Below are 120,475 nucleotides of genomic sequence, written 5' to 3'. Positions count from 1 at the left end.
ATCAGTTGCAATGAATTCATCAATAATATTGGGAAGGATAGACATCTTTTAGACATTGAGATTTCCCATCCATGAACCTAGTGTATTTCTTCACTTATTTTTCTTTTATCTTTCAATATAATTTAACAATTTTCTCCATAAAGATGTTCTAAGTCTTTAAAATTGTATGCTGTTATATTATAAATTTGTTGCTACTTTGAGTGGATTCATTGTTTAAAGTTTCTACTTGACATGTAACAATTGCTCTATTTCTCACTTTGTAAGTCCCTCAAGAACTTATTACCTCTAATACAATTTGTTAGGATTTGGATATTTAATGTCCCCCCAAAAGCTCATGTGTTAGGCGATGCAAGAATATTCAGAGGCAAAATGGTTACATTATGAGAGTCATAACCTTGTAGGTGAAATAATTCATTTAATGGATTAATAGTTTGAATGGATTGTTGGTGGGGACTGTAGGCAGGTAAGAAGTGGCTGGAGATAGCAGGTCACTGGGGCTGTGCCCTTGGGGTTATGTATTGTCCCTGGCTCTCCCCTTCCCTTCTCCTCCTTCTTTCTCCTCCCTCCCCCTCCTCCTCCTTCTATTAGTTCCTCCTCCTCCTCCTCCTCCTTCTTCTATTAATTCCTCTTCTTCCTCCTCCTCCTTCTCCTCTTCCTCTTTTTCTTCTTCTAGTTCCTCTTCTTCTTCCTCTCTTCCTCCTCCTCCTCCTCTTCTTCTTCCTCTTCTTTTCTTCTTTCTCCCTCTCCCTCCCCCTCCTCCCTGGCTACTGCTGCAGTCTGGCTGGGCACAAATCACGAGCCACTGAAGCAGGAACAAACTTTATTTCTGAACTCTACCAGCACACTCCACACACGCTCCCCGGGAACCCTCCTGAACGCTCCTCCAGGAACCACCAACCGGAAATCCCTCCTCCTGCACTTCCCCAACCAATGGGAACTCTCCAGAAATCCCCGTGAGAACTCCAAAGTAGCAGGCCGAGGGGGACAGCAGGGGTCTAATATACACAGCTTAACATAACCATTATCATCTCAATGGCTTGCTGGCGTCACCTCTCAACCACTCCATTCTGGCAAAAATGCCATGCGTCATTCAGACTCGGCTATGGCTCTCAGCAGGCTACCATAAACTAAACAGCTTCCCTCCACCATGCCCTTCCACCACAATGTTCTGAGTCATCACAGGCCTAGAAAAATTATGTCAGCCAACGGTGGACTGAACCTCTTGAGCCCAAATAGATTTCTTCCTACTCTAGGTTGTTCTTGTCAGGTATTTTGGTCACAGCAATTAAAAACTGATGAATGCAATAGTAATGTGAATTTCTTAAATGGCAACATAATATCCAACATTTCCTAGGCTTATTGGACTTGAAAACCCATTTTCATAGATATTCTCTGTGATCATTAATCTGAATTGTCAACTCAATTGAATTAAGAGGTGCTCAAGACTAACAGACTTCTGGGTGTATCCATGAGGGTGTTTCTAGAAATGATTGGCATGTGAGACAGCAAATGTGAGCAGAGACCTACCCTAAGTGTGGGCAGCACAGTCCAATAGGTTGGAGGTTTGGGTGGAATCAAAAAGTTGGAAGAACAACAAGGAGGTAGCAGCAGATGCAAGCCTGATTCTTCTTGAACAGGTTCTTGACTGCTGCTGCAATCGCTTGAGGACATCAACCCCAATTCCTTCCCTCTTCCAAAAAGGACTCTGACCAGTGACTCTCCAGAAAATTTTCAGGCCTTTGGTCCAGGGCTGGAGCCACATTATTGATCCCTCTTGTTCTGAGGTTGCAGCTTCTTGAACTGAGCAGCTACTTGTTCCTCTAGCTCTTCAGCCTGTAGACAGCCATTGTGGGACTATCCACAACCTCTGGTTGTGTAAGCCAATCTAGAAAAACATATGTGTGTGTATCCTGTTGGTTCTTTTCCTTGAGAGAACCCTGATTAACACTCTCTACACACCTAAATCATTTTTAAAAGGTGATTAAAGATAATGTACCTAAAATGTGTAGACAGAGTAAAGAAGAAAGCTAGGGCATGGCATTCTCCCTGAGAGGCTAGCCCTGACCTGTGAGAACCCAGGAGAACTGGGTCTCATGGGCTTGGGCAGTGACGACTAACCAAAGGAATTGTTGTCTCTGACAGACAGATGGGGAAAGGCAATTTGTTAGTAAAGATTTCATTCAGTCAGTTCTGACCCCATTGTTGAAACAGAGGGGAATCTATCTAAAATTGAAATACAAATCAAGTCGTGCACCCTAAGGGAGTAACCATCAGGAAGCAAGCGTCCACCACAGAAACTGGCCAAAACAACAACAAGGAAGTGACTGTGCCACGTGCCAGGTCCTGCTGGCATATTTAAAGGCCCCTGGCAGAGGAAAGCACCAGACCTCCCTCTCCTCTCCTGAGTCCTCTCCTCTCTGCACCTGAGTCCTCTCTACTGACAACATGGGTTGCTGTGGCTGTGGAGGCTGTGGTGGCTGCGGTGGATGTGGTGGCTGCGGTAGCTGCGGCAGCTGTGGCTGTGGTAGCTGTGGCTGTGGCAGCTGTGGCTGCGGTAGCTGTGGCTGTGGTGGCTGCGGTGGCTGCGGTGGCTGCTGTGGCTGCTGTGGCTGCTGTGGCTGCTGCACCCCCAGGACGTGCTGCTGCCGCCGCACCTGCTGCCGCTCCTGTAGCTGTGGCTGTGGGAAGGGCTGCTGCCAGCAGAAGTGCTGCTGCAAGAAGCAGTGTTGGTGCTAGGCGGCCGCCAGGCTTTGATGGCAGTTGCTGGGATGTCCTTACACTTTGGTGAGTCTTTCTCCATTCCTCCTACTTCCCTTCGCGTGACCTGAAGTTTCTCATGTGCATTCAAGGATTGTAAATTTGATACCCGCCTCTCTGTCACATCACAGATCCATACTTTCAAAATACTGATGTCTAGTGGTGGTAAGATAAGACCTGTGAAATCCAGAGCAGCCCAGCTATGGGAAAATAATCCACATGTTTAACTAATAGATGATGGAATTATAGCTACTAACTTTCTATGTTTTTCTGTCATTCTTTCATATAACTTCAGTACCTGTTCATCCTTCACTGTGCCATACACTATAGGCCATTTCCACTGTACTCTTATACCCAGGACTTCAATAATCGAATGCATAGAATAATGTACCATTGATTGATGGGGTGAAGATCTCTTATACCTTTATTTGTTGTCTTGCTATAAAAGGATCATTGTATTCTATAAATCTATCCAAGTTAAATAAAGAAATCCTTGTTGAAAAGAATTTCCTCTACTGTTGCATTTATTTCTTTTATGATCAAAGTCATGCTGAGATGCATTGTGGGCCCAATACACAGAGCAGAAACACTGTTCACATGTAGGAACAGGTTTTAGAGCAACCTTATACGCCCAAGTTCAAGTTCCCTATCTTACTGCTTGTGAAACTCATTTTTTTGAAGTCAATAACAAATTGTTCATTCACTTCAAAAATGCCTGCAGCTCCTCTCCACTCATTGGGTAGGGTCAAAGGAGCACGAACCCAATTTGGGTTGTTCCTGTACCAGAAAAATAGCAAGCATTTTATCCCAAATCAGCCTAACCTATCCCTGACAAATATATTTTCAATTCTTTCCTCTTTCCTTTTTCTTATCCCAGTTGAAGTGTATGGACTTCAATAAAAAATACTTGTCACAAAGATGCATTTTCCAAAGAGATTGTGAACAGATCAGGCAATCAGGTATTTCCATGTTGGAGTGAGTTGAAGTATATCGGGAGCAAATGCTATCAAACTCACTGACATAAGTTTAGTCCCACACCCAAAGAGCTAGGTCCCCAATCTCCTTGTTTTTATTCTATAATCAGCCTCATAAAACTTTAATTGTATATCTGCCAGCTTCTGAGAGTGATTCTACATGAGAATAATCTCATGAGAACAAGCAAAACCAAAATACAAAATGGATGTGAGATGTTGATCAAAGACCACCATACTATTGATGAACTTTCAATGTGTGAGAGGGTAAAGATATTTAAGTTCTGTGGGAAGTTTAGAATAAAGACTGAAATGACTCTAAGCCAAGCCAAGCTAAGAATATAAGTGCCTGATTGTTCAAGACCCAAGAATATACCCCTCATGCATAATTATGAAAATACAAGTCACAGAGAGAAAACATCTACATAATTGAAGATTTCAATAACTGTAATAGTAGGTTTAGAAAATGGAAAGAACTAATCTCTACTCGTCTGTGACGTAGCCTACACTTTTAGAAACTTGGTCATTTTTTTACCTGTAGGAAGGGGAACTTATAAATAATTTAGGACCAACAATGGCCAACTGTTTTCTTTAGAAGGACTTTAGGTATAGGAGATCTGTGTCTCCATTCCAATGCACTAACACCTATGCAGTTGGTATTCCATATGCACAACTGAAACCTTTCCTTACATGTTGCATCTTGTCCACTAGAGACCCAAAAGTAGCAGATGTCTGTTCAGAAAACCCTATAGATCTAAGGACAGTCTTTAGGCTTTTTCCTGATATCCAATAGTCCTAGTATTTTTTTTTTTAGCCTTCAGCGGAATTATCAATAGATGAGATTTTGAATTTCAAAGTGGGATACCTGAGACCAGCAACATTAGCAGCACCTGGACCTTGTCAGAAATGCAGATTCTCAGAGATTTAGGGAGTGAGATGTTCTGTTAAGTTCACCAGGTGACCCTGAGGCATGCTCAAGTTTGAGAACCATGGGACTGTCTCAGTACAGGTAAGAGGCTACCTTTCATTTTAAGTTGGGAGTACCACACCATTTATAACAGGCAACTAGCTAACTACTTCCATCTCATTCTCCCAGTGGATATTTTACAAACCAGAGAAAATATCATTTTACTCTTCCTTTGCATTAGTCATAGACATTTCCTATGCTTGCTTTGCTTCAGTATTTTCTTTCCATATCTTTTCTTAGACCTATGCACTGAGGAAGTTCATTATTTTGAAAACAGCAACTTTTCTAAGACCATCTCATTTTCTAAATTTGCACAACTATAACTCAAAATGCAGACCTATACTTCTAGGCTTATATGTGAACACATATATCTCAACATACACGCAATTTTCATATGAACAAATAATAACTCAGAACATATTTAATCAACTATAATGCTCTGTTTGGAGATAGGAAGTGTGATCACCCTAGCAATGTCAGGGGTTGAACATTCCTTCCATCTTGTTAGTCAATTATACAAAAAGTACAACAACCGTTGTTGGGTTCACAGATACTGGTGAATTGTAACATTAGCTCTATCCTCAACAGGAGAGTTGCTACCCCCAAATTACTTACCTTACCGCTGGATCTTAAACTGAAATGAAGAAAACAAAGAATGTCTTACAGAAAACACATTTAGTATTTCCCAACTAAATACAATAATCAAAGAGTAAAAAAGTCAAGAAAAATATTTAGCTTGTATGAACATTCTTTTAGGCCAATTGCCTAATTCTAGACATATTAGAAGTGTCCAACAGAGCTAATGCAGAGAGTAGGGTGGCCATTCAACACCACCAAAATCTCTTCTAGAAACCATACTCCCTCTCCCTCAACACACAAACTCACATAACCCAAGCAAACATTAGAGGCTCCTATGGAAGCAGAGGCATTCTGACCCCTACCCAGATGAAGGTTTCCAAAAATTCAGGTTTTGAATTATGTTTGGGAAATTATTATTCTTGACAGGTGATTCTATTGATAATGTACATTCAGAAGTTATAACCTTTCACCTGAGAATAAATGGGGGTAGAAAGGAAGAAAAAATAAACTGCATAATAACAACAAACTGTAGAAAGAAATTTAAACAATGCCACTTAAAATTGCTTTCCCAAAATGAAATACTTAATGATAAATCTCATAAAATACACAGGAGCTGGATCCTGAAATTGCAAAATACAGATGAAGAAATCAAAGACCTGTGGTTGGTGATACAGGTCCCAGTCATGCAGGAAAAAAAAAAGGTAAAGAAAGATTATAAAAGAAACTAAAGACCTAAATAAGTACAGATAGGTATTATATTTTGAAAATTGGAAAACTGAACATAAATAAGTTGATCTATAGGTTTAGTGTAATTCTAGAATCCCAGACTCTTTTTTTGGTAGCCATAGAAAATTTTTTTCTAAAATTTGAATGGACCTGAAACTTTACTAACTAAAACAATTTTGAAAAGGAATTAAATAATGAAGACTGTGTGGTATGTGGAAAGAGAGATAGAGTTAGAGATAAATGAAATAAAATAAAAGATCTGTAAACAAACCTATATACATAATGCCCACATGATTTTTTATATTTTTTACTAAAGAACAAGAACAATTTTCTGGAAGAAGTATAGACTTTTCAGTACAGAAGCTAAAGCAATTGAAGACCCATAGGCAAAAAAAAAAAAAAAAAAAAAAAATTCTAACATCACATATAAAAATTAACTCCAAATTGGTCATGATTTATTTAAATGTAAAACATAAAACCATAAAAATTTTAGAAAAGTCAAAGAAGAAATATTTAAGACTAGGAGTTTTTTTTAAAGAGAGAGAGAGACAGAATTTTAATATTTATTTTTTAGTTTTTCGGCGGACACAACATCTTTGTTTGTATGTGGTGCTGAGGATCGAACCCAGGCCGCACGCACGCCAGCACACTACCGCTTGAGCCACATCCCCAGCCCGAGAAGAGTTCTTAAACTTGACACCATAATCTAGAATCATACCAGGAAGAACTGAAAAATTAAATCCCAGCAAAATGAAGCATGTTTATTCTATGAAACCCTGTTGAAAGGATAAGAAGACAAGCTACAGAATGGAAGAAAATATTTGCAAACCATGTAGCCAGCAAAACACCTACATCAAAAATACATCAAAAACTCTTGAAACTCAGTGGTAGACATTGACAATTAGAAAATGGGCAATAGACATAAAATGTGCCCTCACAAACTGGATATATAGCAATCAAGCACACACAAAAAAGATGTTCAATATCATTAGATATTAAGTAAAATCAAATTAAAATCACAATGAAATGCCGTTAGAGATCTATCAGAATGGTTAAAAGAAAAAATAGTGTGAGAGATTCAAGATTGTAGAATAGACAAAGGCTGCATTTCTAGTTGCTCCACGGCTCAAGATTCAAGCAGCAGGAGTACTGCTTCTCAGATAGGTGGGTGAAAGAGGAAATTCACTTACATTCAATATCGGACAGTCAGGTCTCCCAGATTCAAAAATTTGGGTGCACTGAACAAAGAACAAGAACGAGTACATTGGAGCCAAGTTGGTTGTAGCATAACAAGTTGTATGAGATAACACACACAGAGAAACACAACAGACAAATTTGGCATGGTAAGTCAGAAAAGCAGCCTGAACTTAGCTGATCCAGACTGCACACTGTACTTTTCAACTGCCAAGCAGAGAGTGAGGAGGCCAGGCTGCCGCTGGCTGCAGCAGGAACCCAGGAAATCAGGTCAAGCATTTCATACTGCCCAGCAAGTGCAGAACATGTGGCCTAGGTGCTCCTAGCAGACCATGAGTGAAACGCAGAGGAGATGTAGCAAGTGATGTTTATTAAGAAGCATGTTTTAATGATAGTTATTTTTCCTGGTCTTGTCTTTTGAGGGTTAGGATTTGGGGTTTGCTTACCTTTTTCTTGTTTAATTTTTTTTCTTCTTGTTTCTCTTTCTCCTCTCTCTCAGTAACAACTAAATTCTCTATTCGTTCTTTCTCTCTTCTTTTGTTTTTCCTATTTTTTCTCCTCCTTCTTAATAAACATCACTTGCTACATCTCCTCTGTGTTCCCTCTGTTCATGTTGTGAACATTCTCAACTTTCTTCTACCTTCCTATCACATTTTGTTTTCTGTATTTTTAACATTTTTTAGAGCTATAAAACTCCTGCCCCCACAATTCTTGTTGTTTAAATTATTATTACCATGGATGACATAGTTGACACCTGCTGTTTACTGCCAGATCTAGTTCACAGTTGTTTGTGGGTTTTGCTGTTGGCAAATTGCCGACCCCATCACTCCTGTTGCTGCAGTAATTAGTGTTATAGATGTCATAGCAGGTACCAGGCATTTTAATGCTGTATACTGTTTGCTTTGGTTGTTCCTATTGTTTGCTTCCCCCTTTTCTGTAAGGTGGGAATCTACAGAGACACTACAAATTCACAGGGTAGGTAATAGGCTGTTGAACTAAACCGAGTCGAAAGACAGTGCACCTTACTCCATACCCAAATCAACAACACTCAAAATACAGCTATACTTTAATACAAAGAATAGAAAAGAGAAAACCTCAAATCAACAGCCAGGCCCCAATTAGGAACAGCTGGTGTGGAGGGACTTCATGCCCTACTCACAGGCATTCACTCTTACAGCAAAAAACAGAGAGAACTAATATAAAAGCAGTGGATACCACACCTACAAGGGGTCTCAATCTTTATTACTTTGACAAAAGAAGGCATATCCTAAAGAGGCCTACACATAAAAGTGGAAGAGAACTCCATCTCAACAAACACATAAAACTGAACACAGTATATAAAAATTATGAAAAAAGGTAACACAATGCTTCCTAAAGTTCATTATTCAACAACAGACTGAAGATTTTGAAGTGGATGGAACAACAGATAAAAATTTCAAAAGAATGATTATAAAAATGATCAGTGAATTCCAAGAGAACACAGGCAAATAACTAATTGAATTAAAGAAGATAGTACAAGATAAAAATGAGAAATTCAATAAAAAGATAGAGATATTGAAAAAGAACTAAACAGAAATCCGGGAAATGAAAGACATAATAAATCAAATAAAATGTTCAGTTGAATGTCTTTCTGTTAGTAGACTATACTGAAGACAGAATCTCAGAGCTGGAAGACAAAGTAGCTGAACTTGAACATTCAGATAGGAGTAAAGAAAAGGTAATAAGTAAAAATGACCAGACTATACAAGAACTCTGGGACAACATTAAGAAACCAAATGTGAGATGCATTGGAATTGAAGAGGGTTGGGAGATGCAAGCTCATGACTGCATAATCTCTTCAGGGAAATAATGACAGAAAATTTTTTCAACCCTTGAGAATAAGATGGACATATAGATTAGGATGTATCCAGAACTCCAAATAGACAAAATCAAAGAGAACCTCTCCAGAACATGTTAAATTTAAATGCTTAGCATACAGAACAAGGATAGAATTCTCAAAGCCTCAAGAGAAAAACATTAGGTCATATTTAGAGGCAAGGTAATCAGAATTACTTTGGATTTCTCAGTACAAATTGTAAAAGCCAGGAGGACTTGGAAGGATGTGTTTCAAGTACTGAAAGAAAATAACTGCCAACCAAGATTGCTATATCCAACAAATTGGTCCTTCAAAATGGCAGGAGACATAAAAACCTTCCAAGAGAAGCAGAAACTAAAAGAATTCACAACTACTAACTGAACTATGAAAAATACTTAAAGAAATACTTCACACAGAAGAAATCAGAAACAAACCCCAGAACTCACAAAAGAACACATGTCATTTGAAGAGTAACAAAGCAAATGAGAAACAGGACCAAATTAAATATAAGAAATAAATCAAAATGGCAGTAATGAATAATAAACCTCTTTATAATAATACTGAATGCAAGTGGTCTCAACTATCCCACTAAAAGACATAGGTTAGCAGAATGGATTAAACAACAAGACCCAACTATATATTGTTTTTAAAAGACTCACCTTATAGGCAAAGACAGCCACAGGAAAAAAATGAAAGGATAGAAATTGACACATAATGCAAATGTAAAATACTCTCATATCTGACAAAGCAGATTTCCAGCCCAAATTAATCAGAAGAGACAAACATAAAATAGTAAGCATTTGTACCCCAAACGTTGGTGTACCTAATTGCATACAACAGACACTACTTGAATAAAAGTCTCAGATAGATTCCAGTACAATACTACTATGTGATTTCAACATACCTCTCTCACCAATAGATAGGTTAAACTCAGTAAAGACTCTTTGGATCTGAAAACTATTATAGATCAAATGGACTTAACAGACATCTATAGAATATTTCAACTAACAACAGCCAAATATACTCTTCTCAGTGGCTCAGGGAACCTTCTCCATTATAGACCATTTCAGGCCACAAAGCAACTCTTAGCAAATACCAAAAAAAAAAAAAAAACCCAAAACATCTAATTCCTTGCATCTTATCATAACATAATGGAATTAAATTAGAAATTAAAACCTCAAAATACCTCAGAACCTATATAAACACACATAGAGATTGAATGATATACTTCTGAATGAGGAATAATAAATAAATAAATAAATAAAGGAATAAATAAATAAATAAGATACATTGGAATAAATCTAACCAATGAGGTGAAAACGCCTCTAAATAAAAATTTATAGAACATTGAAGAAAGACATAAGAAGATGAAAAGACCTCCCAGGCTCATGGATACGCAGGATAAATATTATCAAAACTGCAATATTATCAAAAGCAACATACCAATTCAATGCAATCCCCATCAAAATGCCAATGGCATTCTTCACAGAGCTAGGGGGAAAAAAAAGTCCTAAAATTCATTTAGCAGAATAAAAGACCCAGAATAGCCAAAACAATTCTAAGCCGAAAAAGCAATACAGGAAGCATCAGTATACCAGACTTCAAATTATATTATAGAACTATAGTAACAAAAACTTCATAGCACTAGAAATTCTAGCCAGAGCAATTAGGCAAGAAAAAGAAATAAAAGGGATAAAAATAGGAAAAGAATAAGTCAAATTATCACAGTTTGCAGATGATATCATCTGATGCTTAGAAGGTACTGTCATAAAAACAGACACATAGACCAATGGCACAGAATAGAAGACACAGAGACAGACCCACATAGATACAGTCATCTGATTCTTGACAAAGGTGCCAAAAATATACATTAGCGAAAATATAGCCTTTTTAACAAATGGTGGTGGGAAAACTGGTTATCCGTATGTAGAACGAAACTAGATCCTTATCTCTAACCCTGCACAAGAGTGAACTCAAAATGGATCCAAGACCTCAGATTTAGACCGGAAACTATGCAACTCCTAGAAGAAAATATAGGGTCAACATTCCAGCATATGGGCACAGGCAACAATTTTCTCAAGAGAACACCTAAAGCTCAGGAAATAATGCCAAGAGTTAATAAATGAGATGTCAGCAAAATAAAAAGCTTCTGCACAGCAAAATAAGTAATTAAAAATGTAAATAGAGAATCTAAAGAATAGGAGAGAAATTTTGCTAATTACTCTTCTGACACAGTATTAATATCTAGAATATATAAAGAACTAAAAAAAACAACAACAAAAATCAAATTAATAAAGAGACAAATGAAATAAACAGACACTTCTGAAAAAAAAAAAGGCCAAAAAATATTTTTTAAAAAAAGTTCAACATCATTAGCAATTACGGAAACGCAAATCAAAACTACAGAGATTTCAGGGCTGGGGTTGTGGCTCAGAGGCAGAGCACTTGCCTAGCATGCGTGAGGCACTGGGTTCGATCCTCAGCACCACATTAAAAAAGCAAGAAAATTTAAAAAAAAGATACTGTGTACACCTATAACTAAAAAATTATATTAAAAAACTACAGAGATTTCATCTCACTCCAGTCAGAATGGCAGTCATGAAGAATATAAATAATGACAAATGCTGAAGAGCATGTGAAGTCAAAGGAACACTTTTACACTGTGGATGGGACTGCAAACTAATACAACCACTATGGAAATCGGTACGGAGATTCCTCAAAAGACTAGGCATGGAACTACCAGAAAACCCAGCTATACCACTTGTTGGTATTTATACTGAAGAATTAAAGTCAGTCATTCTGGAAGGGTATGTAGTAGTTTCTCACAAAATCAAATATGTAGTAAGCACTATACAATTCAGCAATTGGACTCTCAGATATTTATTCCAGAGAAATGAGAAATTATGCTCACATAAAAACCTTATACATGAATATTTTTAGCAGCTTATTTCATAATTCCCTAAAATTAGAAGCATCCTTGATGTCCTTCAACAGATGACTGACTGAACAAACTCTGCTATATTTGCCCCATGGAGTACCAATCAGGCATGAAAAAGAACAAAATATTGATACACAGAAGATTTGCATGATCTCAAGGGAATTATGTTCAATGAAAAAAACCTATCTTAAAAGGATCCATATTAGTGATTTCATTTATATAACATTGTTGAAATGACAAAGACAGAGATGGAGAACAGATTAGCGATTACTAGGGGCTAGAGGTGGGGGAGAGGAAGCATAAGGGGTTTTGTGATGGACTGATCTGTACCCTGATGTGTCAATGGCCTTACAGATCTGCATTGTGACAAAACTGCATAGAAGTGAATGCACACAGATGCACACAGGTGAAGCGCGGATACAGTTGAGGCAATGTCCACCTCTCAGTTGTGACACTGTACTAGTTCCCCAAGAGGTTAACGCTGAGGGAAACTGGGTAAAGGATTCCTCTGGGTTATTGGCTAAAACTGCACATGAATCTATAATACCTCAAAATAAAAAGTCAAAAAGTAAATTTAGAAAAATTTCAAGGAAGCTGTGTCCACACATTAATATGGCATTTAAACAAAGGGAGATGCCCAAAGGTCATCTCTCCTGCTTTCTGGCACCTCCATGTTCTTGTTCTCAGCTCTAACCATAAGTAACTGATGAAAATCCTCTCTGGCTCACTGCTCTGTCTGGATTGTCCTACCTTCGTTGTGGGAACTCGCAAATTCATTTCCTCTTGCACAAATGTCACTCCTTCCTCTGGCACGGCCACTGTCTCTTTCCTAACAGCTGGTCACCTTCCCATGGCCCTCCCTGCCTTACTGCTATTCCTGCTACATCCCACTTTCCACACAGCAGCTCAGGTTTGGACCATATCACATCCACCAATGGTTCCTCTCATGCCTTGGATCCACTGGATCCCCTGTCCATCCCACCAGACCCTACCAGATCCACTTCTGTGCACCTGGCCAACCTCACCTACCATTCCCACTGGCCTTCTTTCCACTTCTCAAACACAGAGAGCTTGTGCCTTCTTTAATGTCTTTGCTGTCGCTGTTCTGTCTGCCTGGAATAACTGTTCCAGATGTTTGCACCATTGACTCCTGCTTCCTTTTCAGGTTTAAAATTAAATATCACCTTCTGAGAGTCATCTCTCCTGATCACTCCATCAGAAATTACTTTCAGGTTCGGTTGTGTGCACACACCTGATACCTCCTCATCGGCTGGCCCTTATTTACTGTTCTCTGTCTTTCTGTGACATTGGCTCCTACCTGCTTATCCATGTGTTCAGTGCTGTGTTCCCAGGGCCTTCACCAGTGCCAGGACATACTCGATAGATGACTAGAGTCAAGGAAATCTCAGTGGCTCTCTCTCTCACCAGCTCCCCTCCTCCTAATCATTTAGTACTCCTCTGGCTGTGCAGCACCTGCCTCTGACAGGCTCTTGCTCCTGCCTTGATGCTGTGACACCTGTGCCAGTTTATAAGCCCTTGAAATTCCTGAGGACAGAAACCACTCGGTTTGGGTCTTGGATTCCCAGGTCCTTTCACAGTAGATGGCATCAATTAAAATTTGATGAGTGAATGACTTCACCCTCTTTCCAAGGGATGACGCCAGGTGGTCATGTCACCAAGAATCCATTTAATGCCATTTTCAAGGCCAGCGCTGATGGATATTGAACAGTGTCTTATGTGAGGTGAATGGGTCAGACCCAGAAAACCTCATTAGGTATGCAGATTAGCTGTGCCATCCCTCAGGCACCCCGCTGAAGACATCCCGCACAGGAAAGTTCACAGCTGCAAATCTACAAACCCAATCTTCTAGAAATATTTTGAATTGAAAGTTAAAACACACACACACACACACACACACACCCCACATCTAAAATGGCAGGGTAAAGTAAATATCAGAAAACAACCCAATGAAATCTCATTCAAAACAGAATAAATAGCTTCCATAATGATGGCCAAGTGATCTCTGGGGTCCACCAAGCTTCCAGGAGATCAACAGCAGCTAATAGAAACGCAAATAATAAAGTCATCTCAAAAGCAGACATCCTTCTATAAATCTCTGCTGGTGCACTTCAAAAAGATAGCCCAATTCATCTACGGTTTTTGTTATTGTAACTTTTGTTGCTAGTTATCCAAAATGTATAATTAGATACAAACAGAACTGAGCTACAAAAAAAAAAAAAAAATAGATGACTGAAAACCAGGCCAACTAGTTGGACAAGGAAAAGAAAACCTTTGCAAAGAAGAACCTAAAATATCTAACCAGTATTGATGCCTTATGACACCCTCCATCTGACTTTCCAACAGGTTTTCAATAGGCCGAAAACTTAGCTTCCAGAGTGACCTGCTTGCCAGTTTGCATCAGCATGGTGCCCAGGTTGGAATTGCTGGGCAGCTACACTAGCCCCAAGGGGCAGCTCTTTTGTTCAGTTCAACCACCAGCCTCTTGATCCTGGGGTAAAAAGTTTTGGCAGCAGGACCAAAGCAAGAACAAAGAGATACATCTGTTTCCTGGGATTTCTTCAAAATCAGCTTTTGACTATTTTTCAAGGAAGATGTTAATGGATATTCTTTTCTCTTTGAGTTATTCTGACACTGAACAGAATAAAGAATTAGAAACTAAGAGGCATTGAAGGGAACATAAAACAGGTACCTGAGCAACATTGCTAACACAGCAGGTAGGACCAAAATCTTGATCAAACAGTTCTCCGCAAGAGCCAGAGGATATGGGGCTGAATACTTTTACCCAGAATAACCAGCTTGTAATTGTTCATCCAACTGTGGGAACACTGCGTGGGAGGCTATAATTACCACTGGCAGCTCTAAGAAGCCTTTTGCACTTGAGGTTGGAAAAGAGCCTGGGTGTTGCAAGGTTGATGGATAGGTCCGAAGGACAACTGAGATGGATGGTGTGCATCAGGGAGTGCAAACAGGTAACTGTAAAGATGACATAAGTGACCCATCTCATTATTTGTCTTAACACAGGAGTGGAATGAGCATCAAATGTGGGAGGAGACAGTGAAATCTGGTTTGATTCATATCACTGTGCAAGTGTCTGTAGATAATCCCCAGACTTCTGTAATCCTCCACATCTTCCCTTGTATATGTCAGGGGGCACACTCTCCCCAGGGCCCCTTTTAGCTTTTAAATTCTTAAGTGAGTTCAATGGTAATACAGAATGATCCATTTTAACTAAAAGCATGTTCTTAGATAGATGCTTATTAAGGGAATTATTGATTTGTCTAAAGAGGGTAGAAGAAGTTATTTTTACCAGATCTGGATTGAAGATATCGTTTTTCTTAACTTGATGCATAAAACTAATGTGTGAAGTGATTTCAGTGAAATTTATTTTCCATTATGATAAGTTTAACAACTAATGTTAGCTTTAATTAAGTTTATAAGGCCCAAATATTACTCTTAAAAAATCAGTTCACACTTAAAGGAAATTTAGACTCTAAAAAAGGAAAAACTTGAAAATAGAACTCATGTTAATAATTAGAAATAGTCAGCCAGACATGGTGGTGCACACCTGTAATCCCTGCATCACAGGTAGGAGAATCCCAAGTTCAAGGTCAGTCACAGCAACTTAGCGAGGTCTTAACTCACTTAGCAAGACTGTGTATCAAAACAAAACAAAACAAAAAGGATAGGCATGTTGCTCAGTGGTAGAGCATCCTTGGGTTCAATCCCAATCTCCCTCCCCACCAAAAATTAGGAATAGTTAATGGTTAATATTTAGGGAAGGCATACATGCATTCATTTAACTTAAGTATGGTGCACACATCAAAGATCAATATCTTGATTCACATTTTACAAATAGGAAAAAAATAAAAAAGAAAACCTAACACTTGGAGAAATTAAATAAGCAAGTCTTCTGAGGTATCAAGCTGGGATTTGAATCCTGATTTGAGAGATGCTACAGACTGTCCTCTTTAGTTACTGCACTGCAAATACCAGCAGAGCCACAGAAACAGGGCACTGGGCAAAGTGAGTGGGGAGTGGGGTGGTTTGGATACCTTTGTGTATTTTAGCAACATCTACTGGCATTGTTCATTCTTTCTAAGGAGAATCACCTTTTCAGGAAACATGCGAGACGAGTTTACTTGACTTCCATATATTTCTTGGTGATTCGAGCCATATCAGCATACTATTATTTAAAAAGTAGCAAAGAAACACAGATCAGGTCCTTTCTAAACTGGAGCACCACAATTTTCCAGTTGTCTCTTTTCCCGCTGCCATTTGTGTCTTTGCTTTCTCCTCCCTCTCACATCTGAGATGGAAGAATGACTATCTGGTTCTGTGATCCACGTTATTTATCTTGGTGTGCTCTGTGAAATCCTAGAACGATCAACAAAGTGCCAGAACATGGTCAGCTAGGGCCAGGCTGCTCATTACAGCACTTGAGCAAGTGGATCCTGTTGGCTAATGGTTGATGGTGAAACCCACTCCAGGAAGGGAAACAAAGAACATTTGCAGGGAGGTAGCACCTTACCCCTGGGAAATGAGTCATAGAAACTCAATTTCACTATCCTGGGGAAATGAGTCAAGGGAATTTTATTTAAGTATCTGCATTTAGCTCACTCAGCTCTTATTGAATTGGTGGGGTGGAAAGTGCCTGCCTACCAATTGCCAGGCACTGATTGTTTGCCACGGGGTCAGATGAAGTCACCACAGCCCAATAAAGGAGAATAAGTATTTGAATGTTTTATTGACATGTAGTTATTTTATTTTTGCATTAAAATTTTTATAGTATGTGATTATATCTTAAGTTTTAATATAGTTGCAAAATTTACTACTTAACTTCAGAACAATTTTTTTCCACCCCTTAAAAAACTTCCTATTTTTCCTTTCTCAAGGACCTAGACAACCCCTTTCACCTTACAGTCACTTTGGACTTGCCCATTCCAAACGCTTCATAAATGGAACCATCAATAAGTGGCCATTTGTGTCTGACTTCTTCAAGCTAGTGTGACATTTTCAAGTTGCATCTGCCTTTCAGCATGAATTGATACTTCATTCCTTTTTATTGCTGAATAACTCCATTGGGTGGACATACCACATTTTATATGTCTATTTATTGGTAAACAGACATTTGGGTTGTTTCCACTATTTGGCTCTTACAAATGATGTTGCTATGAACATTTGTGCACAACTTTTTTATAGACAAGTTTTTATTTCTCTTGTGCATATACCTACTAGTTGAATGACTGGGTTGTGTGGTACTCTTGTTTAACTTTTTGAGGAACTACCCAACTGTTCTCCAAAGCAGCTCATCATTCACATCCCCATCAGCAATGTGTTAGAATTCTTTTCTTCACATCCTCGATAACACTTGCTATTTCCATATTTCTGATGACACTCATCCTGATAGGTGCAAAGTGGTCTCTATTGTGGTTCTGATTGTATCTCCCTAATGACTAATGATGTTCAACACTTTGCCACAGGCTTATTGACCAATGAATACCATTTTTGGAGAAATGTCTTTTCAGGTTTTTTGCTCATTTTTTTTTAGTTCTTAGTCTTTTTATTGTTTTAAGAATTGTTCCATTTAGTTAAATGTATAAAAGGAATATATTACACATGATGTTATCCCAATTTTGAAATACATGCCTAATCTATAAATACTCTTACAATATACAATATTCTTGTCTTGTAATTTGGATAATGTAGAAATTTATAATTAGGAAAATAGTCTCTGTTGACAGTTACCATACAAAAGGAAAACATAAGAAGTGCTCATAAGCTTTACCAACTCTTAAACAGAGTAAACAAAAAATCACATTAATTTAGATTTTATTACAGGAAAATAAATAATTTCTCAACAGCCATGATATCCAGTCATCTGTTAAGCTCTTTATTTATAAACTGGCCACATGATTTTTTCTAGTAATAAACAATTAGGTATCTAATAGCCATCAATAATTATTAATAAGTTCATATACTTAGAGCCACAAATGTGTTTAAAAAGAAATGAAAACTTTTTCTAAAGTGCTAAGACAAATGTGGTGCATATTTATTACTTAATATACTATAATGTCTCCTCGGGAATGTGACAATTTCATCTCTAAGGAGATTGAACATCTCTCTTTCATATGTGAGATATTGTCCAATCTTGGAGGCTTAGCAGAAACAGTTTCAAGGTTTTAAAATGGTACTTTTATTTTAATCAACTCAAATATATTTTTTTATAATTAAGTCTATAAATAACTTTTAATTACCCCCAAACAGTTGAGTGTTTCTGCATCAAATGTACTCTCTAGGTCCTGTCTCCTAAGGAGGCCAGACAGGTGAGGTAGGGGTTGCCTGTGGGGCAATCAGGGAGATACATTTTAGAGTCTTATTGGGACACGAGAAGTGTCACCCCAAAAGATCTTTGTTGGGATACTGAGGATTGAACTGGGGGCATTTTACCATTGAGCTATATCCCCAGCCCTTATTACTTTTTTTTTTTTTAATATTTGAGATTGGGTCTCACTAAATTGCTTAGAATTTTCTTAAGTTGCTGAGGCTGTTCTGAAACTTAAACTTGCAATCCTCCTGCTTCAGCCTCCCAAGTCACTGGAATTACAGAATTAACTAATCCCAAGTCACTGAATTACCATACCAACTCCCACCACAAAGCAAACAGCAGTCACTAGGGCTGGGCTTTGGATCTGAATGAGGTACATACTCTTGGTAGTGGGCCTGAAGCTGGACAGCTCTCAGAGATCCCAACTGCCTGGGCCCTGGGAGATACAAGCTGGGAGGGGGAACATCTCATGAATTTCTTGCCCATTGTGGAGAGCCAGGACTAGAAGAGGAAGGTCAGAATAGGGTCCCCCAGAGTTTCTCCTGCCCATATCTGGGAGTATCCTGCATGTGGACCAGGATCCTTTGGAAACACAGTCAACCTGGGCCTTCTCCTGCCTACACCCCTGCAGCCCCTATGGCCATGCTGAGCTGCATTCTTTGGGAATTATGGTCACTTATGACCATCATGCTTTGTATCACTGGCCAGGATGAAGCTTCTCATGATATCCCCCATCCTTATCTCATCTCCTATTTATTATAAGCATACTCTCTTAGACCTAACCTCACCTACTTCCTTTTTTGTGAAATTTCTATTACTGACCTCTAGAACCTGCTTTTCAGTCTCAAGTCCCTTCAGAAGGGAACCTGACTCAGGACTTCAGGGATGGCTTGGCCTACATATCCATACCCCACCCCTTGTGCATGCCCATCCACTCTGCACCGTGCTGCTGAAATCCGATTCTCTGGAAGATAACCAACTTTTCTACTTCTTTCCCCAGTGGAAATTGATGACCCCCTCACACTGCATTTTCCCAGGATTGGGCTCTTTCTGGTCTCTACTGCCTCTGCCAGATTTTACTCCTTTTGTCCTTCTCATTTGCTAATCTCTGGTGGTAACTCTCCCAATTCACTGACAATTGTCTCTGGCCCTCTTCAGACAGGTGAGCGGAGGATTCCCCATCTTCATGGGAAATTAGAAATCTGTCTTTTCTACACAATGTAATATTCTATATTTGTATTGCATTTCCACTGTAAAACTGCTTCTGATATTTTTAGACTAGAAATTTTGGTCATGTTAATGTGTGCCTGTAATACCAGTACTCAAGCCAGTCTGGACAACTTAGCAAGATCCTGTCTCAAAATAAAAAATAAAAAAAAAGAATTAGGGATTTAGTTCAGTAGAACAGCATCCCAGGTTCAATCCCCAGTGAGAAAGAAAGAGAGAGAGAGAGAGAGAGAGAGAAAGGAAGGAAGGAAAGAAGGAAGGAAGAAGGAAGGAGGGAGGGGGAGAGAGGAAAGGAAAGAAAGGAAGGAAGGAAGAATGATGAGGAAAGAGGAGAAGGAGGAGGAGAAGAAAGTAAAGAAACTTAGTTTAGGCTGCTATAACAACCAAAATCTATCTTTCAAAGTTTTGGAGGGTGGAAGTCTGAGCTCAAGGTGCCAGCTAGTCCAGGGCCTTAAACAGAGTTTGAGGTTGCAGACTTCTCATTGTATCCTCATGTGACGGAAAGAAAGTGAGAGAACTCTCTGGGGCTCTTTATAAGGGCACTAATCCCACTCACCAGGGCTCCATCCTCATGACTTAATTACCAACCCATGGCCCCACCTCCTAAAAACCACCACATTGCAGGGGTCAGGATTTCATATGTGAAGGCAGGTGGGAGCAGATTCAGTTACTGCAGAATCCTTCTGTGTTTTCCCTGAATCACCCCTAGTTTTCTTCACGTCTTTGATGTTATTGCCATCTCCATGTTCTCTCTGGGCTATACAAACAATCATTTCAGAGGGAAACAGAAATCATAATTCAGGACTTAGACATTTAAAATTTTTCCTTCTCTTTTACCATCTTCCTGTAAATGTATTAATAATATGCTTATGTCATACCTGTCTTTACAAAGGCCAATAATACACCCCCATTCTTAAGACTTTTCTTCTGCAGCAATTACACCAGCTCCTCTTTTTTAGGCTAAACTTCCTGAACTGGTCTACACTGTGCCTAGGGCCTCACCTGCTACTCTCGCCTGTCTCTACCCACTACAGTGGCTTCTGCTCTCATAGTGCCACTGAATGTGCTATTGCTAATGTTACTAAGAGCCTCTTCATTATTTGACCCAGTGCCTTTAAAAAATATTATTTGTAATTTTACTTTATTTACCTTGAAGGATTTGATAAAGTTGACTATGCTGTCTCTCAAAGTTCTCTTCCCTTCCAATCAGATTTTTTCCTAGCAACTCTCTGAACTTCGCAGAAAAGGTGGGATCCCTACCTGATTGCTTATTGCTTAAATATCAATGTTTTTCAAGGTTTTACCCTAGGTCTAACCATTTCACTTTATATACCTAATCCCTTGGGACTGAATGATATTGTCACATGATGCAGAATGTTCACCAGTCTTTTCTCAAGCATTTAAAAGATGTTGGTCCAGTATCCTCTGGGTTCCATTGCTTCTGATAACAAATCTGAATTTTTTTTTGTATTGTGCATCATTTTCTCATTCGCTTTCAACATAGTTTTTCATTAACTTTGGTTTTCAGTAATTTGACTATGATAATACCTAGAAATTTTTTAAATAGACTTTATATTTTGGAATTTTAGGTACACACACACACACACACACACACACACACCAGGCAGAGGTAGAGATTTCCCACAGACACTGGACTCCTACATACATGAACCATCTTTTACTCAACATCCTCCACTTACATTGGTACATTTGTTACAATCAGACTGTACAACCTGCAGTGACACAGAATTATCAACCAAAGTCATGGTGAATATTAAATGTATAATTACATGTATCCACCATTGTAGTTTCATACAGAGTGGTTTCACTTCTCTAAAAATCCTGCGTTCTTCCTTCTCCTCCCTTCCTGTCTTCTAACTCCTGAGAGCTACTGATCCTTTGGCTGTCTTCATAGTTTTGCCAAATGCTCTGTTTGAGATTTCTTGGGCTTTGGGACCCATATATCTATGGCTTTTTGGAAATTTTTAGTCATTATTTCTTGAAACATTTTTTTCTGCTCTATTCTTTCTTCCTTCTACTGAAACTTAATTATTCATTACTTTGATTTTCTGATATTGTCTTATGGATCACTCAGACTGTCTCTTTTCTTTTACATCATTTCTTATTTTTGGGTAATTTCTATTTGACTATCTTCAAAGTCACAGGCTCTTTGTCACCTCCAATCTATTATTAAATCCATCAATGCTTTTTTAAATTTCAGAGTTTACATTTTTGAACTAAGTCATTTCTATTTAGCTCTTTGATAGTCTGATTTTTTAAAAAAATTAAGGTTAATATTTTTCTTTACACACTTAAGCATAGCTATTTTAAAATCCTTGTATGTGTTATTCTGGGTTGGCCTTTTAAGTATGGGTCAAATTTTCCTATTTCTTCTTGTCTGTAAGAGGTTGGCAAATTATGACTTCTAATAAATGGTACATTTTTTTTAAAAGTTCAATTAGAATACATCCATATCCATTCATTTATGTTATATATGATAAACTTTATGCTACAGTGGCAGAGGTGAATAGTTGTAACAGAGGCCATATGAACTTATACACCTAAAATATTTGCTACCTGGTCATTGAACAAAAAGTGTTCCTTAGAACATCTAGCAGTTTTTTATTAAATCTTGGATATTGTATTGATTTGCTGTATTCTATTATAGTCCTCTGGAAAGCATTAACCAATTGTTTTATCAAGCAATTAGCTTTGCTGGTCTCAAATCCAAATTCTACCATCCCTGAAATAAGCAGCGACACAAATCTGTTTAGTTCTTTCAGTGTTGGCTGGCTTGCTTAGTCTGCCTTGTTTGGATCAAGTTTGAACTTACATGGGGCCTGTGCTCAGTCATGAGTGATTGTTCTTTCACTTACCTATAAAATCTCATGCTGGCTCAGGTCACCATTATTTTTCACGTAAGTTACTGTAATGACCTCATAACTTGTTCCCTGCCTTGTCTTATAATCCTTTATTAAGTCCATTCCTCACTTGGTCATACTTCAAGACTGTAAAAAATTATATTCAACTTCTTTAAAAAATCCTTCAATATTTAAACATTCTTATTCATGCTGCCCTTAAACAAGTCGGGGCTCCCAAAATGGCATAGGAGGCCCTTCATGATCTGGTCTATTCAGCTTGATGACTCATCATTTTGCCTTGGTCTTCATTTTCCCCAAACTCTGAAATTCCTCTAAGACCTTCAGTTTCTGAAAGTCCTAGATTTTTGCACTAGGTACCTTAGTGCCTGCATTTCTCTTTACTCTGAACTAGATAATTCTTCCTCATCTTTCAAGTCTCAGCTGATTTTCGTTTTTATAGAAAACCTTTCTCAGTGCTCTAGTTCAGGTTAGGTGTTTTTCCTATCTGTATTCAAAGCACCTGAGTCTCTATCAATCACAGTTCTATTTCATTAAGCACTGTGTCTACATCCCTCACCACACTGTTAACTTATTACCACACTATAATTCCAAGTTTCCCACTAGCTTTCTACACAGAGACTATATTTTATTTATCCTTTAACCCTAGTACTTAGTGTGATTCTTGGCTCATGATACACACTTAGTATTTGTGCAGATGAAGATAAAACTTTCAAAAGGTATGGAGTAATAACTTTTTATTTAAAGTGCCAACTCTTATTTTCCTATTATTTGAGCCACAAAAACACTAATTCATGCAAGTAGCATTTATTGAGTATTTAGCATATGTAGCCCAGTGGTAGTCATAGAAGTCCAGAGGTAACTAACACAGAGCTGCTGCTACAGAAGAGTTCACTATCTAGTGGGTAACCAAATGAACAAATGAATTATAAATATTATGCTAAATCAGAAGCATGCATAAAGTAATTAGAAATATAGTTGACAGCAATAAAATTATATTTGGAATGAGTATTGGGGGAATGAATAGTTTCCAGTATGAAAAAAATGTTGTACTGGGCTGGGGCTGTAGCTCAGCAGTAATGCACTTGCCTGGCATGTGTGAGGCACTGGGTTTGATTCTAAGCACTGCATATAAATAAATAAAATAAAGGTATATCAACAACTAAAAAAATATATAAAATATGTTGTACTTACATAAACAATTAAAAAACATGCTAAGGACAATAGACAAATCTAAAAAGAGAACCTAGAATAAAAGCCCAGGTCTGGCCCAGATTTGCCCACACTGACCTGTGTGGGACCCAGGCCCAGGGTAGGTCTGAGTTCGCCAACACCCCCCCACACACACCTGGGAGCCCAAGCCTAACCCACTTCCATCTTGGGACACTGCAGACATCGTCATAGCCTTCCTCAAGCAGTAGCCCCTACCTTTTTACAACAGACAAGGCCTAGGAACAGCTGCATCTCAGAGCAGGCATCCCAAAGAGAGCATGAGGCCCACCCTTTCAGCCCCATCTCTGTAAGACATTGCTTCTGTCTTGGGGCACCTCCACTATTATCTCGAGTTACCTCAGCTATTGCCGCCACCACCTTTAGATGCAGTAGCATCCATTGAGGGACACCAGCAGGGATCTGGAAGCCCAACATCAAGGTAAGGTACAGACAATCTGCACAGGTACTACAAGAATATAGGAGAGAACCTGTAACATCTCAGATCCACACTGCAAGGAAGGAAGACACATAGACAACATGAAAAAACAAGGGAGGAAAGAGCCCCAAACAAACCAGGATACTACAATAACAGAACCCATGGACAGCGAAGTTGATGAAATGTCAGAGAAGGAATTCAGAAGGTTCATAATTAAAATGATCTGTGAATTAAAGAATGACCTAAATGAGCAAACACAGGCAAAAATTGATCACTCCAACAAAGAAATAAGAAAGCAAATACAGGTAGAAAAGATTACTTCAAGTGACAGAGACTTTGAAAAAAAAGTCAGAAATCCTTGAAATGAAGGATAGAATAAATCAAATAAAAAACTCAATAGAAAGCATAATCAACAGACTAGATCACTTGGAAGAAAGAACGTCAGATAATGAAGACAAAGTATACAATCTGGAAAATAAATTTGATCACACAGTGAAGAAAGAAACTATGAACAGAACATCCAAGAATTATGGGACAGCATCAAAAGACCAAATCTAAGAGTTATTGGGATAGAGGAAGTCACAGAGTTTCAAACCAAAGGAATGCAAAATCTCTTCATGTTTTCCAAGCATGAAGAACAAATTGGAAAACCAAATACAAGAGGCTTACAGGACACCAAATGTACAAAATTAAACAGATCTACACCAAGGCACATTATAATGAAAATGCCTAGCATACAGAATAAGGATAGAACCTCAAAAGCCACAAGAGAGAGGAATCAGATCACATATAGGGGAAGACCAATTTGTATCTTAGCAGATTTTTCAACCCAGACCCTCAAAACCAGGAGATGGTGGGACAACATATACCACGCTCTGAAAGAAAAATATGCAGAAAAGTTAAGCTTTATATCTGATGATACAATAAAAACCATCCATGATAAACAAAAGTTAAAAGAATTTACAACTAGAAAGCCTGCACTACAAAACATTCTCAGCAAAATATTCCAAGAAGAGGAAATGAAAAACAATAAAGAAAATCAGCAGAGGGAGGTATTACACTAAAGGAAAATCTAATCAGGGGAGAAACCAAGTCACATTACATACCAAAAATAAACAAAAATGGCTGGAAATACAAAGCATATCTCAATAATAACCCCGAATGTTAATGGCCTAAACTCACCAATTGAAAGACATAGACTAGCAGATTGGATCAAAATAAAAGACCCAACAATATGCTGCCTCCAAGAGACTCATCTCATAGGAAAAGACATCCACAGACTTTAGGTGAAAGGTTGGGAAAAATCATACCACTCACATAGACTGCAAAAGCAAGCAGGGGTTTCCATATGCCCTCATATCAAATAAAATAGACTTCAAGCCAAAGTTAATCAAAAGGGATAAAGAAGGATACTACATACTGCTCAAGGGAACCATACACCAACAAGACATAACAATTATAAATATATATGCCCCAAACAATGGAACATCTACATTCATCAAACTCTTCTCGAGTTCAAGAGTCAAACAGACCACAACACAATAATTTTGGGTGACTTTAACACACCACTTTCACCACTGGATAGATCTTCCAAACAAAAGCTGAACAAAAAAACCATAAAGAATTCAATAACACAATCAATAACTTAGACTTAATTGACATATATAGAATATTTCATCCTTCAACAAGCAAATACAACTTTCCTCAGCAGCACATGGATCCTTCTCTAAAATAGACCATATATTATGCCAAAAAGCAACTCTTGGCAAATATAAAAACGTAGAGATACTACTCTACATTCTATAATATCATAATGGAGTGAAATTAGAAATCAATGATAAAATAAGAAATAAAAGCTACTCCAACACCTATAGAATAAATAATATGTTACTGAATGAATAATGGGTTGCAAAAGACATCGAGGAGCAGATTAAAAAAAGTTTAAAGATGAATGAGAACACAGATACAACATATTGAAATCTCTGGGACACTATCAAGGCAGTTCTAAGAGGAAAGTTCATTGCATGGAGTTCATTCCTTAAAAAAAGAAAAAGTCAACAAATAAATGACTTAACCTTACATCTCAAAGACCAAAAAAAAAAAAAAAAAAAAAAAAAAAGAACAAATCTACCCCAAAAGCAGTAGAAGACAAGAAATAATTAAAATCAGAGCTGAAGTCAACGAAATTGAAACAAAAAAAAAAAAATAACTGAAAAAACTGACAAAACAGAAAGTTGATTCATTGAAAAAATAAATAAAATTGACAGACCCTTAGCCATCTAATGAAGAAGAGAGAGAAAACTCAAATTCCTAACATACATGATGAAAAAGGAAATATCACAACACTAGAGAAATACAGAAGATAGTTAGAAATTATTTTGAAAACTTGATATTTTCTACTTTACTCCAATAAAGTAGAAAATATCAAAGGCATTGACAAATTTCTATTTCCCAAATTAAATCAGGATGATTGATATACACAATTTAAACAGATCAATTTCAAGCAACGAAATAGAAGACACCATCAGAAGCCTCCCAACCAAGAAAAGTCCAGGACAAGATGGATACACAGCTGAGTTCTACAAGACCTTTAAAGAAGAACTAAAAACAATACTCTTCAACTTATTTCAGTACATAGAAAAAAGAGGGAGCACTTCCAAACTCACTCTATGAAGCCAATATCACCCTGATTCCAAAACCAAGCAAAGACACATCAAAAAAAGAAAACTTCAGACTAATATTTCTAATGAACATAGATGCAAAAATTCTCAATAAAATTCTGGAAAATTGAATACAAAAACATACCAAAAAGACAGTACACCATGATCAAGTGGGGTTCATTCCAGGGATGCAAGGTTGGCTCAACATACGGAAATCAATAAATGTTAATTCATCACATAAATAGACTTAAAGAACCATATATCACCTTGATAGATGCAGAAAAAGCATTTGACAAAATACAGCACTCATTCATGTTAAAAACACTAGAAAAACTAGGGATAACAGGAACATATCTCAATATTTTAAGAGCTGTCTATGCTAAGCTCCAGGCCAACATCATTCTAAATGGAAAAAAAATTGAAAGTATTCCCTCTAAAAACTGGAACAAGACAGGGATGCCCTCTTTCACCACTTATGTTTAACATAGTTCTTGAAACACTGGCAAGACCAATTAGATGAAAGAAATTAAAGGGATTCGGATAGGTAAAGAAGAACTCAAATTAGTACTAATTGCTGAAGATATGATTCTATACTCAGAAGACCCCCAAAACTTCTAGAACTAGTAAATGAATTCAGAAAAGTAGCAGGATACAAAATCAACACCCATAAATCAAAGGCATTTCTGTATATCAGTGATAAATCCTCTGAAAGGGAAATGAGGAAAACTACCCCATTTACAATAGCATAAAAAAAAAATAAAAACTTGAAAATCAGCTAAAGAGGTGAAAGACTACTACAATGAAAGCTACAGAATGCTAAAGAAATAAATTAAAGAAGACCTTAGAAGATGAAAAGATCTACCTTGTTCTTGGATAGGCAGAATTAATATTGTCAAAATGAACATGCTACCAAAAGCACTATACAGATTTAATTCAATTGCAATCAAAATCCCAATAACATTCCTCATAGGAATAGAAAAAGCAGCCATTCCTCTGGAAGTTCATCTGGAAAAATAAGAGACTCAGAATAGCTAAAACAACCCTTAGCAAGAAGACCTTAAACTATACTACAGAGCAACAGTAACAAAAATAGCATGGTATTGGCACCAAATAGACTTAAAGACCAATGGTACAGAATAGAGGACACAGAGACTAACCCACATAATTACAGTAATCTTATATTTGACAAAGGCGCCAAAAATGTACATTGGAGAAGAGATAGCCTCTTCAACAAATGGTGCTGGGAAAATTATAAATACATATGCAACAAAATGAAATTAAACCCCTGTCTCTCACCATGCACAAAACTCAACTCAAATGGATCAAGGACCTAGGAATTAAACCAGAGATACTGCATCTATAAGAAGAAAAAGTAGGCCCTAATCTTCATCATGTGGGATTATGCCTCAACTTCCTCAATAAGACACCTATAGTGCAAAAATTAATATCAAGAATCAACAAATGGGATGGATTCAAACTAAAAAGCTTCTTCTCAGCAAAAGAAACAATCAGTGAGGTGAATAGAAAGCCTACTAACTGGGAACAAATTCTTACCACATGCACATCAGAGAAATAATCTCTAGAAAATATAAAGAACTCAAAAATCTTAACACCAAAAAATAAATAACCCAGTCAATAAATGGACTAAGGAACTGAACAGATACTTCTCAGAAGAGGATATACAATCAATCAACAAATATATGAAAAAATTTTCAACATCTCTAGCAATTAGAGAAATGCAAATCAAAAGTACTCTAAGATTTCATCTCACTCCAATCAGAATGGCAGCTATTAAGAATACAAACAATAAGTGGTGGTGAGAATGTGGGGGAAAAGGCACACTCATACATTACTAGTGGGACTGCAAAAACAGAATGGAGAAATCTTGGAGAACCAGGAATGGAACCACCATTTGACCCAGCTATCCCACTCCTTAGTCTATACTCAAAGGACTTAAGAAGAGCATACTATAGGGATACAGCCACATCAAATTTTAGAGCAGCACAATTCACAATAGAGAAACTGTTGGACCAACCTAGATGCCCTTCAGTAGCTGAATGGGTAAAGAAAATGTGGTATATATACACAATGGAATATTATTCAGCAATAAGAGAATAAAATCATGGCATTTGCAGGTAAATGGATAAAGCTGAAGAAGATAATGCTAAGTGAAATTAGCCAATGCTGAATGATTTCTCTGATTTAAGGCTGCTGATCCATAATATGCTGGGGTGGGGGATGGGAAGTTTAAATGAACTCTAGATAGGGAAAAGGAGGAAAAGGGAAGGAAGAGGAAGGGAGGGGACATAGGGGTAGAAAAGATGTTGGAATGCAATGGTCATCATTACTCTAAGTACATGTAAGAAGACATGAAGGATGTGACTCTACTTTGTGTACAACCAGAAATATGAAAAAGTGTGCTTTATATGTGTAATATGAATTGTAATGCATTCTGTTGTCATATATAACAAATCAAAATTTTAAAAAATAAATTTAATAAATAAATATCATTAAAAAAAGAGAGAACCTAGAATAAGCAAACTAACATTTGGAAAAAAATAGCTCCTTTAGCAGTTTAATGACAATGAAACACTGTTTTTTGTTTATCATGCCCAAGATCAGTTAAACATCCTATACCGATAAGGATCAAAGGAAAATGAACATTCATATCTTAATGATAAAGTACATGGTCTTTGGTAATTTGGCCTTGAAAAGTTTAATTTCAGTAAGTCTACACTAGAAATTTCTTTCCAAAAGCACCATACACACAGATTTATGTATATTTATTAAAATATTATATACACTAACTCAAAACCAAAAAAAAAACAGGACAATGTCTAGTAAATTATTAGGGATCTATATTACAGTACTATGACAATACTGAAAAACCTTGTTTTTCCAACATTTAACAACATACTTTGTGGGTAAAAAATGTGACATAACAATATACAGTCATTTTAGGTTTTGATATATAAAATGTACACATATAAACTCACAAAATTGATTTTTTCTTTTTATGTTTATCTAATTATCTAGAGCAGGGGTCAGCAAAATTTTCTGTAAGGAAATATTGTTAGGTTCTATAGGGCATAGGTCTTTTGTCACAGCTGTACAACTCTCATTGGCACTGGGCCAAAACAACAGAAAATAAGCAAAAATTGGGAGTGGTTAAATTCCAAGAAAGTTTTATTTACAAAAATAGGTGCATGGGGCTGGGGTTGTGACTCAGTGGTAGAATGTTTGCCTAACACATGTGAGGTCCTGGGTTCGAGCCTCAGCACCACATATAAATAAAAATGAGAAAATCTAAAAAAAAAAAAAAATAGGTGCAGAGTCTGATTTAGCCAACAGGTAATATGGCAGTTAACTGACCTGTATCTAGCATGGAAGTGTACTAATTTTACATAATTATTCTTTGTAACGCTTCTATAAGCTTAGGGAAAATTAAATGAAAATTTTAAATTATCTTCTCAGGTGTTATGTTACTCCTTTCAAATGCATCAGAACCTCCTTCAGGGCAGAATTTTATTCTTCTTCATATACCCTACCCACTTTATGAACTGATTTTTCAAAAATAAATGATTATTTTCTACTTACATTCTGAGGAACCTATTTTACACCCAGAATCAAGTCCTTGTAGCCCGAACTGACTTTATATAAGGATCCATAATAAATTTTCTTGAGGATTTTCTAGAGCAATTAAATGGGCAACCCTCATCTGGCTATTCCTTATATAAACTTCCCACCAAACTGTTAAACTTTACTAGTGAATTTTAATCACCAAAGTTTCCTCACATACATGACTAAATTCTTCTAGATTAGCAAGGGCAGTCCCAGTGCTTCCCCAGGACCCAGGGTACATGGAGAGCATAGCATGTGTCTTTATGGGTTTGAGACTGATACCAGCATGTTCCTTTACTACTCTTTATAAAAATATATACTAGCAAAGGGGATCTTGTGAAAACAGAAGGGACCATCAGTAGAATAGAAGTGGGGGATAAAGGGAAAGGAAGGAAAGGAGGGGGAGGAAAGAGAATGAAGGTAACTATTGAATGAAGTTTATCAAACTATGCTATGTGCATGAGTAAATATATTACAATGCATTCCACCTCTATATGTAACACACCAATTAAAAAGTAGAAGACCAAGAAAGTAGAGGAAGAAGGGGGGAGGGAGGAGCAAAAGGCAAGAGGAAGTACTTGGGATTGAAATGGAGAAAATTAATGTTTATGAAAGTCAAAATGAATCCATTATATATAACAATAATCCTCTACACACACACAGATAGTAGGTAGCCATTTAATTATTTAAAGTTTTTGCACCTCTGATCAAGGGGACTAGTAAAGAAATTTATGCTCTGACCAAGGAGACACATGGAGTGCAGTCATTTAATATGACTTTGCACACTATTTCATCATGGGAAAGGAAACGTACAAATTACTAAATTTTAAAAAACAGACACATACAGTATTTGCATACATTGTATACAAGAAAAAAATTCTACAAAATGCACACACAGTTGGGAGTTGGGAAATAGTTAGGAAAGTAAATAAACACCAAAATGTTTGCAATGGTGGCCTTAGGGTGTTGAGAATAACTACAATTTGGAGGTGAGTACTTCTTTTTTTCTTCAATCAACATACATTTGCAAAAATACAAAGCAGAAGACCTATTAAGGTTCATAGGGGAAAGTGGTCTAAAAAAATGTCTCACACGTTGTCTCTTTTTAGCCAGTTTGCAGGACCTGGGTCATATTTCATGACTGCAGCACCCATGACAAGCACTGTGTTCCTCTATGGCTATGCTTTTAAACATATTGATCCAACGTAGACTTCAGATGTACTTCTTCAGATATCCCCAGCTGATTCTGTCATCTGCAGTTTCCTTCCGTTGTGTGAATGGCTTCATAGCAAGAGGGAGACCTGTGCTTTTCCAGTTTCCCTCTTCCATAATATACACCCAAGGAAAATGCTGCTGCCTTAACAACTATCCCTGATTGCACGGCATTCTCACTTGTGCTTGAGGTTGACGCTGGAAAACAAAATATTCTGCATGGAATCCTGATTCCTGGAAACACATCTAAAACTGCAAACACTTGAAAAGAACTTTTGACATATGTACTGTTACAGAATTGCTTTGCTTTTGATGAGTTTTTTTTTCCCCCCATGAGTGTCCAATAACTTCATCATAAAAATTAACTTTAGTACTTCAAAAGATAGATTTAAAAAATGTATATAACAGATAGGACCTAAACCAGTGCTTCCTGGTCTTGAATTTGCATACAAATCACACAGGAATTATGTTAAAACGTAGGTTCCAATTTACTATCCCAAGATGGGGCCTGAGACTGTGCGTGGTTAAAAGCTCCCAGGTAAGCACATCCAGGCTGCAGGTCTTCCAACCACATTTTTATTACCAAATGACTGCAATCGCCTTCAAAGCCTTAAATAGAATATGTGTAGATAATTCCAATCTAATAATATTTTACATGAATTTCATTATTGACTTTTTTCCTCCCCAGTATAGGCTGGGGTGCTCCACAACTAAGTTCCACCTCCAGGCCTTTTTTATTTGGGTACAAGTTCTCACCAAATTGTTCAGGCTGGCCTTGAACTTGTGAAACTTGTGATCCTCCTGCCTCAGCCTCCCAAATCCAAAGGAATATAGGCATGTGCCACCTGTGCCTGGCCATATACACCCTAAACAAATACTCTTTAAGAAAACCATCCAACGTATTTTGAATGCTGCTTAGCCACCGATATTGCATACCCACAACATAGAAACTCCTTCCTCCTGCTTCCATCTACTTCTGCTCGCCCCATCCCTCAGACTCAAGTTCTACTACTCCTTTGTAAGTCTGCATGAGGTTGGATTGACATGTGTTCTACTCTCCTGGGGTTCTGTTTCTCTGCACTTGATTTACACTTACATATACATCATACTTGCCTTATCTAGATTACTGGTCCCTTGAAGGCACTGTGATGGATTCTGAGCACGTGCTTCCAAATAAACTGGGTTCATGGCTCAGTTCTGCTACTTATATTTAATTGACAAAATATACTACCATTCCTAAGACTGTTTTGTCTGGGAAAATAGTAATCAACCATACCTACTATACATTATGCTGAGAATTATAGGAAATACTTAAGTCATCTTGCAAATGGGCACCATATTAAGTCCTACTAAATGAAGCTAATATGACAATGATATACAGCATTTAATGTGATTTTTTTCCTAGAACATCACTTAAAAAGTTAAAACTGTCCTTTTTAAAGTAATATTTCTAAATAGGAAAAGAATAACGTAAGTCTCTGAATGGCCACTAGGATTTTCAAGATTTTCTCATCTAAAATTCCCACAAATTAGGATGTTGAAAATTTTATCAGGAAGACACCGGTATCATCTCTTCTCTATGAGAGCTCCCCAAACATATCTAGTAATTCAAGCTGAAACTGTACTGTCTTAAAAACCACATTATAACTTATGTATTTTAAATTTATATTCTGTGATAACTTTATGAGAATTTAGTATGAACTGGTATTGGAACATTTTAAATGATTAAAATTCTCCAAATGATTCAAAAAACTTTACATATTAATTTTTCTTTAAAATGTTTATAGACTTTAAAGGTCACTTAAGAAGAGAACTGAGTGAAAAACTGGTAAAAATAGTAACACAGATTCAAGGTACATCAAATTCCATGTGAAATATAAAACACCCATATCTAGACACACCAGAGTGAATTTAACACACTAAAGGATAGCCATTTCTGTATGGAGAAATGGCTATCCTTTAGGATGAAAAAGTAAGCTTGTAAACCTGAATAATAATCAGTCAACTAGAAGATTTTAACAAGTTATCCATTTTTGACAATAATAATGGAAGAAGGAGGAAACTTAGAAATAACTAGACTTTATTTATTCTCTATCATAAACTGTGATTTTTAAGATTTAAAATCTTCTCATTATAGATGACAATAATAGCAACAGAGAAGTCCTAGTTTATGACTCTATAATCCCAAAATATTCGATGAATAAAAATACAACCTGGGTGATTCAATTAATATTTTTAAATTAGCTTTAAAGACAATCCAGAAATGTGAAAATGCAACTAGGAAATACTGGAGATAATAAACTTTACCAGTAATCAAGAAAAGGAAAGAATATGCATCTGTAATCCTAGAGGCTTGGAGCACTGATATAGGCTTGATAGTTCAAAGCCAGCCCTGAAGCTAAGTTGCTAAGTTTCGAGACCCTGTCTAAAATACATAAAAAATAAATAAAGGGCTGGAGATGTGGCTCAGTGGTTAAGAACCCCTGAGATCAATCTCAGTACCAAAAAAGGGAGAGATGAAGCATTTTCTTATCTCCTATATCTAAATTAGCAATCACTAAAAATTCACTCAAACAACTGGAGGGTGGGAGTAAAAAAAGTGATCCACATGTCTTTTTGATGTTTGTAAAAATTAAATAATTCCTTTAAATAGTAACTGAGGATAAAGTTAATCTTTATAAGCCAATAGTGTGATTTATAAAATTTATTCCAAGACAGGTTCCAAATCAAACGTTACATTATGATGTATTCAATTAACATTCTGAAAAATGACATATGACCATGAATGCTACACATAGTAATACAGAAAATGTCTGAAATGTTAATATGTACACAATTTGCTCATCAATTTCGTTTCTAAGAAAACAAGACCCTCAAACTATTTACAGGTAATATTTAAATCTTGAAAAGCTGGAAACAATCTCATTGTTCATCATGGGAATTATGAAACTCTGAATAGTGTACACCACTGAAAGAAAATGTGGATCTGTATCTGACAACAAAAGAAACCCATGATGTATTGAAGAAAAGTACAAAACAGTAAGCATGGTATACTCCCATACTACTTTTTCATCTACATGAAAGAAACAAAAAGTACTTAAAATATACACACACAGGACCATGAATTCTTTATAAAAATATTTTCTGTATTTTCAGGTTCTTTGCATGAGTACGTATTTACACCATGAGAAAATAAATGTTCTCTGTTTGTGCAATCCTGGCTAAATGAATACCTAAGTATCAGTTTTCTTGTGATGAATATTGCTTTAAAGGGTTTCAGTGTCCACTGAAGATCAAATTATATGAGGTACATAGCATGACTAATATATGGTGGTCATACTAGTAGCTCAAACTGTACAAAGTTATACTGTTGTTTTTTATCTAAAAAAAGCTAGTTTCTTGTGCTCAAACAAACACTTCTTATTCTGAAATGTTTCATGCCAATTCCCAAAGCTAATTACTAATTTAAATATGTATTCTAAATGGCTCACGAGAATCTTGTTTTAGCAGTTGGAAGAGATCTCATTTTAAACTTAGGGAACTGAAACCATCTAAATTCCCAAACACCAATTAATGGCAGAACTTGAACACAGAAAACTTTACTCCAGTTTTAAAGTTTCAAAGAGCCCCAATCCTTAGACTAAAAAAAAAAAAAAAAAAAAAAAAAATCATTACAATACCATTTACAGGGAAAAAAATAAAGGAGAAAAAGGATTTCAATCTTTATATATTGAGAGACATTTTAGTTCCTCAAGGGACGGGTTCATGTGGAGGTGGAAATACTCTAAGGAAACTAAATGTTCTTCTTGGTACTGGTCTTGGTTAATTGAAAAACAATTTAAAACAACAAAAAAGTACAAAATAATTGGGATAGATTTGTAACAAATAATAGTGGCAGGTGAAAACCTAGGACAATTTAGTATTTACCTTTTCAATTTCTATAGATAAGACAGACAGGGAAAAAACCCCATTACAATGCTGTCATAAAACCAAACTACTCCAACATGTATCTCCAGAAAGGTGGTCATTGCTTAGAGAAAAAAACAAAACAACACCAACAACAAAAAAAAACCCCAAAACAGATTAATTTGCAATTAACAAATCAACAGATATATCCAGCTTCTTAAAAATGCAAATGTTTTGTAATCTAAAAAGCAGACAAAAGAGCAGCTATCAGAACAAAAAAAGTTATGATGGAAGAGAGGCATGAGCTGCTCTACAGAAATATATAATGTAAATGGCAAAAGAAAAGATTATTTTTCTAATATTCCAGCTGCCCTGCCACATGACAAAAAGGATATCCCAAATGGTACAAATTCAGAAGTCTTTATTAAAAAAAAAAAAAAAAAAAAAAAACTTCCAACAGTATTTGACAACAAAAACTCAACCAAATTTATCTGCCACTCCACAGTATTTTAGAAATGAACACTGAAATCAGTTCATAAATTTTCATACAATACCTAAAACAATCTCCTGCACTGATGGGTCATCAAAATTCTCAGCATGTTAACATTTCCAAGCATTCCTGTTGACTAGAGGGCCTCTTATTCTTTCCTTTGAATTTCTCAATAAGATTCCTTGCTCTCTGCTTTAGTCTTCAGGTGCAAAGTTACTTTTTAATCAGATATTAGAGCAAGTATTCATCATAAAAATTTTTCCATGTAAGCAAGTCCTGTGCTTAACTAAATGTAAATACATATTAAAATTTTTCTGAACTATGAGAAATAAAAATCAGAACTTTAAGGTCATTGCTCAAATCTTTACCAAAGCAAAGGAAACTAATTTTGAAAAGATAATAAATAAAAAACGTGGTTGTGCCAAAATAGCCCTTGCCACAGTCTGTGTTTTCTCTCCTTTAAAAATAAGGTCTCTTGTAAGCTAACACAGATAAGGGAAGGTACAATAACAATAAATTATTAGAAAAAAAAAAGTCCCAAAACACACCTAGAAACTGCAAGAGTCAGGTGGCAGCAATTGAAAAAACTAAGGTGCAAAATAGATGTGAACTTGTACAATCTTTCAATGAACTAACGGACTGACTTCACAATACAATTTAAATGCTAGGATTTCTCAACTATCTTAAGACAGTCCCAATTGAGGGATTTTTTTTTTTCCTTATATAGAATAATTTCTTAAATGGAAGCACAAGATCACACTTAAATGGCTGATAAGCCTCAAAACAAATTAACTTCTTTATCAATAGTTTCCAGGCAGGTAGAATAAAGAGTAATTTTCATATATTCATATGGATAGTTTCATTTTAACAATGTTTTTCATTTAAAAAAAAAAGTCTATAAAAAAAATGTTCTTTCAAAGGGACATCTAATGGAATCCTGAAGGCATTAAAACAATGAGTTAGAGATGGATCTACCAAACATGGACAGGCAACTAAGATGAAAAGAACTAAGTTCTATGAGAGGCAAACACAGAGAGAGAGAGAAAATACATAACATTTTGAAAGATGATACAAGAATATAAGACATTATATTCCTCCAGAGTGTAGGAATAAAGTCACAGACAGAAATAACCTGGTTGTACTGCATAATTTTTAGAAATGAACACTGTTAGAAGCATGTATTAATTTAGAATATAAAAAAAAATTTTCAAAATCTTTAAAAACCCTGATTGTACCCAATGCATCCTAGGAAACACTGACTATGTTAAGGTTAGTCTGGAACCCTTTGCTGTCTTTAGTTAATAATCACAGTCAAAATTAGAAGGCTCCTTGGTGTTTGCTTACTCTGTCTGCCACTCTACTCAAGAACGAAGGGAAAATGCTGAGAATTTACAATTCAAATCTCACCTTTATTGCTTACTCAGTAACTTGGATAACAAATATACAAGATTTTAGAGAACCAATAAAATAATTAATTCATGGGTATTTAAATCAGCAATCAAAATGTTTTATCTAGAATTACTTTTTTTCTTTTTTTTAAAAAAAGACTGAATTACAATATTCTATTGTCGAGCACTGTGTGTTAGACAAGCATAGATTTCAAAAATACATTCAAATATATAATGAATTTTCACTGTTGGCATAAAATAAACAATGGATAGAGGTTACTGGGTATACATTCTTAGAAAAGTATTCAATGGAAAAGATCATCACAAATTAAAACTTAAACTAAATCTAAAATCAGAATAAAAGATGCCACAGGAAAAGCTACTTCCCACTTATACTATCTATTCAGAATTGCCAACTCAAAGGCCTTGAAAAGCACCTGAGCTTGTAAGGAAAACGAGAGTGGTAGGCTAATGTCCTGCTAGTTGGATTCAAGAGTCAACTTTTTAAAACACTATGCCAGCCAAATAAAACAGCAGATAGAATTCAGAGTGTGGGCCATGAAAGTAAAACCCTACAAAGTAAAATGACTGGATTTTAATAATCTCCGGGTTTACAATACTTGAAGGTCTTAACAGATTAAATACCTCAGTGCCCATTATACTTCTAGAAATGAACTAGTGCTCAAATGCTTGTTGAATGAATAATATAAAACAAATGGCTTGTTTTCAAATACCTGATTAAATCATCAAAGGACCAATGAATTTAACAAATGAGTTGTGGAAATATATATCACTATGCTGGAGGTAGCCTGCAAAGCTTGGGAAATCTGCAGGGTTATTTTCTCTTCTAAACTGCATTTCATAAATCAAAGTGTTAGGTCAAATCAGTCATATTGAAAATATTTGCTATCACAAGTATCTGTAAACACCACAGACAAGGCCCTTAAACTTCCTAAGAAATGGTTGTTATTAACAGGTCATAACTTTCCTAGCCTTGTATTTTTATAGATGACTAGGGTAACTCCACATCATGTATGAGCACAAGAGTGAGAACCTAATAAAGTAAGTTATACTTTATGTATGTATATTCTGCTAAAACACATTCTATTGTCATCTATAAGAAATTAACATTTTATAGACAAGTTAAATAAAAATAAATAAAATTTTAAAAAAAGGAAATGGTTGTTAAACACTCACTAGTATAACAATGGATTACATCATGGTCATATATTCACTTGTTCAAATTCAATCACGACACTGTTTTAAAATATACAAAGAAAATTATTGGTGAATTCAATGATAGGATAATGTAATACAAATTTTAATATGTTTTTAAAAGCAAATTTTACAACTGTACAAGGCACAAACTGCATCAGTAAAGGTGGAACACATCACAAAACAAGAGTCACTGTGATACTTCAGATGTGTCTTCAGTTTAAAATACATTCCAATATTTACCCTAAAGTTTAAATAAAACTCTAGAGAATATAATTTCATCAAATTATGTAAGAAATTCAAGCTAAATAATCAAGTATTTTTGGTACATGATGTAGAAAGTAACTTTCTTGAAATTTCAAAAGATTATAAAAGAATCTACTCACACATAATTATGACAGCATTGTAATCCAACAAAAAGATATGTGCTCCCAAGAGCAAAAGCTGTCACTAGCTTAAGTTTTCTATGCCTTGTGGATCTACTTCAAGGATTCTATGATAGTATAAAAAAGTAATTAGTAAAATGCCTGACATAAAGGGCCAAATAAAGCCACACCTCACAATACAACCACTATTAAGTACTTTAAAATAGTTAAACAATGTTTGAAGTCTGCAATTTCAACTGGAATTTAAGTTTTTCCCACCAAGCAAACAAAAATCTTAGTGCAGGAAGAAGTTATGTTTAACACTATCACCAACCCCCCCCCCCGCCCATGTGCAAGTAAATACTGTTCAAAAAATGTACAAATTTAAAATATAGTGGGTTCTCAAAGTGTGATCCAGGGAAAGTCTCCCAAGACTCTATGAAAGCTGTACAGGATCAAACTGTTCTCAAAATAATACAAAGATATTATATTCCTCTTTGACACTTACGACTTCACAAGTGCATAATGTAGTTTTCCAGTGATCAGATTATACAAATTAAAAAAAAAAAAAAAAGAAATGCAAAAGCAGTCTGAGAACTTGTTCCTATTAAGCCAGACATTAAAAGGATATGCAAAATGTAAAACAATGATCCTGTTTTTCATAGTTTTGGTTTTTAAAGGTAATTTTTTTCATCAAAAAAATGTTTTCTATGTTATTAAGTAAGATTCTTATGGTAATATTTGTATGAATAAGCATGTTTTTAAGGTATCTCAGTATTACTTTTAATACAGTTAAATTCTGAAAGATATGTTTCACAGACAAAATCTCTTTGGGGATCTTCAAAACATTTAGATAATTATAATTATGGTTCTGAGACCAAAATGTTCCAGAACTGTAGATGGCAGTGGTAAAATGCAGCTAATTTTCCCTCTCCATCTTGCCAGTTGATAGGTACTATACCAAAGAGGATATAAGTCAGGAGCAAGGGATCTCCAGGTAAAGACTAATCCTTTCAAATATATAGAAGGAACTATTCTAAGGAATAATGCAATAACCTTAACTCCTTTTTTTAATATTTATTTTTTAGTTGTAGTTGGACACAATAGCTTTATTCTATTCATTTATTTTTATGTCGTGCTGGAGGATCAAACCCAGAGCCTTAGGCAAGCGCTCTATCGCTAAGCCACAACCCCAGCCCTTAACTTCTAATTTCACAAAAGTAGGGGTAAAATATTCTTTATTTAAAAAAAAAAAACAATAAAATATGCTTTTAAATTATACAGAACAAGTTTTTGCCATCCTAAAAGAAATGACTAATGTCTTTCCTGAACAAAGAACAGGAAAGAAGGTATGATTCAACTGGTGAACCAGGACGTTAGGTCTTTAGTGATATCACTTCCAAGGATTTTCATTTTAGTAGTCAAAGTAATTCTGACAGTCTATATAAAATCAGAAGCAAATCTGAATAGAAAAGTCAAATGAAGTTGACTTTAAAAATAATGAACAATAAAGATCATGAGAAAATCCATTTTTAAAGATGGATGTATTCTGGATCTAACCTAATCCACCTTGACTTTATAAGCTCGCGCTGAAAATTCTTAAATTCCCATTTAATTACAAATTTCAAGATTTACCCAGAAAAAAATAGTCTTTATAAAATTATTTTGATAACAACTGTTTAATTATACTTCTTAGAAGGAAACCCTGGTACTTGGGTACTGGCCTACAATTATATAGCATAACTTTTGTACATATGAAATTGATTTGGACCCAATACAATCTAAAACAGAAATTCAAAACATTTCTTAAATTTTCCCTTCATGAAAAATGGGCTGAAGGATTCCACCCAAATGTAGAACTATTTAAAGACTATACCCACACATACCTGGACCAATGCAGCAATTATTTAATTCTAAGAGAAATAGGGCTCAGAAAAGGGACAGAGATTTCCCAGTCTTCTTGCTTATCAAAACAGTTCAGATAAACTATCCTTTCAGTTAGGTGTGCACTGGACAGCAATAATCTAAAAAGTCTACAACACTATATAAAGATTTTAAAACACTAAGGTAATAACTCATGTATGTAGTCATCATTGCAAAAGGCTTTCAACATGAATAAAGTATTTGAGGAAACTGATGTTCACCTCTTAATACCAAACTTTTAAAATTTTTTTAATCGTTTTAAGATAAAACTTTTCATATATATTACATATCTATGTATGTAATTTCACCTTTTCTTGGTGACACAGCGTTATAACAACAGATAATTATTAGAAAGTGATATATTGATGTTCTCTAGGCTGGGCTGCCTGCCCCTCACTAAATGGTCCTGAACAGTGTATACTCTTCAGTTTCTTTACCTTCTTCCTTTCAAGCCATCACTTCTGAACTACTAATATGCTATGAGCTAGGAAATCAAATAATCAAAATTATTAAAATCTCACACAAAAACAAATGCATAAGCTCTAACATATAGATTTTATGACTTAGATAAGTTGTTCAGACACATATTTTAAAAATTACTCCAAGTTTCTTGGTTGTGTTCCATTTTGATGAGACTGCCAGATTACTCTGGATGAATGAAGCATTACTATATATAAATATTAAAACAAGTTCATTTGAATATTAACAAAAAGATATAACTAAACTTAGTATCACTGCCTTTTTAAACAAAGTATTCCAAAACTTTAAGGTAACATTGGGTTCCAGCTTTCCCCCCCCAAAATGAACATAAACATATGTCCTATCAATAATATCAATTTGTCCAGAAAAGGGGGTGGGGGAACAACTGAGGTGCAATCATGTCACAGTTAATGCATGTCTGCTTTCAATACATTCAAAGACAATTAAAATTAAAAAAATCAATGGTTAAAATAGGCCTTTTGCAGTCTTGAGAAATTCAAAATCTTTTAAAAAATTTTGTAAATAACACATACATGCAAATTCTTTATATACAAATTTCACAAAATAAGGAAGTTGCAAAGAAAGTAGAAGTATTACGGTGAATCTGACAAGCTACATTTAAATGCTTTACCACTGACATATTCCTGAATATAGCAATCCTAGTAGTTTTAATAAATTTTCTACATGGCCTTTTTATAAAAAGTTAGTCACTAGAAGTCTTTAAGAATTCAAGATGTTCTCAATTCACTACTCATATTTAAGGCCACTTTGGTAAAGGCATTGCAGCAAGAACACAAAAACAATAGCATATTTTCTAATATTTATTTTTTCACCTGCAAACTGTAGCAAAACATGATCAGCTTTATTATGCAGACAGGTATCCCTCTACATTTTTAAAGAATTTAGGCATGTATAAATAGAAGAGCTCTTTAGAAAGGAAAAATTCAAGAACGAATAAAACCTTCCAATTTTGACTTTGTAACTTTCCAGTAGCAATGGTTAAAATTATTTAGGTCATTCATTCCAAGATATATGACAGCACCTTAAAAGTGGCTGATCTATTTCCCCTGTAACATTTCTCACACAACAATGTGTTAAAGTTACAAATACTGATATGCACAAATAGCTAATTACTAAGAAAAATATGTACAGTACTGCAGCATAATGAATGTGGTATCTGCAATAACTTAATATTAGCCAATTTTTAATATACATGATACCGCTACCTTTTTCTGCCAATTCACAGGTTAAAAGTTGTTACTGGAGCCCTCTGTTTTGCACATATTACCTGGTGTTTAATACACAATGCAGGCTTTTTAAAGACTTCTCTTGTGTTTAAAGCTAAGATCAGTGAAACAAGACAACAGTGCAAGAGGCGGAGAGATGTAATGTGACCACATAAAAGTTCGTTCCAGTAAAGTGTCTATATAAGGCTATAAGAAAGGATTGGTTGATGAGCTTCCTGTTGGAAATTGTCCTGTTGGTGCACCAGTCTAAAGGGAAACACAAGACAAAACAGACAAAAGTGATGTGTGTGCAAAATATGAAAACATTAAATTCTACTTAATATTTATCTAGGTAATTTTATTTCTATTAGAATTATTATTATTTTCAATAACATTTATTATAATGGTTACTGGCAACAAACTATAATACTACTATTATTATGTATCCTAGACTGTGCTGTATCTTTCACAGCCATTATTTCAAACAATTCTTGTAAGATAATCTAAGAGGAGACTTGGTCCTTTAATAGAAGAACTTGTTTTTCAAACAAAAATCTCTTCCTTTTCATACTGATTCATTAAATCCTACAGCCTCTCCTAAAGTGTTATTTTGACAACAAAGCAGATTAAGTTTTATATTATAAAATTTATTTACTGTCAGTGCTTTGATTTACAACTAATTATTTTTAAAGGTCAGATAAAGAACATGCATAATTGACTCTTGTCTCAATTTGTACATCTTGTCATATCAGAACAAAAACAGCATGTATGGATATACACATCCTGTTTTTCCTTGAGGCATCAACTTATACAGTAGTTAAAATTGAATTTCACTTACCATGAAAGGATTACTAGATACTCCAGCAGCTGCAACTTGACCAAAAGCAGTTACCACTGGCTTTGTTTGTCCAAATGCTGCAAAACCTGCACCTTTTGAAAACAGAATCCTCAATTATAAGATAATCGGATGTTTATTAAGTCTCATATAATAACTTTCAGAGAAATTCTTACCAGAGGAGCAAAACTAAAAATAATCAAAGTTAAACTGTTATGTCTAACAGTTCTTTCAGAAGCTGGAGATAAACTTCCTATGACATGTCTTAAAATAAGTTCTCACAAAGCCCTTAAGAAATGAATATAGCATAATGGATCTTACTTTTATGTATAATAATAATACATCAATTAAAAATAAATTTAAAAAATAAATAAAGGGCAACCATTACAGGAGGAGGAGCTCAGATGACTGGGAGAGGAGAAGGAAAGGTGAAATACTAGGATGAAATGAAGCAAATTATGTTATGTGCATGTATGATAGGTCATAAGAATCCCACTATTATGCATAATTAAAATGCATATATGAAAATATAATTTAAAAAGCAAATGTGGTGTATATATATACAAATACTATAAAAAAGAAATGACTGATTCTAGCTTTACTTAACTGATAACTTGTGACTGGGAGGAGTTGTGTGGGTGGACAACACAACAATTTCTACATAAATCATAGTATTTATTTAGAAATACTTTATCATTTATGGCTCTTCCATAGACCATATTTTCAGACTTTTATCTAACTGGTGACTTAAAAAAAATGTGTTGTGATTCAAAAATAATCATTAAAAAAATCCCATGGATTTCATACTTCAGCAAATGTGAAAAATAGGTAAAACAAATTGTTGTATCTTCTCAAGTCTTCAATTTAGAAAATTGCTCTTATACACACACACACACACACCCCACACCCTTATACAAAAAAAGCACAAGGCAACATTTTTGTGATGACAAAACAAACTAATACTAAAAGCCTATAGTTTCCTTTTCAAATCAAAAAACATACAAGATGATGAATTGAAAAGAAAAAAAAAAAAAAGAAACTGGTTGACTTTGAGAAGGAAGGGGTATACTCTTTAGAAAGCTGTCATTTCAAAGTCCAAGCAAATTTTCCCAAAATCTGTAATCTGGGCACAGTAACTCAAAAAAATCATTGTTTTCTGAGATCAAAATCACTGGAGGCTTCTATTTTTGTATAGTAAAAACTCAGCACATAACACTATAGCATTCTTTAGGTAAGTCTTTGTTCCAAACACCTTATATTATATTATAATATATAAAGGATATCTAAAGTGGACTTACTGCTATTCAAGTGTCAGTTCTTACCATTGGGTTGTTGAGAAAAAGCTGTTTGTTGAGGGAAAGCTGCTTGGGCTGGGAAGGCGGGCTGCTGAAAACTGCCACTAAAGCTGGTGGGAAGACTATAGGGAGCAGGAGTGCCAAATCCTGCAGGCATGCTCATGGATGCAGTGCCAAAGGTTGCCGCTGACAGAAAGAAAAAAAGGGATAATCAGTTACGCAAAAAAAGGGGGGGGGGACAGTATGCTTCTTATACTCAACATTGTACAATACACAACTTACGTTGAAAAATACTAAGACATATATTAGAGGCATCTGAAATTCCAACAAAGAAGTAATAAACCAGGAAATTTTGTTCTCCTGAAACCCATGACAAGAATGAAACTACTAAAGCTGTCATTTCAAAGTCCAAGCAAATTTCTCAAATATATAATGTGCTTTTTAAAGCACATTATAATGCAATTCACATGTATATGAGTATACATTTTTATTTTTAGGTTTGTTTTGCCATATACAATAATAACCAAAATTTTAATTTTATTCCCTAAGGTGTATGTCCCTGGAAAACCATTTTAAATTCTCAACAGAAGAGTTCACTAAAAATAATTGGACTTATAGGAGAAAGAGGATTAGAGGCAGACCAGTAAAATCTATTTAGATTTGTAACTAAGGGGGGGAAAAAAAAAAAAAAAACAGTTGAAAACCAAAAACACTACTACAGCCAGGTAGGTAGTACATGCCTATAATCCCAGTGGCTTCGGAGGCTAAGGCAGGAGGATTTTAAGTTCAAAGCCAGCCTCAGCAATTTAGCAAGACTATGTCTCAAAAAAAGGGCTGGAGATGTGGCTCAGTGGTAATCACCCTTGGCTTCAACCCCAGTACCAAAAACAAAAACAGCCACAACAAAACACTGACATAATTAAAAGGACATGTTCAATTCCTACTACATCAATTAAAATAAACCAAGAATTCCCATCCTTTTTGAAAGGTAAATAAAAATAACTTTAGAAGAGGACCGAGAAACATGGGGACTACTAAACAATAAAAATTAGAACAAAATGCAGAAAGATTGAAAAGGGCATTCTTAGAAGAGAAAGAATGTAGGGTAAGAAGGTAACAGTACTACTGTACTCCTCCTTGGATCTGTGTCCCACTGCTATAACGTAATAGCAAAACATTAACATGCTGGAGGAGACCTGGGTGTGAACTACCTACCATACTTCCTAATCATCATTTATAAATTAATTCACACAACAAAAACATATAGTAGCAGAACAGTGTTTTTTTATTGCTAGTAAATATTTAAATAGCACCTTTCCACCTATTGGTCCTAAGAAGGCACTCAGTAAAACAAGATATAATATTGATTTAAATAGACTTCTAGTAATAACATAATGAAATATTGTAAGCATGCTACTATCAAAATACCATAATAACACACTGAACTTCCTGATCTTAAAAAAATTAACATGATCACTGATTAAAATCACAAAAATTACTTAATACTAAAGGTATTCCATAAAATCTATATTTTCTTCTTAAAAAAGAAAAATAAAAAACAAGTTATAGATGTTGCCCAAAGTAATACAAGAGTTCTAGTGTTTATAACAATGCGATTTTGCTTAATAAATTAGTTCTAACTACACATCAAACTTTAAAAATTTAATTGTTACTGACATATAAAAAAGGGAAAATAGGCACTGGGAAGCAAGTGAAAGAATAAGCAGCACACTGAAAGGGAAACAGGAAGGTATTACAGACATTAATGCACTGACATAACTTTGACAAATCACTGTTTAAGAAAGCACTAAAAAGCAATACTGGGATACAGTTAAGCAAAACCAAACTCCATGGAATATGTTAAAATGGTTTGGTATATCAAAAAGGTATCACTTAAAGTACTATGAATCCAAACTTAAGAAAAAGAATCAAAAAAGCTACTAACATTCTACTGTGACCATGGAGGTAAGCAATAATGCTTTTCAGCATTAAAACATAAATCACTATGAAAAGATTTTCATATAACTTTAATACAACATGATCTCGATGCCACACATCCATGCCCACTCCATTTTAAAACATGGAAAAACTTAATTCCACATGCAAGGATCCAGAACGCTAGCAGAAGCTTCAACAAGCAGGTAGACAAATTGCCACACAAATCTAGATATTAGTTGTGGCCACCTACCAAAATGAGCGTGAGGAAACACTTGAGAATGCATTGCTCCAGAAAGGCCTTATGGAAAGCCATAAAGAGACCAATGTCAATTAAGTCGTGAACAACTACTGTTCAAATAAAGTAAATTTGTTTCATTAAATAATTCTCAAATTAGAATGTGCTGTTGCCAACTGGATAGCATAAAAATATATACATTAAAACACAATCACAAAATGAGCATTTTTATTCCAAGTATATTCACAATACTATAATATTTATACCACTTGAAATAAAGAAAAATTTAAGAGAATAAATATCAAACGAAGAAACATTCATGAAATTCAATTTCTAAAAAAAAGCACTGACATTATTTTCAGGTGAAGATACAACTATACGTATAAAAAAAGATTTGTACACATCATGAGCTGCATCCAAAAATGCTATTTAGCATCCAAACCCCAAGTCTTAAGATAAAGCACCGGAACAATGCCAGATCATTTTATTTACAACTCAACTAGAAATACATAAAGATGACTCAAATTAACTAAGTATCATACAGGTAAAATTATTAAACATGGTTTACTAAAAAGGTGAGTGGGGACTTTCAGCTTAAAATACAATCACCTTTAAGAGGAAGAAAAATGTATCTTGTGCATCTTACATACCTGGCACGTTTGAGGATAAAGAGGTTACATATAAAGATACGTAATTAACAGAAGACAAACAGGTTTTGCTGAACACTAAAACCTTTTTTCACTGTTGTTTAACAAAAAGGAAAGGGGCTATTTCTAAAATATATTTCTATGCATTTTAAAATACGATACTTTTAAGATTAGCATAAATTTGAGGAAACTGAATCAATGTTGGTTCTGCCATTGTCTAGGAGCACAATGTTACTTAATAGGGGGCATGAAGTGACCAAGCAGAACCTATGCATTTCACAAAGCTGTTAAGAAGATTAAATGTAACAATGAATCAAAGTGCTGTATATTAAACAGTCAACAAATGTATTTTTCTTCCTAAATTAGAAAAATACACACATAGAGCACACATACATACTGTGCTCTTAATTCAACCAAAGGTTAACTGAAGGAGTGTTCTGTGTTAAGTTTGGTCACTTGACATTTATCTCCTTTTTAGACCACTCTAAAGCTTTAAGAAGTCCTGGCATTTCCCATCTGTACTTAAGCATAGAATCCTTTTCCATGAAATACTGCTACAAGATTCAGTCAACAGTCACTGTTAAAATTAATAGTAACCACTATATTTCAGTATGGAACAAAGATGCCAATCCCTAAGCTTCGGAGTACCAAAAACGCTATAAATTTTTCTTAAATAACTTTCAAGATATAATTCACGTCATACAATTTATCCGTTGAAAGTACAGAATTCAATATTAATATATATACACAGATATTGTACAAACATCACCACAATCTAATTTTAGATTACTTTTTTATCCCCTCTAAAAGAAATTCTATATCCAAAGGCTACTATTTCCCATACTGCCCCATCATTACCACCATCTCAGCCTACTACAATCACTAATCAACTATGATAAATCAATCTATTTTCTGTCTCTGTAGATTTTATTGTTCTGGGCATTTTATACAAATAGAACAATAAATGAATAGACTTTTGTAAGTAGCTAATGTTTTATTTAGAATAAAAATCTCAAGGTTCATCCATGTACATAATTACTTCATTACATATTATCATCAAAAAATATTCCACTATATGGCTATTCAGCATTTGGCTTCTTCAGTTGATGATATGTGGGTTAATATATATAGGGTTGATGATATTTGTTTTCATTTGGGGGGCACTGTGAACAATATGGACATAAACACTTGTGTAAACAAGTTTTTTTGTGTGAATGTTTCCTTTCCTTCGGGGTATATTCCTAAAAGGGGAACTACTCTATGTTGACCTTTTTGAGCACAGATATACCATTTCATATTCCCACAAGCAATGTATGCAGTTTGGCATTTCTCTGTATCTTCACTAATAATTATTATCAGAGCCATCATAGGTGTGAAGTAGCAACTCACAGTAATTTCGATTTTCATTCCTCTACTGACTAATAGTATCTTTTCATGTGTTTACCAACTATATGCCCCCTTGGAGAAATGTCTATTCAAAATATCTTTTGTCAATTTTTAAATTGGGTTGTCATTTTATTATTGAGTTGTAAGAATTCTTCACATTTTATTAATAAGTCCATTGTGAGATATGTGACTTGACAATATTTTCTCCAGACTGCTATGAAGTTTAACTTTTTGTTGTGTTCATTTTTATATCTATCTATTTCCGTTTTAAAGTACCAACTGCAAATTATTAAATGTTCGAGATGTCCAAATATTAAGAGCAATTTGAGGAACATGGTGAGTATATCAGCTCCTCTATTACAAAAATGTCTTACACAACCTAATGGAACTCTCTACTTAGGTTTTCTTTCATTTTTCTTCAATTACCCCCATTCCTTTTTTTTTTTTTTTTAAATCTCATTTCCAGAGTGAGGTGGGCCTACTGAAACAAGTACATATGCTTATCAGTGTATGTTACAGAAATGCAAAATCTTACTGGAATGAAAAAAGTACTGGTTTACAAGTGTCCTGAATGTTAATATCAAGTTTAGCCATTACTTAATATTGAACCCTAAAGGCAAATTGGTTTCTACCTAGGTAATAAAATAAGGCTGTGGTGTCTGGATACTACCTATGGAATCTTTCAGCTCTACATTTCTATAAGTTTATCTCCCTGGAAAGAAAAAAATTCTTTAAAACAGAAAATAAAGTTCATTTTTTCAAAAGGACTTCTGAAAAAAAGGGCATAGTATAAGTGAGAGAAGTTGTAAGAGAACTGCCTAATAAATGACAATTATCTTAATTCTATTAATTGGATTTAAGGACTGAGGCTGGGAGAGGACTCTGCTAAATGTCACAGAATCCTAAAATTAAAAGAATACTTAAACCATGCAGGGTAATCTCCTAAAGAAGGTTCTTAAATAATATGTTAAAAGTAAAAGCTCCAAAGTCTTGAAAATCCAGGAAGTATATACTGGTAAGACTTTTCAAATTTCACATGAAACTGTTCTGAATTGTCCTTTTTCAAAAGCTATCTCAATTTTGTTGATATAAAGTAGTGAAAATTCGTAGTCATAAGGACAGTCCATCAAAGTTCTATTCATATTTTAGCTTCAATAGAAACATGCAACATTTGCTTTAATGCATTCAATAATAACCTAAAAAATATAACCAATGTGATAAATCCAAAAATGACTTATAATATAAAAATATTTTACCTCAAAATAAAAATTTATGGACATAGTATATTTACCATTCTAATAAACTATGCTCATATTAAAATTGATTTATCACCTATATATTTTATGATTTTATATCCTATGTAGAATCATAGTTTTTAAAAGACTTTCATGTTCTAAAACATAATAAGCGAAAGAGTTCTTAATTCTGAGGACAGAACTTAGAGGTACAATCAATGAAAAGAAAATACTAAAGTAAAATGCATTAAATATATAATCACACAGTGATTTACATCATTTGATTTTACACCAACACTGACAGTCAGAGAATACTGAACACATTTTTATAAATAAATACAGCAATAAGGATCAGATTATTTAGTGATTATAACCTCAGACAAGTTTTCAGTTTTCATTCCTCAGTTGCTAAAATGTGGAAATCTATAAACTCATCAATGGTACCTTGCAAACAACTTTAACAAATATTAATACATCTCCCTATCATCCTTATCCCATTCATTAATAAAATATAAAAAACATTCTTAGTATCACCTAGCAGATAAATACTAAATCAGGATTTGAACTCAAGCTGGCTATACCCATTTAATTTTTCTAAGCCTCAGTTTGCTCAATTCTTACACCAGGATTAAGACAGTTATTTGATGGGAGCTTCAACAATTAAATGAGACAATGTTTAAAAGCCTATTGTGTCACTGAAATATTTTACAAATTCCTTCCACTAATTCAAAATAATACAGCAAGAAACAGCAAGGTCATATACCAAATAAAAAAGAAATAATACAAATAGAAATTTAAAGCAATCATTGGTTAGATATACTTAACAACCAAAAGCACAATAGAAATTTTAAATAATCATTGTATTAGATTGACCTAAATTTAAAAATAAACCATTTTTAAAAAATTAAATTTTATGTGGAATTCAAAGTTATTTTAAACAACTATTATGTTAAATACCAAAAATTCATAACCAAAGATATTTATGCAAGATGAAAATAAGAAGTTATCTACTACTAGCATCACAATTCTTAATCTTACCAATGACAAAGAGATTTAATAAAAATCACTAATTTTTTATAAGATTTAATCTAATTGCAATGTTGTAAGTACCTACTTACTCTCTCAAGATTTTATATCAACATTTGCTAAAATTGGAATCAAAACTTTGGTTCTAGAACTACACAAAATCGAAGTTCACAAAGTCTTCATTTAATGGATACCGTCATACCACCTGTACTTTCTGACATTCCAAGGTGATGGCAAAGAGCTCTGATGTACAGCATAATAAGACGAAACTCAAAGAAAAACAATATGAGATAGATGTAACAAATCCCATTCATCTGATGTGGTCTCATGGGGAAAAACAAAATTCTCATAAAATGTTCTATTACGACTGAATGACTCACAGCCAGAAATTCTAAATCCAAACCAACAAATGTTACTTAGTTCAATTCCAGACCAACAAAAATTACCGGGTTTAAGCTCCTCTTTGGTCATATATTAGCTATATGACTCTAAAGAAATCTCATTCCCATTTGATCTTCCCTACCTGAAAAATGAAAGGTTTGGCCAGAAAGGGAACACTACATCTTTTTTAAGGTTCTTCTCAACTGTTAAATTCCAAAATTGTGTAAATTTCTCACTAGCTTTTGTCTTTATGGACTAACTTTTCTTTCCGGTTTAAATTCACTTTAGTAAGAGACAGGCCCCATTTTGCGATGTTATTCACAAGGTCTTTGTGATAAATTACTTCCCCAATGCTTACTGTTTCATACTCGAGTCTTTTTTTCCCCTTACCTGTTGCTCCTCTGGCATTTGTCTGAAATGGATTTGTAGAAGATGCCACAGAAGGACCAGCAGCAGCAACAAATGGATTTGTGGAAGGCGTAGCTTTAAAAAATTATAAAATATACTATAAAATCCTAATTTATTTTGTATTCAATATTTTAAATATTTATTCACTATATTTATAAAGACAGAAAACATAAGCTTTGTGATAATAAATCATTGCTTTGAGTGCCCCTTGGTACCCTTAAGAAAATGCTACACAATACATACTTAGGTTCTTTATAAAAACCAATCAATATATATCAGGAGTACATACCTCCAAATGGAGCAGGCACACTAGAAGAAGCAGGTTGGGTCTGTGCAGAAGCACCCACTGGCACTGTTCCAAAAACATTGCTGAAAACAAAAAGCAAAAGTAATGTGCCTGCAGGGTAGCCATAGAATATGGAAACAGATAACACTGAACATATCATGATATAGCAATTCTGAAACTTTTTGAGTCTCTCTCAAAATGTATTTACACTTTAAAATACATTATTATCCAAATAATCGACAAATATTTTATGTATATTACATTCATCAGTTTGTATCATAGAGAAAATAAACTTGAGAACTTTAGAAAAATATTCCTCAGGTTTAAAAATAATTTAAGCTATAACACAAATAATACTTTTGTAATAACTATTTTTAAAATAAAATGAACTTAATGAGAAGGTAGATTGTTTTATATTTCTGAATATCCCTTTAATGGTTGGCTTAATAGAGGACCAATATATTTTAAGAGCTTTAGTAGATAATTGTGGAAATCATATAGAAAACAACAGTGATAGTTTCTTAAAGATTAACTGAAATATGGAATTTGAAACCATATCAATGAACTTTCTACACTCCATTAAACTAAAGTTCACTGGTCTATCCTGTACTTTAAATGAATCTTTTACCAATTTTATATCATATATTGGTCATTTGAAAAACACTTGTTTTGGCCAGTCACAGTGCTGCATGCCTATAATCCCAGGAGCTTGGGAGGCTGAGGCAGGACGATCGAAAGTTCAAAGCCAGCCTCAGCAACAGTGAAGCGCTAAGCAACTCAGTGAGACCCTGTCTCTAAAGGAAATACAAAATAGGGCTAGGGGTATGGCTCAGTGGTTGAGTGCCCCTAAGTTCAACCCCTAGTACCAAAACAAGAGGAAAAAAAAGAAAGAAAGAAAAATATTGTTTTATCAGCTTATGACAACCTTCCAAATGTTGTCATATTTCTTCATACAAAATTTAAAAATCACATCAATATGGCTAACCATAACATCCAACAATTAATGAGAAGCTGTCAAGCTCGTGATAGTATATTAATTTTCCAAAGTCTTCTGATATTTGTGGAAAACATCAATTTCATCAGTGATTTTTTTTAGTGACAAACCCATTTTTTGGAATATGTCTGAAAAATACTCAAATCTGAATAGTAATGGTTAGTCTCTGAGTCAAAGAAAAATGGTGTTCTATAAAATAAGAGGCTACTTCTTTCCACAACTCAACCAACTCTACAAGTAATTTCTTGTTAATTGACAACTTTTTTTTTAAATTGTTAATTTGTTGTTAATTGACAACTACATGCACCAGAATCACTTCATGTATACCTTATTTAACATAGAAAAATCAGTAAGACATATTAAGGATAAAGATTTAATAACATTTAAAATGTTACCGCTTCATCAAGAATACTGATAAGAAAAAACTGATTAGGAATATTCACAAGTAAAACAATGTGTGGTGCTGAGAAACACAGAGACTACTGAATGACCACTATCTTAGTTTATGTTAAGACACCTACAGTTTCACTTGCCATTCCTTACTCCATCAATACAAATGTCAATTGGCAAAAAAGAAAACAAACTTTCAGAATTATTGTAGAAAGTTTTTTAACCTCAGTTTCCTCTGTAATAATTTTAGGTACCCCAAATATTCTATGGACTACCCTTTGTGCACCACCAATATACAGCAATATAATATTAATAAACCATTTGTACTGTATAACTCATCTAAGTTTCCTGAGTTTATGGTCACCTAGTTATAGTTCATTATTAATATCTAATATGGACAATCTTAATACATATCCTAAATTTTTTTCCCATTTGGTGCATAAAAAATTCATTATCAAACAGTTCAAGGAGGTAGTGTTAGAATTCTGCAATTTCTCTCTAGAAAGACTGTGAAAGGATAATAAGAGAAAAAAGCAGGTAACAATCCACAGGCATGGGAAGTAGAGATGATTAAAATTGTACAGGCAATTCTCTGGGGGTCTGTTTTCTTGACCCTAAAATGAACAGTTTTTAAAAATCTAATATTTTAAAATGAGTTAAACTTTCTACTATAAAGAATTTCTGTATATCAAACACACATAAAATTGGTAGATCTTTGAATTTATAAATACCAATATGACAATAAAATGTAATGCAAACTGTTCACACCAAAACACAAATTGATGTTGTGTTTTGGTGTGAATAGTTCTAAAAATTAAAACTACAATATAGTACTTTCACTGTTTAGTCTCTGATTAAAAACTGAACCTTATGAGTATGTAATTTGACTGCTAAATGGATTATATGATGAGTATAATCTGTATGTAACCATCCATTTAAAGATGTGTACTCTCCGAATTACATTTTAGCACTCAAGGATGAAAAGGAACAAAACTTCTGGTTCAATGAAGGAGAAAATTATGAAAATTACTCAAGGATTATATTCTAATTAACAAATTAAACAACTGCCTCAGATTTAAAAACTATTCAATCATTTTTATATGATACCCTCAGTTATTACTGAACTATATTATTCATAGTTGAAAAAAATTAAAAGATAAAACACAAAGCAAAAATATTAAGACAAAATACCTGCTAGCATTACTTGTGGAAGTATATGCATTACTGGAAGTGGCAGCAGAACTAAAAACACTGTCTAATTCTGCCAGGGCTGCATACTTGTCTGACGATGCACTTGAATGACTGGGAACTGAAACCACAGAACCAACAGGAGCTTTACCTGTGGTCCCAAAACCACTCCCTTGATCACCACCTGAGAATGAACAAAAAAAACACCACACTTTAAAATTATACTTTTACCTTATCAACTACATTTGCAGTGAAAAACTAATAAATTTAAAACTAACATGGTACTAAAACAATTAAATAAATAAATAAAATATATGAACAGGATTCTGGGGTCTTTCAGTCTAGTACCTACTCCACACAACGTTGGACCAGATTAGTTGTTATACATACCACTATAGACAGAATGCTATTTTTCTCTAGCATTATATGTCTATATTATGCATAGAAAAGAAATTCTCAAGGAAATCCAGGACAGGTGGATCTCATTCAAGTGAATATATAAATTCATAAAGTGCTAGACCTGTGGTGGACAACCTATTACTAGTTATCATTTTCCCAAGGTTTTCCATGTTTAAAAAAAAAAAAGTAGGAAGCATTTATTAAGCACTTATTATGTGCTGGGTACTGCTCTGAATAACTTACATGCAGTAATACACAGAACACAATCTCATGAGTTTAATGCTATTATCACTCTCACCTTGGAGATGAGAAAAAAAAAAAAGAGAGAGAGAGACCCAGAGATCAGAATGTGGAAACCAGTCTAGTTCCAGACTCCTACTGTTCGCCATTGCACTACGTACTTTTAGATGTAAAATAATGACCTTAAGATGAAAACATGGAATGGAAATATGTTGCTTTTTATATAGATTTTTAAAATACCAAATAATAGCAGGAAATAGTTCAAAATACAGAAACCACCAAATAACCCTTTAGGCAGCTCTCTTAGTAAAATTTATTGGCTCCTTATTGCCACAGAGTAATAAAGCTTGCTTTCTAGGATAAAATAAAAATTTTCAATTATTTTCTTTTAAAAGTGTAAGTTCATAAATTAATTTCTAAGCCTTCAATTTTGTAGTTGATAATTCAGATCCAAAACCTCAAAGTGAAAATTCCGTTCAAAATAGTGTGGACAATATATCTATACAAATGGGAAAAATATTTTAATAAATATAACCAAATTTTGAGTACTGTTTGATATACAAATTTGTGTTTATTTTGTTTAAAGCTTGATACCTAGGGGTTGGAAATGCAGCTCAGGGTAGAATGCTTGCCTAGCATACCCAAGGCCGTGGATTCAATCCCCAGCACCACCACAAAAAAAAAAAAAAAGGCTCGGTACCTTGCCCAGCACTGAAGATATTATCTAAATTAGCAAGTGCTGCATATTTGTCTGCTGTCTGTAAACCAGCTTTGTTTGCTGAAACTTTACTAATAGCTGATGCTGTCTGATGACTCTGGGAAGCATTGAAGGTTCCAAAATCAGCACTGGAGGATTTGGGGAAGTTATCAAAATGAGCAAAATTAGCATTTACTGATCCAGCACTTCCACCTGTAACAAAATAAACAGAATACTTGAAATTTCTACACTTTTTCCCCAGTACTCTTTGGTAGATAATTTGATCATTTCTTCCTAAATTATCTTATAAAGATTATACAGGACATTCTTATAACAAGGTACATGATATTATGATCCCATACATTCTTGAAATCATGTATATAATCATGTATGACCTTATAATCATGTACATTCTTAAAATCAGTGGCTGGTGAATCATCTTAATCATCTACATGTGCCTTTTTATAATTTATGCAACTAGAATCCAAAGGACCTGGAGGGAAGACTATTGGGGTGGGGTGGGGGGCTAGGGTTAACTGGTTAAAACTCAGTTACTTCACTGAACATCCAGCTATATGCCATGATCTTTGACTAGTTCTCCTTCAACAGACTATACCAACAAGATGCAAAATATCTTACTTGGAGGGTTCAAGCTTTTGAAGCTCTATGGCAACACAGTTTAAACAAATCCCAGGGATAGAAGCTAACAATATTTAAATCTATTATTTTGATCAAGAACTTTTTAAAAAGACAGCCACTGATCTTTACATTTAATTTCATTTTAAGAGCTATTATTTAATTTTACATAGTAATTTAATGTGCATTCAATATCATGATGCTCACAGTAAACCCATATAGTTATACATAATAATTATACTGTACTTTTTGATAGAAAAAATGTTTTAATCAACACAAGTTTACACATTGACATAGCTAAACTAGAATGCCTCTATTTTAGAACTTTCCTCAAGTACTGACAAAATAGTCAGTATATTTCATACCATGCTTTTGATCCTATGCTTTTGATATATCGTTCTTCATTCCTAAACTATACTTTCCGTAATCAAAATGGCATATACATATGGTTATGTATTAAGGTGACAGCCAAGTACACTTAGAGATACTTTTAAAACAGACTGAAGGTGCTTCTATGTGAAAACCATGAACACTTTCATTAGTCAGTTCTTTAGACATTCTAAAACAAATAATATACTAATAAAAAATTTTCAGAAATTAAACTGTGGTTGTTATAATTGAAGCTAACAAAAGTGTGCTTTATTTAAAAGATAGTGAGCTGTTACAAGGAAATGGCAAAACAAATGCTAAACTTCTAAAACTTTTATGAAAAATTTTATTTCAAAACTACCAATTAAGTTTGATTAAATATAGCTGTGTAAAAAAAACTGAGCTCAATAGTAGAGGAGAGTAAAAGTATAAATTTATAAAGGATTAGAATTACAAAATGATTAATAATCTATATTTGAAAACACCCATGAGATATAGCACAAAACATACAAATTAGTTAAAAAAAAAAAAAAAAAAGAAGCCTACTGGACAACAGAACTTACTGTGGGTAGCCTGGAGAGGAAAAGCTGAAGTAAATTCACCAAAACTGCAGCTAGATGAAAGCATTCTAAATGCTGGACAGCCAGAAATTATATAAATGATGACAGTTAAAGAAAAAAAAAAGAAAATTGAAAGAAAAGGCTTTAAGACAATACATACAGATTAAAAAGTTGAAAGAAAAGCAATCAACCAAATATCTAAACAATGATTTAATGACTGCAAATGGTACAGTTTATGGGAGAATATTAAATGTTTAAAGACCAATTCCTGCACAGAAAACAATTTCTATGTTTGATTAAAGTGATTATTATTAATCTATAATAACTAACATTTAGAATTTTTTCTCAAGCTTGTTGCTCTTGAAGTTACTTCCACTTTTAGTTCTATGGAAGCAATTAGCTTCCCTTATTCAGACATAAAATGATGGCCTAAATCAATGTGCTCCATGAACCTAAAACACTTTAATGTCCCTTTGCATGGGAAATTTAAGCAAGATTCATGTGCAGGAAAAGGAAGAGAATGAATGCAGTGAATTAGACAATATACTAAAAGAGTTCAGAAAAGCAAAAAGAACAGAAAAAATAAAAGATTGCAGATTTCCCCAGAGCTTTGTAAGACAGAACTACTTTAAAGTCAGGTAATCAATAGAATTTAATTTTTAAAACTATACCTACAGAGTTTTATTGTTGTTGTGGTGGTGGTTTTTAAAGTAAACATTTAAGCATAATTCTGGAGAAGCTCTACCTGTAGTTTGGGGTTGGAAAGGAGAGTGACTTGCTGTGGGGAAACCTCCAAAATTACTCGAACCACTAGACTGTCCAAATGTATCAAAGTTTGCAAAATCTGCATTTGCAGAATTCTGAGCTGTAAATGGCAAGGAACAACATACGTTAATGAATATGAAAAGTACAAATGAAAATTCATGACAAATGAATTTAAGAATTTTATGAAAAGTGTCAAGGCATCAAAACTCACATTAAAGAGAATTCATTTAGAAATCAGACTTACAAGAATTTAACCTAAGAAAATTCAGTCCTACAAGAATTTAACCCAAATATAACTATTTACTAACGGGTATCCAGAAATTTCCAAAAATATTGTGTGAAAAGATAATCTGTACACAATACCCTTTGAATAGCCTCAGGAACAGTGCTAAAAAGTGAATCTATTAACAAAGGAAAATGAATTCAGAACATTAAATATATGAGTTACAGAAAAACAAACAAGAATGTGGGGAACATTTTGGAAATTTCACTGATTTAAAGAGATAATAATAACTTATGTGAATCTGAAGAATAATCTAAATATCTAAAATAATGATACAGATAGTTTAATTACATTAGTAAAATATTCTTTTGGAGTTCCTTTAAAGTTTTCAATTATGTGGTACCAAGGGCATAGGAATATGAAAAGAATTTTTTGAATGTATAAGAACATGACCACCAAATAAAAAGAATATATTCACACTATATCAGAAGGCTGCTATTTCAAATTCATGTGATAATTTAAGAAACAAAGTTATATAGGAATTCTAACTGTACATCACATTCAGTAAAAAAAAAAAAAGAAAAGAAAATCAAGATGCATTTCTCAACTTAGATGGTCCTCGACACAGGAGAAAATGTCCAGACTTTTCTAAATCTAAATATGTAAATAAACAATTCGAAAGTTTTTTTTTCTTTTTTTTTTGAAAGGCCAAAAGAGATGCTGAGTAAGAATTTTCTAAGAAGATATGATGCGAATAAGAAACGCCTGGGACATAGGAAAGGGAATGCTCAGTGGCAAGAATGAAAAGCATGTCTGAAGGATGGAAAAAGGATAAACATCATTAGTACAGTAAAAGGTTACAGGCAATTCAACTTTTAGAAAATTTCTGTAAAGAAATAACCTTGCAAGTGAGTATAGCTGTATCTAAAAGCTCCACGAATTATGTTTTCAATAATAATAAAAAAATCAGAAACTCAAATGACCACCAAAAAGGGATCACCTAAATATATTATGAAACATCATAAGGCAGACTATAATGCAGCCATTAAAACTCATATAAAAAATATTTAATCCTGAACAAAAATGTTTATATGAAGGAAAATAAATTAATAAATTCCAGACCTTTTTAACTGCCAATTTTGTTCAACTAAACATGGTATTATATTCATAATAAATATTTGTATTTTAATTAACCCTAAGCAGTGGGATTTCAGATCAATATCATTTTCTTCTTTTATGTATGCCTGAGTTTGTAGAGCTTTTACATGTATTCTACTGTAAACAAACCAAAAAAGTTACTAAAAAAAAAAAAACTTCTTCCACCAACAAAGCAACTTACTACACATATTTCTTCCTATTCTAGGAAGAAAATCCAAAAAGCTTAATAGTATTTTGTTTTGTATATGTCTGCATGGGTATAAAGTAGGGGGAAAAAAATGTACCTAACCTTATACCAGATACCTGTACCATCTCTTCTGCTGTTCTGAAATACACTTACATTTCTCAACTTAGTGAGACCCTGTCTCAAAACAAAAATGTTTTAAAAGGCTGAGGATATGTCAGTGGTTAAGCACCCCAGGGTGCTTTGAACTCCTGGGTTCAATCCCTGGTACAAAAAAAAAAAGAGGGCATTTCACACAGAACAAACAAAACCAGACTTCTTGATCCTCTTCATCTAATACCCCTCTGTCCATGTTTCCATGTAGTGATAGATTAGAATATTCCTTTTTTAAAAAAGATACCACAGTTCCACACAGCATTACATGACTCATTTGTGTCATCTGAGGGATCCATAACATATGATAAAACTACAGTTCAGATTTTGTGATACAATGTTTATAACCAAGCAAAATACTCCATACATGAATTATGTTTCTAACTTCCTATTTCTGTAGAAGATGACTCTTTGAACACAATAAGGACCCCACATATTCATATACACCACCTCAGCCAGAATGTTCTTTTGAAGGTATAGATTTCTAGCTTTTAAGCCACTTCAATTATCTACAACAAAACAAGTTTCCTAACAAACGATGCTAACCAGATTGGCACATCTGAATAATTATCACTTGTCATTAAATACCATCAAACTCTTCAGGGTAAATTCTTCATTTTTTTTAAATCAGAACTTCAGAGTGAGAACTCATCCATCAATGACTTATTTGTGAACTACACATGAAAAAATAAAATTACACAGTGCTTTCAATGGTTCTAGAAAAAGATTCATCAGTGGAATCATGACATTGATTCACATATAAAAATTATTCCAAGGCAAAATGTCAACATGATATCAAATATACTGAAGGGAAAACTGAGTAATTTTGTAGAACCTTCTTTAAAAAGGCATTTTCCTGGTATCAAATATAAGTAGAATGAAGCAGGGTATGTGTGTGTGGGGGGGGGGGGGAGATTTGAGTAGGCATTTTTGATAAGTAAGAACTTTAGTCTGAAAAAGGACTACTTCTTTAAGCAACACATCCCAGCTACTTGGTTACTGAAGTATTTCCTCATATTCATCTATCATTTCCACCATATATAAGAAAGAAAGAAAGAATAATTAAAAACCTATCACCATCTATGGATCTTGTAAAAATAGGTTTCTTTCTTCTTTAATTTCATATTCTACAACTATTTCTATTTTTTTCAAAGAACATTTTAAGGGAGTTATTAAAGTATGAGTACAGTTATGGTACAAATTAGTCTGTAGAGATAACAAACAAACAAACAAATAAAAAAAGTGTAACAATAATCCCTGATCTGTAAATGCTCAAAATGCATAAAAAAGGAAACATGAAATAAACTGAAATATTTTTACTATGCTCATAAAATTATGAAATATATATTTTAGAAAAATTAAGTCTTAAATTTTTCTTATCTATAGTTATAGAAATCAGCTTTTGGCAGTAACTTACCCACACATTTGAAAATAATATAAAGCAAAGTTTTGAATTAGTAAATAAAACCATTAAATGGCTAAATTAATTCCTAAATTAGTATTTAGTACATTTGAATTGATGCTTCTTTAATCATTCATAAATGGAGATGGGTATATCTTCTGTAATACACTTCAATGCTTACTAGCATCCAAAATAGATTCCATGTATATTTTCAATAGAAATGTAATGTTTCTAATATAAATCCAATACAATAAATAATGAATAGATAAATTTAGGCTTATCATTATTTGGCATAATTGACCCAAGTATTAATGAGCAGTTAATAGTATAAAAAAAGAGACTGCAAAATTATGTGCCTCTTAAATTCCAAATAGTCAGTCCCCTAGTTATTCCTCCCATAAAGAATCTGGAACTCCCTAGCAACCCAACACACACACACACCTGTAACTGACCAATCTCTAGATCCAACTACAACCTACAAGAAATATATAGAAAAAAGTAGCTTGTTTAACAGCTCCACAATGGTACAATCAACAAATTTAGACCACGGCAAACTCTACAGGACAAATAAGCTCCTATCTTTTAACAATTTATATAAGAGGAAAAAATGATGGAAAAAGAACCTATAGATTAAAATACCTAAGAGACTTACTTCACAACTACAATGTCTACACCTTATTTGAAACCTTATTCAAACAAATTTTAGGTACATATTTATATGATCACATGTGTGTATATATGCATGTGTGTCAGAGTATATACGTGTGTGTATGTATATATATATATATATATATATACACACACACACTCATAATACACAAAAAATTAGAACTGAAATAAAAATTTGAATGAATTATTACTATTATTATTTAAACAATTTATAACCATATTGAGGTTTAACAAATAAAAGTCCTGTTTAACAGACATAAAATACTTAATCTCTTTTGTGTTTAAAAGTACCACTGTTACATAGTTATATATATTTAAGGGTAATCAAATACCCTCAACTAAACTGATGCTTAATGAAGAATGAATGCTGAGGCACGTACAGTGGTGCACACTTGTAATGTGAGCAGCTTGGGAGGCTGAGGCAGGAGGATGGAAAGTTCAAAGCCAGTCTCAGCAAAAGAGAGGTGCTAAGCAACTCAGTGAGACCCTGTCTCTAAATGAAATATAAAATAGGGCTGGGGAAGTTGCTCAGTGATTGAATGTTTCTTGGTGTTCTATACATATACCATCCAAAAGCTATTGAAAAAAGACATACCTGCATGACTGTTGAAATGTGCAAAGTTAGCAAAATTGGCTGTGGCTGTTGACTGAGGAGCTGGAGCAGCAAAAATGTCTGAGCCAAGATCACTCAAAAGATCAAACTGCTTCTTTTCTTGCTGTTGTCCTTGAGAGCGACCAACAACTGGGGACTAAAAACCACATGTCAACTATAAACATTTTTCAGTAAGAGCTGCTGAATTTTTATACAAAACTATCTCTAATTCATGAAGTACTTATATGCAGGAAGAGTTACAGTATACTGACTTAATTCCTTTGTTCATATTTTTCACCCACACCTTTTGTGAAAACAAAGCAATTTATCCAAAAGCCCTAGAATGCACTATAAAAATGGTAGAATGTAATCTACAGTACTATACTTCAGAACCGCTGTATAGGATTAAAGTTGCAATGCCACGCAGAACAAGATCTGTCACAACTCCATCTAGTACAACAAAGTACTAACCTCAGAAATCAATTTATGAAGACTGTACTCTTCATATTTTCAGAATAAGTTATAAGGGAAAGCCATCCGAGTTTCAATGATAAACATGCCACACAATCACACATTTGGGAAAATCTTATTATATCCCGTTAAAGTACATCACAGAAGCTATCCTGCTCTGTCACTACAGATTCAGGTTTTACTAATTGTTTATCAAGACAGATAGCTTTAGCAACTTTCCTGTACACCTCCATAAACTGTAGAGAAGTTAAAGCAATCAAAAACAGAACAAAACCACATTCCTATCACTTACCCAATAATCAATTAATGTATTACAAACCATGAGGACATATGTTATATTGCTGTCTTAGATTCTCAAATTAAAAAAAAAAAAAATTCTCAAATTCTTGGGCTAGGGATATGGCTCAGTGGTAAAAGTGGTTGTCCAACACAACAACAAGACAGACACACACACACACACCCCCTCTCAAATTCTTGATATTCAATTCTCCTTAAGTGGAAGTCCTTACAAAGACTTTTAAAAGACTACTCACCTGAGTAGGTGTGCCCTTATTTAAGTGCAGTGCTGGTGCAGAATCTCCTAAAAGAGATTTCAGTGGTTTGACCTCAGGTGTGCTGCTTGTGCTACTGGCAGAGGAACCTGAAATAGATGCATGAACTGATGCCACCACTTTGGCTTGTTCTGGTGGGACATACCTAAAACGTGAAAATTAGAATAGGTAGTTAATTTTTAAAGCATAGGAATCCTACACTAAAAGATAAGCTCAATTCTAATTTTGTACAAAACTGTTTCCACATTAATCTTATCTGAAAAATCTCACTTAAAATTGATAGCTTAAGACTACACTTAATTGGAACACCAGAGAATGTAATAGATGAACCAAAAAACTTTTTTCAATTATTTACCAATGGCTTTTATAAAAAATTATATATTTATTATTTTTATAAATACAATATACCAACTGTTTTTTAAAACAGAAGATGAATAGTTAATACTGTAATTTTCTGTTATGTTATACATGTATCAGTAGCTTATTATTTTTATTGCAATATAATTTGATTATTTAGCTCTTTTTAATTTACTTATATTGGTGCATAATTATAAATAGTGAAATTCATTAAATCATATTTGTACAGGCATATAATTTCATAAATTTCATTCCCCTGTACCTTCCCTTTCCATCTTTTCCTCCCTCTCCCTGATCCACTTGCTCTACTCTACTGACCTTTTATTATTATTACTGTAATTAGTGCATTATCAGTGTGTGTGTATATATATACACACATACACCACATATACATACATACACACATATACACACATACATACATACATGTGTATGAGAATTCATTGTAGTATATTTTTACACAGACATAGAATTTACTTTAATTTTTAAAAACAAAAATATATTAAGATCATAAACATTTGGAGATGTAAAAGAAGGTAAAGAAACATTTATTATATTACAGTTAATAGTCTTAAAATATAAGGAATTATTATAAATCTATAATAAGATCATTTAAATTCATTTTGAAATGGACCAAACCAATTCACAAAAGGAGACACAGATATGAAAACTTATAAAGGAAAAAAAATGTACAATTAAGCTATCTCTCATCCACATGTGAACTTCATGCTGTCTACTGAAACACATTCATACATATGCTCTGTGCCCAAGAAGTACCCATTCCAGAAATTTATCCTTAGCAATCAACTTGGTAAGTGCATATTGGTACATGAACATGCATGTTACCACAGCAATTTAAATAATTTTTTTAAAAATTGGAGACAAACTGTACATCCATCACGAAAAAAAAAATACTTAAAGGGATTATGCTAAAATTTATAATAATATTATGGAGCTACTCTGCTTGACATGGAAAGATTCCCATAAGATGTCATAAGTGTTTCAGGTTTGACCCCATCATGGCAGGATTCATGGGAGGAGGGCAATGAAGGAAAGAAAAAAGCAGTAAGGATAAAATGCCCCAAAGTTGGCAATGCTAATCTCTAGACATAGCATTATTGAAATCTTCTGTTCTCTGTAATTATAGGTCTACCCTACTCTCCATCCCATCCCCCATAATAAACAGTTGAACAAGTAAGAACATAGTATTGTTAAGAGCACCTATTCCAGTGACAAGATCCCAGCTTCACCACTTAATGGCTGTGAAAACTCGGGGCAAACTTCAACCCTGTTCTTTCATTTTCATCTATAAAATGGAGATAGAGTTGCTGTGGGGTTTAAATGAGTTACCATTTGTAGAACACACAGAACAGTTCTTAGTACATTAACTATAGGGAGTGCTAGTTATTACCGAACACATAATAATCATGAGCAATTGCTTTTTTAAATAAATGGTAGAAATGACAAGAGATGTAAGAATGAATACAAAGAAGCTATGCTTTCCTGTAATTGGGCATTCCACTGACAACATAAATTCTTGAGTACAGCCAAACCAGATAAGAGTTTATAGCACAAAAAAACCACTTAAAGTAAAGGGACTAATCTTGCAGAAGATTGAGGAGTGATTCTCAAAAGATCATGAATAACAACAGCATCACTGTTATAAGTGCAGCTTTCTATATTAAGGAGTCTTAGCGAGACTGTATTTGGATAGTGCTCATACCACATTTACCAAAAGAAAAAAAAAAAAAAAGCTTGCCGTTACATTAGTAATTATCACTGCAAAATTGTTGTAGATCATATGCCAATTTTTTTACAGAACAGTAGGGTGAGACCACCATTATGTGAAGCTTTTTAAAAAAATTGTGCAGATATTACTTAAAAATCATTTATCACTAAAGCTGTCATTAGTGCAAGATTAGCAGGCACAGAATACTGTGGATATACATTAATACAGTGGCCACAATTTTGCACTGAAATACAGTACATGTTAGGAGTGTGCAATCAAGAGCAGAGTTAAAAAGATATACATAGGTTCTGGCCCTTGAAAATAATGGTCACCCCTCTCCACCTACCATTTACAGTTTGTATTTGTATTACTCTTGCTATTACTATTCTGTTAGAAAACAAGGACTTATAATTACTTCAGGCTTTTTAGTTACTTAGCTTATGGTTTGAAGGAATAACTTATTATTCTTATAAATACAGGACTGTCAATCTATGGTTTTAATTCTATCAATATTATTCACATTTTCTCTTACAATTCACATGCATTTTTATCTTCATGGCTAATACTACCCTATCTAAAATCCTAACCAAACTTAGTTTCTTAGTTGTTGAAAGTAAAACTGATAAGAAAACTGAAAATTACACCAGGACTATGCAAGGAGAACACTCTTCTATAGAGTATAAAGTGTATAAGAAGTTAAGAATTAAATGGTAAAAGGACAATATCACTTTCTTTAAAAGAATTATTCATTTCACTATATTTTTATTATCACCTTTTAATACTTTTTCTTTTCTGAACTAAAATTATAGTGGTATATTTCTACCTATATTCATAACCAATGTACCTAGCACCAGTGAATATAGTCCTGGTTAATTTTGCCTTGCAAAAAGTAGTCTGTTTTAGTGATCAGTAAGAATATAAAACTGGGGCTGAGGCTGTAGCTCAGTGGCCTAGCATGAGTGAGGAATTGGGTTCGATCCTCAGCACCACATAAAAATAAACAAATAAAATAAAGGCATGCTGTCCATGTACAACTACAAAAATTAAAAAAAAAAAAAAAAGAAATATATAAATCTGACCGAGCATACAAATCAGAGCTAACGTGCTTACTGACTGAGAGTAAAGATCACTCCCCTATAAACCACAGCAAGTGTTCTCTCAGGACCAAAACAGGTTATAAATATATCATCTGTTGGGGAAAAGTGGCAGTTTACTTCCTCATTATCTATTCCCTCTATTCTTGACTCCTCTATCTTCTTAACCTCCAAAGAAGTAAAGATGCTATTCAAAACTGCTCATAGTTAATGAGTACTATACCTAGACATAAAGCTAAAAATGAGGAGCCCTAAGTGGTTGAACACTAGCTCTGTAGATATAGTCCTTGCTGTGCTGTAAGGGACACATTAGCTTTACGGATAACCTATTAAAACAATGGATTTAGTTAAGGAAGTATAAATGCTCCCTTCTTAACCAGGTAGCAAATTGACTGAGTCCTGGTAATTATAATTAAAAGGCTGCTAATAGGTATAGTGAAGTAAGATAAAGGAGTAAACATTTTTGAAAAACAAATCCAATAATAAACCAAAGGATAATGAGAACCTACTTACCTACTTAGCTACTTTGTTTTCTTCCCGTCTGCCTTCCTTCATCATAATAGACTAACCTTAACCATAATTAATAAAATTTTGTGAGGCTTTAGTGGAAATACAAACAGTTCACTCACCATCTTTTCTTTTCATATTTTTCTTGTAAAAACTCTTTCACTTTTTGTGGATCCCTGAAGTCTGGAATCGCTGAAGATCTATCATCAAATAATCCTAGCCAGATCTGTTTACAGACCTTTGGAAACAATTAAAAAACAAGTGTTAAATTCAATATCTTCACTTACTGACAAAGAAAAAATTATATTCCTTTCAGAAAGCCAACATACTTAATAATTTCAATAGTAATACATTCAATGAGGATTTTTTTATAACCACAAAGGACTGAATTTATTTTAGTATGTTGCGATACACAGTAAAATTTTAGCAGAATCATGAAAGATGGCACTTTATAAAAAAAAATGAATAGTAAACCAAGATTTGAGAGGATTAAGGGTTTGGTATTGTATTTGGTCTTGGCATGATCATAACCTATTAGCACAATCATGTAATCTATAAAATCTGTTTCCTCACCCATAAAACAAACTCAATCAGTAGCAATTTTACAGGCCCTTTAACAAGTTTAAAAATCAACCAAAAAGAAAGATTCCGGATCATAAATAATTTGCTATTAAAGTATAACAATAATAAACACAAATACAACTCTAGCTTCATATTTTATAATTGCCTCCTGTGTTTTTTTTTTATTTTTTATTTTTTGGTCTAATGGCTAAAAAAAAAAGGTCAATCTGGGATATTCAACTTATTTGAAGAAGTAGAAGAAATGAAATGATGCAGAATGGAAATAGGACACAAAGAACACAAAAAAGAACTACAAAGAAAAAAATTAAAGTAAAAACAAAATTAAAAACTGCTTACTCTCCGGGCATAGTGGCATATGCCTATAATCCCAGCAACTCAGGAAGCCGAAGCAGGAGGATCACAAGTTCAAAGCCAGCCTCAGCAACTAAGCAAGGCCCTGAGCAACTTAGTTAGACCCTGTCTCAAAATAATAAATAAAAAGGGCTAGCGGATGCGGTTCTGCCGTTAAGTACCCCTGGGTTCAATCCCCCATACAAAATAACACTGTTTACTCTTCAGTCTTGAAAGAAAAAAAAAATCAAAAAGGCAAGCTACAACAGATAAAAAGTATTTGCAAAATCTGTAAGAACTTGAATCCTGAACATATAAGAACCCCTACCACTCAACTGTAAAATACAGACCACCCAATATAGAGGGGTCAAAATATTTGAACAGTTACTTTATTGAAGATTTACACATTATAAATAAGTAGCCTAACATCACAAGTCAAGTGCAAAGTGGAAACTGAAATGACACTGAGACTCCATGATAAAGACATCCACAGACTATACCACTAGAAAAGCTAAAAATAAAGAGTGACTATACCATGTGTTGGAAAGAGTGTGGAGTAAATAGAACTTTCCAGAATGTAAAATGTTAACAAACACTTGGGGAGTTTCTCAAAAGTTAAACATATATGTAGCATACATGACCTGATCATTCTACTTCTAATTACCCAAGAAAAATGAAAGCACATGTCCACTCAGATTTGTATACAAATATTCACTACAGTTTTATTATTAACAACTCCAAAATGGAAATAACTTAACCAAATGTTCATTAAACAGATGAATGCATTAACACATTTTGGAATTGTCAAAGTAGAATATTAGTAAGCCATTAAAAGAAACAATTATTCAACAAGAAACATGAATAAACCTTAAGATAACTGTGCTGAGAAGTCAAAAATTCCTCCAAAAATGTACATACTGTATTATTCCACTCGTTTAAAATTTTAGGAAATATAAACTTCTCCATAGGCAAGAAAAACAGATGAGTAAAAATCATTACAAAGGGGTGGGCACAGAGCCTTCTTGATGAAGTGGTGGTGGGTTCAGTGTATACATGACAAAATTCATCAAATTGTATACTCATTATTTCTCAGTAAATCTGTATATAAAATAAAAGTCTACAAATGTTCCCAAAATTGTATTAGTTTAAAGAATAATCAATTTGACATTGAAAAAGGAAAACTTGACAAATACTTGGGAAATCAGAGAAGGAAAAGCATATGCTTTTCAGTCTTACCTGCTTTCACTTGACTGAGTAAGAAATAAAAAAGAGAAAGGATAGGAGAAGGACTCAAACTTCCTTTCCATCACATCCCAAGCATTATCTCAAAAATAACCATTTCTTGTGGTTCCCTTCTATGCCAGGCACAGAACAGACATTATAAAGTCATCAAGGCAGTTAACAGTTAACACATGTAAAGGCCTAGGCTAAAGCACAATTCCATTATAAAAACATTTCAGTGACAAAGCCTGAGAAGTTCAGATACCCAGGAATGGTAACAGAACTTACTGCCAAAAATGCTATATTAAATTAAAGAGACCCGGGGCTGGGGATGTAGCTCAAGCAGTAGCGCTCTCGCCTGGCATGCGTGCGGCCCGGGTTCGATCCTCAGCACCACATACAAACAAAGATGTTGTGTCCACTGAAAACTAAAAAATAAATATTAAAAAAAAAATTCTCTCTCTTTAAAAAAATAAAATAAAATAAATGAATTAAAGAGACCCCACTTATCTAGTAATTTCTCAGCCAGTTAGGACAAAAAGAACTATACATAGTACTCTCCTTAAGAAACCTAACAAATGATTCTCCCAAAATGTAATATTTTGGGATTCTGCAACTGTACATTTACAATCATAAAGGGAGGACTATAAGTTTGTCAGAAATAATAAATTCAGTGAACCAAATTGCTCATATTATATATAGGCCAGAGGTCAGCAAATTGCAACCCATGGGCTAAATGTGGCCTAAGATCTTTTGTCTGTAGACAGAATTTTATTGAAACACTCAGGTCCACATGCTTGTCTCTTGTGTGACTAACCATTTTAGTGAATGACATCAGTACTGAGTAGTTACAACAAAGACCTTACAGATAGCAGAGCATAAAATCTGATGTTTCACGGAAAAAATTTGCTAATTCTTGACACAATTGCAACTATGGACTTATTACAATACTAACCCAGCATACAGGAATAATAATAAGGGATAGGGAAAGAAATGTGGAATGAATCTAACTGAATCATGTTATATATTTACTATTTAAAATATTAAAAATAGTATTTACTAGTTTTTAAAGGATCATCACTTAAAAAGCAGCCCCTCCCACACTCCCACCAGCAGCACTACACAGGACTGCTAAAATTCAAGTTTAGAAATCCACAAAGCTGGGGCTGGGGTTGGGGCTCACCTAGTATGTGCAAGGCGCTGGGTTCGATCCTCAGCATCACATAAAAATAAATAAATAAAATAAAGGTATTGTGTCCAACTACCACTTAAAACAACTTAAAAAAAAGAAAGAAATCCACAAAGCTTAAAACACGAGAGTCTGCCATAATTTCAACAACTGGAAAGTGAGGAATAAATCTCCAGAAGGGAGATAAGAAAATAGGCACCACCAAACCTATATATCAACTGTGCCCAAATCTCTAGTTCAACATATGGATTCTACCACTTCCCCAAGGATAATATGCCATATGTTCAATTAAGGACTAAAAAATTGAGCAGAAATTTCAGCTGGCACCTAACAGGGAAGAAATCAAGAGTTTGCCAAAAAGCAAAACCAATACCAGTTGGAGAAACAATATAAAATGAGAATATTCTCATGACTTCGAAAAGAGATTTCTTAAAACAGGGCGGAGAAAGCATTAACTACAAAACTGAAAACTGATAAATTACATCTCATCAAAATAACAAACTTCTAGCCACAGGCTAGGAGAAAATATTATTAAGGATATAACTGACAAAGAATGTACAAATTCTGATATATTCATAAGATATTACTCTAATAAAAAGAAAAATAGCTATATGCATCCACACATAATACTCTCAAAAGTATTACACAAAAATGCACATTCTTCACTATTTTATTTTTATGAATACAAATAAAAAAAATGGTATCTCTTGAGAAGGGAAGAACAGGAAGGGGTATCAGAGAATGATATCTGTGTTCTATATCATTCATTACCGAGGTTTTTGGGTTGCCAAACTGGAAATAATTAATAGAACTCATCCAGGAACTGGAGGTATAACTCACTGATAAAAGCACTTGGCACTGCAAGAAACAAAACAAACAAAAGAAACTTTTCCAAGAGTACAATGAAGATTCTTGAATTGAGCTGTACTCAAATTCAAGCATACTCAAAAATACTCAACTAATATTATACTCTAATTAATGACACAAATGCCAAAGATTTTAGTAGCGATGTAAAGTAGTACTTGAAACTTACTTTGGACTGATAAACAGATAATAAAAACAGCCACTAAAAGAAATATATCACAATGTTTATTATACTTGTATAATTTTTCAATTTTACATGTGTTTGGGCTGAAGGGAAAACTGACAGATCTGGCCACTATGCTGTGGATTCCAGCAACCCCTGCCCAGGACCAGGATCCTGCTGTGGCTATACATTACAGAGATTCTATAGCACAGCAGGTAGCCTAACCAGGCTTCCTGCACAAAGCTGCTGCTAGCACTACCATGCTCACCTGCAGTAAGACCTGTGGCACTATGCTGCTATCTGTCAAATGGTACAACCAGAAGTCATCATTTCACACTAGAAGACAGCTGTTCACAGCCATGGAACCCTTGGAAAGATCAGACTACGAGATTATCCTTGGGGAAGTGGTAGAATCCACAGTTCTATAGAAAACTGACAAAAATATTCAAATATCCAAAAAGTTCCTGGGGATGCAACCTTTGAATACTTGTACCCAAAGTTAATCTTGCCACGCAGAAGGGCTTCAAGTTTAAGAAACAGAACTAAGAAACTCAATGCCATCAATCTGAAATTCTATGTGCCTAGAGCCTATTTTTAATTTCTTCTTACCAGTTCATAAAGCATCCAAAACCAGATGACATTCTGTCTTGCCAAGAGAGAGACAAGACTTCTTTATTCTGAAGAAAGAACCAAGCATCAGTTTTTAGGAACCTGATGCTAGAGCAATGGAAAAGACACAGGGGGACTACTATAATTCAGATATACCAGGCACACCTATGCCACTTGAGTTGCCTAACAAGGCATTGAAAGTTATTTGAGCCAATGTTTCAGGATCTTAACAGGCAGGACCTTCCAGTTTACATGGTAAGTATCTAGTCCCACAGTAGCCAACTGGTTGAAGACCCCCTACTCTCAACACAAACTCCTGCATGGCTCTATCCCTCAGATCACATAAAAAGTTGCACAGTTCTAGCTGATCTTTGCAGGTCTAATTGTGAATTAGCTAGCATCCTGGCTTTTTAAACAATACAGAGTTTTAAACCTATATTAAGCATTCATAATATGCAAGCGTTACTTGAATTCTGATTCAAACAAAGTGTTAAGGGGAAAAAAAGAAATGTAGGAAATAAGAAGAAATTTGAACCGTACCCTAGAGTACTAAATTATTGTTGATTTTTATAGGCATGAAAATAGTATTATTCTTATACTTCTTTAAGCCCTTGTTTTGTTTTGTTGAGAAAGCATAGGTCCATGAATTTCCAGATGAACCTGTAGGTCTTGGATTTGTTTCAAAATAATAAAGAAATAGGCCAGGAATTCATAGACGTATATTATATTACTTTCTATTTGCATAGATATAAGAATATCTACATAATGAAAGGGAAGCTGAAAGATTATAAGAAGCTAGAATGGTCAAGGCAAATAGCTAAAAGGAAATAAATACTGTGACCTAAGATATCAATGTTAACAAAATGTTTAAGTAAACTCTGCACAGCTACATACTAACATCTAAGCTGCTTCTATAACACTTCTGAGTTTTCAGTCAACATTCAAAAAGATCTACATTAAAAATTTATAAAAAAGAAAATATTTCCCACATATTTGTTAATATCATACTTACTAAAATTCAGCAAAAATTACTCTCTACACTAAACTTCAGTTCAAAGCATATTTTTGTATGATCCTTTATTTTCTAAACTTACAAACCAACAGAAAAATACCTACACATAAAATCACCATCATATATCTACACTAATTTTCAAATGTTTTCACAAATACTATATTTCAATTCAAACCTCATGAAATAAACAAAGCAGAGCTTCTCATGGATTACAAAGGAAAATGAGGCTTAGGATTTTACCCATTAAGTTAACTGTACTAAAACTATATCACAGATTTTTTTCAGTCCTAAAGTTTAATTAGTTACCAAACTAAAGTTTTTTTTAATGATCATATCCATAGCAATCAGTACCATATCCATAGCAATTACTTAGGGTACAGGTTAAAAATGCAGACAAACACTCCTGTGCCTCATGCCCACATCTAGGATCAAAATCTCTTAAGGAGTAGAGTCCATGAATTTTTGCCAGAAAAAAACACACAAACAAAATTCCACAATTCTAATGATTTATGTGAAGTTTGAAATTTATTTTTTTAATTAGTTCATTATAATTATACATAATGTTGGGGCTCATTATGACATAATCATATAAGCATGAAATACAGTTTGCTCCAATTCAGTCCCCTTACTTCCTCCCTCTCCCCCTTCTCCCAGTTCCCTTTCCTCTACAGATCTTTCTTCTATTTATAGTTTTCCTAATTAGTGCATCATGGATATACATAAAGGTGAAATTCACTGTAGCATATTCATATATGTACACAGGAAAGTTTAGACAGATTCATTCCACCTTTTCTCTTTTCCAGTCCTGCCTCTGTCCCCATCAATTCCCTTCCGGGATTCCACTGATCTCTCTTCTATTTTCATGGAAATCTTCCCACTACTTTTTCTCCTATTTTGTTCTTGACCTTTGTGCTCTGGCTTATTTCACTTAGCATGATGATCTACACATCCGTTCATTAACAGCAAATACATTAATTTCATTCTTCTTTATGGCTGAGTAAAACTTCACTGTGTATATAAACCACATTTTCTTTATCCATTCATCTGTTGATGGTTACCCTAGACTGGCTCCACAGCTTAACAATCATGAACTGCACTGCTATAAATACTAATCCGGCAGCATCCCTACAGTATGCTGATTTTAGATCTTTTGGATATATACCAAGGAGTGGGACAGCTGGGTTACATGTTTCCATTCCTACCTCTTGGAGGAATCTTCATACTGCTTTCTGAAGTAGTTGTACTAATTTGCAATTCCACAGTTTATGAGTTACATTTTTCCCACACATCTTCACCACCATTTAATATTGTTTATATTCTTGATAATACTATTCATCTGGATATACATATATATAGATAAATAGATAGACAGTGTACATTCTCACTGCTTCAGGTGTAATAACAAAGTACATATTATCAGCCATGGAAATGTGTATACTTTGAGCAGAGAAAATAGTACAAAAGAAACAATGAGAGATGTTTTTAAAAAATTGTGAAAATGTTATGATGAAGGCTACCAAAACAAAATTTTAAACCACATTTAGGCATTTTAACCCCTGTGGATGAAATACTCCTGAAAGACATAAGAGTAAAAATTAAAGGAAATTCAATAGGGTTTGGCAAATACATTCATGTTAAAAACAAAAAAATAACATCAGCAAAATGGCAAGAAAATTAGAAAAAAGCATGTATGATAAGCAAAGCAGAGATCATTGGGTTAAAACATGTCTTCTGGGAATGAATTAAGAAAAACATCATACAGACCAGACACAGTGGTGCAGGCCTGTAATCCCAGCGGTTGGGAGGCTGAGGCAGGAGGATTGCAAGTTCAAAGCCAGTCTCAGCAACTCAGCGAGGCCCTAAGCAATTTAGTGAGACCCCGTCTCTAAATAAAATATAAAAAGGGCTAGGGATGTGGCTCAATAGTCAAGCATCCCTGGGTTCTATCTCTGGCATGGCGAGTCAGCCCTGGGCTGTGTATTTGTAAACTATGAATATGAGTACATGAGTGGACTGGACTGACACTGCCTCTCTCTTTGGGCTGGTAACAGATGCGTCCTTTCCGTTCCCTCTGCCTATGATCCTCACATAGCACCAAAGATGGGTGTGGCCTTCCAAGATGTCAGTCAATCTGCTGAACCCAAGACATCAGAAAGCTAGACTCAACCCCCTGAAACCTGACCCCCCTCACTGGGGTGAAACTTTCAAGTGTCTTCCCCTCAATAAAAAGGGACTTTAGAATATCCTCCTCCTCTTTTGTCTGCCTTCTTTGTGGGAGCTGGAGCAGAGGAGGCGTCGCTGAAGAATTCCAAGGAAAAGGTATTTTCTCTGTCTGGTGTATTATTTCATGCCAGCCCACTTCACCTGGAGTGACCCTGACTGATTCAGTCTCGTGTCATGGTACTCTGGTGCCTACCCCCACCCCCCCCAAAAAAACCACATCAGTCAGATTATAGGAGGATTTACACTCCAAACTAGAAACTATAGAATTATATAGAACAAAGGTTTTTAATCAACTACCTGTAGACCAAATTGGGCCACTGATTTGTTTATACTACCCTGATCTAAGAATGGTTTTTAAATTAAAAGACACACACACACACACACACACATACACACACACACATATATCCCCCCAAAAAAAGATATGCAACGAGACTGCAGGTGGCTCCCAAAGCAAACAGCATTTACTATTTGGTCCTTTAGACCAATTTACTAACCACAATATTTTTTTCTGAAATAAAAGTCAATTTTTATTATTCTATTTAAGGTCAATGTAAAATCAAAGCTAAAATACTTTAAATTTTAATTGTGTAGCACAAATATAAATGTAAACAACGGTAATAAATTCTACGAAAACGGAAAAAAGAGTCTTCTAATGATATCACCTGGAGAAACAAAAATATTCATAATCCTGCTTATTTCTACCTTACATTCATATTCAATATCTGTGTATTTATATTACTTGACAGAAAACATTAAGAATTTTCACAAGATGGTTGAGTTTGAAGCATGCAGCCTTTTCTACATACATATGCATATTGTTTTTAGTTTATAGATGTAGAAACTAAAGCTCAGTGTCATCTTGTCCAAAGTTCACAACCTGCAGCCTATAAGTCTCATCCTTTGGCCCAAGATCACTGAATTTCTAGAAATATTTGACAAGCCAGGTATACGAGAACATGCCTGTAACATTCACTACTTGGGAGGCTGAGGATAAGGCAGGAAGATTGCAAATTTGAGGCCAGTCTGGGCAATCTGGCAAAAATCTGGGGATGTAGTTCAGTGGTAAGCTATGCTTACCTAGTTCAATTCCCAGGTACCATTAAAAAAAAGAGAGAAGGGCTGTGGCTCAGTGGTACAGTGCTCGCCTAGCCCACATGAGGCACTGGGTCCGATCCTCAGCACCGCACAAAAATAAAATAACGGTATTATGTTCACCTACAACTAAAAATATATACGAGAGAAAGAGAGAGAAACAAAGAAAAGAAATATTTCACAAATCCTCTCCGAAACTTCACCAATTTCCTTAAGAGCTGCAATATGGGTGAGGTTCTTATACGACTTATAAGATAAACTAATACTAAATGATCATTCCAGGCACTGATTTACAATTCATCCAAATGTTCTCTGTCTTCACTCTCATGTCTCATAGGCTTTTTCTCATATTGGTCTTACTTACCCTTGTAAGAGTTTAATAGTCTGTATTGAGAATGAACACCATTTCAGAGTAATTTAGGAAATATTCACTAATATCCTGTTCCAACTTATAATAGACTCAGCATAACATAAAATGGCATATATGAATATTCCTGCACCACCAGAACACAATAATTTGGAATTTTAAATTTTTCACTACTATTTGTTTTATTCTTATGTGAGGGACACTTGTACAAAGGTGAATAAAACAAGGATCTGGTCCTCAGGAAGGCCAAAGTGTAAATCAAATACGTTTTTATATATCATTAAATATGGACACTTGTGATAATTTCATCTAAAATTTTTATTTAAAATCAGAAAATGGGAATCAGAAAAAAACATTGTTTTCTTTTTTACATTTTTGCTTTCAGGAAGTTTAGAACATCGTAACATTGGTAATCATTGATAATCATGTATATTGTTCCAAATATTTGTGCTTATTTATTGTGATAAAAAATTCTATTCATTAGGAAAAAAAAATTTTTCAGTATTTATAATTTGTGACAATGCTTGTTTCTGATTATAAAATAAACCCAGTCTTTCCCAAAGATACAATGGAACTTCCCCAAAGCTTGAAGAACTATATCATAAAATAAAATCTACTTAACCTTTTCTCTTCATAAGTTAATTTTATCTCAGGTATTTTGCTATAAATCCACTAAGTACATGTACTTTTTAAAAATTCTCTCTCAGACTGCAAGTTTTATTGTATGTTTTTGCTCATAACTGTATTCATACTATTCAAGAACAGTTCCTAGCATACAGGAGATGATTAATAAATTTCTGCTTCAAGAATAAAGAACAAATTGATCATGAATGATAAAAATAGGAAAAGTAAACAATATGAACCAAAATAAACCTTTTTTTCTTTATAAGCTAATTAATTTACTACTAGAAAAGGAAACCTATAGATGTTTCCAAATAATATAATAGAAAATAAAAGGTGGAAATAATTTTATCTATAGCACTATTCACTGGTCCTCCTTCCATTAACTTTGATCTTCAGAAGTTAAACCAAGAGTAAAATTCCTTTAACTAGAAAATATCCACAATATCACAAAAAAAGCACATACAGAGTAACTATGATACAAAAGAAAGCATTAACAGTCCAAGTGTTAAAGGCTCAGTCCCCAGCATGATGTTTCAAGAAACCTATAAAATGCAAGGCCTAATAGAGTTCATTAAAGTTATTGGGGGAATCCCTTTGAAGGGAATTATAGGCTCTGATCAGACTCAGCCCTCTTCTTACTTTCTTTTGCTAGCTGGCAAGAACAGTTGGTAAACAGTTTGGCACCACCATACACTCTCACTATAATGTGCTGCCTGCCTCAACACAAGCCCAAAGCAATGAAGTCAATCAGTCACAGGCTGGAACCTTCAAAACTATGAACCAAAATAAACCTTTTTTCTTTATAAGCTAGTTATCTCAAGTATTTTGTCATGGTGACCAAAAGCTGACTGCTACACATAAGATAAATACGCAGAAATGTTTTCTGAAATAATTGCTTTTGGAAGAAAAGATAAAAACCTTATTCAGAAAATAAATATGAAGTGTTTTGCTGCAATATATTCAACACGGTGATAAAGTCTGAAAATGCTAAAGTATTACTCAAGTAATCTGTAAAACCACAGATGTAGAAACTAATAACATACTTTGACTCAAACACCTTTAATACTGTCATCAACTTTGCAAATTCCCAAAACAATGAACTATTCTTTCTTTATTTATTTATTTTAATCATAGATGGACACAATACCTTTATTTATTTGTTTCTATTTTTATGTGGTGCCAGGGATAATAAAAGTTCGGAAGTGAAACCTCCCCTAGCTACACACACATGATAAGCCACTGCACTGATGGTCTCAAATAATAGTTTCCATGTATCCATCCCCTTTGCCTTGTATTTTGATAATTCCCTCTCACTCTGATTTTGGGCTTGAAGCATGACTTTCTTGGCAATATGATGTTCACAACTGTAATGTATGTAAGACATAATTAAGTTTTATATGCAGATGATTGTACACAGAAATTTCCCATATATAAATGTCTAGGAAACCTTCAAAGCATAAAAAGTCTTCCATAAGTCAGATACAATGGCTCATGTCTATAATCCCAGCAACTCGGGAGGCTGAGAAAAGATTGCAAATTTGAGGCCAGTCTAACTTAGCAAGGCCTTAAGTAACTTACAAAGACCCTGTCTCAAAATTAAAAATTTTTAAGAGCTAGGGATGTCACTCAGTAGTAAAGAACCTTGGGGTTCAATCCCCTGTACCATAAATAAATAAATAAACAAACAAACAAACAAATAAATGTTTGTATGTATGCCAGTTATCCATCATCCACGGTGCTTTCCTGCTTAAGCTAGTGACAAAAATCAAACATGTACTCCAACAGATTAGAACTCCCCTATGTGGGCAGAAAATTCAAAATTGCTGCCAAAGACAATATACTTTCTGATTTTTAAATTCAGAAAAACTCATCCTTAGGCATGAATCCATTCATAAACAAGATGTATGCTAGTGTTATTTTAATCCTAAATATATGAATATGGTTCTTTCCAAATTATTGAAGGTAACAGTAGATGTTTTGAAATGTGAAATATCCAGGTTTTATAAGTAGTACAATAATTTAAAACCCCATATTAGCCCATTCATAATTTGTGGGCCTTACTTGGAGCCTGATTCAAACAAAGTGTTAAGGGGAAAAAAGAAATTTATGAAATAAATTATATTCTCTATGCATGTGACAATTAAGATTTAAGTGCTTAAGATAAACTGATAATAAAACACTTGCACATAAAGTCCATGAAGTCTGGGTTATGAAGTTGTACCAACCATCCTGCACTTCATAATATTCATCCTCACCTTCTACACAACTCTTAAGTGTTTAAAAACACAGATATTGCCCTTTTTCTTTGTGTATTGTTCTTACTCCAATTCTATATTTCTCCCTGTGAACTTAAATCCTAACCACAATTAAAAACCAGCAAATGTTTTGCCTCTTCTATCTTTCCAATCCTTTTCTTCACACCAATAGATTCAGTCTCTTTTCCATATTACTTCTGAAACTTATCATTATTTATGTAATATCATATTGCAATTATTTGTTACATATCTGTCTGTCTCACCAACTGTGAACCTTTTGTTTGCTAAGCCTGAGTGATCCAACTATAACTGCATCCACAGTGCCTGGGACAGTAACTATCATAGTGCTTTAAGTGGTCTGTTAACTTGCATACCTCTGTGTATGATTTTACATTCACTCATGAATCTATTCTTATTCTTTCCCTTTTAGGGGAGGGGGGTTGATGAGTTTGAAACCCATCTTTTTATATATACTAAATGTTGATATTAAACAATGTTACTTCAGATGTGACAGGGTGTACCTTGAGAAAATATACTAACTGAAACAAGTCAGTGACAGGACAAATATTATATAATTCCATTTACATTAGGTTTCTAAAATAGTCCAACTGCCAACCACCATGGCACATGCCTGCAATCCCAGCTATTCTAGAGGCTAAGGCAAGAGGAGCTCAAGTTTGAGGACAGTCTGAATATACTAGCAAGATCCTATCTCAAAATAGAAAAAATTAAAAAGGGGTAGGGATGTAGCTCAGTGGTGGAGAGTCCCTGGGTTCAGTTTCCAACAAAATCAAAATAGTCAAACAATAAAAGCAGAAAGTAGAATGGAGGGCACCAGGGACTAGGGAAGAAATGGGGAATTGTTATTCAATGGGTATAAGGTTTCAGTTACGATAAGTTCTGGAGATCTGCTATACAACACTGCGTCTGCCTGTAGTTAACATTGATGTATTGTATACTTAAAATTTATTAAGAGGTACATCTCATGTAAGTGTTCTTACTCCTTCAATCTTAGTATTTTGAGACCAGTCTCCACTATACCTTAACTATAGACATGTTAGCATGCTTTTACTTTCTTCTCCAATGGATTGTTTCCTTTCAGGTCTATAATTGTAACCTTATCTATTGTTGTTATATTTTTAAACCTAAGATCAGAATAATATTATTTATTTATTTATGACTGCATTCAGATTTTCAAAATCTTGCATATAATGCCAACACTCTAATAAATAAACTTCAAATCTGTATTTCAAGGCTAATTTCAAACTTTATACAAATAGTTCAATTGGATATGAATCGATATATTAGTCTAAGCTTACTATCATTAAAAACCTTCTACCCTTTTATACAATTCTATATCTTTTTATATTGTACCCACATCATTCTGGAAATCTGGTTTACTCAATATAATTTGTCACTGGCACAATTGGAAACTTTAAAATTTGCTTTCTTCTCTGAAAGGTGTATATTATACATCATTGTCAATTTATACTTTCTTCTTCACTACTTTAGCACCAAAAACATGTGCATAACAAAAAGACAATCTTAAATATTAACTAATTATTAGGAAGAAGGTAGAGTGCAAAATGCTTTTATACATTTTTCTAAGGGTAAAGAGAAGATTCAAACTATGAAATCCTAACATTTAACTTCTTTTAAGTCTACTAAGAATTTCAAAGATATGCAACCAGAATAATACAACTGAAGTACTCTTTCCTTTCTAGAAAATAAGACTTTCCTTTGAAATAAAAATGGTTATTATTCATTAACTGGGCTGACCATCTCACCCTATCAAGATTATAAAATATACCACTTTTCTTCTTTATTTTATTGGTTTTTAAAGTACTAGATCATGACTTTTACTAATAGCAAAACACAAAACCAAAAATAAATAGGCAAACAGAATGGAATTACTGGAAGACTAATAAAAACAAGAAGGAAAAGTTCCCCTCCGAATCTTTACTCTGATCTCCCATGACATTAGGCTGCCCCTCAGAACTCATTCCCCTTTTTTATTAATCACCTGCTAAACATCATCACAAATACAATTAAAGTTAAAAATTAAAAAAAAAAAAAAAGGGGAAGGAGAGGACCTTACAAAACAGCCTAACAAGCTTAACACAGTATCACAAAGCCAATTCTCTTCCTTTTGTTCCCCGCCCACACAGTGGACTAAAGACTAACAGTAATAGACTAATAGTAATTTCAATACTAGATGTTCTCTGAAAACACCAGTAACATTCAACACTGCTGAATTGTGAAACATATTTCATCTCAGGTTGAAGGGAAAGTATTACTGCAGTAAACAAAAATTTCAAAGGTGTTGCTGAGTATGTCCTAAAATATCTAAATATATAATACAAAAATAACACTTTAACAGTAAAATTTACCATTTTAAACAACTTCTTAAATCTTAATGAAATGACTGCCAACAAAAAAGTTGAAAATTGTAAAAACACTTACTTCATTTCCATGTTTTTGCAGGAATTCAATTTCCTGTTGTGTAAATGTTGTCATGGAGATAGATTTCACCCTGTGCGGTGGATTTAGCCCTCGCCTAAAAAATAAAATATTTCACAAAATTATATTTTTAAAATGAGATGTCATATAATAATTCATTTTTAATTAGCATATTTAAACTCAGAAAGTGTTCTCATTCCATAAACTGAAAGTATTTAAAAATTATTTTAAAACTAATAATATTCACAACAGATGTCAAATTAAGTTTAATTAGACTGATACTAAATAATATATTTGAAGATAAATTCAATTAACTACCCAAGAACCCATAGCACCAATATAACACATGCAGTATTGCAGTATCTAGAAAAATCAAATACTGCTTTAGAGTATTTTCAGTGGAGGGAAAAGACTATGAGAAGAGCACTATGAAAAGAATCTAAATTTTAATCATTTAAATATTTAATGTTTCCTAACAAAAAGACAATGATGTGTTAAGATTGGAACTACTACTTTTAAATAAGTTTGAGGCTAATTTAGAAAACTGTATGAAAGCTAAAGAAGGAAACTTGAGGTAATTAATCAATATGTATAAAGTCCCATCTCTCCATCAATTCAAATAAGTATTTATAATAAAGAACACATTCAATCACCTCAGAGGGTAGTAAATGTTCAAGAGGGAACAGCAGGGTCATAGAGAAGGGCTTAATAACAATTGGATATGTTTCATCAACATTTAAAGTCTTTCAACCTAGAAGCCTTTCCATATGGATGGCCTTACAAAGACTTTATCTTGATGATCTTTCATCAGGAACATGAAAAATTGAATAGAAGTGGCTAATCCACCCACAAGAACTAGGATTAAATAAATCCATGCATAAAATTACTTTGGGGTCATGTCTTTTCATAAAGGCTTATTTGGTACCTAGGTTCTACAGCAGATTAATAATATTTTCATGGAATTCGTCATAATCAACTTGCAATCATCCATGCCAATTAAATATGAGGTTTAACAATATAAGTGTACCAAAGACCTTTCAGAACTCTTCTAAAAATACTTTTGAATAATTAAATATGGTGTAAAATATTCTAGAAATGCACAGTTTTAAGTCAAAACACTAAGGTTCAGAATTAACAGAAGCTCCTCAATTTTCATATCCTTATTCTTTCTTCCCAATCCCCACCACCATTTGTCAGTGATGAATAATATACCTTTCAGGTCAAGATCTAAATTAATGTTACACTTTCTCTATTTCACATTTTGAGTGGAGAAAGGTTAACGTGGGTTTCTGTATTATTTCTGCTTTCCTTGTTTTAAATTTTAACTAATACACTGCTTTCCTTCCAGCTCTTGATAGGTCATAAAATAAGACTATACAGGGGAGACACTAAACAGCAGCAATTCTATTCTAGTTAAATGTTCAAATTTAACTGTGAAGAAACAGCTTCAATATGAATAACTTTCAAGTACCTTTACAATTAATTTGCAATCACAAATTAAGGCTCTAGAGATTACTTTTAAATCTTGAGAATACTTATAAAATTTCTAAAAGTAGGAAGTCATTATTATTCATTTAAAACATTACACTGTTTTCCAATCTATCTGCATTGTAAGAATGAGACTAAGTTTACCACTTGGGGGAAGTTTATTAGTACATTTACTATACATGTATGCATATATGCACATATATATACATTTTAATACCTTACCTTGTCCCAAAACAATTGAAGCAGAAATTATCTTACTATTATTTCTCAAATGTTTCTACTCCTTTCCTCTCACTTTGCAACTCAGGGTCTCCTTGTTCCCTCATATCTTCTCCTTTTTCTAGATAAGTTTTTACCTTTCTATTTCCTTTGTAATAGCTCCTTTTTGAAAACAGAAAAGGTAGAAAGAAAAACTTTCCTTGAGGATCAAACACTAATACTATAAAGGTACTATGTTTCGGACATTTTAGAGTAAAGAATTACACTCCTCTATACCTCTCAAATTGTTCAATAAAGAGAGAGCAATTCACAAAGCTAACTCTTGATATTTTAAAGTTACATTACATAGATGTAATCTCATGAATGCAATACAATGTATAGTGTATATACTTATCTCCTAGCACTACCAGGAGGTATTCATATTACCTAAATAAATGAATAAAATAACTTAGGAAACAAATTCAACCAGAATGTACTCATAACCAAACTATGAAAGGACATTCTCCCCTTAATAAGAATACTCCTTTACAGAATTTAAGTATTTGTAATACACTTAAAATTGGCTCAATTTACAAAATTGGCAAAACTATTTTGCAAGACTACATTTATTACATAAATTGATTAATCCCAAGGAGATTTTATGTGTATTCATGTTGCTTTCTCTAATTGTTCTTGTATATTCCATTTATTCAGGCAGATCAACTAAATACCCAATGCAAGAATATACAAGAATTTCTTATTTTAGACTCCAAAAGCTATGTACATGGTTATCAATACTTATAAAAGAGGGTGGTGAAAAACTGAAGACTGACTTTATTAATCTCTTTAGTAACAGAATGATGAGTTTGCAGTGAAAAATGAATAACCTCATACACTGATGGTAAGATAAATGCACCAATTTGTGCCAACCACCTCATGTATGCCATTTGGTCCAAAAATACCACTTTGGGGAAGTTATACTGAAAGAGATATCCGAAATGTAAATAATTATGGACAAGCTGTCCAAACATTATTCATAATAGGAAAACATTAGACTTCAATACCAAAAAGGTAGTGATTATGAACACTGACACTTGTTTTAATTTTATGAGATTAAAAATTAATAGTACTTCCAGAACTACATAAAAAAAATCTTCAAAGGAAACCAACCAAATATTCCAAAATGCTAACATTCCATTGAAGATACAAGACAAAATTAAATGGTTTTTTTCTGTTTTTAATTTTCTATTATCTTAAAATTTTCCACATTGAATATGTACTATTCTATAACTGGAAAATATGGCAAGAAATATTGGAAAGTCTAATTGACTAGTAATGGCAGTCAGAGAATCTGGACTTTAAGACCTGGCTTTATGAATGTGAATATCAAAATGAGAAATAGAGCATGGTCTTTCTTTGTTGGGCAGCATCCCTGGTCTCCACTCACTAAATATCAGTAGGGTCCTCCTGTTTTCAGACACTGCCAAAATCTGTGGAGGGAAAATCCCTGCAATTAAGAACCATGCACACAGACACCCCGCCAAATCAACCTAATAAAATTCCTTTGCATCTCTATCCAGATATAAATTCTACCAACGTTCAATCTTCTCCAAAACATTGTATACTTTGCTCCAAAGCCAACAAAAAATTCAATCTTTCCATAACTTTTATGATCAGAATAACAGAACACAGAAATGAATCTCTCAAAAATAATAACAAAATAAATATGGAAGTTGAAAATATATGTGCACATACATATAAATTAGAAAACAGTCTTGAGGCTGGGATTGTGGCTCAGCGGTAGAGCGCTCGCCTAGCATGTGTGAGGCCCTGGGTTCGATCCTCAGCACCACATAAAATAAATAAATAAAATAAAGATACTGTGTCTAACTACAACTAAAAAATAAATATTAAAAAAAAAAAAAAAAGAAAACAGTCTAAGGAAAAGTGTTCACCACAACAACCAAGAATGATCCATATGATGTAAAGAAACTGGTTGGCAAAAACAAATTTCTAGGGCAGAAAACTTATTAAATATTTTATTAAGTATTTTTATTAAGTATTTTAATTGGCACCCTGCATATTTAATCACATTCTACTTTTAGCAGTAGTATGGAAAACTAGATATTTTGAAAATGCTTCTGTCTTTTCAAAAATTTTAAAAATAAAATTGCTTTTAAAAATGAAATTTCTAACCCTTTCTGGACTTTTTAGAAAGTAAGGTTAATTTCTAAGGACCAATCCCTTCCCAAAAAAGAAAAACAGACTAATTTAAAACTCAAAATTTTCTGAAATGAAAATTTATAAATGTGAAAAATAAGTCAGCTAAAGAGCAGATTAGACATATCTGAAGTGATAATAAATGAACTGGAAGGCAAAAAGAAAAAAGTAAATACAAAGGTAACACGGATAATGCAAAAATAGACAAAAAAAGAGGATAAAATTAAGAGGTCTAACTTGCATCTTATCAATTCCTTTTCTGAATAGGAGAAAGTAGTGTAAGAATGAGAGAGAGAAACATTTGAAGAAAAATGGCTGAGATTTTTCAGATCTAACAAAAGGCACATATCTACAGGCATAGCTTATCAAAATTAGGGTACATAAAATCCATGGAAGCATTCTGGTAAAACTTCAGACACATCTTAAAAGCAATCAAAAAGAAAAGACCGAAGAAATAAAATTTGACAGATTAAATAGACTTCTCAATAAAATATCAGAATATTAACTTCAAGTGGTATAAGGAAGTAACTGTTATAACCCCAGAAAAGCTATTTTTGAAGTATGAGATGAAAATATTGACATCTCAGATTTTAAAAATCTAAGAGTCTACCCCAGAAGATCTTCACTAGAAACATATTTTCATATACCTTAAGAAAGAAAATATACCTAAGAAGTCTTGAGATATAAAAGGGTGAGCAAAGAAACTGACAAGTACACAAGGCAAATCTAAACAAACAATTATCTGATCACAATAATATCCACTTTGTAGGAGGAAAAAGAGAAATTGAACCCTTTTTTAAAAACATTATTAAGGACTCTCGTTATATTAAAATAAAACTGAAATGTTTATATTTAATGTGTATTCCTGAAAATTGATGCCATTACCCTTTATAGCTAAGCCTAGACTAGCCACCACGAGAACTCAGTGTTTTATAAATGCTTACTGTAATGATATTAGTCTTAACTATTTGATGGAAGTGTTGGGCAAGTAAACCACATCATTTTTACAGGGCTAATACTGAGGTACCACCCATTCCAAATCTTAAAATACACACTTTGAGTCTTCAGTTTTTTCCAAAAAAAAAAAATGTTTGAGTCATTGAATAGCTTCAGTATTGATGTTTTGAAATACACCAGTTAATTTGTTCCAAGTTCCAAAGTAACCTACTGGTGCAGTCTAATATGTTTTTGCAGTATAATTAAGTCATATGCAGATCCCTAGGAGTGTTCGTTTAATGACCACCACCCAGGTATGACTGTAACCAGATGGTATGACTCATTCCATATGTCCACAAGTATGCTGCTCTTAACCAGGCCTCAAACAATCTTGCAAATAGCCATTTGTTCAATTCAAATAACAATCTGTGCTGGATGAATAAGAAAGCTTATTTCATTAGTTTTATTAATTGATTTTTCTCCTGCTGGGGTAGAAGCTGGTTAAAATATTTTAATAGACTATGAAAATTTGTGTGTTACTAATTCTACTGGCACAAAGTAATAAAGTTAATTTGACATGAGATCTAGCCTAATCTTAGTTATTTAGTAAAATATTGTATATGCTTCATACTGTGAAAATTACAACTTAAAATCTAGACCAGATAAAAGATGGCTTTAGTAAGGTATCAAGATAATATAAACTCTTGATGTCAAAACACTATGTAATGAAGTGTTCAAGATTTTAGGCTATTCAGAGCCCATCTTAAAATACTCAATGTATGTACTAAATATAGGCTACATGTTTTATATACACATACATATATACATATATGCACATAAAATATGTGTATACACACACACACACAGAAAAATCATAGTTGTTATTTGAGGGTTTTTTTTTGGGGGGGGGCGCGGGGGGGGGAGCCATAAATATCACACCAGTAAGGTCCTTGTAATATTTAGGGAAAGTAACTGAGAAATAATATTCAACTAATGATTTAAACCTCATTAAGGCACTCCAGTTAACAGCAGTTGACCAAAAAAAAGTCTTCACTACTTCTCCAATCCTCCAATGAAACAATAGCAAAGGGAATAAAAAACAAAAAACATTAACTACAAGAGACAGGGACAGAAAACAAGGAAGGAATCCAAAAACACATCAGTTTTCTAATAAAAAAGTTTAGAAGATGCCTAGCCAAACACTGTGATATGACCTGTGAACCCAGCTTCTCACAAGTCTAAGGTGGAAGTCACTTGATCCCAGGAGTTCAGAACCAGCCTGAGCAACACAGTAAGACCCCTGTCTCAAAATAAAAAAAAGTGAATATGCCAGCAATAACTGACTTTGAAGAGAAAGCCAAAACAGAAGCTCCCACAGAATGGGGAAAGTCAAATGGAAGTTGTTTCCCATCACAAGACCTATGAAAAGATTCACTGAAGGAAGGAGCTTACATAGGGCCAAAAATCATAAGACTCCCAGTTCCTCCACAGCCACAAGCCTTCACGCAAGAGACCTTGAGCAGAGTCTGAAGGAAAGTTTAATGCAAACAGGTTATTAAAAAAGACTCTGACTCAAGCACAGCTAAGGACTGTTGTTGTGTGTCAGGCTAAAACTGGAGATTATGTGAGACTATATATACCAAATGGTCGATTCTATGTCCTCAGTCACCTCCCTGAACTTGGCTCCTAGAATAGTGGAAGCCAGGCTTTTTTTTTTTTTAAATCTCCCCCAAAAGATTAGAGCAAATATCTCTGACAGAGATAGAACGGAAAACAAGAGGGGGGAAAAGTTTTCAAACTAAATACAAAAAAGGCCTATCACACTGAACAAAAGACCTACACCAAAATACTTCCATGAGGTCCAGAACAGCTGGGATAATATCATAAATAATCAGTAATTGGAATAACACCAGACTTCTCAACAGCAACACTACAGATTTGAAGACAACTAACCAATGTCTATAAAGTTCCAAGAATAAAGTATTTTCACCTTTGTGGATACAGACAAACTAGACATTTTAAAAGTGAGGGCAGAATAAGACATTTTCAGCCACTGAAATCTAAAACTGACTTTCCATTCATCTTTAATCCTGTGGCTATTAGCAACGTGATGAGTCTAGGAAAGAGTCCAGGGCTAAAGGAAATTCCCGGAATGAAGACAGAAGTCCCAACGTTTACAGCTGCAACAGAGGTTCAGAAAGCAGCACTTCCAGAATGCAGAATTACCAAAAAAAATATATATATATCAAAAAATAAAGGTACCTAGGGCTGGGCCCTGGATTCAATCTCCAGCACCAAATAAATAAATAAATAAATCCAATGAAGAAAACCTAACACTTAAAAACTAGAGAGGAAAGGCTACATAGGTGAAGAGGATGGGGAAGAATGTTAAGGACCAAATTCTTATCATCCTCCTTCTACAGTAAAAAATTTTAAATTTTTTAAAAATAGCAATACTATGTTAGTTAGAAATAACAAGGTAAATTGGAAGGAGGGAACAGCCTAAGAGTTCAAAGTCACTTTCTATGGTAATCAGAAATTAGGGGAAAGAATAGGTTACTGCTATGTATGTCCATGTATTCATTCATTAAAAGTTCAAACTGAATTAAAAGTAAAATATTAAAAAGAACAGAAAATAAGTTGTTCTTGCCTTTCAAAGTTAAATTCAATTAATATTTATTTATAAGTTGTTGTAATTATGAAAATAGATTCCTACAATACCTTACAAACTTTATTAAATTTCAAAACATCAAGTTTCTTTACACTAGCAATCTTTTTAAAGAAGTATCTACTAAACACAACTCTTCAAAGTCAGGACCATCTTTTTACCACCAAGAGGTAAAAAGATTTCAAGAGAAAAATGAGCAAAAGTTTTCACATTTTCTTACATATTAACTCTACTAATTTTCATACTTCCTCTATCAAAGAGCTTACAAAATATAACATAAAATAAGGAGAGGACAAGTTAGAATCTGACAATTACAAGGTAAATTCCTCTTCCTTTTCTGAACATGTTTCTCTACAACTTTCATACATCGGTGGTATACCTCCCCCTAAAGATACAAAATAAATCTATTATCTCTTTCGAGGACAGGCTTTAAATTACCAAGACCTGATCATTATGTACTGCTCCCTACCCTCCTAGTATTTTCTCTCTTAACCTAACAGCAGTTCTGGTTCCAGCAAAAGTTTCAAAGGGGGGCTGGGGATGTGGCTCAAGCGGTAGCGCGCTCGCCTGGCATGCGTGCGGCCCGGCGCGCTCGCCTGGCATGCGTGCGGCCCGGGTTCGATCCTCAGCACCACATACAAACAAGGATGTTGTGTCCGCCGAGAACTAAAAAATAAATATTAAAATTCTCTCTCTCTCTCTCTCTCTCTCTCTCTCCCTCTCTCTCCCTCTCTCTTTAAAAAAAAAAAAAAAAAAAAAAAAAAAAAAAAAAAGTTTCAAAGGGTTTCAAATTTCTTTACTTAGATCTCCAGTTTGTTTATGTCTTTAAAAAAGCAATCATAATAAAAGTGAGGTGTAATTATGACCTCTCTCTCTTAAAAAAAAAAAAATTAAAGTATCAATCAAGAAGATTAATACCTTACTCACAAGTCTTTATACAAAATATGTTCAAAGTTAAAAACAATTATCATTCCCCATATTTCAAACAATCCAAATAAATTTCCCATCCCCACTGTAAAGTTGACCAATTAATTTCATATTTAATCAAGTGTCTCTCTAGGGCAACAGCTCTCATGGATGAAGTTATAAAAGATGTCAAAAAGAACCTGTTACTAATGGAAGTACTCAAAGTTATAAATAATTTACATCTTTATATACATTAAAGGTATTCAAGTTAGTTGTGTTCCTTAGACTATCACTACTTTGACTATTTAAATTAAAGAATACATGATTGGGCTGGGGTTGTGGCTCAGGCCCTGGGTTCGATCCTCAGCACCACATAAAAAAATAATAATTAAAGGTATTGACAACTACAACTAAAAAATAAATATTAAAAAAAAAAAGAATACATTACTGACTGGGAAAAAACTGGAGGGGTAGTCCTGAAGAGCTCCAAAGAAGTTTCTCACAAATCACATAGAGTACATAGAAAAACTAAAAATATCAGTATAGGAGATCTGCTTACTTTCCAAATAATGATACTGAAACAGAGGCAATGGCTTTTAAATTAAAATCCAGCAGTCAGTAAGTTTCTTAAAACAATGTTTCTTAACTCTTTGCATTTAGAAACCAATTCCTTGATACTTAAAATTTTAATACAAACATAAACTATGTATACTATATTTTATCTACTTTGGAACTAAGGGGCAAAGTGCTTGTAATCACACTGTGCCAAAAACCATGGACAAATGACTAAAGAACAAAGGTAAAACGGAAATGCCATCATACCAAGTCATACCAAGTTAAAGTCAAATGATGTCAAAACCCCCTGAATGCTGAAGAGCATTCCTAGTACTCACAGCATTGTACCAAGAATCCCCTTCTTAATCCATCTGCTTGATAAATCATGCTGCTGCTTCCCTCTGAAAAATTAATAGCTAAAGTAATGCCACTTTACACTGAAAAATCATGGCTAGAAAGCCACTCTCTCTTGATCCTTCCAACTGTATTTTACACTTGTCTGTTACAGTACTAGCTCTAGTATACAGCTTAACTGAATATTATAGAAAATAATGATGTAAGTAAAAACTGTTTCTATGTCAACTAAATGAAGTAGAGACAACTAAATTGAGTCACTAGGAAAAACTGTTATTTAACTATGGACAAAAAATGTAAGAAGACTTTTCAATATCATAAAAATCTAGAACAATTCAATATTCAAATTACTAAAAGCAAGTTAAGAGCCAAGAGTGATGGCATGCACCTACAGTCCCAGCTACTCTAGAGGCAAAGGCAGGAGGATCTCTTGAGCCCAAGAGTTTGAGGCCAGCCTATACAACAGAGCAACACCCTGTCAAAAAACGGAAAAAAAAAAAAAAAAGAGTATCAAATTGGTGGATTCATATTCAAAGAGGTCTTATTGTCTTATGTGGTGCTCCATAAAAATACTGGCAAATTACATGTTAAAATAAAAGCTAAGCTTGATAAATAAATGTACCTGTGTGTACATGATATGCTTTTATGATTTTTTGCTTTAACTAATTTCTATGATAAATCTATCAATCTTGACTACATATAATGAGGGGTTTTATTTACAGTTCAAGTAAAGAAAATAAACTCATAGTACATAGTAGTATGGATATGCCAAATTCAAAAGAATTGCTGTTGAACAGTAAACCCATATTCCCTACTGCATCCAGAATACATAATAGCAGTTTCTGAATAAAATCTAAAGAAACATATATTGTAACTAAGTTTCTTTTAAAAAAGATACAAACATACATGTATGATACATCCATAAAGTATCTGTTCTGCCATTTAAATTCCCTAAACAATCAAAATAATTTACGAGTAATACAAGGAAATTATGTCTTTTTTTTTTTCTAGCATAAGGGATTAGGGGATCAAACCCAGGGGTACAGACTTTTTACTTTTTGAAACAGGATCTCACAACTCACTAAGTTGCTTAGCTGAGGCTGGCCTCTAACTTAGGATCCTCCTACTTCAGCTTCCCCATCTCTAGGAATACAGGCATGCGCTACTACCACATCCAGCTTGGAAATTATATGTTCTTTACAAGTGAAATCAACTCTAGTTCTGCATCCCCACATCAAGCAAGGTATTGCAGTAAAGGATTAAGAATGTACACTAATTTTACAAGTTAAAGTTGTAGGCAGATAATAGTACCTTCTTCATATGACTATCAGTAGACTAATGTCTATTCCACAGCTAGTGTTCAATAAATGGTACTAGTGATTAGTATTGTTTTATTTTTTTTGACAATATTTAACTGTTATATCCCTAAAACATGGGCTAGTGTCTCACTCAATAAAAAAAGTCCTATAATTTTAAAAAAGCATCAAATAATTCTGCCACTTACTATAAACTGAAATTTTACTACATTGTTAAGACATCTTACTGAATGAATACAATCATATCAGATAATCAAAACAAGAGAGAAAAGAAATTAGGACTATAAATCTCTACCCACTAGGACTTCATGAGGTCCTAAATATTATATACAGAGGTTTAAGAGTATTTGATTGCAATCAATCTATTAAAAAATTAAATACTTTTATCTGTTCAATTTTAATTAAAGAAAAAAATTTTTGGAAGACTTACTCTAAGAGTCAAAATGCCCACAAAATTAATAGAGAATAAGTTACTATCTGGCTACATTTACCTCCTATGAAATTCCAAGTTTGAATACAATGGCCACATAAAATAGCCAGCAAAATTAAGAACGGCAAACATCTGCAAATGTCTTTTTTTTTATTTTATCTAAATACTCAGTGAAAATTTTATGAATCATTTTTTAAAATAGGGTAATCTTATATGCCTTATTTCATATTTCTACCTGAACCCCATCCTGGAATACATTATGTATTCAACAAATACTGTCCTTTATTGTTGTTGTTTTGCAATACTGGGGATGGAACCCAGGGCCCTCACACATGCCAGCAAAATACTCTTATCATTGAGCTACATTCCTAGCTCTTTTTTATTTTTCATTTTAAAATATGGGCTCACTAAATTTCCAGGCTATCTGTGAACTTGCAATCCTCCTACCTCAGCCTCTCAAGTAACACAGCACCCAGCTATTAACACAAATTTAAAAACTGAACCTAAGGTGATGGATCCAAGCCAATCAGCACACAATGGCCTCAATTAAACACTTTGCCCTAAGTCATAAAACTAGTAATAGTGTCAAAATCTGACATTAAAATTCTTATTCTTTCAATTATGCCATGTCATCTACACATAATAAATGCATAATAATTATTAAACTCAGTAGTTATGTTATTCTCCTTAAGTCATTTTTTGGCATTATTGTTTTTTAAAGACAAAAATTTTTAGGAGCTATTATCCCTTCAATATTCTGCAACAGAGGGCTGGTATTGTGGCTCAGAGGTAGAATTCTCACCTACCACGCTTGAGGCACTGGGTTCGATCCTCAGTACCAACCACAAAAAAAAAATAAATAAATAAAATAAAGATAGTGTGTTCACCTATAACTGAAAAAATTAATATTTTTAAAAAATATTCTGCAGCAGATTCTTGCTCCCCCAATATTTTGCAATAATGAGGGGTGAACCCACTTGGAATTTCACAATCAGACAATAATTTATTCTCTACAATGTTGTGGGCATTCTGATTATTATAGTAAATTCTAAGAATTCTAATTTCTTCAAACTGAATAGATAAAAAAGGTTTTTAACTTTTCCCCCCACTGTAAGACATGATCTCAAAAAGTTGCCCAGGCTGGTTCCCAACTCAGTATCCCCTGCCTCAGTTTCTAGAGTAGCTGGGATTACACATGAATGCCATCACACCCAGCTTCTGAGCAGATTCTGCTGGTTGAGATTTCCATATCCTTCCAAGAATATGAAATTCCTGATTTGGGAACTCTATTTGGGGATCCTTGTTCCAATGAAGGCAAAGCAATGTGTCCAACCAGAGTACTGGCCACAGGACCTAAGCTCACCAATCAAACTGAAAGGCAGGACACTTCAGAAAATGAAGACCAACAACATAATTAACGTATAGGGCCCCAAAAGCTGGCGCAAACATGTCTGGATGAGGGAAATCTAAGCAATATCATTAAAATACTGATATTTTAGTTTAACCTGAAACCTGACTCAAATTGACTTAAAAATCTGAAGGAAATTTACACCAATAAATAAATTTCCTTCAGATTTTTAAGTCAATTTGAGTCAGGTTTCAGGTTACACTAAAAAAATCCCAAACTTGGGTTTTAGGATGTTTCTTAACATGCCATGTCCTTTCCAATGCTTCTTATCAATTGGGCACCTATTATATATAACGTATTATATGACACGTTTAAAACAAATCTACATCCAAAATCTACAAAGGGAATTTTACCCTCACCATCTCAGATATGAGAAAATGCAAACTCAAGTATTGAACATCATTCTCAATACCACATAGCTATTACTTGGAACCAGAATTCAAAAGCAGGTTTAAGAAGCTCATAAGCACTTGATCCATGAACTACAAGAAACTGCCTACTGTGTGGAACTTGTCTTTAAAGGTCTTTACTCAGGTATCAACTCTTCTATGAAGACTTCTGTATCCATTGATGCATTTCACAGAACACTCATAGAAAGTAATTATTACAATGTATTGTAACTGTATGTCTACTTGCTTAAAATGCAACCTCTGTAAAGATAATGGGATCCAGATAATTCCAGTGCTTCCCACAGTATTTGTGACAGGAAAAGTAAAACAATAGAGAAATGAAGTCCTATCTATTACAGATTAAGTTTCACTAAAATAAGCAATTATCATTATACTGGCATATCCTTTTACATAGAATGTTTCTAAAGCATGGAGCATGGAATTTAGGATGAAATTTGAAAATATTTCCTTTATATTACATATTTGCTGCAAGGAAGGTACTTTTTGTACTTTTGAAGGACTACACCGAAATGTTGGAAATCTAGAACAGGAATACATATATTTACAACCAAACACTTTAAACATATCAAAGGACTTGTGTTTAGTAAAAGCGAAACATACTTCTTAAGCTCCTATTAAAAGTCAAATACAAGCTAGGTGTGGCCAGCACCCTTGTAAATGTGACCCAAGCTACTGAGGAGGCTGAGGCAGCAGTATAGTAATTCAAAGCCAGCGTGGGCAACTTGGCAGAACCCTATTTCACAGTAAAATTCTTTTACAAAAGGCTGGGGGATGTAGCTCAGTGGATGAGTGCTTGCCTAGCATGTGTGAGGCCATGAGTCCAATTGCCAGTACTGCAAAAAAAAAGTAAATACAGTGAAAAATTTTTTAAAAAGTCAAACACACTTTAAACAAATTAGACTATTACCTGAATATCTGAACCAAAGTTGCCAACATAAGTCACTTAACTCCCAGGTTTTACTTCACTTAAAAATGAAAAGCAGAAACCAGAATATTTCCTAAATACCACCTACCTCTGGCAACTTCTGTTTTCCTGACTACACAACCAAAAAGTAACTTTAGGGATTCTCTTATCACACCATTTTAATGCTGAGCACAGTACATACTCCTGACATTTTTCTTATTTATGTATTACCATTTCCCCCATGAGAATATGTGCCAAGAGAATAAGGACTTTGTTGTATTCATCAGTACACCCTAAGCCTTCACATAAAACCTAGTACACACCCCCAAAAATGTTTGTAATAACCATGGAAAACTAATGTCTCGTTGTCCAAATAAAATAAAAAACTAAAGCAAAGAGTACAAGAATGGGAACGTCCTACATTTTCCAACTTTCAGGAAATCCGTCTTCCTATTTCTTACTTTTTCTAAGTTATTAATCTTACAAAGATCTTGAGAATATTTAGAAACTCCCACTTTGTTAGTAACTTACTTTGAACCCACGATAATTAGCATATAAAAGCATCTTATCAGTTTCAAAATCATCCACCCTCCCAAATCAAATTTCACAGAAAAGAAATATTTTAACAGGAAAAAAAAAAAAAAACTTACTAAAGTTTAATGAGGGGGGAAAAAAAAAACCATCTGATTCAAGACGACCCTCAGTTTTTTTTAAACAAGGTTGTCTTCCCATGTCTCCCCGTTTCTGTGCACAGCCAGGACACTTGCGTATTGATCCAGAGGTCTCACAGATACCACAACCATATTTAGAAATTGCACAACTCCTAACCAGTACCTTATTTCCATTAAAACTCTCCCCAAACTCCTCAAGACTCCCTTCAGACTGAAAAGCCAAAACCTTACAACCTCACATCTGCTTCTCGGCCTCCCGCTCCTGCACTGAGCCCCCTCCAACTTCACTCTTGGGACCCCCATCTCGGCCACCGAGAGGTTTCCATTCTAGCAGATTCCTAAGCGCCAGCTCTCCCACCGTTACCCGGGCGCTCGGGAGCGAGTCCCTGCCCACCCCCATCCCGCCCCCACCCCCGCACGGCTCCCGGCAGGTGCCGGGCTGGGAACCGCAGCGCCCCGGCGGCTGAGAGGCGGGGCACACAAAGGACCCGCATGGCCCTCCCCAGCCTCCCCGCGTCGCTCCCTCAGCCCCGCGGGGCCCTCGCCGCGCAGTCCCAGACCCAGGCAGCGGCCGCTGCTCGGCGCAACCAGGGATGCTCGCCCTGGCCGCCCCCTCCCGGACCCACCGCCGCCCTCGCCCCACCCACGAAGGCTGCCTGCGGCTGGACCCTCGGCCGGCAAAACCGAAAGCGCATCCCGGACGTCGCCCGGGCCGAGCGCATCCCGCCCGCCATCTCCCCCGCCCCGCCCCGCCCGGCGACGGCACCCCGCCGCCGCCCCCCGCCCCAGCCGGCGTCTCAACGGCCTCCGGCGCCGCGCGGCGTCCCCCGGCCGGGCCGGACCCCCGCCCGCCGTCCGCAGCCCCGCACTCACAGGCTGCCGGAGCAGGAGGTACAGACGAAGGAGCCGACCGTCATGTTCACGTAGGTGGGGCCGCGCTGGTCGCAGTCGAAACACTTTCGGTTGTGCGGGAGGCCGGTCATGTCCCGCAGCATCTTCAGGTGCTTCTCCTCCTGCTTCCGCTTCGCGCTGGCCGCCATGGCCGCGGCGCCGAAGGAGGAGGCCGGCAGGGCCGGGAGCCGGGCGGCGCTGCGCCGGGGGCCCGCGGTCCCACGGGCCGCCCTGGCCGCGGCCGCAGCCCTCCGTCAGCGCGCGCCGCCCGCGCCGGACCCGGCGGCCGCGGCGCTGCTCGGTTCGACTGGGCTCGACGCGGCGCGGACGCTGCGGAGCGCGCGCTGACGGGCCACACCAACCGGCCGGGCCGGGACAACCGCCGCCGCCGCCACCTTCCCGACTTCTCCAGAGGGGAAAAGACGACGAAGGGGGACGGCAAGAGGAGGCCCGCCCCGGGCGGCCGCTGGCCAACTGTCGACCGGCGCCCTCTGCTGGCCAGGAGGAGTCACTGCGGCCACACTGAGGCCTGGGTCCGGGCTGGGCCGAGTAGGGAAGACACAATGGTGATAATAAATAATGGACAGTGTTATTGAGCATCTATGTATGCTAACCGCTCGACAGGGGTTGCCTTTCTCCCTGCTTAAAACTCTCCAAGGGATGTCCACTGCTTTGGGGATAATTCCAAATTCCTCACTGTGTCCTAAGGAGCACTCCATAGTCTAGCCTCGCTTACCTCTTCCACCTCATCCTCATCCACCGTCACTCCAGGTTTGCGTTTGCTGCCCAAACCCGACAAGCTCCTTGCTGGCTTCTGCCCTTGACGTTTTCTCTATACGAGGGTTTGTCGACCTTGTCACTATTGACACTTTGGACCAGTTAATTTCTCAGTGTGGAGGCTGTCCTGTGCTTTGTAGGACCCAGGCCTCTGACCACTAGACTTCCTGGCCTCTGCCCACTAGACGTCAGAACACCCCCTTTCTCCTAGCTGTAGCAACCCAACTGCCAAGACACTGCCAAATATGCAGGGAGATTTAGGTGGGTGAAAACCACTACTGCACGTAGAAAACCAGATCTTCCACGGCAGGCACCTCCCATTTGTCACATGGGACTCAACTGTCACCTTAGCCAGACTGTCCCAGATCCACCTCCTTAATGTTGCAGATCTTCTCTTTTCCCTGAAGTTGCTCTCTGTCAAATTGCTATGTTTCATTTTCTTCATAGTTCCAGCTGTTGGAACTACTGCATCTTATTTAGCACTTACTGTCATCTAATGTAGCCCTTTAAAGCCTAGCCCAGCTCCTGTATTTTCTTCACTGCTTCATCCATTTCCCTCCCAGAGCTGGAGACTTAAGTGCTCGATTTTTATTAAATGAATGCATGAAATGTATCTAATCTTTACATCAACTCTTTGAAGTAAGCTTGATTGTTATTTCTATTTCACCAATCAGGAGGATTAGCGGTGGGGAGCAAATAGATTTACCTGCTTATTTGGGTTCGGAAGCTAAGATTCCAACCCAGTTACACTGCAGAACCTGAATCTCTTCATTACTGCAGGTATCAACTGCCTGCAGGATGTTAGAAACCATCCTTACCCCCTATTTCTCAAAGGAATACAGGGAAACCAAGAGAACTAGAGTTCCAAATGCAGATAATGGGGATCTTTTTACAGTGTTAGCAACCATTAAAATCCAATCCTTCACTAAGGATTACAGAATAATGACATTCTGATTCTATCATTCCTGCTTCATTATTTTTGCTGAAATACTTCTGTAAAGAGAAAACATTTATCTGCTATTTGGTACAGCTCATGTCAGAGAGACAGGATAAATGTTTGATTCTTTTATTCACAAATTTTCATGTCACCTTTCAATGGAGATCATTATAAATTCAAGGATTTAGACTTATTTGATGACCTTGATGCTCCTGTCATCTCATCATTAGCCTCCTAAAGTTGGCTGAGTATTTTGACAAGACCCTGACTTAAGGTCAAATCCTGTTCTGCTCTGGCAGGGCCCTGAGCTGTTCAAGAGATGAGAGCATTGAAATGTCGAATCCTTGACGGATCAAAACAAGGCTGACTTGCCAGCCCAACTCTGGAACTGGAAGTCACTCCGTAGTCTCTCGCTCATTACCAGCAAACGTTCCTCACACCCTGTGGCTCATTTCTCTATTTGCCAGGCTCCCTTGTCCCTTGTCTGCTCTCTGGTTGCTCACCTCTCCATGGTCCCTCGTCTGATTCATTCTAGAACCAGCAGCCCTGACTGCAGCACCTCATGCAGATGGTGAGTGGGTGTTTTATTATTGTGCTTTGTTGTCTGCAGAGGCACAGGCAGGTATTTCCAAACTATTGATCTATAAGAAAGTGAAATGCAGGTAAAATCCAAGATGCTTTTTTCAAAAGCTGGAAGTCCCAGTGAACATTGGCTCTTTCACACCATGTATGATATTGAAGCAGCTTTCTGCTTTTAAAAATTTCAGGGAGAGTTTTGCCATATACCAGCAAGAATATTTATGTATTTACCCTCCCTTAGCCCTCACCACAATGCAGGAAGTATTATTAGCCACATTCTATAATCGAGGAAACTGGAGCTCTGAAAAGCAGGCTTGTCTGAAGCCATGCCCCAATTGGTAGGCATGAAGTCAGGATTCAAATTCAGGCCTGGCTGTAAGATATTAGCCTCTGCTTCTGGTGACTGAGTACTGACCCTGCTCTTACAGGATTTACAGAGCAGAAATCAAGAGATGTTAGCTCTGCAGCTAGAGTAAATCTTTTCAAAATGCAAATGTAACTCTGACATCCCCAGCCTTCACACCCGCCCCCAACTGAAGCCTTTCTGTCATTTCCTGTTGCTTTCTGGATGAAAGAAATTCCAGGAGTCTCTGAAGCCTCCTGCCTACCACAGTAGGTCTCTCCCACTCTGGCTCAGCCCTACAATGCCTGGGGTCCTACAGGCACCACCCTAAGTCTTCACCATTGCTCCAGACCTACTTGTCAGTTTTATTTATTCTCCTCTCTCCCATCACAGGGCCTTTGCATTGCTTTTTGTTGTTGTTTATTTCTAGAAACACTCTTTTGTCTCTTTTATTCCTTTCACGTTCCTCAAATCCAGCTCAGTATCTATTTTTCAGAGATCCTTTTCTGACCTGCCAGCCAAGTCAGGTTCCATAATATATGCTATTAGCCCTATGAACCTCTCCTTGCTAGCACTTAATGCTGTAGCCGTTTATGCTGCTTTGTGATTTTTCAAGCATGAGACTTGGCACTTAGAAAGGGCTCGATAAATATTGGTTGAAGGAATCCATAAATGTACCAGTGGGGTGCTAAAGATTAAAGCTTCCTTCAGTTGTATGCAAAGGGTGCAGTATTCTGCTTATTGTTATCTCTGCTATTTTGGCACTCAGAATGCCTACAGTTGTGTCAAATCTTACAATAGTTTTGTTAAGGAACTTGCAGATTCTGAAATCAAATCTGCAGTAGTAAAGAATCTAAAGCCACCCAAATGCTGACTGACTGTGACTCGTTTAAAGGCTCTTGCCTGTCTTATCACCAAGGGTGACTCAGAGAAAATGTCCTGAACAAACCCGGGTGTGTGGAGAGGACCCATGGAGCCAGCACACCAGGCAGGGAGCTGCCAACTCATCCTCAGCCGCCCCACCCTCCACACCCAGAGGAGGCCCCATGTCGTCCAGAGAGCAAAGTAGGACAAGCAAAGACAAATGGCCTGGGATGACCAACAGTGTGAGGAGAGAGAAGAGGGCTTCCGCTTCAGGGAGTACCTCAGCTGGAACTCCTGGCAATACCTGAGTGTGACAGAGACCACCAACAAACGCACACAGTCGACAGACATGCGGGTGCTGTGGCCCTCCTTGCCACCAGCAGCACTCTGAGTTCCTGCTGTTGATAAGTCTTGGACTTTGCTAGTGAATAGCCCAGTGACCTTCTTTTGTTTACTTGTGCATGAAAAGGGCTAACTTAAGTTTAATGGTTTAAAAATATGCCTGATATCTTTTCTTATTTTAATGCACTGGGAATCTCAAAAAATTTGAAGAGGCCATGAGTTCCATCTGAGCCCACTTATCTTCTTCCTGAGCCCCACACTCCCATCTTTCCCAAACCTTGGAGCAGAGTACTTCAGAAGCCCCAGATCCTCCTCAGACACCCGGCCTCCGTGGAATGAGTCAGGATGTTGGGGAACTTTGTTCTCCATTCTTGGGGGGTCTTCATCTCTTCCTTTCTGCCAGACCCTGATACTGAAAGCTGATTTTGAGTACAAAGAGGACTTTGCTGACAGCAATAAGTATTTGCAGTGTAGGGAAAGTGGAGCTTTGAGTTTTGCATTTTGATTAACACTTTTGCTCCCCATGGCTGGACCTTTTCCAGCTTTTGGCCAAGAAACCAATCCTGATTTTTATGACCCATGTAAGTAATGCAAAAGAAAAGCAATGTTGGCCCGTGAACTTCCCTAGGCCCCAGCAGACTTCAGAGTGAATTACCACAGGGCCTCAAGCATAAAGCACTGTGGAATAATATTCAACTAGGTTTTTGTTTTTTTTTTTTTTTCTTTTCTCTTCATTTGGTACTGCCTTCCTTTAGCTGTGGTTTGATTATTTTTAACATTGCTTCCTGACTTGCTTTTTAATTTGAAAAAAGCAGCCAGAGAGAAAAAGAAGAGGGGGAAAAAAACCTACAGAGAACAAGGAGTTGGTGTGTACTTCCTGGAAATACCGGTGTGGTTTCTGGGTACACATGCAGAGAGCTCCCAGAGCCTAGGTGCCTAGGAGCCAGACACCCAAAGGGCAGGACTCCTTCCACACCAAAACACTAATGCTGACAGCTGGTCGCCTGGCCTCTGACTCCCTACAGATGCCAAGGAAAACAGACGCCCCAAAGACCTGCTTTGCCTTCTACCTGGATTCATTGCTCTGCTCTCACTTGGGAGCTTTCTCTCACCAGCAGAATTCTGTGCGTTCTGAGAGCAGGCACCAGGTCACGGCCCTCATGTCTCCACCTTTGTCTCCACAAAGATGCTCCGTTGTGCCAGCTGGTTGGCTCCACGCAGGACGGTTCTGGAAGCTCACAACAACTGCACCTAGACTTATCCACTTATCAGCAAGGCATTTTCTGGATTTCGGAGGGAAACTAGAGGTCGTTTTCAGCCTTCTTTCCTTGCTTCATTGAAGATGTACTGAGCACCTACTATCTGCCAGGTTCTGTGCTAGAAACTAAGCCTGCTGCAATGAACAAGGCAAGATCCCTACTTTGTTGGAGCCTGTGTTCCCATGAAAGAGAACAGACAATAAACACATTAACGTAGTGCACCAGGGGCCTGAATGGAAAAGGAAGCAGCCGTGGCGAACGTGGTGTGGAAAGGGGGATGCTGCCAGCTGGTCAAGCAGGTGCAGGCCTTGGGACAGACAGGGGCAGTTCTCAGAGTCGCATGTGTCAGAAACGCAGATACAACCACCTGGCTCGGAGACTCTGCCACCAAGCAGCCTCCCTCCTGTGGTCAGTATGAGCTGGCATCAGGATCCTGGGCTGCCCTAACTGCCTGGAGAGAACTTGAATCAGAATCTTCAGAAGCCAAGGGAGAGAGGCTAGGTCCCTGCCTCCACAGCAGGAAGAGAGTTCCGGGTAAGAAACGCCCCATTCTCCTCGTCAATGGGACGTTGTTCCTGCCCTTACTGAAAAGAGAAAGGGGATCTTCCCATCTGGTTCAGGGGAAAGAAAGAGGGCCCTGTGGGGAAAGAAACCTGCTCTAGTTATCAGAAAAGAAACACCCACAGCGCTTGTTCAACCCACAGAAAAGGAAAATGGACCCTGCCCATCAGCCCTCCATTTTGAAGGGGTCAGATGGAGGTGGTATTTTAAAAGTGGGTCTCTTATAAATAAAAGCTCATCTCTTCCCCTTTGTTATTTCTCACCAAAGTACTAGCAGATAAGTAGTGGCTCATCAGACAACTTCAGGTGCACTGAGCACAGAGTAACTCCTTGAGCCCTGGTGACTGATGGCACATTGCCCCCCATCCCCCGAGGAGAGATCTGGTTGCACAGGACTCTCCCATCCTGATACCCCCAAAACGACGACTGGCATTTCCAGTGCTGGGTACCAGGCCATACACAAAGCACTTTCTGTAGAGAAAGCACAGTAATCCTCACAGCAGCCTTGGAGGTAGATTTTATTGTTACGCCCATTTTACAGATGAAGAAACAAAAGCTGTGGGCTGAGGAGCTTGCCAAGGGAAACCATGAAGAAACCATGAAGCTGGATTTGAAGACCAGTGGTCTTGCTTCAGTCAGCGCTGTGCTCCGTCAGATCCTCCTGGGAGTCCAAGCCAGCTCTGCAGGACAGCAGGAAAGGCCAGGGGCACGTGCTGCTTTCCTGGTGCGAAGCTGGGCTCCAGGGGTTCCAACACCAGGGATACTAACTGGGCTTGCTTAACCCGAGGTTTCCCCACCCCCAGAGCTTCAGGCTGTGCACACAATTGACTTATTTTCACTTACAAAGTTACTTATATGAAGGAAATTACCTGAAAAGTTAAACATACCAAGCTACCCTGCTAAAAATGTCCCAAAGATTCATTTCAGTAATTGTCACTGCAGATGGGTCCTTGCTGTCTGTGCTTAGAGCGTTACAGCAAAGTGGCCTTCCACAGTGGGAGAGCCCTGAGGAAGTGCCTGGGGAGAAGCCCAGCACTGTTTTTACCATTGGATAACCTCTTGCTTTATCATTCCTCTGCCCTGGGCTACTAATGATTCACAAGGGCATGGAAACATGGAATGAGAAAAATGCCACAAATGTAAGTACCACAGTCGTTATTTCTGCTGTTTTGAACATACCTACCAGTCCCCTCTTGGTTCAGTGTTTTGCCGGTAAGGCAGGATGTCCACCACGACAGAGGTTCAGCTGCACTTTGCCTGCACTTTGCCAGAAGCTGCTGTGAGCAAGCCACCTCTTGTGTGGCTACCCTTTGACCAGAGCGGCACTTTGATTGGTCAGAATACTTGTGGTCTGAAAGGCAGGTTGGTGGTGTGCATGAGCCTCTCCACTGTTCTCAGTCCATGCAAGTTTCCGTTTGACTTAAGTAAATACCTGACAATGTTCTGTTGCATCAATTTTATTGACAGAATACTCCATACCCTCTCTAACTGCAGCAGCAGCATGCTCATTTCTCCATGTTTTATGTGGGGTGGGAAGGGGAGCAGTGTGTGTGTGTGTGTGTATGTGTGTGTGTGTGTATGTTTCTGTGTGTGTGTGTGTTTAGGAAATGGTGAAGCCTTTCCTTTCATCAGAACTCTACCTCCACTGTGTGCCTATGCCTGAGGAGACCGTGCAGCACAGGGATTGAAAGCTCAGGGTCTGGGGCGAACAGTCAGGTTCCAATCTTAGATCTCCCCTGGAAGCTTGAGCAAGTAACTGACTTTTCTGGGCCTCAGTTTCCTAAGCTGTGTGGGGGAAATATCACCTACCTCATAAGATTACTATGAAGGGAAAGTGACAGTCTACCAAAATCAGTTAGTGTCTAGCAGATAGTGATCACTAGGGATCATTATCATAATCATTATATTCTCCTCTCTTCCCACAAAGCACCATCTCTCTTTACACCGGTGAGTGTGTGTGTGTGTGTGTGTGTGTGTGTGTGTGTGTATGAAGCAGGGTCTTGCTAAACTTGTGACCCTTATGCCTCATCTTCTCAAGTAGCTGGAATTATAGAAATGAACCATGTGACTCATTTTGTTTCTAAGTATCCTAAATAATACATGGATACAATCTCATTTTGCATATATATAATATATACACACACATGTCTTTATATCTGTGTGTGTGTGTGTGAGTTAAACTGTATACAGTGTTGCCGCAGTGGACTGAAGTATCCCCAAAACTTCATATTTACCTGGAATCTCAGGATGTGACCTTTGAAAATAGGGTCTTTGAAAGTGGAATTATTGGGGGATTTCAAGATGAAATCATCTGATTAAGTGGACCCTCAGTCCAGAGGGGATACAGACATACAGGGAGGAAGGCCATGGGAACACAGAGGCAGAAATTGGAGTTATGCTGCCACCAGCCAAGGAATGCTGGGGACCACTGGAGATTGGAGCAGGCAAGGAAGGATTCTTTTCTAGAGCCTTCAGAAGGAGCACAGACCTGCTGCCACCCTGGTGCTGGACTTCCAGCCTCCAGAGCTACAAGAATAAAACCCTGGTTATTTTCAGCCACCTAGGTTTATTCCTGCAGCCCTAGGACACCAACACAGCTGGTACTAAGTCCCTTGGCATCCGATTCCTCCAGCCTTTCACTGCGCACTCCCCGGTCAGCACCCTCTCCAGCAGTCATACCACTGTGTCACTTTTGCAGCCCCCTCTGTGCTCTTGCACACAGTACTTTATCTGGTCAACAACGGCCACATTTGGTGAACGTGGCTAAACTATTTTCCGAGCACCTGCCCGAAGTTCTGCGGCCTGATTGCAGCCAGGCAGCTGTGGAGCACAGTCAACATGAGGCTGCTGCAGCTGCGGCTGCTGTCCCCAGGGAACCCAGTGAGCAACCTTTGTCCCCCATGAGCATTGGTTTAGAGTCATTAAAACACAAGAAATTATCGAGAACAATGTCACGTTTTTCATATTCCACGGTTCTTAGAGTCATTTTAACATCTACTTCCCCTTTCTTAATGTGGCTGGCGTTTTTTGGTCTACTTGAGGCGTCTTCCACAGATCTGATTAATATGGTTCTATTCTCTGTAAGAACAAAATTTCCATGTGAAGTGAACTTTGCCACTTTTCCCAACTGTGAGCAGACATGTAATTATCCACTACATGAAGAGGGATCTTCACTTACAAAATTTCAAATGGGAAGAGTATTAGGAATCACACAGGCCAGTGACTCTTGACAGCTTTGGGGTGCAGCCCTTTTTGAGAATCGATAAGTGATACCAAGCCCCCTTTCCTGGACTGTGCACTCAATATATAAAATAGCATCTCAGCCTGATCCAGGGGCCCAGGTTAAAATCTTCCCTGCCTTACTGAGGAAAATGAAGGATCCGGTGACAGATCTGGAACAGGAACCCAGATTTTCCTATCAACATCTCCCTGGTGATGACAGGTTCCCTCCTCTTAGTCCTTGAAGTCCCCAGGCTGTCTGCAGGGATGGCCCAGGTGGGGAGGAGAGCCTTGGTTGGGTTTGGTTGGGTTTTAATTTTTTGTTATTTTTTGTTGAACTGGGGATTGAACCCAGGGGCACTCTACCATTGATCTACATTCCCAGCTCTTTTTTATTTTGAGACACAGGATCTTACTAAACTGTCCAGGTTGACCTTGAACTTGCGATTCTCCTGCCTTGGCCTCTCAAAGCTAGGATTACAGGTGTGCACCACTGCACCCAGCTATGAAGGCTAAAGACAGGGACCGACAGGAAGCAGAGTCCAACGTCTCATGTTTAGACACAGACAGTGACGGGACCTCCACAGTGGATTTGTGTGACATGGCGCTTCTCCATTCTCAACCAAGGCCAGGACAAAAGAAAACAGCTTTACATTCCAGCAAATAGGCCCTGGATAACCCAAGAAGAATTCAGTTTAAGTAACAATCTTTGCATTCACTAAGAGAGCTTGTATTATGTCCTCTTCAGGCCTCTTAAAAATAGACCAGCAGCTCATCTTTCTAAAATGATTTGAATGTAGACAGATATGAAGGCAAGAGTACCATTCGTCAGGAATGTTAAGTACTGTGACATCTTTGTACACTGATCCTTCCACCTTGGCCTGGAGCGGGCATCCTTCACTACCTGGACCATTTGTAACCACAGGGGCGTAGCCTTGGGATCCTTGCTGCTCCAGGGTTACTCCAAATTGTCCTGGTTGGCAGTGAGCTTTGCCTCCTGTTTGCTCTTCAACAACTAAACGACCTTCCCTTCGTTTGCAATCTCCTGTGATTGGATGTTTCCCTGTAGCCCCACTTAAACTTTCAGATGGCTTTACTTGGTTCAGCAGAGGCCTGGAGATTTCTCTTTCTAGGGCAGTAATCTCTCCTAGGATTTCTTTGAATAGCTATACCTGCATTCTTAGTCATGTGAAATAATGAAGAAGGCCCTAAGCATTCTTGCTTATAACTTACATATGTTTACATAGACTAGGAAGACTTTTTTTTCAGAAGGTTTAAGTTCAGTCTTATTATTGCTCTTAGGTTCTGGGTCTTAATTTTTTTTATCCCCTTTTACATAGGATCTCCCCAACCCCAGGCCCCTCTCTTTCTTGCTCTTTCTCTTACTCTTGGATTTTATCTCTACCATTGGATTTTGAAAAAGAAAAAACAATGGACTGAGAAGTCTGCAGTGCATCAGAGTCAACAGAAACCCACAGGAAGGAATGTTGTTTTGTATTTTATCACTAAGAAGATGCACTGTGTATGTATTACATCAGGGAGACTCAAGGAGTGTCCTGCCTGCCCCTTCCTAAGATCTACTGTTTGCTTGCATCACCAAGCATTCCAGAACTACTTCTAGAACATTCCAACCTTGTGTTTGCCTCAGTGGCCCTCCCTCAGTGATTGTCTTCTGTGACATAACTGCACCACCCTGGGAGGGAACTGCCTAGCTGGCTTCTAGGGATCCAGTGCTCCTGCAGAGTGGGAGAAGCAGAGATGTGGCTCCTGTGCTGGGGAGGGCTCCAGGGGAGGGAGAAGTACAGAAGTGTGACTGAGCAAGAAGTGTGTTCTTGTTGTTGTTTTTTGGTTTTGTTTGTTTGCTTGCTTGATGTTCTAATTTAAAACAACGCAAACTAAGAAGGGCTTCTACTATTTTCTGGCGTGACTTTAGAAAGTAGTAATTTGCTCCCCCTAATGTCACAGTGACCTCCTCTACTGTCCTTTCTCAACACAGTACTAGAGGGTTTTTGTTTGTTTGTTTTGGTCTGGGTGAGTCTCTGTTTATGGACATTGAAATTGGCATTGAAACCAGGAACACCCTACTACTGAACTAGACCCCCAGTCCTTTAAAACATTTTTATTTTAGCTGGGCGGGATGGTGCATGTATATAATCCCAGTGACCCAGGAGGATCAAAAGTTTGACGCGGGACTCAGCAATTTAGAGAGTCTCAGATCATCTTAGTAAAACTGTCTCGAAATGAATAATTAAAAGGACTTGAAGACGTAGCACAGTGGTAAAGCACCCCTGGGTTCAATCCTCTGTGCAAAAAAAAATAGACATGGTCTTGCTAATTTGTTGAGGCTGGCCTCAAACTTGGGACCCTCCTGCCTCAGTCTCCCAAGTATCTAAGATTACAGCTGCCACCACCATGCCCATTTAAACAATAAGTTGGGATCCTGTCACTTTGGTATTCACATTCCTGCAGTGCCCAGACCACCTCCAACCCCTTGCCCAGCACCTCTGTCCTCCCCATCCTCCTGCGAGGCTGCTGCTCTGCTCGCTCCCTCCAGCCGCAGTGTCCACCTCACCACAGTGGAACACGACAGGCTTCTGCCTGGGAACTCTTACCTCTGTTTGGAGTCCAACGCTGGCTTGAACAACAACTCAATTTCTCCTCTGGGCCTCTCCATGAAGGCCCTATTTAAAACGTCAATCTGTCTTCTCCTCTCCTCCACACTATGCACACCACTCTTCATCCTGCTCCACTTTGTTTTTTCTAGAGTACTGAGGAACTTCCTAGATAATTTATAATTCTCTCATTTATTTATTATTCTTGTTTATTATTTAACTATCCTCCCCAAACTATAAGCCCAAGAGGGCAGGAATCATTTCCTGTTTTTTCACCAATGTGTTCCAAGTCCCTTGCTTGAATAGTGCTAAGTACTTAATTATGGGCCACCACATCCAGCCATCCAGTGGCCCATAATTAATAGGTGCTTAATTAATATGTGATGAATACATGATTGAATGAATAAAAGAATGAGTAAAGGCTTTATTCTAGGTTGACTATTGATTAGTGCAAGAAGGTCACCCCTAAAGACATATCATTTATGTCTTTACCTATTTTAATGGGAGCAAAGTTGACAAAAAAGTGCAACCAGGTAGTTTTCACAGTAATTTTTTTTTTTTTATGAAAGAAGTTCATAGTAGTTTCTTAGGTCTTCTTGGAAAAAATAAAAATAAAACAGTTGCTTATATTATTCTAATCAAACACTAAGTTTCCTTTCACTCAATGATGAGAAACAGAAATGAATATACAAGGAAACTTCTTAAAAGTCATGAATATTTTGCAAAGAAAGATTCTTTTGTGGTTTTATGATGGAATATTTTATGCTACCTACTTTTCAGCCACTCTACTTTTGCATTCAGAGGTAAGCTCAGATGATTAGGAGCCAAAAAACAGCTCAGAGACATGCTCTCTGCACTGCCAGCAAAATGATAGGCCCAGGGGTCAAACTCAGGCAATGTAATGTGTTATCTTTGAATAATCATCATCCTACCCAATTAAGTTTTGCAGAGGAAACAACTTTGAATCTAGATGCTAACAATATTGCGCCCTATGAAGACATCTTGATTCCATCAAAGAGAAAGTCTGACACTTAAGATGGGATAAAAATGTGTCCATAGCATCCTGAATTTGAGTGGAGGGCAAATCTCATGCAAAATAACATTACAAAATAGATGTACCTTGAGTCTTTAGGCTTCTTAAGGAAAATATGAGGGTTTTTCTGGTTTTTGCTTTGTTTTGTTTTGCTTAATTCTGACAATAGAACCAGGGCCTCATGTACAGTAGGCAAGTGCTCACTTAGAGCTATGGTCCCAGCCCCAGAAATTCAGCATTTTTGTTGATGCTTGTGTTGTAAAAACTGGAGGGTTTGTTGTTTCCTTCTCTGTGCTTTGCGGGGTTGCTAGATTCTGACATGAATAATTAAACATGCACACAGTGACATTCTACTGTGCATATTTGAAAAAAATCTCAAGTCTAACCTTTAAAGAAGTGCAGATGGCTGGATGTGGTGGCCCATACCTGCAATCCCAGAAACTTGGATGGGTGAGGCTGAAGGATCACAAGTATTGAGGTTGGCTTTGGCGATTTGGCAAGACCCTGTCTCAAAATTAAAATAAATGAATAGAGCACTTGCCCAACATGTATGAGGCCCTGGATTTGACCCCCAGTACTGCCAAAAAAAAAAAAAAAAGTGCATGTAATTTTCAAGACCTGATGAAAGGATAATGTAGGTCTTTTAGACAAGGAAACCTCCCAAGAAAATCCAGGCCACATGTTCAATCTGACCTAGATTTACAAAATCTGGAACCCTCCTTCTAGCTGTCTACACAATCAATAGGCATTAAGCTGACCTCAGGGGGCAAACCAGTCTCTGTCCCCCTCTGTGGCTTGCGATTCTGTGACAGTCCTGTCCCTCTTGCCCCTTTGTCCTCAGCTTTTTCCATTACATGGGGTTTTTCCTCTAACTGTGCCTCTTCTTTTCACTAAGTTGAGAGTTGGATATTAGGTTTTTCATTTGTCTTCTCTGCTCCTAAATTGCTTCTTGTCCCTTGTCAGCCCCCTTACCTCCAGCCCCTTGTCCCTTTCTAAGTGGTGGTTGAGTTAAGCCTCAAAAGCCAGACTGCTTGGATCTGCTGCCTACTCTACTCTGAACCATTGGTGGGGTTTTGGGATAATCACTTCAACTCTTCTGTGCCTTGGTCTTCTTATTTGCAAACAATATTAACCATGTTTTAGTATTAAATAAGATGATAATACATGTAAAGTTTTTTAAACAATGCATGATACTATTATCTTCAAAGCAGAAATCTATCCATCAAGCCTCCAGGTAGATTCTAAATCTTAGATGAAGGCTTTCCAGATTTTTCCAACCAGATAAAATGGTTCTTGGTTATTAATTTGAATGCTTATAATTCTGGTTGGCACTTTTCTTATTTCTTGGAAAGGTACTGTTTCCTGAGCAAATAGATAGGTTAGGTAGTAGGCTCAGTGCCTATGTATGTTATCTCATTTGTGTTAACAGATGTGGGAACCAAAACTCAAAAAATAAGCTACTTTTCCAGACTCACAAAGCATATATAATTAAACTCATTTGTCTTCTTAACTTCATTTCCAGATCTGATGTTCTCTGATGGCAAGTTCGGTATCTCTTACTTAATTTTCTATTTCCTGTACCTTATATGGAGAAGGTGTACAAAAACACATGTATTGATTTGAAATGAATGTACTGTTTGGCTGTCATATTTTGGTGAAGCAACAAAAAGAATTGGCATTTATATAGCATTGTAGGCTTTATAATCTTTTTTGTTTTTTGGTGAATCCCCAGATATATTTATTTATTTATTTGTCAACATAGGTTCTTGCTAAATGGCTGAGGCTGCCCTCAGCAGTGGAAAAAATTTGCATTCCTCTTGCCTCAGCCTCCTGAATGACAGGGATTGCTGGCATGCACCACCATGCCCGAGTTACAGTGCACTTTCACCTGTGCTGACTCATTGCAGTTTCACAACAATCCTGGGAGATGTGTATTGTCATCATCTTCATTTTTCAGATGGAGACTGGGAGACAGAAAGGTTATCTGGCTTTCCCCAAACCAAACTGCCAGCAGGGGCAGGGCCAGGACTTAGACATAGGCCCTCTTCCATCGGCTGTCCCAGCAGAGACCCAAAGAATGGCATAACACCTTGACAACAAAATTAGCTGAATCTCAGAAACTGCAAAGTAGGCAATGTCCATAAATTAGCAGAAACCATGAAATTGTTTTGCCGGAATTCAGTTCTTCGCAAGGAGGAAGACAGACCCAGAGCAAGGCCAATTTAAAGAAATCCATTTCTCATTCTCTGGGAGAAGATTCTCATCTCAAATAGTTCCTCTCATTAAAACATGGATTTACATAAAGTAACCATCCAATAGGTTGTGCAGAACTCTACGCTGGCCCTCCTTATCCCTGAGGATTGCCTTCTGGAGTTTGCATTCTTGCCTTGTCTGGAAAGGTCAGGGGTAGTGTCATTTCAACATCTCTCTGGCAGTGATCCGTACAAAAGGATAGGACTAGGTGATGTAACCGAGTTTCACATTTCTAAATGTGAAAAAGCAGGTGGATGTGTTATTTATCAAAGGAGGAAAAAGAACTGCTGTATCTTTAGTAATATGCCCCATTTCAATAACTAGCCCGGGTTTCCCAGGGCATTTTTTCCATTGCAGATATGCAGAAAGATACGGAGGCAGAAATGCTGGCACGTGCTTGCAAAGGGATTGATTACAACTCTACCTCAGGGATCTGATCTATAACTGCCCTTTGCCTTTCTTCACCTGGGAATGCTGATGGGTTTGGAGGGCAGCTGAGCTGCATTATCTCATACTCCAGATAGACACACTCAGGTGCAGCCACGACATCTCATGGCTCATTTATTTAACATTTTATCTGCTGAACATTGTACAAAGTCCAAAATTACATGTTGGGGAATGGAACAAAGAACTAGATGCAGACCCCTCCCCAAAGGGTTTTCTGTGTAATGAAAACAACACAGAAATTCAAAGAAGACAAAATACAAGAGCAGTAAGATAAGGTGCTGAGGTGGTATTTCATAGGAAACATGACTTCCCTGGTCTGGAAGGATAAGGGAAGGGAGATTTCATGGAGGAGGTGGCAGTTATGGTGAGCAGGATTTGGAGGACAAGTGGCCCACAAAGAGGAAACAAGCTGGGCTAAGGCTGTTGGTGGAAAACAAAGGAACGCGATAGAGAATTCAGTTTGTCTATAGCATAGGATGCTTAAAGGTCAGATCATTATTGGTTTTCAACTTTAACTTCTGTTAATGAGGTTTGGAAATCATTAATAAGAATCTTTCAATAAGGCAGAAACCTTGTTGAGCACAAGGCACATGCCTGTAATCACAGCTACTCAGAAGGCTGAGGCAGGAGGAGTTAAAGTCTAAAACCAGCCTGGGCGACTTAACAAGACATCTCAAAAATAAAAAAGGTCTGGGGATGTAGCTCAGGGGTGCCGCACTTGGCTAAAATGCAAAGGCCCCTGGGGTTAATCCCCAATACCACAAAAAATAAAGAATCAAAATAAGGTGGACTCCTTACACTAGCTAATAACTGGTATGACCCCCTCTGGGTTCTCCTCACAGATGTTTTCAGACCCAGAAGGCCATGTGGGTGGTGCAGGCAGTGGGCCAAGTTCACCCCCTAGGAAGCCATTAGGGGAATACAGTTCGGCTTCTATTACTGAAGACTTGTCCTTGGTTAGTTGTTCATGCTATAGTGAAGCCAGTAAAACCCACACTCCTTTCTTCCCAGAACTTCCAAAGGCAGCTGCTTAGTTTCAAATATCCAATCAAACATTAACAGTACATGATACTCGTACTGACCCATCCACACTGCATGCTTTATTTCACAATCCAGATGCGTTGAATCAACTCTTCTTATATGTGTAAACAGAGAGAAGAAGAAAAAAGGCAGGAAGGAAAAAATCAAAAGAAAGCAGGAGAGAGGGGAAAAAATAGTTTTTGTTCTTAAGTCTCAATTTCTACATTTCATAATTCAGTTTAATCTAGGAGGCATAGTGTGACTTATTTCCCAAATAGGAAATAAGTAAGGCGCTTTACTGCCAAATTGAATATGTTGATTTGGCTGTGATTTTTAAGCCACCTGGTAGCATATTTCAAGATTTCTCTTCATATGACTACATTTTAGCTCTGTCTATATATAATTGTGTGCTGGACTTGAATACAATAAAAAGATTGACTTTTTGCTTCCTCTTGATAACTGGAGTTTTCTACTCTATGAAAAATACACACTGCCATGTTGTGTCTGGCCCAGGCTACCAAAAAGAAGCTCGTTGGGAGAATTTGTTCCCATTGTTTTCTCAGCATGTTTTCTGCTTCGATGCATTGATTATGCTGTCATTAGCCAGAATACTGAGGCAGGAAAAAGATCTATTAGATCATCAAAGTCCATTCCTGGAGCAGGCCCAAGTGTCTGGGAGAGGCTGTGACATGCTGTCTCAGGCAAATGACCAAGGAAAATTTAGAGCAGTGTAAAGTTTTATCCTGCTACCATTTTTAATTTTTGAAAGTTTCTGAAGTAACTGTTGGGGAGAGACTGATCATTAAACACAGCAGGAGTTAAATTAATGGTTCTCTACTGGGGATAGTTTTGTCCCCCTGGGGATATTGGCAACATCTGGAGGGATTTTTTTTTTTTTTTTGGTGTCACAGCTGAGGGGAAGGGATCACTACTGGCATCTAGCCGGTAGAGCCCATGGGTGCTGTTGAACATCCACAGTGCACAGACTGGCCCTTCGTGATGAAGAATATTCCAGACTAGCATGTCAAGGCCAAGGCGCTGAGGCTGAGAAAGCCCAATTTAAATCTACTCTTAACTTTTTCTTCATCACTCAGGTCCAAGCAGAGCAGACCACCCGACCTGCTAAATGGCTCCGAGGAGCACACGGTATTTTGAAATAACCTTTAAATTTTTTTTTTCCAGTGATAGGGCTGGAACTCAGATCTTCACACGTGCTCTAGCACTGAGCAGCAAACCCAGCCCTTCCAATAAAATTCTTAACTAATTCCTAGTTTCAAGATAAGCAAGTATTAACAATTATACAGAGAAACAAAGTCACCTATTCTAGTTATTTCGAGGTTTAGGTTGTGTTAACTTTCATAAGACCCCAGATCAAATAAATAGCATTCTACAGGCCTACGGAAAAGAAACGATTAAATGCAAAAGGAAAAAGAAACCATCATAACTGCCTTGATCTGTAGAGCCCTATTGTTAATTGGAGGCTTGTATTATTGTTTCTATATATTCTCCAAGTAAAAGTTTGTATGGGCAGAGCAGATCTTTAAAGTCAAAACCTTAAGAGAAAAATCTCTGTGTGTGTGTGTGTGTGTGTGTGTGTGTGTGTGTTACTGGGGAGTGAATCCAGGGCCTTGCACATGTGAGGCAAGCACTCTACCAACTGAGCTATATCCCCAGCCCCAAGAGAAAAATCTTTGATAGCAAAAAACAAAAGAAATCTCAAGAGAATTTAATAGGTTCCCCCTTCCCCCATCATACCCACTGTTCAACCCCAGGGCTGTTGTTTCCTGATCCCAAAGAAGAACTTGGAGGACTCAACTGGAGAGTGTTTGGACATTTCATTACTCATGCTCCTCGGTGGTGGCAGGCTGGGACACAATGGAGGGTCGCAGGGCACCTAGAAGCAGGGGAATATACAGGATGGGTTGCTTGCCCCCTGCACGGGTGGGTTTCTTCAGATGTTTTGTGAATCCATTCTTTACAACCGAGGTCACTGCTTTGATCCTCACCTGAAGACTGGAGACAAGGGAAGGGGCCAGTTTCCTTGTCCATTTCCTTCAGTGTCACATTCCTATGAGTCCTTGTCTCATCACCAGGAACAGCACATATTCCTAGGCGCTGATTTATGTTTACCCCAACACCCACCATTCGCCCTTTATTAACACGAAAAAGAGACTGGGAATGTAGCTTGGTGGCAGCTTGGTGCCTGACAAGCACAAGGGCCTGCGTTCATTCCCCTGTGCTGGGGGCAAAAAGAAAAAGGGAAAGATAAGAAAATTATAGAAATACATATTTTATGGCTAGGCATGGTGGTGCAGGCCTGGAGCCCCAGGGGCTCAAGAGGCTGAGTCAGGAGGATGACAGGTTTGAAGCCAGCCTCATCAACTTAGCAACAACTGGTTTCCAAATAAAAGATAAAAGGGCTGGGAATGTAGCTCAGTGGTAGAGTGCCCTCAGTTTCAATCCCCAGCACTGGGGGTGGGGGAGAAGAAAAAAGGAAAAGAGAACTCGGGTAGGATGGAGGGATAGAATAAGGGGAAGGAAGGCAAGGAGAGATGAACATAAGTTTTCTCTCTTCAGATTTAAAAGGACCGTAAAGCTCGTAGTTGACTATTCCGTTCCCAACTTTCCACAGAATTTGTCACTGGTCTTGATCTCATCTATGACATAGATTTCTATGCTACAGGGTCAGGGGAAAAAAGGGATAAGTCAATTGGCTTTATGAAGTGTTACCAAAAGACTAGCATTTAAAAAGTAAACAGGAATTATAAATACTTGGGATAAGGTTGCCACAGGTTACCACATGTCGTCATATTTTTGTTTGCCTAGTTTTGTGAATCTTATTTGAATTAATACTTCCAAAGACCAAAGAGTTGTTACAAACCTGAAGTTAGCCCAGGCATTTTCAAAGTATGGAAAGCAAGCTGGTTGTACTGAGAATCCTTATTAAATACATATACTTATGAATACCTATTTTGGCCAGGCATAGTAGTGTGCACCTGTAGTCCCAGCTGCTTGGGAGGCTAAGGCAGGAGGTTCACTTGGGCCCAGGAGTTTGAGACCAGCCTGGGCAACATGGTGAAACCCTGTTCCTCAAAAAACATACAAATGAGTATATTTTTAAACTCTTTGAGTCCATTATCAAAATAATGCTTGTACTTGAAATGTTAAGTAGATTTATTTACTATTGAGGAGTCATCCCCACCTTAAATCTTGCCTGGATTGCAACGTTTGCTTATCTCCTATCTCATTCCTGCTTCCCCCTAACTTCTGAACTTTTCTGCACTGTTGCACTAACTTGGATTAAAATCTGTCACTTGTGTTTGGTCAAAACCCTGTTCCAGTCTCAAATGCACTATGTCTGGTCTTTGGGCACTTCTTAGGGTATGAGCACCATGCAGCTGAGGCTTAGGGGCGACTTGTAGTGATATTTAGCACGTGAAGCATCTGTACAAAGCAAATAGGTGAGAGCGTCCATGCCTTTTTGTTGTTGAGCTCTGTCACCCACGTTCCTCCCCTGCTGGGTGAGGCTGCCCAGGATGACTCAAACACGAGTTCTTCACAGGAAAGACTGGAGCACTGAACACAGCAGAGCTAATAAGTAAACCAGGTCCCAACTTCCTCCATCAGCTGGCAGAGGTGGCGGGGGAGGGGGTTCACTTAATAAGCTCATTATTTTTATTGTATTTGTAAAAATTATGCCAGTCATATAAGCTCATGATGTATTTTTAAATGCCTACCACACAGACCGGTGGTGAATGTGGACTTTCTTTCCCTGTCTGCCTGGCCCCAACTCCCATTGTGCCTAAGTAAGCACTATTAATAGTTCCTCACATGTTCTCCTAGAAATTTTCACAAAGGAGAATAGAAAAATTATTTTTTCCTGTGCCCCAATTTCTTTTTTTTTTTCCCCAGAGCTTACAGTACTATATATCACCACTAAATCTTTATCAGGCCAGTACCATAAATACCTCAAGCTCTTCCAAAAAGAGTTGAACAATTTGAGAAAGTATGAGATGGTGATTACTATTAGTGGCAGATCAAATAATTTCCCCCCAGCCTTCAATGTTTTCTCTTATTTATGTGTTTTTAATCTAGGGTCTCAAGTTCATTTTAAATTTTGTATCTGCTTTTCCTTAATTGAAAAAAAAAAAAAGGCTTCATTTGCTGAAACAGGGGCTTAAACTAGCATTGCTCCTGCACATGCACAGATCATGTGGGTCTGGGGTGATTTTTAGTGGGTCACAGACCTAGCACGGTGGTCCTGTGTTCTTCAACTCCTTGTTGTTTCAAGGTACTGCTAACTCACTCCTCCCTCCAAATCCTCAATAGGAATGCATCGCTCCCCTAGCCCGTCTTCCTGCCTGGATGTATTTTAATCTTTATGTTTTTAAACACCTACTGGGAACATGCCACCATTGCTGGTTTGCCCCTCAAGTTCTCTATGGCATCATTTGGGCCTCCAGTTTCATCTTAGGAAGAACTGCCAACTTTACATTGAACATAAAACACACAGAATGGAAGAGAGTTTCTCTCTCTCTCTCTCTCTCTCTCTCTCTTATTTCTGATTGAACCCAGGACCCTAGTCATGCCAGGCAAGCACTATACCACTGAGCCACATCCCCAGCCATTTTTAGTTTATTTTCAGGCAAGGTCTCACTAAGTTGCCCAGACAGTCCTCAGACTTATGATTCTCTCTTCTAAGTTCAGCCCACCCACCATCTCATTAATAGGAACAAAACCAAACCACTTTGCAGAAAGAGACATAAAGCTGCAGGGTGCCAGGGAGAAGCGGAAGAACTTTATATCATCCTCCATCACTCCTGTCAATCCTCATGCTTGTTCAGGTAACTACCCCATCCCCAGACAACCCCAGTCACTCAGCAGCAGCTGAGCTCCCACGTTGTGTGTGGGGTCTATGGACACCCAGCCCAGCTGTCAGTGACTGGCCCAGTGATGAGCATGTGAATTGGGAGGAGTGAGGAGAGGTTTTCTGGGACATCCTGGAGAGTGTCCTCATATTAAGGAGAAAGCAAGAGGAGGAGAGGGTCTGTCTTCCCCTCTGGAAACTATCAAGTCAGAACCTGAGGCCCAAACTCGGCTGTATTAGCCTACAGAGGAAGTCAGCCCACAGGGGAAGGCAGAGCCCAGGGAGATGGAACTGGAGTCTCCGAATGTGGCCAACCCTGGCCGTGCTCTCAACGCTGCAGTCTGCAAGCCCAGGCTTTCTCGTTGTTGAAGCCAGTTAAGTAGAGCCAGTTACCCGGCGCCAGAAGCATCCTAATGATGAGGAGTAAGGGAAGCAACCATCAGAGAACAAAAGTGAAATTTCTTCTCTACAAACCACATTTTGTCCCTTTGAACAAAGAAGCTTTTGTAGAAAAGCACAATATATAGCATGTTTGTTTTGGCCTTGTTATTATTTGTTTTCCTTGATAAGAGTGAAGACGCAAATTTCACCCCTTTTATCCTTGTGATTTAGAACCAACCCTAAGACAGCAAAATTGATACAAATAACAGTGTGGATAAGAATATCAATTGCATGCAAGGCACTGGACTGAGTGCAGGAGTTTGGGGAGAGGTGTGAGGAGTGATGGGTAATGAATGTGTTGTTGTGGGTACGATGGTCTCTCATTCTTTTGGCTACTGTTGTTTTTTTATTTTTTATTTTTTGTTTGTTTTTTGAGACAAGATCTCACTATGTCGCAGGCTGGTCTCAAACTCCTGAGCTCAAGTATCTTCCTGCCTTTGCCCTCCAAGTAGCTGGGACTACAAGAGCATACCACCATGCTTCCTAAGAGGTTCCCATTCTGATTTTACCCCTTTGGAATCTCAGAGAAAGCAATTAGTGTAATTCTACTTGACAGCAGCCTTTGTGGAGGAGATATAAGATCTGAGATTTGAAGCTTAAAAAACAAAAACTCAGGGCTGGGACTTGAACTTTCTATGCTGACATGATTATAGCCTCTCATGTAGTCATGGTAAAATAGTAACTGACACACATTAAAACTTTGAAGTCTTTATTTGAGAAGACTGATTCATGAATCAGGCAGCAACAAACCATAGTGGTTGTGTTTCCTCCAAGGGGGCATAAAAGGAAAACTCTTACAAAATGTTAATGGTACAGCTGGGTGCACTGGTGCACACCGTCATCCCAGTGATTCAGGTGACTGAGGCAGGAGAGTCACAAATTCAAGGCCAGCCTGAGAAACTCAGCAAGACCCTGTCTCAAAAAGGACTGGGGATGTTGTTCAATGGTAGGGTGCTTTCTTAGCATGTACACAGTCCTGGGTTCAAATCTCCAGTATCA

The 120,475-nt window shown here is 36.3% G+C and overlaps 1 protein-coding gene across 6 annotated transcripts; it reads right to left on the bottom strand.

Annotated features, from left to right (window-relative positions):
• Positions 1 to 42,155: 42,155 nt before the first annotated feature.
• Positions 42,156 to 98,142, bottom strand: Agfg1 (ArfGAP with FG repeats 1). 6 transcript variants are annotated; one of them, XM_058577563.1, is made up of 15 exons: positions 97,905 to 98,142; positions 82,571 to 82,664; positions 67,696 to 67,811; positions 63,869 to 64,031; positions 62,868 to 63,021; positions 58,464 to 58,583; positions 57,722 to 57,793; positions 56,157 to 56,366; positions 54,821 to 55,001; positions 52,249 to 52,328; positions 51,942 to 52,034; positions 46,892 to 46,939; positions 44,731 to 44,889; positions 43,412 to 43,503; positions 42,156 to 42,840 (listed from the first exon to the last, which is right to left on the bottom strand). In XM_058577563.1, exons 1-15 carry the CDS (start codon positions 98,069 to 98,071, stop codon positions 42,781 to 42,783), a joined length of 1,809 nt encoding a protein of 602 aa, XP_058433546.1. In that variant the 5' UTR covers positions 98,072 to 98,142; the 3' UTR covers positions 42,156 to 42,780. The 6 variants fall into 6 exon arrangements, with proteins under 6 accessions (XP_058433546.1, XP_046295611.1, XP_058433547.1 ...); XM_046439655.2 differs by lacking the exon at positions 46,892 to 46,939 and having other exon boundaries at positions 97,905 to 98,140; XM_058577564.1 differs by lacking the exon at positions 57,722 to 57,793 and having other exon boundaries at positions 97,905 to 98,140.
• Between the last annotated feature and the right edge of the window lie 22,333 nt (positions 98,143 to 120,475).

The sequence above is a fragment of the Marmota monax genome, unplaced genomic scaffold, assembly GCF_021218885.2.
Source record: "Marmota monax isolate L192 unplaced genomic scaffold, Marmota_monax_Labrador192_F-V1.1 WCK01_AAM20220418_F8-fsc00041, whole genome shotgun sequence".
NCBI classification, from domain to species: Eukaryota; Metazoa; Chordata; class Mammalia; order Rodentia; family Sciuridae; genus Marmota; species Marmota monax.
Note: the sequence above shows the minus strand (reverse complement) of the source record. Positions and strands in the feature narration are given on the sequence as shown.

What these genes read in the sequence shown, in the direction of transcription:
- Agfg1 (XM_058577563.1), bottom strand. Translation starts at nt 98,071, where the DNA reads ATGGCGGCCAGCGCGAAGCGGAAGCAGGAGGAGAAGCACCTGAAGATG. An exon ending in AAATATGAAAAGAAAAGATG is followed by an intron (nt 64,032 to 67,695) that starts GTGAGTGAACTG and finishes TTCACGTTTTAG; the next exon opens with GTATGTCCCACCAGAACAAG. An exon ending in TATCTAGTAATCCTTTCATG is followed by an intron (nt 42,841 to 43,411) that starts GTAAGTGAAATT and finishes GTTTCCCTTTAG; the next exon opens with ACTGGTGCACCAACAGGACA.